We start from the raw sequence: 144,179 nt of genomic DNA, 5'->3' as shown, positions 1-144,179 counted from the left end.
AACACATCAAAACAAAACTTCTTATCCCCTGCAGGGGAAAGAAAAATCTGGTGAGTGCAAGCATTGTCAGAGCATGCAGACAAGGCACTAATTAAAGAAACCAGCTCCTGGATAAGAAGCTTTCCTACAGATATTTGACCCTCAGGGATTGAACACTTCAAAACAATTTTAAAAAGAACTTGTTTTTTCATAAACGGAACTTTTCCTATCCAACTATTACTGGTCACAGCACATCAGTCACTATATATGATGGATAATTTGCACAATTTTGTATAAATTTTTATGGTTTAACACTGGTCACTTGAGTGATGTTGCACCATGCACTTTTGTTGAATAATTGAAGCACCCTATGTTGCAATTGTACCTTTAATAGTAAGTACTTAGCACCAGTCGCAGATTTTATTTAATCATTTGGCGCACACAGGCTTAGAAGCAATACTTTAGGAATTATAGAGCTATTGTTTATTTTAAAGAAAAAGTCCTTTTGTCTCCATAAGGGCAGCGCCATACTACTCCTGTATCCTTTTTTATACTTTCCACTTAGGTGGTATTGTATCCATATCCACAACTATTTACCTAATTTATTACCTAATTTAAAGCGCACAATGCACCTTTGCTGAATAATTGGAGCACCATATGTTGCATTTTTCACTTTTAATAGAAAAAATCGTCACCAGTCACAGTTTTTATTCAACCTTTTGACACATACAGGTTTTAGAAGCAATTCTTTAGGAATAAGGTCACTAAGTAACACATTTACTACAAAGAAGAAAAATATCTTTTTGTCTCCATAAGGGCAGCGCCATACTACTCCTGCTTTTTTACCATTTTCTAATACTTTCCACTTAGGCGGTATTGTATGTGTAGAGGCAGCAGCCATATCCACAACTAAAATACCCAATTCATAGCGCGGATTTACCCCATACACCTACTCCTCACCACAGTCCACACACGTCTGACTTCTCCCATGACCCCCATCCCGGCGGTGCTCCCACTCTTGACTCCTCTCCAGACTCCCACGGAGAATGTGGACATGATACAGGAGATGGTCAGAGACTGCAGACATGATACAAGAGCTCAATGCAGCCTCACCAGTGCCCATCAAATGCAGCCTCATCAGTGCCAATCCATTACAGCCTCACTGTGCCCATCAATTGCAGCCTCACTGTGCCCACCAATTACAGCCTCACTGTGATAATCAAATACAGCCTCACTGTGCCTATCAATGCAGCCTCACTGTGCCAATCAAATACAGCCTCACTGTGCCCATCAATTGCAGCCTCACTGTGCCCATCAATTGCAGCCTCACTGTGCCCACCAATGCAGCCTCACTGTGATAATCAAATACAGCCTCACTGTGCCTATCAATGCAGCCTCACTGTGCCAATCAAATACAGCCTCACTGTGCCCATCAATTGCAGCCTCACTGTGCCCATCAATTGCAGCCTCACTGTGCCCACCAGTGCAGCCTCACTGTGCCCATCAATGCAGCCTCACTGTGCCCACCATTGCAGCCTCACTGTGCCCATAAATGCAGCCTTACTGTGCTCATCAATGCAGTGTTACTGTGCCCATGAATGCGGTCTCACTGTGCCATCAAATGTAGCCTCACTGGGCCTGTGAATGCAGCCTCACTGTGCCCATCAAAAGCCGCCTCACTGTGTTGAAGAATGCAGCATCACTGTGTCCAAGAATGCAGCATCACCGTGCCCATTATTGCAGCATCACTGTGACCATCATTGTGCCCACCAATGCAGCCTCACTGTGATAATCAAATACAGCCTCACTGTGCCTATCAATGCAGCCTCACTGTGCCAATCAAATACAGCTTCACTGTGACCATCATTGCACCCTTACTGTACCCACCATTGCAGCCTCACTGTGCCCATGAATGCAGCCTCACTGTGCCCACCATTGCAGCCTCACTGTGCCCATGAATGCAACATCACTGTGCCCATGAATGCAACATCACTGTGCCCATCATTGCAGTCTTGCTGTGCCAGTGAATGCAGCCTTACTGTGCCTGTGAATGCAGTCTAACTGTGCCCACCATTGCAGCCTCACTGTTCCCGTGAATGCAGCCTCATTGTGCCCACTATTGAAGCCTCACTGTGCCCATGAATGCAGCATCACTGTGCCCATCATTGCAGTCTTGCTGTGCCAGTGAATGCAGCCTTACTGTGCCTGTGAATGCAGTCTAACTGTGCCCACCATTGCAGCCTCACTGTTCCCGTGAATGCAGCCTCATTGTGCCCACTATTGCAGCCTCACTGTGCCCATGAATGCAGCATCACTGTGCCCATCATTGCAGCCTCACTGTGGCCATCAATGCAGCCTCACTGCCCATCAATGCAGCATCACTGTGCCCATCAAATGCAGCTTTACTGTGCCCGTGAATGCAGCCTCACTGTGCCCGTGAATGGAGCCTCACTGTGCCCATGAATGGAGCCTCACTGTGCCCGTGAATGCAGCCTCACTATGCCCATCAAATAGAGCCTCACTGTGTCCATGAATGCAGTCTCACTGTGCCCACCATTGCAGCCTCACTGTGCCCGTGAATGCAGCCTCACTGTACCCACCATTGCAGCTTCACTGTGTCCACCATTGCACCCTCACTGTGCCCACCATTACAGCCGCACTGTGCCCATGAATGCAGTCTCACTGTGGCAATTAATACAGACTCACCATTGCCTGGTAACACACACACACAGCGGGCATCTGCTCCTGAGTATCACAGAGCTGGCTGGGTCTGTGTTCAGCAGCCACGCTGTAACAAGGTCCCGCCCCCCTAGACCGGCTTGTGTGATAGGCAGAACACTGATTCAATCTACACGAGCTGGTCTAGGGAGGCGGGACCTTGTTACAGCGCGGTCGTCGAACACAGACCCAGCCAGCTCCATGATACACAGGAGGAGGAGAGCGGAGTGCTGCAGCCGCAACTCAAAGCGGGCCCAGGGCAGGCGGCCTACCAGGAAATTTCCCGGTATCCCGGTAGGCCAGTCTGGCCCTGCCAGTACCAGTGTCACTGTCAGGAATCAGCAGCCCAGCCTAAGGTGCAAAAAGACTTCATTTAATATTTGTACATCTCAGATGTTTGAATCCTATGGGTAATAGGTTTATGAAGGTTCTCATTTATCCAGGTCACGGTATAGCTCGTCATAGTCACATTCATTCATGTAATGGTGAGGACAATTCATAGCTTATCAAAGCCACTTCTTCACTGAAATGTGTAAAGGGGAGACAATGCAGGAGAAGAATTAGGAGATGGGGACAGAGCTTTCCACCCCATAACACCCTGAGCAAGGACCTCCAGGCATTATTTTAACCACTTCAGCTGCGGAAGGTTTACCCCCCTTCCTGTCCAGGCCATTTTTTGTGATACCGCACTGTTTTGCTTTAACTGACAATTGCACGGTCGTGCTGTACCCAAATAAAACTGATGTCCTTTTTTTCCCACAAATAGAGCTTTCTTTTAGTGGTGTTTGGTCACCTCTGCAGTTTTTTTTTTTGCACTATAATAAAAAAAAAAACGACAATTTTGAAAAAAAACTAAAATTATTACTAAAAATATTTTTAACTTTCTGCTATAAGACATTTCCAATTAAAAAAATGTAAAAAAAAATCAAATTTCTTCCTCAATTTAGGCCAATATGTATTCTGCTACATATTTTTGGTAAAAAAGATTGCAAAAATATTGATTGGTTTGTGCAAAAGTTATAGCGTCTACAAACTTTGGGATAGATGTATGGACCTTTGATTTTTTTTAATTGTTTTTACTAGTAATGGTGGCGACCAGCCATTTTTAGTGCGATTGCGACATTGCGGCAGACAAATCTGTAAACTAAGTAGAGCTGCACGATTCAAGACTAAAATGAGAATCAAAATTTTTTTTTTGCTTAACAAAAAGATCACGATTCTCTCATGAAAATATGTATAATGTTTGGGGGTTCTAAGTAATTTTCTAGCAAAAAATACTGATTTTAACTTTGTAAGAAACAAGTGTCAGAAAAAGGTTTAGTCTTTAAGGAGTTAAACTGACCTCATCTACACACAGAAGTTCATCCCTTTGATCTAACAACCAAAAGCTACAATGTTTATAGTTAATCTACTAGCCTGGACAATGTTGTGAAAAACTTGGCAGGCTGCCCGGGTTTTTTCTTTTGACAGCTGAGTGAGCAGAGAACTCTCTACACTTTTTACATGAAAATATCGTGAATTTCTCTATAGAGATCGTAAGGGGTGTTGAATCGAGATCACAATTTTTTAATGATTAATCCTGCAGCTCTAACACTAAGTGACACTTTTTGGGGACCAGTGACACTAATATAGTGATCAGTGCTAAATAAAAAAAATGCACTGTCACTGTATAAATGACACTGGCAGGGAGAGGGTTATTATCAAGGGTGATCAACGGGTTAAGTGTGCTCCTAGGGGGTGCTTTCTAACTGTGTGGGGGATGGACAGACTGGAGGAAGCAAGACATCTGTGTTCCTGATTAGCAGGAACACAAGATCTCTCTCTTCCTTTCTGACAGAACGATGGTCTGCCTTGTTTACAGCGCCGTTCTGCCTCTCCTACGAATGATCGCGGGTGGGCATTGCAGCCACCGGATCTGCTGATTGGCTCCTGCTGTGTCCAATCACAACAGGGATCATGTTGTCCCCCTGATGAAGTCACGTGAGTGTGACACTACGCCGTTGGGACAGACAGGCAAACCGGACGTGACATTCTTTGTGCACAAGCTCACCGCTTGTAGTTTACATGCTTTTAACTTGCTTTGGTCATGTGAGTACCACAGCTGGAAGCTGAATAAAGTACATTTTGTTTTTACGTTATCACACTATTTGGAACCCCCTTTCTCTTCACATATCTTTATGGGTGAACCCGGGAGGGGTACTCAAAACACACTAGATTTAAGAAGTACACCTTTATACCCTATCTCTGGGGGGATTTTCGATTAAACGCCACCTAGACGAAACCATTGGTATCTATCCATAAAGGCTTGTAACAAGATCGTCCAGGACATCTATTGTTTTCTACATGCAGTTTTCTTACAGCCATAAGGTAAGAGGCCACCTTGCACCTAGGTGTCACGGCACAAGAAAGAAAAGACACCCACCTTTATGTCACCTCGATATTTGTATTTTGCACAAGAGACCTTTCACCTTTATAAGATATCACTACTATTACTGAAGATTTTAACCACTTCGGCCCCGGAAGATTTGGCTGCTGAATGACCGGGCCATTTTTTGCGATGTGGCACTGCGTTGCATTAACTGACAATTGCGCGGTCATGCAACGCTGCACTCAAACAAAATTTACGTTCTTTTTTTCCCACAAATAGAGTTTTCTTTTGGTGGTATTTGATTGCCTCTGCGGGTTTTATTTTTTGCGCTATAAACAAAAAAAGCGACAATTTTGAAAAAAACTCAATATTTTGTACTTTTTGCTATATCCCCATTTTTTTTTTTTTAAAAGCTAATTATTTCTTAGTTTAGGCCAATATGTATTCTTCTACATATTTTTGGTAAAAAAAATTGCAATAAGTTTATATTGATTGGTTTGCGCAAAAGTTATAGCATCTACAAAATAGGGGATAGATTTATAGCATTTTTATTATTATTATTTTTTTTTACTAGTAATGGTGGCGATTTTTATCAGGACTGCGATATTATGGCAGACACATTGGACACTTTTGACACATTTTTTGGGACCATTGACATTTATACAGCAATCAGTGCTATAAAAATGCACTAATTACTGTAAAAATGTCACTGGAAGGGAAGGGGCAGTGGCAGAACTATAGGGGTCACTGCAGTCGCACTTGCGACTGGGCCTTGCCATTCTGCCGCTGTGGGGGGGCCCAAGACCCGGCATCTCTCCCTGCACCTCTGGCTTGCCATTTGGAATGCAGTGGGGGGAGGTGGGAGGCAGCGATCGGCAGCTCTCTTGTTCCTGTGGGCGGTGGGATCTCCCTGCAGCTTGTAGTTCTTCCCCAGTGTCAGTGTATACAGTGGAGAGAAGAGGGGAGGGGCCTCTGACCCAGGCAGGTATCAGTTTCACTTTCAGCGAGTCGGCTCTACTTGTACACTGCTGCTGATACCTGCCCGGGTCAGAGGCCCCTCCCCTCTCCACTGTATACACTCAGGAGAAGAACTACAAGCCTCATGGAGATTCCACTGCCTGTGGACACCATAGAGCTGCTGATCGCCGTCTCCCACCTCCACCAGCCAGGTACATGAGGAACCTCTTGAAGGAGGGGGGGTCAGCAGTCTGGGGACCCTGATGTAAGGGGGGGCTTTCTGGGGACATTAATGTAAGGAGGGGCTCTCTGGGGACCCTGATGTAAGGAGGGGCTCTCTGGGGACCCTGATGTAAGGAGGGGCTCTCTGGGGACCCTGATGTATGGGGGGGCTCTCTGGGGACCCTGATGTCTTGGGGGGGCTCTCTGGGGACCCTGATGTCTTGGGGGGGCTCTCTGGGTACCCTGATGTAAGGGGGATCCCTGGGGACCCTGATGTAAGGAGGGAGGCTCTCTAGGGACCCTAATGTAGGGGGGCTCTCTGGGGACCCTGATGTAAGGAGGGCTCCCTGGGGACCCTGATGTAAGGGGAGGCTCTCTGGGGATCCTGATGTAAGGGGGGCTCTCTGGGGACCCTGATGTAAGGAGGGGCTCTCTGGGGACCCTGATGTTAGGGGTACTCTCTGGGGACCCTGATGTAAGGAAAGGGGTCTCTGGGGACCCTGATGTAATGAAAGGGGTCTCTGGGGCAGTGGCATCTCCAGCTTTCATATTTAGGGGGGGCACATGGGGGGACAGGGACAAAAGTAGGGGGGCAACTATAAAATGCAAATATATATATCCTGGGGCCCTTTACTATGACCCCACAACGGGCCCTTTCACATGTTCGGCAGTACGCTCCCTTCTTACTGTATTGGAGTCCCCCAGGGAGGCAGAAAACAAGAGTTATATGTCACCAGCATACCAAGAAAATATAAGGGTCCAAAGCAGTGGGAGAACTATCAGGGTTGCAAAGGTTGTCTTGCCTCCGGGCCCTGGTGTTCTGCCACTGTGGGGTTCCCCAGCCTCCTCTTGCTGTCCTGCCCCTGCTATTGACAGCGCTGGTCTGCCATCTCTTGGAACTTACAGGCTGGTTCTCCTGTCCTAAGGATGGGACAAATCAGTCTGTTTTTTCAGTAACTGAGAGTCCTGGTGGAGTCCTTCCTGCAACTCGCTCTTCTCCCTGCCAATGAGGATGCAGGGGAAGGAGCAGATCGGGCGGCCGTGGTTGTGTGAGCGCTCGCATTATGCAGTGTCAGCGAGCAGAGGGAGGGGGGAGGAATCACCCGCAGGAGCTGACTGGGGACTCTCTCCCTCTTAGACATTGATTTTTTGTAAAAAAAATAAATAATTTTTTTTTAATTGGGGGGCACATGGTGGGGCACAGCATAATGTTGGGGGGGTCAGGGCCCCCTCTGCCCCCCCCTAGGGACGCCATTGCTCTGGGGACCCTGATGTAAGGAGGGGACTCTCTGGGGACCCTGATGTAGGGGGGCTCTCTGGGGACCCTGATGTAAGGGAGGCTCTCTGGGGACACTAATGTAGGGGGGCTCTCTGAGTACCCTGATGTAAGGGGGGATCCCTGGGGACCCTTATGTAAGGAGGGAGGCTCTCTGGGACCCTAATATAGGGGGAGGCTCTCTAAGGACCCTGATGTAAGGGGGGCTCTCTGGGGACCCTGATATAATGAGGGGGGCTCTGAGGACCCTAATATAAGTAGGGAGGCTCTCTTGGGACCCTGATGTAAGGGGAGGCTCTCTAGGGACCCTAATGTAGGGGGGGCTCTCTGGGGACCCTGATGTAAGGAGGGCTCCCTGGGGACCCTGATGTAAGGGGGGTTCTCTGGGGACCCTGATGTAAGGGGAGAAACTCTGGGGACCATAATATAGGGGGAGGCTCTCTAAGGACCCTGATGTAAGGGGAGGCTGTCTGGGGACCCTTATGTAAGGGGGGCTCTCTGGGGACCCTGATGTAAGGAGGGGCTCCCTGGGAACTCTGATGTAAGTGGGGCTCTCTGGGTACCCTGATGTAAGGGGGGATCCCTGGGGACCTGTATGTAAGGAGGGAGGCTCTCTGGGGACCCTAATATAGGGGGAGGCTCTCTAAGGACCCTGATGTAAGGGGGGGCTCTTTGGGGACCCTGATGTAGGTGGTGGATCCCTGGGGACACTGATGTAAGTGGGGGATCTGCATTCAGATATGTAACAATATATATATATATATATACATATACATACACATATATATTATATATATGTGTATGCCCGCCAAAGTGTATGACTTTCCTTACTTAGCTGCTATGGGCTCTAGCCTGAGATCTTTTGTAGACCTAGCAATGCCATTGGTGGGGGCCCTTCATGGTTTCTTGCACCGGGGCCCTGAAGATTCTAGTTATGCCCCTGGGAAGGGGTTAACACTAGGGGTGATGAGTTAAATGTGTTCCTTGCTACATGTTTCTAACTGTAGGGGGAGGTGACTGAAGAGAGGAAGTGACGGATCGTGGTCCTAACTAATATGAACTAATAGGGTGGCACAGTGGTGTAGTGGGTAGCACTCTTGCCTAGCAGTAAGAAGGGTCGCTGGTTCGAATCCCGACCACGACACTACCTGCCTGGAGTTTGCATGTTCTCCCTGTGTCTGCGTGGGTTTCCTCCGGGTACTCCGGTTTCCTCCCACACTCCAAAGACATGCTGGTAGGTTAATTGGATCCTGTCTAAATTGGCCCTAGTATGTATGAATGTGAGTTAGGGACCTTAGATTGTAAGCTCCTTGAGGGTAGGGACTGATGTGAATGTATAATATATATGTAAAGCGCTGCGTAAATTGACGGCGCTATATAAGTACCATAAATAAATAAATAAATAAAAATAGGAACACACGACCTGTCACTCCTCTTAGAACAGAACAAGGATTTGTGTGTTTACACACACTTCCCTGTTCTGCCTCTCGTGCTCATAATCACTCGTGGCCAGCGGTCATTGTGACCGTCAGCCATGAGCATCGGCATTCCCGCTGTGCAGTGTGCGCGTGCCTGCTATCCCGATCCCGCGAGCCGACGTATGGCTACAACGGTTCGCGGGATCGTGCCGACCTGACGCCGGCTGGTCGGCAAGCGGTTACGGTTTTTTAAATTTCACTTTTTTTTCACATTTTAATGTTTATGTATTTATTCTATTAGTAGCAGTGCAGCACCAGTCACTCTATATACAGGAATCACGTACAGGTACGTTATTTTGCGCTTAAAGGCTGCCCTGCCACAGTAAATGTACATGGGGTGGTCCTTAAATGGTTAATGAAAGCTGCAGATTTATAGAGACTGAAAATGACTTTTGACATTAACATGTTAAATCTTCTATGAGATTTTAGTGATTGGGATCACGTCTATTTTTAATATCAGGTTACGTCTGATTGCTTTCCTGTGTGTGAAGTCTAACACTGCATTGCTCAAGTTTCAGCTCTTACATTGATCCCGGCTTTGTCTGCTTTGTCACAGTGTGCAGGATTCCTGTCTCCCAACTTTGTTACTGGGTGCACTGTTTGACAGAAAGGCTTACGATCTAAATGAAATTCCGACCTTCTGCAACCCAAAACCCCTACAAAGGTGTCTGCGTATGTTTGGGATGACACCGGTCTGCTGCCAGCGTGGTCTTCGCCGTACCCGGGAATCCCTCACACTGTGAGATCAGAGACAAAGCAAACAAAGCCGGGATCAATACTGAGGATACAATGTAGGAGCTGAAACTAGAGCAATGCAGTGTTAGACTTCATAGAGAAAATCTGAGACACAAACCCACATTTTGTGGCACCACATCCAAAATTATGTAGTATAGGGAAAAAATGAATTTGGAAAGCTGGACTTTGATGGCTGCCACTGCAATCCCATTGAGGAAGAAAGTACTCGACAATGTATAAAAATTACAAAATTTATTGAAACAACATAGAACATTTAAATTCAAAATGTAATGTTTTTATGTTGTTTCAATACACTTTGCAATTTTTATACATTATCGAGTACTTTCTTCCCTATTGGGATTGCAGTGGCAGCCGTCAAAATCCAGCTTTCCAAATTTATTTTTCCCCAGTGTTAAGCCTCGTACACACGATCGGATTGTTGGCTTTACAGAGCGTCAGACTTTTGTCAAAAGGGTGTGTGCCAGGAACGTGTCTTGCATACTAACGACACACAATTGTTGGCCAACAAACACGAACGTATTGACGTACTACATGGAATCTCAGCTCTTGAGTGCCACCCTTTGGGCACCTTCTGCTAATGTCTTGTTTGGTGAGCATTGATTCCAAGCATGAGTGTTTGTACTTTGAACTTTTGTGTGACGGACTTGTGTATTGACGATATGAAAATCTAACAACAGACCGCTGCCTGCCAAAAATCTACTAGCCTGCAATCCAACATTTGTTGGCCAAAAGTTGGACAACAATTGTCTGATGGAGCATACTAATGGTTGGATTTTAGGCCAACAGTCTGTCATCATACAATCCCCTGCCAACAATCTGACCGTGTGTATGGGGCTTTAGACTTCACACACAGGAAAGCAATCAGACATAACCTGCTATTAAAATAGACGTGATCCCAATCACTAAAATCTCATAGAATCTTTAACATGTTAATGTCAAAAGTCATTTTCAGTCTTTGTAGATCTGCAGCTTTCAATAAAATAAAGCCTGGTGATCCTGCCATGGAGGTCCTTGCTCAGGGTGTTATGGGGTGGAGAGATCTGTCCCTGTCTCCTAATTCTTCTCCTGCATTGTCACACATTTTAACTTTTTGAGGTTCTCTTTTACATATGAGGCAGGATACTCACTTCAAACACCACATTATAAAAAAAATTCTGAGCATAGTTAGAGAGTCATCGATGGCTCCTCTTAAAAGACTATTGACAGTGAAGACCCCTCCGATTATAACGTCTCCATCCTGATAATACTCATAGTCTTCATATACGGCGGCTGCCTCTGTTATGTAGGTTAGTGCCGGTCTTGGGTTTTCAGTGTCAGCAGTACAAGGTGTCACATACAGAAGGAGCACACACAATTCTCCAATCTGTGTATGAGATGTCAGTATAAATCTACACAATACAACAGCAAGGAGATGAAGGGAGGTCACTATAACCCGGTATAACATTATCTGGGAATACACAAGGCTACAAATCATGTCTATGGAATAAAACTGCATTCTCTTATATAGAGTGCTGTGCAGCTGCAATATGGTTACATATAATAATTTTATTTTCTGTTAATATCAGACTTTATCTTTGAATAAGAGAAAGAGAAGAAAATAAATGACAAACATTTGTAGGTGAGTCTTTTTTTTAAATGTTATCAGCAGACATTAAAATTAGTTGTTCCTAAACCAGTGTTATCCAAACTCAATGGGAAACAAATGTTAATAAAAACAGTAAATTTTCAGCTAATGGGCAATGGATGGTCAAACAGTTGACATGGGGGGTATGGGCATTGCCCTGGGGGACATTCAAATGAATGGAACCCCTCCTCACTACTAGTGATGAAATAAAGGCACCCCACGTTCAGTTTGGGGAACGTTACAGAAGTTCAGGTGCCAGTTCTGAACACCTCCGAACTCAATTGAAAACAAATGTTAAAAACAGTAAATGTCCAATTTTTGGTTAATAGGCAATGGAAGGTCAAACAATTGGCATGGGGTGGTCTGGGCATTGCTCTGGGGGACTTTTGAATTAACGGAACCCCTCCTCACTACTAGTAATGAAATGAAGGTACCCCCCCATTCGGTTTGTGGAACGTTTCTTAAGTTCAGGTGCCGGTTCTGAACCCCTCCGAACTCAATGGGAAACAAATGTCAGAAAACAGTAATGGACAATTTTTGGTTAATAGGCATTGGATGATCAAACAAATGATATGGGGGGATATGTTTGTGTCAGGGGGGTGATGTTAGGGGGGGCATTACTGTGGCTGGGGGGCAGAGGAAACTGCTATGGGGGCCAGAAGAAACTGCTTTGGGGGTGGTGATGTAAAGGAGGAATAAAACACTGCAATAGGGGGGCAGAGTACACTACTGTATGTGGGGGGCAGAGTACATTACTGTATGTGAGGGAAGAAGTGAAAGAGGCAAAAGACACTACTTATGGAGGATAGAGAACACTACTATGGGGGGAGGGGGAGAAGACAGCTATAAGGGCCAAAGAATACTGCTTTGGGAGAGCACAGGACACAACTGTGGGGGAGGGAGCAGGGGACACTACTATGGGGGAGCATAGGACACTACACAGGAGTGGGGGGGAGATGTGAAGGAGCACACTGCTATGGGGCAGGGGAGAGGACACTACAGTGGGGGTGTGATGTGAACGGGCAGAGGACACTACACTTGAGTGAGGGGTGATGTGAAGAGGACAGAGGCCAATGGTATAGGAGGCAGAAGACACTACAGTGGAGGAGTAATGTGAACCAGGGCAGAGGACACTGCTATGGGGGGGTCAGGGGACTCTACTGAGGGGTGATGTGAACGGGGGGCAGAGGCCAATGCTATAGGGGGCAGAGGACACTATACTTGAGTGGGGGGTGATGTGAACAGGGCAGTGGCCAATGCTATGGGGGGTAGAGGGCACTGCAGTGGGGGAGTAATGTGAACCAGGGCAGAGGACACTACACTTGAGTGGGGGGTTGATGTGAAGAGGGCAGAGGCCAATGCTATGGGGGGCAGAGGACACTAAAGTGGGGGAGTGATGTGAACCAGGGCAGAGGACACTGCTATAGGGGAACAGAGGACACTACACTTGAGTGGGAGGTGATGTGAAGAGTGCAGAGGCCGATGCAATGGTGGGGGGGCAGAGGACACTACAGTGGGGGAGTGATGTGAACTGGGGCTGAGGACACTGCTATGGGAGGGGCAGAGGAAACTACTGTGGGGGGTGATGTGAATGGGGGAAGAGCACAATGCTATGGGCAGGCAGAAGACACTACAGTGGGGGAGTGATGTGAACCCGGGCAGAGGACACTACACTTGAGTGGGGGTGATGTAAAGGGGCAGAGGACACTAAAGTGGGGGAGTGATGTGAACCAGGGCAAAGGACACTGCTATAGGGGGGGCAGAGAACATTACACTTGAGTGGGTGGGGGATGTGAAGAGGGCATTGACCAATGCTATGGGGGACAGAAGACACTACAGTGGAGAAGTGATGTGAACCGGGGCTGAGGACACTGCTACGGAAGGGGCAGAGGACACTACACTTAGGTGGGGGGTGATGTAAAGGGGCAGAGGACACTAAAGTGGGGGAGTAATGTGAACCAGGGCAGAGGACATTGCTATAGGGGCAGAGGACACTACACTTGAGTGGTAGGTGATGTGAAGAGGGCAGAGACCAATGCAATGGGGGGGCAGAGGACACTACAGTGGGGGAGTGATGTGAACCGGGGCTGAGGACACTGCTACGGGAGGGGCAGAGGACACTTCTGTAGGGGGGGTGATCTGAAGGGAGGCAGAAGATACTACTGTGGGAGGTGATGGGAAGTGAAGGGGGCAGAGGATACTACTGGGGGGAGTAAGGTGAAGCAGGGCAGAGGACAGAGGACACTATTGTGACACACTATGTGTTCTTCATGCCGTCATTTATTGGGGGCTTTTCTTTTGGTGTCTTTAAAAAGGGCACCGCTCCCCCCTGGGGACCTTTGATTTCTTCCATGTTGTCCAGGTAGATCTCAACCTCTAAAAGGTTGCCTACCTGGACAACTCACAGCAACAATTAAAAAAAATTACCCTTTGAGTCTGGTGTGGATTTTAAGGAGGTCACCTCACAAAAAAATGCATAAAGTCTATGTGATGAGTGGGCGCCCCCCCACCTGAAATATACCAGGCCATATGCCCTAAACATGGGGGAAACCTCCTGACAAAGCACCTTGTTCCCACTAGGGATGAGCTTCAAGTTCGAGTCGAACTCATGTTCGACTCGAACATTGGCTGTTCGCAAATTCGCCGAACAGCGAACAATTTGGGGTGTTCGCGGCAAATTCGAATGCTGCGGAACACCCTTTAAAAGTCTATGGGAGAAATCAAAAGTGCTAATTTTAAAGGCTTATATGCAAGTTATTGTCATAAAAAGTGTTTGGGGACCTGGGTCCTGCCCCAGCGGACATGGATCAATGCAAAAAAAAGTTTTAAAAGCGGCCGTTTTTTCAGGAGCAGTGATTTTAATAATGCTTAAAGTCAAACAATAAAAGTGTAATATCCCTTTAAATTTCGTAGCTGGGGGGTGTCTATAGTATGCCTGTAAAGGGGCGCATGTTTCCCGTGTTTAGAACAGTCTGACAGCAAAATGACATTTCGAAGGAAAAAACCCATTTAAAACTACTTGCGGCTATTGCATTGCCGACAATACACATAGAAGTTCATTGATAAAAAGCGGCATGGGAATTCCCCACAGGGCAACCCCGAACCAAAATTAAAAAAAAAAATGACATGGGAGTCCCCCTAAATTCCATACAAGGCCCTTCAGGTCTGGTATGGATTTTAAGGGGAACCCCGCGCCAAAAAAAAAAAAAAAAACGGTCCCCCCAAAAATCCATACCAGACCCTTATCCGAGCACGCAACATGGCAGGTCGCAGGAAAAGAGGGGGGGGACGAGAGTGCGCCCCCCCTCCTGAACTGTACCAGGCCGCATGCCCTCAACATTGGGAGGTTGCTTTGGGGTAGCCCCCCAAAACACCTTGTCCCCATGTTGATGAGGACAAGGGCCTCATCCCCACAACCCTGGCCGGTGGTTGTGGGGGTCTGCGGGCGGGGGGCTTATCGGAATCTGGAAGCCCCCTTTAACAAGGGGACCCCCAGATCCCGGCCCCCCCCTGTGAAATGGTAAGGGGGTACTTACCATTTCACTAAAAAACTGTCAAAAATGTTAAAATGACAAGAGACAGTTTTTGACGATTCCTTTATTTAAATGCTTCTTCTTTCTTCTATCTTCCTTCATCTTCTGGTTCTTCTGGTTCTTCCTCCGGCGTTCTCGTCCAGCATCTCCTCCATGGCGTCTTCTATCTTCTTCTCCTCGGGCCGCTCCGCACCCATGGCATGGGGGGCACTCCCGCTCTTCTCTTCATCTTCTTCTTCTTCTCTTCTTCCTTCTTCTCTTCTTCATTTTCTTCTCCGGGCCGCTCCGCACCCATGCTGGCATGGAGGAAGGCTCCCACTGTGTGATGGCGTCTCCTCATCTGACGGTTGTTAAATAACGGGGGGTGGGGCCACCCGGTGACCCCGCCCCCCTCTGATGCACGGGACATGACGGGACTTCCCTGTGGCATTCCCCGTGACGTCACAGGGAAGTCCCATCAAGTCACCGTGCGTCAGAGGGGGGCGGGGTCACCGGGTGGCCCCACCCTCCATTATTTAAGAACCGTCAGACGAAGAGACGCCGTCACACAGCGGGAGCCTCCCTCCATGCCAGCATGGGTGCGGAGCGGCCCGGAGAAGAAAATGAAGAAGAGAAGAAGAGAAGAAGGAAGAAGAGAAGAAGATGAAGAGAAGAGCGGGAGCCTCCCCCCATGCCATGGGTGCGGAGCAGCCTGAGGAGAAGAATATAGAAGACACCGCGGAGGAGATGCTGGACGAGAACACCGGAGGAAGAACCAGAAGAGCCAGAAGAAGAAGATGAAGGAAGATATAAGAAAGAAGAAGCATTTAAATAAAGGAATTGTCAAAAACTGTCTCTTGTCATTTTTAACATTTTTGACAGTTTTTTAGTGAAATGGTAGAGGTAAGTACCCCCTTACCATTTCACACAGGGGGGGCCGGAATCTGGGGGTCCCCTTGTTAAAGGGAGCTTCCAGATTCCGATAAGCCCCCCACCTGCAGACCCCCACAACCACCGGCCAGGGTTGTGGGGATGAGGCCCTTGTCCTCATCAACATGGGGACAAGGTGTTTTGGGGGCTACCCCAAAGCACCCTCCCAATGTTGAGGGCATGTGGCCTGGTACGGTTCAGGAGGGGGGGTGCCGCACTCTCGTCCACCCCTCTTTTCCTGCGGCCTGCCAGGTTGCGTGCTCGGATAAGGGTCTGGTATGGAATTTAGGGGGAACCCCACGTCATTTTTTAAAAATTTTGGCCGGGGTTCCCCTTAATATCCATACCAGGCCTAAAGGGCCTGGTATGGAATTTAGGGGGACTCCCACGTCATTTTTTTTTTAAATTTTGGTTCAGGGTTCCCCTGTGGGGAATTCCCATGCCGTTTTTATCAATGAACTTCTATGTGTATTGTCGGCAATGCAATAGCCGCGAGTAGTTTTAAATGGGTTTTTTCCTTCGAAATGTCATTTTGCTATCAGACTGTTCTAAACACAGGAAACATGCGCCCTTTTACAGGCATACTATAGACACCCCCCAGGTACGAAATTTAAAGGGATATTACACTTTTATTGTTTGACTTTAAGCATTATTAAAATCACTGCTCCTGAAAAAACTGCCGTTTTTAAAACTTTTTTTTGCATTGATCCATGTCCCCTGGGGCAGGACCCAGGTCCCCAAACACTTTTTATGACAATAACTTGCATATAAGCCTTTAAAATTAGCACTTTTGATTATTCATGTTCGTGTCCCATAGACTTTAACGGTGTTCGCGTGTTCGAACGAACTTTTTTCCTGTTCGCATGTTCTGGTGCAAACCGAACAGATGGGTGTTCGGCTCATCCCTAGTCCCCACATTGATGAGTTGAAGCTGTCTCTTCTCCACAACACCGGCATACTGCAGAGTCGCTGATCGAATATAATCTTCTCAAAGTCTTACCATTCTCCAAAAAATACAGCCCTGAGGAAGAGGGAAGCAATTCCCCCAAAAAACACATTGACTTTACTTGTTTTCTTTTATCTTCAATAAACAACTATAAAACTCATCAAGTGAGACTTTTTTTTGGACATCGGGCACTCCTCTTCAATCACCCAAGTGTAAACCGTGCTAATGTAATTCCTCCATTGTCATTATGAGAAAGGTAGCAGCCCTAGACCCCACCTACAATTGGGATACAACCCATTGGAAGCAATTACTTCTCTACCCTTCACACAGTAACTTGCCGCAATTAGCCTTGAGCGGCACCAGTCCAGCACTGTCTTGCACTCAAACTTGATACTTAATATGACAGGGATACCTTGCCTTCTCCACAACCCTGGCACGATGGTTGTAAGGGTCTGAGGATCCTTTATTAGGTTCCCCACCAAAATCATGAAGCCTGGTAGAGCAGGAAAGGGGGAGTATGAGCGTATGCCTCTCCTTCCTGAACCATACCAGGCCACATACCCTCAGCATGACAGGGATACTCTGCCAGGGGGAAACCCTCCTAGCAAAGAACCTTGTCTCCATTTTGTTGAGTACACATTCCTCGTGGGGATATGCAGGATGTGACACTGATCAGAATTTGACACAGTTTTTGACAAGTCCTTAATTTAAAAAAAAAAAAATATATATATATATCTCATGACATATATCAATTGAAAATCACATTGCCCAGCGATGCAGATCCTCATTATAAAATTCACTGACTCATCTGATCCTATCACTCACTCATTGTGAATAAAAACTCCTGGGCTCTGCTACAGATTGTAAACCAAGGGGCGGGTTCCCCGAGGTGATGTCATTGACTAAATATGGGCATGACCCCACAGCTTTGTTTGCACGCGGCACACTCTGTGATCAGCTGAGTCCACGAGACTGGACAGATCATAGATCGGAGTAGGGGGCCAATCCTGACTCCTTACCACATGATCAGCTGTCGTAACTGGCTGTTAGCGTGAGGAGAAAAAAAAGCCAAAGAAAAAATTCCAATAATTTAATAGTTAGTTATTATTAGTTAGTTAGTTATTATTTAGAATTTTTGGATTTTCACATTTTTGTTCTTTCGAGTTTTCTGATTTTCATTCTTATTTGCGGATTTTAGAATTTTTGGATTTTCAAATTTAAAAAATTTCGAATTTCCGAATTTTCAGATTTTCTGATTTTCTAATTTTCTAATTTCCGAATTTTCAGATTTTGAAATTCAAATTTTCATCGAAGCTATGAATATATTTAAAATAACGAATTTCGATCATAACAAATGACTCGAAAAACAAAAAAGAAAAATGAATGAAATAAAAACAAACACATTTGTCGTCAATCAATCACGACGCCCACCGATCCCGAAAAAAAAAGCAAAAAAAACCCAGCTGTTGCCTCTTGGGAGGCCTCTGGCCGTCTTCCTCCTCTCCGCTTTGACAGTACTTATATAGGCAAAGGGCATGACCACCCAGCTACATCACTCGGTGGCACCCCCCATATGCCTTCATGAGGGGGCTGTGCCACCTGGTGACGTAACTGGGTGGCCCCGCTCCTTGCCTACATAAGAACTGGCAATGCGGGGAGACTGCTGGATTGCCTCCCTGGAGGCAAAAGCGCTTTTATTTTTTTCTATTTTTTGGGTCGGCGGGTGTCGTGACTGACAATGGTTGTACATCAAGGGACAGTATTTTTTTACTTTTCAATAAAGGACTTATTAAACCCCCCCATGTCGAGGGCATGTGGCCTGGTATGGTTCAGGAGGGTGGTCACTCACTCGTCAGAATGCGGCAATAAATTGCAGCGATGAGCAAGTTTAAATGACTTTTTGTTCCTTAACAAATGTCAGTATTGCTGCAGCAGGTTCTACACATTGTACAGATGTGCCACTTTAAAGGAACAATATTTAACCACTAAGCCACCGCCCACTGTCATATGACGGCGGGACGAGACTTCTGTTGTTCTGGGAGGACGTCATATGACGTCCTCGCCCTCCCGAGCCACTAGGGGGCGCGCGCACGCCGCCGGCGGTGCGCGCGCGTGCCCGCTGCGTCGCTCGGGACCCGGTGCGCATGCCCGGCGGCCGCGTTGTCCGCCGGGCACCCGCGATTGCCGGATAACAGAGCAGGAACGTGGATCTGTGCATGTAAACACAGATCCACGTCCTGTCAGAGAGGAGAGGAGACCGATGGCGTGTCCCTTGTACATAGGGACAGCGATCGGTCACCTCCCCCAGTCAGTCCCCTCCCCCCACAGTTAGAATCACCTCTTTAGGTCATACATTAACCCCTCGAGCGCCCCCTAGTGTTAACCCCTTCCCTGCCAGTCACATTTACACAGTAATCAATGCAATTTTATAGCATTGATCGCTGTATAAATGTGAGTGGTCCCAAAAATGTGTCAAAAGTGTCCGATGTGTCCGCCGCAATATCGCAGTCACAATAAAAATTGCAGATCGCCGCCATTACTAATAAAAAATAAATAAATAATAAAAATGCTATAAATCTATCCCCTATTTTGTAGACGCTATAACTTTTGCGCAAACCAATCAATATATACGCTTATCGCAATTTTTTTTTACCAAAAATATGTAGAAGAATACATATCGGCCTAAACTGAGGAAAAAATTTGTTAAAAAAAAAAAATTGGATATTTATTATAGCAAAAAGTAAAAAATATTGTGTTTTTTCAAAATTGTCCCTCTTCTTTTGTTTATAGCGCAATAAATAAAAACTGCAGAGGTGATCAAATACCACCAAAAGAAAGCTCTATTTGTGGGGAAAAAATAATAAAATGATAAAAATTTAATTAGGGTGCAGTGTAACATGACCGCGCAATTGTCATTCAAAGTGCGACAGCGCTGAAAACTGAAAAATGGCTTGGGCAGGAAGGGGGTGTAAGTGCCCTGTATTGAGGTGGTTAAAGGAGTTTTTCATTTTTATTGTTTTACTTTAACCGCTTGCCGACCACCGCTTGTACATATACATCGGCAGAATGGCACGGCTGCACAAATGGGCGTACCTGTACGTCCCTTTGAATTTGCCGCCGTGTGGTTGGGTGCACGCTGCTGGCACTCGACGTCCACAGGGATACCCGCGATCATCTCACGGAGCTGAAGAACAGGGAAATGCTGATGTAAACAAGCAGTAAACAAGCATTTCCCCGTTCTGCCTAGTGACACTGTCACTGATCACAGCTCCCTGTAATCAGGAGCGGTGATCAGTGATGTGTCACACACAGCCCCTCCCCCCAATGGTTAGAATCACTCCCTAGGACACACTTAACCTCTACACTGCCAGTGTCATTTACACAGAAATCAATGCATTTGTATAGCACTGATTGCTGTATAAATGACAATGGTCCCAAAAATGTGTAAAAAATGTTGACAGAATGGCACGAAGAGGACGAACGGAGAGATGCTAATGTAAACAAGCATCTCCCTGTTCTGCCTAGTGACAGTGTCACTGATCTCTGCTCCTTGTGATCGGGAGCAGAGATCAGTGATGTGTCACATGTAGCCATGCCCCCCACAGTTAGTAACACTCCCCAGGACATACTTAACCCCTCCCTAGGCCCCTAGTGGTTAACCCCTTCACTGCCAGTGTCATTTACACAGGAATCAGTGCATTTGAATAGCACTGATTGCTGTATAAATGACAATGGTCCCAAAAATGTGTCAAAAATGTCCGATGTGCCTGCCATAATGTTGCAGTCCCGATAAAAATCACAGATCCCTGCCATTACTTGTAAAAAAATAAATAAAAATGCCATAAAACTAGCCCCTATTTTGTAGATGCTATAACTTTTGCGCAAACCAATCAATAAACGCTTATTGCGATTTTTTTACCAAAAATATGTAGAAGAATTCGTATCGGCCTAAACTGAGGGAAAAAATGTTTTTTATATACTTTTTTGGGGATATTTATTATAACAAAAAGCAAAAAATATTGCTTTTTTTTCAAAATTGTCGCTCTTTGTTTGTTTATAGCGCAAAAAATAAAAACCTCAGAGGTGATAAAATACCACCAAAAGAAATCTTTATTTGTGGGGAAAAAAGGACGTCAGTTTTGTTTGAGAGCCACATAGCACCACCGCGCAATTGTCAGTTAAAGCGACGCAGTGCCAAATCGCAAAAAGTACTCTGGTCTTTGGCCAGCCAAATGGTCCGGGGCTTAAGTGGTTAAGCATCAAAAAATCACTGCACCTTTAAAAACGAAAGATTGTTTTAAAAAAATATATTTTGCATTGATACATGTCCCCCGGGGCAGTACCTGGGTCCCCATACACTTTATTATGCCAATAACTTGCCTATAAGCCTTTAAAATGAGGACTTTAGATTTTTCATATTCGTGTCCCATAGACTTTAATAGGGTTCGCATGTTCGCTAGAACTTTTGCCTGTTCTCAGTGTTCTGGTGCGAACCGAATCGGGAGGGAGTGTTCAGCCCATTCCTATTAGGCATGACCAAAAATTGTAATAATTAGCAGCTTCCTGATGACGCAAATTTGATTGCGAAACGCGTAGAGGCTGCTGGGAGATTACCGTACCCACGAGACCGGGAACGAACGGGGTTTGGAGAGGACGCGAACGCAAACAGGGGGGAACGTAAGCGGCAACGGAGACCATCTAGCACACACCAGACGAACCGGGCTGCAGTGCCCACCCGTCCTTAACTGCGGGAAAAGCTCGGTGCCGGCCTAATGGCACTTGGAAATGTGAGTGCAAAGTGTTTTTTATGTATGGAATAAAGGTTTTAAACGTTATTGCGCGATGATGGTTTTTTATCCGTTTGCATGAGGAACATTGAGGACCTGGTATAGATATTGGAGAAAGTTTCCTTTGAGTGGAGTGGTTATCCCTGTTAATGAACCAAAGGTGCAGTTTTAAAGATCAATCTGGTGAGTGGCAAATCTCACAGGTGGTGGTGAAGCACTAAGTCACTTTAATCTGATACCACACACAAGAGCACGCCGCCCACGGCAATTATAACGGATGATTTGCAACACATATGAAGAAGAGTCTATCATTATGTGACATATGTCACTGGACTTTTTATATGATTTAAAGTATTTGGATTAAGTTGTTGTTCACATGTGATGAATTATACAAACATATGGTTATTGTATAAATGAGATATAACCTGTTAGGTGGATGGTGAACCAAATTAGGCTATTAAGATAGCACATACACAGGTAATATAGAGAGCACAGATGGGAGCAGCGCATCCACTCACATAGCACTTTTAATAATTAACATGTCCCCTTTTTTATATATTTTTTCACAGGACCCTTATGGTCTTAAGAAATAATAATAATATCCCTCATATTAAATGGTTCCCCATCCCCAGTAAGTATCTCCACATGCAGTGTTTTCTATATATATTTTCTCCACATACTCCATTCCCCATTTTATTTGTGTAATTGTTTAATTGTCTTTATTTTACTGGTTCCAATCATGTTTTATTCATTTTATTATTAATTTTAACCTCTGTATATACTGTGATCCACGCCCATGACATTTTCCTACATACCATATGGCACTCGTATTTGTATCCTGCCTGCTCGCTTGCCAGCGGTGTGTCTAGTGCAGAGAAGGACGGCGGCTGCCCTCCCCCATTGGCCCACATGCCTGCCCAGCTCTATTTAGCCACATCAAAGATGTCCGATGGCACTGACTGATGAAGGAGCACACATGCTCTGAACGCATGCATAGACTCAGCCTCCCTCACACAGAGAATTCCTGCTGACGGCTTCCTCCTGCATCTCCTCCATCCAGCCTGGGACACCGGAAACCACCAGCGCCGCCAGGTACGATGACACCGCTCCCTCCAGCTGCCACCCCATATCTCTGCTATTACTTGGCTGACAGTAATGCCCTGTTAACACGACTGGACATTGATCGGACATTCCGACAACAAAATCCATGGATTTTTTCCGACGGTGTTGGCTCAAACTTGTCTTCCATACACACGGTCGCACAAAATTGTTGGAAAATCCAATTGGTCTGAACGCGGTGACGTAAAACATGTATGTCGGGACTGTAAATGGGGCAGTAGCCAATAACTTTAGTCTCTTAATTTATTCTGAGCATGTGTGGCACTTTGTGTGTCGGATTTGTGTACACATGATCGGAATTTAACCAATCGGATTTTGTTGTCGGAAAATTTTATAGCCTGCTCTCAGACTCTGTGTGCCAGAAATTCCAACAGAAAAAGTCTGATGGAGCCCACACACGATCGTAATTTCCGACAACACAATCCGATCGCACTTTTTCTGTCGGAAAATCCGACCATGTGTACAGGGCATTACAGTGTGCCTAGAATCACCATTGTCTAATAAGTGCATTACCTTTAAATAAACTTGTTTTTTTTATATTGCTACACTTGGAATGGTGCTGCTCCATTCTCCTTGTGTCTCAGTACCTACAGAGTTTCTTCTGCCCTTCAGTGGGCTGCCTTTCCATTGTGTGCACAAGTGTGTCAGTGGCTGGTGCTCCATCGGTAGGGATGCCTGCAGACGCACCAGACCCCCCTCGTCGCTCCTGCCCCCACCGCGCACCATACCCATACCCCCCCGGTCACCAGCCCATTCACCCTGTGCTGACAGGTGGAGGCTTCCCCCCTCAGTCTCCTCCATGTCCTGGCTCTGATGGTCTGGTGCGACTCCTCAGCCGTACATCTCCTCCCTCCTCCTCCCCTTCCTCCTCATAGGCCTTCTCCTTTTGGCTAATTGGGAAACGGGTCTCATGACCCACTTCCTGATTGGCCGGAAGGAGAATCAGTGTGATAATAGCGAATATTCATTCGCTATTGGCACACAACTGTGTGGGCTTGGAGTGCCCCAAGCCCACCCTTTTTTGAAGCCCATTAGAGCCTTTGGCTCTAATAACATGCTTCAAACCCCCCCTGGAATCCATGCGTCCGGCGCCCTGCATGAAGATAAGGAGGCCAGATGTATGTATGGGCCAATGCGCCCCCAGGACATATGGACTTTTAGAATATATGAACTTTCCCTCCTCCCCCCACCCTGTATCTGGATTGATCTGTCCGATTGTGGGTGTAGCAATGTGCTGACATCACCATCTCTCTTTTCATGTCCCAACGATCGGGTTTGTTTAGATGTGTGCTGACCGACACACTAATCCTAAGGCTTTTAGATGTCAGCTCATTGTGTATTGCGGTGAGTGAGATCCCTAATAAACCTAAAGGATAATTGAAACTATGTGGAGCCATTTTGGTTTCTTTTTCAGTGACAACCCTCTATCCATTTCCATTTGATACCATCCAGAGTGTGGAGTGATCCTAAAGTGTGGAGAAAGGCCCTGGCTGGGTTTAAGCCGCAGGCGTTCATTGACCCCTGTGACAAGGGGTCCACTAGAGCTGTTAAGCCTTTCCATAGTTGGTGGTGGATTCACTGGGCTATTTGGTGATGGACACGGATATGAAACTATTCACTTTGTCACGTTAATCTGGACTATTTTTCACATTTATCATTTGTTTGGTACACATATGGACTTTAATTTAATTTGATTTGTATAGCGCAATTTGTTACCTATTTCTATTGTGATATTCATGCCATACCCCCCCAATAGAGGTGTCCTCTCATCAGCCATAGCGCTCCAAATACCATTGTTTTTCGGATTGATCTATCTACTACTTCTTTACTCTTCTTTGTGTTTCTTGCTGTAAGGCTGGGTTCACACTGCCGCATGGAGCGACTCACAGCAGGGGTCCGATGCATCCCTGTTCACCGCTTCAGATCCGATCTTTGGCTGAATTTGGACCTGAAACGGACCAGAAAACACATGGGACTCCTGTGCAATTCACACCGGAGCTGCTCCCTAGAGATCTCATCACAATCTCTTGACATGTGAATTGGATGCAGGGAAGCCAGCAACCATTTCCCAATAGAGTGAACACAGCCTAAAAAGTTATTTGCATCTGTTGTCAAGCAAATGCTTCCTTGAATTTAAGTTGGGCTGACAAAGAATTTTGTAACATTTTGGAAAAAAGATAGAAACAAGCAGTCCAGCATTTGAGGTCAGGATGGTAAAAATCTCCACAGCCACCATATATTTCCTTTTGGTGCTCAGATAGGCCGGGATCATGGCAATCCAGACACTGCAGAACACCAGCATGCTGAAGGCAATATATTTGGCTTCATTAAAACTGTCCGGTAATGTCCTGGCTAGGGATGAGCCGAACACCCCCCTGTTCGGTTCGCACCAGAACATGCGAACAGGAAAAAAGTTTGTTCGAACATGCGAACACCGTTAAAGTCTATGGGACACGAACATGAATAATCAAAAGTGCTAATTTTCAAGGCTTATATGCAAGTTATTGTCATAAAAAGTGTTTGGGGACCTGGGTCCTGCCCCAGGGGACATGGATCAATGCAAAAAAAAGTTTTAAAAACGGACGTTTTTTCAGGAGCAGTGATTTTAATAATGCTTAAAGTCAAACAATAAAAGTGTAATATCCCTTTAAATTTCGTACCTAGGGGGTGTCTATAGTGTGCCTGTAAAGGGGCGCATGTTCCCCGTGTTTAGAACAGTCTGACAGCAAAATGACATTTTGAAGGAAAAAACTCATTTAAAACTACCCGCGGCTATTGCATTGCCGACAATACACATAGAAGTTCATTGATAAAAACGGCATGGGAATTCCCCAAAGGGGAACCCCGAACCAAAATTAAAAAAAAAAAATGACGTGGGGGTCCCCCTAAATTCCATACCAGGCCCTTCAGGTCTGGTATGGATATTAAGGGGAACCCCGGCCAAAATTTAAAAAAAAAAATGACGTGGGGTTCCCCCTAAATTCCATACCAGACCCTTCAGGTCTGGTATGGATTTTAAGGGGAACCCCGCGCCAAAAAAAAAAAAAAAAACGGCGTGGGGTCCCCCCAAAAATCCATACCAGACCCTTATCCGAGCACGCAACCTGGCAGGCCGCAGGAAAAGAGGGGGGGACGAGAGTGCGGCCCCCCCTCCCTCCTGAACCGTACCAGGCCACATGCCCTCAACATTGGGAGGGTGCTTTGGGGTAGCCCCCCAAAACACCTTGTCCCCATGTTGATGAGGACAAGGGCCTCATCCCCACAACCCTGGCCGGTGGTTGTGGGGGTCTGCGGGCGGGGGGCTTATCGGAATCTGGAAGCCCCCTTTAACAAGGTGACCCCCAGATCCCGGCTCCCCCCCTGTGTGAAATGGTAAGGGGGTACATAAGTACCCCTACCATTTCACGAAAAAAGTGTCAAAAATGTTAAAAATGACAAGAGACAGTTTTTGACAATTCCTTTATTTAAATGCTTCTTCTTTCTTCTATCTTCCTTCATCTTCTGGTTCTTCTGGCTCTTCTGGTTCTTCTGGTTCTTCCTCCGGCGTTCTCGTCCAGCATCTCCTCCGCGGCGTCTTCTGTCTTCTTCTCCTCGGGCCGCTCCGCACCCATGGCATGGGGGGGAGGCTCCCGCTCTTCTCTTCTTCTCTTCTTCTTTTCTTCTTTTCTTCTTTTCTTCTCTTCTTCTCTTCTTCTTCATTTTCTTCTCCGGGCCGCTCCGCAATCCATGCTGGCATGGAGGGAGGCTCCCGCTGTGTGACGGCGCTCCTCGTCTGACAGTTCTTAAATAACGGGGGGGGGCGGGGCCACCCGGTGACCCCGCCCCCCTCTGACGCACGGTGACTTGACGGGACTTCCCTGTGACGTCACGGGGAATGCCACAGGGAAGTCCCGTCAAGTCACCGTGCGTCAGAGGGGGGCGGGGTCACCGGGTGGCCCCGCCCCCCATTATTTAAGAACTGTCAGACGAGGAGCGCCGTCACACAGCGGGAGCCTCCCTCCATGCCAGCATGGATTGCGGAGTGGCCCGGAGAAGAAAATGAAGAAGAAGAGAAGAAGAGAAGAAAAGAAGAAAAGAAGAAAAGAAGAAGAGAAGAAGAGAAGAGCGGGAGCCTCCCCCCCATGCCATGGGTGCGGAGCGGCCCGAGGAGAAGAAGACAGAAGACACCGCGGAGGAGATGCTGGACGAGAACGCCGGAGGAAGAACCAGAAGAACCAGAAGAGCCAGAAGAACCAGAAGATGAAGGAAGATAGAAGAAAGAAGAAGCATTTAAATAAAGGAATTGTCAAAAACTGTCTCTTGTCATTTTTAACATTTTTGACACTTTTTTCGTGAAATGGTAGGGGTACTTATGTACCCCCTTACCATTTCACACAGGGGGGGGGCCGGGATCTGGGGGTCACCTTGTTAAAGGGGGCTTCCAGATTCCGATAAGCCCCCCGCCCGCAGACCCCCACAACCACCGGCCAGGGTTGTGGGGATGAGGCCCTTGTCCTCATCAACATGGGGACAAGGTGTTTTGGGGGGCTACCCCAAAGCACCCTCCCAATGTTGAGGGCATGTGGCCTGGTACGGTTCAGGAGGGAGGGGGGGCCGCACTCTTGTCCCCCCCTCTTTTCCTGCGGCCTGCCAGGTTGCGTGCTCGGATAAGGGTCTGGTATGGATTTTTGGGGGGACCCCACGCCGTTTTTTTTTTTTTTTTTGGCGCGGGGTTCCCCTTAAAATCCATACCAGACCTGAAGGGTCTGGTATGGAATTTAGGGGGAACCCCACGTCATTTTTTTTTTTAAATTTTGGCCGGGGTTCCCCTTAATATCCATACCAGACCTGAAGGGCCTGGTATGGAATTTAGGGGGACCCCCACGTCATTTTTTTTTTTTAATTTTGGTTCGGGGTTCCCCTTTGGGGAATTCCCATGCCATTTTTATCAATGAACTTCTATGTGTATTGTCGGCAATGCAATAGCCGCGGGTAGTTTTAAATGAGTTTTTTCCTTCAAAATGTCATTTTGCTGTCAGACTGTTCTAAACACAGGAAACATGCGCCCCTTTACAGGCACACTATAGACACCCCCCAGGTACGAAATTTAAAGGGATATTACACTTTTATTGATTGACTTTAAGTATTATTAAAATCACTGCTCCTGAAAAAACGGCCGTTTTTAAAACTTTTTTTTGCATTGATCCATGTCCCCTGGGGCAGGACCCGGGTCCCCAAACACTTTTTATGACAATAACTTGCATATTAGCCTTTAAAATTAGCACTTTTGATTTCTCCCATAGACTTTTAAAGGGTGTTCCAGCATTCGAATTTGCCGCGAACACCCCAAATTGTTCGCTGTTCGGTGAACTTGCGAACAGCCAATGTTCGAGTCGAACATGAGTTCGACTCGAACTCGAAGCTCATCCCTAGTCCTGGCTAAAAACGCTGTAATAAAACTGAAAGCAGCCAGGATCCCCATATAACCCAGGACAGAGTAGAACCCGATAACTGACCCTTCATTACACTGAATGATGATATTTGTTTCCCGGTTTTTAATGGTTCTACTGCTAACCCTGGGCCTTTCCAGGGAAGGCATCTTGTTTCACCCGCATGATTCTGCTGATGCATTGCATAGAATATGGGAATAATGTTTTGATGCAAATATTTTCTAAAATGTTTTCTCTAGAATTATTTTTCCTCCATGTTGCATATTTCCCAACTTTGTATGCAAATTCCTCAATACAAATACTGAACAAGAAAATCAGTGAAGATATCTGTTTTACAGCTTTTAACTGTGAACAAGTTTATTAACTTAAAAAGTTAAAACAAACACTACAAATGGTATGCATGCCTGTGGTACAACATTGCAAAAGGAAAATATTCTACTTGGCGCATCATTCATTGTGTTCAAGCCTTAAAGTCAACCTTCCATGAAAAAAAAGGTCAACTTTACTGACAGACCCAAAACACTTATTTGCTAGAAAAATGCAATTTGTTTTTGACAAGTGGTCAGTGGCAGCCCATCCATTAGGGGCACACGGGCGCCACCCCCCCTTTCCATGTGCCCCTAATCTACATGCAGGGTGCCGGACGCATGGATTACAATGAAGCACGTGATTAGAGCCAGAGCCTCTAAAAGGCTCCAACAAAAGGGTGGGCTTGCGGCGCAGAGCACTGAGCCTGAGCCCACCCAGTTGTGTGATGATAGCGAATCATCATTCACCATTGTCACACTGATCCTCCTCCCGGCCAATCAGGAAGCGGGCCCTGAGAGCTGTCCCTTGATTGGCTGAAAGGACAGGCGATCCTATTGGATGCCTAAGTGGAGGAGGGAGGAGATGTATGGCGGAAGACTCCATGATGCAGATGAGGAGGGGACGCAATAGAAGCCTCCACCTACCACCTGCTGCCCATCGCCCATAGGAGCGTGGCCCGCCCGCAACCTAGATGGGGTAAGTGTGGGGCTGGATGACTGCAAGACCCACACCAGGGAGTGCAGGAAATCCACCGACAGTGGGGGGTGGTTGTCTTCCCCCCCCAAAAAACAACAACTGCCAATGCAAGTGGTTTTAGCCAAAATGTGATTAGGGGGGTGGTAGACCATCGGTAAAGCAGACATTCGATTCTCCTGGAAGCCCCACATTAAGTTTAATATGTAGGTACAACTCTTAAATATCACTATAAGGCTGGGTTCACACTGCCGCATGGAGCGACTCACAGCAGGGGTTCGATGCATCCCTGTTCACCGCTTCAGATCCGATCTTTGGCTGAATTTGGACCTGAAACGGACCAGAAAACACATGGGACTCCTGTGCAATTCACACCGGAGCTGCTCCCTAGAGATCTCATCACAATCTCTTGACATGTGAATTGGATGCAGGGAAGCCAGCAACCATTTTGCAATAGTGTGAATCCAGCCTAAAAAGTTATTTGTATCTGTTGTCAAGCAAATGCTTCCTTGAATTTAAGTTGGGCTGACAAAGAATTTTGTAACATTTTGGAAAAAAGATACAAACTAGAAGTCCAGCATTTGAGGTCAGGATGGCAAAAATCTCCACAGCCACCATATATTTCCCTTTGGTGCTCAGATAGGCCGGGATCATGGCAATCCAGACACTGCAGAACACCAGCATGCTGAAGGTGATGTATTTGGCTTCATTAAAACTGTCCTTAATATCCATAACAGACCTGAAGGGCCTGGTAATGGACTAGGGGGGAACCCATGCCATTTTTTTCAATGAGTTTTATCTATATTGCCGAGACCCAACAATTCATTACAGCCGTGAGCATTTTTAAATGACTTGTTTTCCTTTAGAAATGTCATTTTGCTGCGGTACTGTTCTAAACACGGGAAAAATGTGAGACTTTACAGGCATACTATAGACACCCCCCAGGTATGATATTTAAAGTAATATTTCATTGTTATTGTTTCACTTTAAGCATTATTAAAATCACTGCTCCCAAAAAAACTACGTTTTTTTTAAATTTTTTTGTTTTGATACATATTCCCTGGGGCAGGACCCGGGTCCCCACTTTTTATGGCAATAACTTGCTTATAAGCCATTAAAATTAGCACTTTTTATTTTTCGTGTCCCATAGACTTTAACGGTGCTTCGTATGTGCGTCCGAATGTTTTGCCTGTTCGCAAGTTCTGGTGTGAACTGAACCGGGGGGCTCATCCTTACTCCTCATAGAACGTTAATGCCCCGTACACACGGTCGAATTTTCCGATGGAAAATGTCCGATCGGAGCGTGTTGTCGGAAATTCCGACCGTGTGTGGGCTCCATCATTTTTCATTGGATTTTCCGACACACAAAGTAGGAGAGCAGGAGATAAAATTTTCCGACAACAAAATCCGATCGCGTCAATTCCGACCGTGTGTGGCCTGTTCCGACGCACAAAGTGCCACGCATGCTCAGAAGAAATTCCAAGACGGAACAGCTTGTTCTGGTAAACTTAGCGTTCGCAATGGATACAGCACTTTCGTCACGCTGCAATGTTAAAAATGGTTTAATACAGCGCACTCTCTTCTTCTTTATAATGTGACAAGAATGAAGTAGTTTTGCTGCTCATATTCACACACACTTCTCACAAAGTTTTATTTTTGTTTTTTTATTGGGATTCCCTGAATATATTGTTATTAGTTGTCACATCTGACAGAATTTTTTTTTTTTTTAATTTTTTGGGGATTTTAAGCTTTTTTTTTTTTTAATGTTTGAATTTTTTCAAAGGCTGATCTTTGTTCAATGTTATTTTTATTTTTACTCCAGAATATTTTTTTGTGTGTTTTGTGTGTCAAGTTACCCCAACACCATTGATATCTTTTATTATTTAATCTCAAGGAGATTGTTTGTTGTTGGTGTCCCTTGTTCATTTCACATTGTATATTTGAAATGTACCTGAATCCTCACAAACTAACTGTCCTTTTTGAAGTAAAACACATAGGAGAGTATAATTCAAAAAAAAAATCCTTTATAAAGGGCTCAGAACCAAACAAAGAGGGAGGCAACACTGGATCAACAGGAGAAATTAGCGAAGCCTGGGACCCCCACGGCAGACATCAATTCTTGAACATCAAAATTGGTGGCCTGAGGAGTCCATATGTAAGGGAGGGCAGTCTGGTCCAGAATTCGCAGAGATCCAGATAGCAGCAGATGACATCTGTGTCCCCAGGCTGTGGTACCACAAGAGGCTGCATTTTTTGGCCGACCAGACTGGATCCAGGGTCCTCACTTTCTGGTCTTCCTTTCACGCTTCCTTCCGGGCTGTGGCTGTGCAGTTGGAGATGTGGCAGGAGGAGGAGTAGGACCTGGAGGAGGACTGGGAGGACCTGGAGGAGAGGGAGGATGAGGAGGAGGACCTGCAGGAGGAGGAGGAGGACCATCGCAAAGGTGTGTCTGAGCTGTCATTTGGCCCCTCATACCTTTGTTAAGAGCCTCCAATATGAGCGCCTCACACAAGACTTGTTGGCCCTCCTCCATCCTCTGCATTTTATATGCAATGATGGCAGCAATGTCCTCCTCCATGGTCTGTCGTGCTCCCAGGACCTCTGTAGCCCTCCAAAAGAGTCCTCCGGTAGCCTCCTCTAGGGCACTCCTCCTACTGCCACTTTCTCTTTTCAGGGGGGGTGGAGGGACCTGCAGATCAGGCAGCCGGCTCGGCCCGGCCACCTCCTGGCTGAGACTTTCCTGTGTATGAAAAAGGGACTTGGTTGTAATGTTTTGCTTCATCAATCACAATCCTAAATTAGTACTCCAAACTAACATCTAGTTAACATCATTGATTGGACAAGCAGAAATATTTAGAGGAATGCTATACCTGGCTCAATCTGGGCTCCTCCACATGTTGCCTGGAAGGCCCAGGTTGGGCGTCAGAAGCCTCAGCCGGGGGGGAAGGAAGCGTGGAAGGAAGACTGGAGAGGGATGGCCTGGGTTCAGTCTGGCCTGCCAGAAAATGCAGCCTGTCGTAGTACAACATCCTGGGGACATAGATGTCATCTGCTGCTCCGGATCTCTGTGAATCCAGGACTTTCTTGCGCTCCCTTAGATATGTGCTCCTCAGGCCACCAATTAAGATCTTCAAATAGGTGATGTCTGCCGTGGGGATCACCTGCTTCACAATTTCACACAATTGCACCAGTGCTGCCTTCCTCTTTGCTTGGTTCTTGTAATGGGGGTGTTTAATATCCCACACACAGGGCAGCTCCCTTAAGATATCTATGAATACTGACATGAAGTCATTGTCTTTCACTAAGATATCCATGTTCACTGCAAGACACAACACAAGACAAAGCCTAATGTCAGACAAAACTCTCCTAATCTTGTTACAATATAGGCTTCAATGTAGAAGCAGTATAGGCACAAGTTTGTCTCTTACCTTCGTTCTTATGATCGGCGCGTCCAATGCTCCATCCTCCGCTCACAGATCGTACGTAATACGCACGCGTGTTACGCTTTATACACACTGCGCATGCGTGTAACTCTGCCCACCCCTGATGTTTTTTCTAGTCTATTCCCCGCCCCTTTTCGTTCGGCGCAGTGGGGGAAGAGCACATGGTGGAGTCACAGCAGGTGCGTGCTAATTGCAGGAACGAGGAGGAGGAGGAGGAAAGCCCGGATCCGGACACGTCCCGATCCAGAAGGAGACGTTTTAAGGCCACAAATATGTCCTTTGGGGAGATGTTGGAGATGGTCGACATCATGAAGAAGTCCGACTATGACGGAAAGTATGGGCCTTACCCCAACCCCAATATCAGAAAGGCCAAGATCATGGCGAAAGTGATCAAAAGCCTGCAGAAGAATTTCGGGGTACGACGATCGAAAGATCAGCTCAGGAAGCGGTGGTCGGACCTGAAATTGAGAGAGCCAGAGCAGTACCGAAAGATCCGGAGAGTGCTGCAAAAAAGTAAGTAGTTGTGCTGTGTTCCTATTCTTTCTGTCTTTATTGCGTTCGTGCTGCTCCATATGCTTTTCTTAATTGTACAGTTTAAAAGGGCAACGTTAATGTTCATGGGCCCATTATTCGTTCGTATCAAACATTTTTCTTTCGGCCTCTAAAACACCATTGTTTAGGCCATATGCATTTTCCCACATTTTTTTTGGGCCTACTTGGATGCCAAATAGTTGTTTGTGTAGATGGGTTTGTTACTAGAATGAAATGCCAACTAGATTGTGTGTAAGGAGAGGACACTGAGCAGCTGTTTTCACATCTGGACACTGGAGCACTAGTGTGGGACACAAGAACACCATTTTTATTAGGGGGCCACACAGGTGCTCCAGTGTATACTATAGGGGGGTCTCCATCTGTGAAGCTTGTACTAAACAGGTAAAGTATTGCAGCTTGACAAAGGCCAATAAAAAAAATACATCTTGGAACTCGACTAAAATAGACAATTGTACCCCACTTCCAAGCAATGTTTCCTATTTCTAGTTCTGCCATCAAATATCTGTGTGCTAATTATACCATTTTTGTTTTAAATAGGGGAGAAAAGACTCAGGGGACACCCCTCATCCGAGGAGACCACAGACCCTCCACCTCTGGAAGAAGGGGAACTAACACAACCCAAGAAGAGCAGGAGGAAGAAGAAGATGTGGTGGAGATTGGCACCACAACAGGTGAGTGTCTGCGACCACAGGCTCAGGTAAAAGAGATGGATGCTGGCAGATTTTTGAGACCTGTTTTTGTTTTCTTTCTCTCTTTTTAGGTGATCGTGATGTGAGGGATCCAGAACGTTTCACATCAGAAAGTGCCCAGATCCTGATCGGGGAGATCATGGGGTGTAATGTCGAACTGCAAAACATACAGCAAAAAATCAATGATGTTATTAAAAAAATAATAACATCATTGATGTTTTGGGGCGAATTTAAAACCCCACAAAATCACTTTTTGGATTGTGGTCCAATCTTTTAAATATTTTTGCAATGTTTTGAAAAGCCAAATTTGGAGGATGCACACAGTGTGCCAACATGTGCTATCTGCCATCACGGGAGATCAATGGACGCGTTTTGGGGGTGCAACCCCTTCCTCAATTATAAAGTAGCGTTGAGGAAGGGCTTGCTCCCCCAAAACACGTCCCCTGATCCCCCCTGATGGCAGATAGCACATGTTGACATTCGTAAATTGGTGTGCATCTTCCAAATTTGGCTTTTCCAGGGGTGATTTCCCCCCATCTGAACGCTATATCAAACCCAGTTCCTAAATACTGATGTCTGATATAGCCTTCAGGTTTTACCTAATGTGAACTTTGTAAGTTCAAGTTTTTTGGCTTTCTTGTTGGTTTTACACAGGCCTGTTTTATCTGAAATGGACATTTCGATTTTTGATAATGCTACTGCAAAAACTGTTATACAACAAACATGTTGGTTTTTTTAAAACCCTTTGGTAAATGCACATGTGATTGTGCAGGTATAAAAAAGTTGCTTACTCAAGAATGTGTGGATTATTGTCTCAACACTACAATACAACACTTTTGGGGTGATGTAATTGCTGTTTTCAGCAAAAAATGGGTGTTATTTCCTAAGGGCAAATCCTCTTTGCACTACAAGTGCAGTTTCAGTGCAGTTGCAAGTGCACTTGTAGTGAAATGTGTTTTTGCATTTAGGAAATAACAGCCAACAGTGCTTTGTATAAGGTTACACAATTACGACATTTTCTGGACTCAACACATTTCTGTCAGGGTCAGCTAAAACAAACACAAGTAGTAAATGTCCACCAAGAATTTCTTTTTTTTTTTAATTATAAAAAGGCTTCACAGATTTTCTGGCATATTGATAGCCCCCCTACCCGCAAAGAACTCCAGGTAGCGTAACCGGACATCAAGGGCACTCAGGGAGGGCAAGCCAGGACGGCCACTTTCAAGCGCCGTCAGTGCGGTTTGATGTAGGATTCCGGCCTCAGGCCCAACTGAGCCAGCATAGTTGGCCGAATGTTTCCTTAAAAAGTTATGGAGAACACAGCACGCCAGTATAATATGGTTCAGTTTATACTCTGCCATATGGATGGGTGTCAGAAATAGTCAGAACCGGCTGGCCTGGATTCCAAATGTGTTCTCCACCACTCTTTGGGCTCTGGCCAGCCGGTAATTAAAAACCCTCTGTTCCGGGGTGAGGGTCCTCATTGGGAATGGCCGCATCAGGTGGTCCCCCAGCGCAAACGCTTCATCAGCAACGAACACAAATGGGAGTCCTTCAACATTGTCCTCTGGAGCTGGCAAGTCCAAGCTGCCATTCTGGAGACGCCTGTAAAACTCCGTCTGGGCGATGACTCCACCATCGGACATCCGGCCATTCTTCCCCACGTCCACATACAGGAAGTCGTAATTAGCCGACACCACCGCCAACATCACTATACTATTGAACCCCTTGTAATTATAATAGTACGACCCCGAGTTGGGTGGTGGGATGATGTGGACGTGTTTCCCATCAATTGCCCCTCCGCAGTTAGGAAAGTCCCACCGCTGGGCAAAGTGGGAGGCCACAGTCTGCCATTCCTGTGGCGTGGAAGGAAACTGTTGAGGAAAAAACAATAAACATTATTATTTTTTCACAGAAACATGGCAAGCAGATTAGGCACAAACATTATGTGGCAACCTCCAGATAGCATTTAGTAAGGGGAATTTAACAAGGCCAAAGTATAAGGTACAACTATCATATTCCCCCTCCCCTCCTCTCATGGGCCATTTCTAACATTATAGGGGGGGGGGAATCTTGGACAGGTAACCCTCTTTACTTCATTGAGAGCTGAATGCCTAAATAATGGGTATTACTTGGAACAGCCCCTCCTTAGTTACGCTATTGGCAGACCACTGGACAGGTAAGAAGTGTCATAATACAAAGATATAAATACACATTGTACACATTTGAGGACATTTGGACATTCTGCTATTACCTATCAAGATAATAGAATACAAAAACTTGAAACAGTACCACTGGAAAGTATACAGGCAGGCCCTTGCACTACATGCTTTGGGCAATTCATCCATAAATCTGACCTGTAAAGAAATGGGTATAGTGTGTATGGGTTTGGCACAGTCACCAGATAGATGATTGAGGATACATAGAGAATTGGGATCAGTTGACTTAGCAGTTGGGGGAGGGAGGGTTACTAAAAATTATTTGGGGACACCAACAAAAAAAAGCCTCTGGCACTCTGCCTGAATTTAAATAAAAAATAACATTTCAAAACATTTTAGGGGGTGTTTGGGGTAAAGCACTACTATAGAGCTGATAAAATACATTGTTAAGTGACTACATGAGGTTAATATAGGCCAGGAGACACCATGCTGGGGAGGTTAGTGAAGGGCAAATATGTATGAAGGACCTAAAAATAATAATTACATAAAAATCCAGCATGCATGAGAACAAAGGGGACATTCACAGCATATTACAATCATGGTAATTATTGAATGAGGAAAGAAATACAATATATTAGCAAACATTAAATACAATAAAATGTGATATAAAAGGATAAAAATCTTACCTTCATATACTCCTTCTGCAGGACCTGTATGATGGCAGAACAGGTCTCTGGGATGATGATACCCAGAGCCTGGGGGGAGATGCCTGTCAAGAACTTCAAGTCCTGCAGGCTTCTCCCTGTGGCCAAATACCGCAGGGTAGCGACCAACCTCTGCTCCGGAGTGATGGCTTGCCTCATGCAGGTATCCTGCCTGCTAATATAGGGGGTCAGCGAAGCCAACAAACGGTGAAACACGGTGTCCGTCATCCTGAGAGAGTTCCTGAAATCATCAGGATTATTCTCACGGATCTCACGGAGCAAAGGCATATGAGAGAACTGGTCACGCTGAAGCAACCAATTCTTGGTCCATGAACTCCTTCCCACCCTGTTCATGGACTGGACTTGTGTCAAGGTCAGGACCCCAACACCAAGCCCCCGCACAGCACGAACTCTACGAGGAGTACGCATACGAAACATGGCTAGAAAACGGTCGGCTGCTCAGAACGAAGTAACAGAACGCACTGAAGAACAGCAAGGCCTGTGAAGAGCGACCTGAAAAACAGTAATGAACGAACAAGAATACAATGACTAAGTCACACGGAACTTGCTTGCACGCACTGAAGAGCAGATACAAACCCACAAGCACAAACTGAACGGCAGAAAACGATCTGAAAGCCACGAGTCTGAAAAAGCGCGAATCGTCTCTCACCAAACTTTTACTAACACGAGATTAGCAAAAGGAGCCCAAAGGGTGCCGCGCTTGGTTCTGAACCGGCCTTTTCTAGTCTCGTCGTACGTGGTGTACGTGACCGCATGGTTGGCGATCGGAAATTCCGACAACTTTGTGCGACCGTGTGTAGACAAAAAAAGTTTGAGCCAACATCCGTCTGAAAAAATCCTAGGATTTTGTTGTCGGAATGTCCGAACAAAGTCCGACCGTGTGTACGCCCTATAATAGATTGGTTTGGCAAGAACGATTCTTCATGAATCCATGCTGATTACTGCTAATGATACCATTTTCTTTACTAAAATCTTATAATCTACATATATATGGTCCCTTATTATCCCCTCCAGGAGCTTGCATACTGTTGATGTTAGGCTAACTGGTCTGTATTTCCCAGGGATTTATTTTGGCCCTTTTTTAAATATTGGTGCTACATTGACTTTTCTCCAATCAGGTGGTACAATTCCCGTTAGTAGACTGTCAGTAAAAATTAGGAACAATGGTTTGGCAATTACTTGACCGAGTTTCCTAAGGACCCTCGGATGCAAGCCATCTGGTTCCGGTGACTTCTCTAATTCTGTCCTCTGTTAGCCATGAGGGTGCTTCCTGTGATGTGTCATGAGGATAAACACTGCAGTTTTGGTTACTGAAGCCCCCCGATTCCTTTGTGAAAACTGAGGAGAAGAACAAATTTAATGTAAAATATATTGGCGGCCCTGCACTTTTGGCAATGAATGGGATGGAAAATGAACTGTTGCCCCTACTGGTACAACCACCTAAATGGGATGTAAGTGTTAAATAAGAAAAAAGGTAGGTGTGGCGCTGTTCTAGGGTACAATAATGTTTGCCCCTGTGTGACATTTTGTGTATCCCTATATTATACGCCCATTAAAAATAATAAAAATCAGAGTTTAAAGTGTCAAATGCCTAGTGAAAATACTAGTGTGTGCAAGTGCTATTAATACACGTATGCAAGAGTAAATAAGTGTGTTGTAATAAAAAAAACCACTAACGTGACAGGTGCTCTTCAAAACCGTGCCTTAGTGATACTCATATATATCAAAACATTATTTTCATCAAAAAAAGCTAATACAATAGGAAGGATAATAACATAATAGATGGCACGTGTATTAATTTATCGATGGACTAACCAAAAATGGCCACGGCCACATGACTAATAATCAGGGATCACCACATGCTATTTAAACCGGATGGTGTAGCAAGATGATGCCTTGATGACGAAACGCATAGGGCGGAGCATCTAGCATCTTTGCATCATTTCTGGTTTCGGGCCATTGAGCGTGAATCGTCCCGGCTTCCTGTGTTTTTTAACATATGCATTTGAATCAATGTGAGTACATTTCCACATTTATGTAACAATAAATGTTATTTAAAACAGAATCACACTATGAAGATGTCTCTTTCCTATATGTGGGAGTTGCGGAGGGGGATCTAAAGAAGAAAGATACACCTAATACCACAAGCACAGAAAGATATAGCTGACACAGCAGATAAGGATCTGATGATTGCTGCACAGTGGCAGATACTGTAAAAGTGAAATACCCCTATATGGGGTGAGTAGTTCGGGTGAGTGCAATACCTATAGGGGATCTATAAGGAGCACAGAGCACAGATTTGAAGAGCACCTGTCACTTTTTTCATTTTTCATTCTTATATATTTTACTACTTTTTTTATTTTGAAATGAATTATGGACTATTTATGATCACAGCGTATATATATATATATATTTTTTGCATGAAAATAATGTTTTGGTATATATGAGACTCACTAAGGCACGGTTTTGAAGAGCACCTATCACTTTAGTTTTTTTTTTTACAACACACTCATTTACTCTTGCATACGTGCATTGATAGCACTTGCACACACTAGTATTTACATTAAGCATTTGACACTTTAAACTCAGATTTTTATTAGTTTTAGTGGGAGTATAATATAGGGATACACAGAGTGTCACACAGGGGACATGCAATTATTGTACACAGAGTGTCACACAGGGGCATGCAATTATTGTACCCTAGAACAGCGCCACATCTACCTTTTCTTATTTAACACTTGCACTTACATTCCACTTAGGTTGTAACTGTGTGACACTCTGTGTATCCCTATATTATATTCTCACTAAAAATAATAAAAATCAGAGTTTAAAGTGTCAATTGCTTAGTGTAAATACTAATGTGTGCAAGGTGCAAGTGCTATCAATTCATGTTAAAGAAAAATGTTCCTTAACAAAGGGTTTTTCTAGCAGGGGTTTCAACAACACTCAGAATGGGGAACAAAACAAAGCCTTCTGTCTATTAAGTTTTGGTTAGACCCTCTCTCTGTTTCAGCAAAGACACCAACTCTTTTACAAGAAATGTCCTAGTCAATACACAGACTTATACTCCTTATATGTCTGTACACAGTTTTCCTGCAAGTTGTCTTGTTTCTCAAATAGCTCGCACACAAAAGAACTTGAAGAATCTATCCCACTCAAAACTCCTCTGGTTCCAGAAACCAGAGGAGAACCTACTATCTTTTGAGAAAACCAAAAAGATTATTCTCTTCGTTAGAGGTATTGTCAGGGCCCAGGCCTGAACCTCTGACCTCTGCTTGATCTGCCAATGTCTATTCTTGCTGATCCACCTGAGATGCTGGACAGCTCCTTGTCTGATCTATTGGACAACCCTGCCTTGTGCCTTTTTTCAGCTCAACGCCAAACTCTTTGCTCCTCCCATGAACTTCATGATTTAAGCCATGTGACAGACCTAACCAAGAAAGGGGCTTTTGGAGAGGACTAGGGGCAAGCCTCTTACCCACTGACTATGGTCCCTGGCTTTTAAGGGAACACTACTCTTTTAGAGGTGTATGCCTGGGGACCCTTAAAGTGGTATTGTTTCTGATTCAATTCATGTCTCCCCAAAATACACAGACTCTGGAAATCTAGGCCCAGGATCCATGTTTTGGGCCTAGTTGCCCCATTACCAACACTGACTGCTTCACACTGTGAGGATCATAACAGATGTTAATATCATCAGGAAGCCACCTGTTGCTGGTGGTCTCCTGCTAGTCTGTTTATTGAGATGTTATGTGTTATTCTGCTAAGTATGTCTCGCCCATTGTTATTTGTGCTAATTAACTCATCTATTGTTTCTGTCTGTCTGCTAGCAAACTATTGTGGGATGTTACATGTTTATACTTATGAGTAGTGATGAGCTTTATATTAGAGTCAAACGTAAGTTCATTTCAAACATCAGGTGTTCGTGTGTTTGCTGAACACGTTAACAAACAGAATGCTCGGCGGGAAGTTCGCCCACCGCCGAGCGCCCCATAATGCACTGTAATCTCGCAGTGCATTGATTGCTGATGATTGACCAAAGCATGCACTTGACCTGTATGCTTTGGCCAATCACAGAACAATGTACTGTGAGAGCCAGGATTGGCCCAAAGCAGGGTGCCTTGGGCCAATCATGGCTCGGGAGCTAAATCCACGGCCCACACTATATAAGGCTGCTTACACGGAAACCTTGTGTGGCATGTTAGTGGAGATTAGGCAGGTAGTTAGTGGATAATGCGTTCACGCAGTTTAGAGTCAGTGTAGTGTAGTGTGAATAACATAGGTGTGTGCAGCCTATTGCATTAGGATGTGCACCCCAAAGCTCAAACACACATGTGTGCGTATATATACAGTATCTCACATAAGTGAGTACACCCCTCACATTTTTTTTTAAATATTTTCTTCTATCTTTTCATGTAACAACACTGAAGAAATGACACTTTGCTACAATGGGAAGTAGTGAGTGTACAGCTTGTATAACAGTGTAAATTTGCTGTCCCCTCAAAATGTCTAATTAATGTCTAAACCACTGGCAACAAAAATGAGTACACCCCTAAATGAAAATGTCCAAATTGGACCCAAAGCGTCAATATTTTGTGTGGCCACCATTATTTTCCAGCTGCCTTAACCCTCTTGGGCATGGAGTTCACCAGAGCTTCACAGGTTGCCACTGGAGTCCTCTTCCACTCCTCCATGATGGAGCTGGTGGATATTTCGAGACCTTGCGCTCCTCCACCTTCCGTTTGAGTATACCCCACAGTAGGGATGAGCCGAACACCCCCCTGTTCGGTTCACACCAGAACATACGAACAGGCAAAAAATTTGTTCAAACACGCAAACACCGTTAAAGTTTATGGGACACGAACATGAATAATCAAAAGTGCCAATTTTAAAGGCTTGATGATGGGAGGCTCCCGCTGTGTGACGCTTCTCCTCTTCTGACAGTTCTTAAATAATGGAGGGTGGGCCACCCGGTGACCATGCCCCCCTCTGACGCATGGTGACTTCCCTGTCTGCCCCCCTTTGACGTCACGGGGAATGCCACAGGGAAGTCCCGTCAAGTCCCTGTGTCACTGGGTGGCCCCGCCCTCCGTTATTTAAAAACCGTCAGAAGAGGAGAAGCATCACACAGCGGGAGCCTCCCACCATGCTGGATGCGGAGCGGCCCGAGAAGACAAAGGGAAGAAGACGCCGGCACTGCCAGACGAGAACACCGGAGGAAGAACCAGAAGAACCAGAAGAAGAAGAAGAAGATGGAGGAAGAAACCGAAGGAAGATAGAAGATAGAAGTAAGAAGATAGAAGATAGAAGAAAGAAGAAGCATTTAAATAAAGGAGTTGTCAAAAACTGTCTCTTGTCATTTTTAACATATTTGACACTTTTTTTGTGAAATGGTAGGGGTACAAGTACCCCCTTACCATTTCACACAGGGGGGGAGGGTCGGGATCTGGGGGTCCCCAGATTCCGATAAGCCCCCCACCCGCAGACCCCCACAACCACCTGGCAAGGGTTGTGGAAATGAGGCCCTTGTCCCCATCAACATGGGGACAAAGTGTTTTGGGGGCTTCCCTAAAGCACCCTCCCAATGTTGAGAGCATGTGGCCTGGTACGGTTCAGGAGGGACGCTCTCTCGTCCCCCCCTCTTTTCCTGCGGCCTGCCAGGTTGCATGCTCGGATAAGGGTCTGGTATGGATTTTTGGTGAGACCCCACGCCATTTTTTTTTTTAATTTTGGCGCGGGGTTCCCCTTAAAATCCATACCAGATCTGAAGGGTCTGGTATAGATTTTAAGGGGGACCCCATGCCATTTTTTACAAAAATTTGGCCGGGGTCCCATTAATATCCATACCAGACATAAAGGGCCTGGTATGGAATTTAGGGGGACACCCCACGTCATTTTTTTTTTAAATTTTGGTTCGGGGTTCCCCTGTGGGGAATTCCCATGCTGTTTTTATCAATGAACTTCTATGTGTATTGTCAGACCGGCAATGGATTAATAGCCGCGAGCAGTTTTAAATGACTTTTTTCCTTTGAAATGTCATTTTGCTGTCAGACTGTTCTAAACACGGGAAACATGCAGGTATGAAATTTGAAGGGATATTACACTTTTATTGTTTCACTTTAAGCATTATTAAAATCACTGCTCCCTAAAAAACGGACATTTTTAAAACTTTTTTTTGCATTGATCCATGTCCCCTGGGGCAGGACCCAGGTCCCCAAACACTGTTTATGACAATACCATGAATATAAGCCTTTAAAATTAGCACTTTTGATTTCTCCCATAGACTTTTAAAGGGTGTTCCGCAGCATTCGAATTTGCCGCAAACACCCCAAATTGTTCGCTGTTCGGCGAACTTGCGAACAGCCGATGTTCAAGTCGAACATGAGTTCGACTCAAACTCGAAGCTCATTAATACCCCACAGATACTCAATAGGGTTTAGGTCTGGAGACATGCTTGGCCAGTCCATGCCCTTTACCCTCAGCTTCTTTAGCAAGGCAGTGGTCATCTTGGAGGTGTGTTTGTGGTCGTTATCATGTTGGAATACTGCCCTGCGGCCCAGTCTCTGAAGGGAGGGGATCATGCTCTGGTTCAGTATGTCACAGTACATGTTGGTATTCATGGTTCCCTCAATGAACTGTAGCTTCCAAGTGCCGGCAGCACTCATGCAACCCCAGACCATGACACTCCCACCACCATGCTTGACTGTAGGCAAGACACACTTGTTTTTGTACTCCTCACCTGGTTGTCGCCACACACGCTTGACACCATTGAACCAAATAAGTTTATCTTGGTCTCATCAGACCACAGGTCATGGTTCCAGTTATCCATGTCCTTAGTCTACTTGTCTTCAGCAAATTGTTTGCAGTCTTTCTTGTGCATCACCTTTAGAAGAGGGTTCCTTCTTGGACGACAGCCATGCAGACCAATTTGATGCAGTGTGTGGTCTATTGTCTGAGCACTGACAGGCTTACCCTCCACCCCTTCAACCTCTGCAGCAATGCTGGCAGCACTCATATGTCTATTTCTCAAAGACAACCTCTGGAATGAAGCATGGCCAGAACACCAGCCGCTTGGGCACATGCTTTACAAGACACATGACGACCTGCCATGCAGTCCATTGGCAACAGCACCTGAAAGACCCACATCATAAAAAAATGCAGACTTCTCCTTGCTCCTCATCTGGGATCTCTACCTCTACTATACCTCAAGTCTTCTCAAAAACCTCCACTGAGAGGAATAATGGTATAGCAATGGGTGCCACAGGTGCTTGCACCCAAGCATCAATGACACTATCCCTCTAGTCTTCCTGCTGGAGCACATGCTTTGTGAAATCATGGACAGGGCACTTGAGGCAAAACAACAGGAGAAAGAGAAGGACTTCCTTTCCTCTCAAGGCCCCCTTTATGCAGATACCATTCCTGCGGGGCCACCAAACACACAGGAGGAAGAGGAGGACGTTTGTGTCAGCATGGATGTAGAGGATAACATACAGCAGTCTTTAAGGAATGGTTTTCAGTCCCCAGAAACCCCAGGAGTTGTACGTGGCAGAGAGGAGGTAGTTCCTGACAATGTCACTGGGCTTCCAGTTTCCGATAAGCCCCCCGCCCGCAGACCCCCACAACCACCGGGCAAGGGTTGTGGGTATGAGGCCCTTGTCCCCATCAACATGGGGACAAGGTGTTTTGGGGGGCTACCCCAAAGCACCCTCCCAATGTTGAGGGCATGTGGCCTGGTACGGTTCAGGAGGGGGGGCACTCTCTTGTCCCCCCTCTTTTCCCCTGGCCTGCCAGGTTGCGTGCTCGGATAAGGGTCTGGTATGGATTTTTAGGGGGACCCCACGCCATTTTTTAAAAGATTTTGGCCAGGGTTCCCCTTAATATCCATACCAGACCTGAAGGGCCTGGTATGGAATTTAGGGGGACCCCCCACGTCATTTTTTTTTTTTTAATTTTGGTTTTGGGTTCCCCTGTGGGGAATTCCCATGCCGTTTTTATCAATGAACTTTTATGTGTATTATCGGACCGGCAACTCATTAATAGCCGCAAGTAGTTTTAAATGACTTTTTTTCCTTTGAAATGTCATTTTGTCGTCAGACTGTTCTAAACACGGGAAACATGTGCCCCTTTACAGGCATACCATAAACACCCCCCAGGTACGAAATTTAAAGGGATATTACACTTTTATTGTTTCACTTTAAGCATTATTAAAATCACTGCTCCCGAAAAAAACAGCCGTTTTTAAAACTTTTTTTTGCATTGATTCATGTCCCCTGGGGCAAGACCCAGGTCCCCAAACACTTTTTATGACAATAACTTGCATAAAAGCCTTTAAAATTAGCACTTTTGATTATTCATGTTCGTGTCCCATAGACTTTAACGGTGTTCGCACAAATGTTTTGCCTGTTCGCAAGTTCTGGTGGGAACCGAACAGGGGGGTGTTCGGCTCATCCCTACTGCCTATGCTGCCTATCCTATTCCCAGCAAGAGTAACTGTGAGGGATTGCAGTTTTGTTTTTTGTTTTTTTTTACATTTGAAAATTTTTATTAGTTTTAAGCATATACAGGGATATAGATTCTTAGCAAAGAAGAGTACACCAACATTTTAAGTTACAAATTGGCATTATACAGTAAATGATTCCTATTACTTTTAAACCGTATGCTTCCTTATGAATATAGTATTATTTGTGATAGTAGAGGATTATTTGTGATATTCACTTATAGAATCACAAATCGTACTTTCTAAGCATAGGAATTATTGATTATTGTATGCGTGCAGTTACAATTAAAGGTTATTTCCTTAACTAGGTTGGGATTACAGTTTTAAGGCACCACCAACACCTAAGACCCAATCAAATTTTTTTGTCACATTTTTAACAGCAAGGCCCATTCCTGTGCCCAGCAAGAGTAACCGTGAGGGGTTACAGTGTTCAGGCACCACCAACACCCAAGCCCCAATTTTTCTGCACCTGTTCGATAGGTGCATGTAATTTCAAATTTATTTTCAAATTTTTAACAGCGGGGCCAGTTCCTGCGCCCAGCAAGAGTAACTGTGAGGGTTTACAGTTTTAAGGCACCACCAACACCCAAGGCCCAATTTTTCTGCACCTGTTTGACTGGTGCATGTAATTTAAAATGTTTTCTAGTCTTTAACAGAAGGCCCGTTCCTGTGCCCGGCAAGAGTAACTGTGAGGGGTTACAGTGTTCAGGCACCACTTGGGATGGGCGAACAGTTTTGGCCGAGCATAAGTTTGGCCTGAACATTGCCCATTCAGGTACTCACCTAAAACCCATACTTTCTGGGCACATACTTTCAGCGGGATGTTCGCCCACTGAGCACACAGTACTTGGGTACTCTGGTGGGCTGCAGGAAGTGGTTAAAATTCCCAGATTCAAAGGGTCCACCTACGACATTTTTTCCCCATTTTTTTAAAATTCACTATTTTTAAAAAAAAATTCAGCATTCAGTGGGTACCCACAGCTGAATTTAAAAAAAAGAATTGTAAAAAAATATATACATTTTTAAAAAATGGGGAAAAATTGGCGTGGGGGACCCCACTGCCGGATTACCTATCTGCAGCCCATCAGAGTACCCAAGTACCTGTCTCAAACCAATCAGAGTACCCGAGTACCTGTCTGCAGCCCATTAGAGTACCCGAGAACCTATCTGCAGCCCATCAGAGTACCCGAGTACCTATCTGCAGCCCATCAGAATATCCAAGTACCTATCTGTAGCCCATCAGAGTACCCGAGTAACTATCTGCAGCCCATGCCTCATATGTTGGGGTGTTGTCTTTCCAAAATGATGTCATTTTGTAGGTAATTCCACTGGCCTGGTGCTCCAGGACCTTCAAAAGTGTGATAGGTAGGAATTTAATTAGATGTGTAATTTATGGTCCTAGAAGGCCTGATGGTGTTCCCTGCATGTTGGGCCTCTCTATGTGGCCAGGCTGTGAAAAAGTCTCACACATGTGGTATCGTCATACTCAGGATGAGTAGCAGAATGTATTTTGGGGTGTAATTGGAAGTATGTATATGCTGTGTGTGAGAAATAACTTGTTTTTATGACAATTTTGTGTAAAAAAAATTATATATACTTCTTCATTTTCCAAAGAATTGTTGGAAGAAAACTACAAGTTCAAAAAACTCGCTATACCTCTTACTAAATACCTCGGATTGTCTACTCTCCAAAAAGGGGTAATTTGAGGGGTATTTGTACTGTCCTGACATTTCAGGGCCTCAAGAAATGACATTGGCCGTCAGTACATCAGGTGTGATCAATATTTTATGATTTGCACCATAGCTTGTAGACATGTGTAATTAGTTTAGCTCCGGATTCGTTTTTTGACTAAATTCAACAAAATTCCTTCATTTGGAAATATTCCAATTAACAAAAACCTGGTAAACAAATTTTTCCGAAATCCCCAAATCCGAAATAATAACTAACTAATAAAAACTATTAATAACAATTAAATTATAGGTATTGAAATTTCCTTTCAAATTTGGCTGGTAGTGAACGTAACAAATTAACCCGAAGTTACAAATTATCTGAAATAACGAATGCCACATATAAACGAATGGAAGGTAACAAAATAATAATTAATAATAATAAAACCTTATTATTATTATTATTTATTATTATTAGTTTGTTACTTTCCATTCTTTAGATACGGCATTCGTTTTTTCGGATGATTCGTAACTTTAAAAAAATTTGTATTTGTTACGTTCACTAACAGCCAAATTTGAAAGGAAATTCCAAAACCTATAATTAAAATAGTTAGTTATTATTAGATAATTAGTTAGTTATTATTTTGGATTTTCAGATTTTTGGATTTTCGTTCTTTTGAATGTTATGATTTTCATTCTTATTTGTGGATTTTAGAATTTTCGAATTTTTAAATTTTCGAATTTCCAAATTTTCAAATTGCGAAATTTGAACTTTTCCAAAGTTATGAATTTATTCGAAATATCGAATTTTGATCATAACGAATAACCCGAAAAACTAAAAATAAAAATGAATGAAAGAGAAACAAACATATTTTTCGACAGTGTGCATGTCTAATAGCTTGCAGACTGTATAACGTTCACACAGAATAAATGATATCCACTAATTTGGGTTATTTTTACCAAAGATATGTAGCAGTATACATTTTGGCCCAAATTTATGAACAAAAATTGCTAATTTGCAAAATTTTATAACAGAAATGAAAATAAAATGTTTTTTTTTTTTTTTTTTTGGGCCTCTTCCTGACAACCCTGGGGTCTGCAGGCGGGAGGCTTATCAGAATCTGGAAGCCCCTTTTAACAAGGGGGACCCCAGATGAATAGGTATCGGGTACCGTACCCCTTCCCATTCACCAAAAAAGTTTTAAAAAGTGAGAACCACAAGAAACAGTTCTTGGCAAGAACTGTTAAAAAAATAAAAAAGTAGTGTCCCTCAATGTAATCCATCGTCAATCACGACACCCACCGGACCAGAAAAATAGCATAAAAAAGCCAACCCGCTGTCGCCTCTTGGGAGGTCTCCGGCCGTCTGACTCCTCTCCGCTTTGCCAGTTCTTATATAGGCAAGGGGCTGGGCCACCCGGCTACATCACTCGGTGGCACCCCCATCTGCTTAATAAGGGGGCAGTGGCACCTTGTCTATATAAGTAATGGTAAAGCGCGCAGACTGCCGGAGGCCTCCCCAGAGGTGAAAGCATTTTTATTTTTTTCAATTTTTCGGGTCGGCGGGCATCGTGATTGACAATGGTTGTACATCGAGGGACACTATTTTTTTATTTTTCAATAAAGGAGTTGTTAAACCCCCCCATGTTGAGGGCATGTGGCCTGGTATGGTTTATGAGGGGGGGGCACTCGCTCGTCCCCCCTCTTTCCTGGCCTGCCAGGCTGCATTCTCGGATAAGGGTCTGGTATGGATTTTGGGGGGGCCCAAGCCATTTTTTAAAAAATGTTGGTGTTGGGGTTCCCCTAAAAATAAATACCAGACCGGAAAGGCCTGGTATGGGCTGGGGGTGACTCCACAACATTTTTTTTTTTCATTTTCTTTTAATCTGTATTGCCAGAATGCGGCAATACATTACAGCCGTGAGCAAGTTTAAATGACATTTTTTTCTTTACAAATGTCAGGATTCCTGCAGCAGGTTCTACACATTGTACAGATGTGCCAATGTAAAGGAACGATATTTAAAGGAATTTTTCATTTTATTGTTTCACTTTAAGCATCAATAAAATCACTGCTCCTTTAAAAACGAAAAATTGTTTTAAAAAAATATTTTTTGCATTGATACATGTCTCCTAGGGCATTACCCGGGTCCCCAAACACTTTATTATGCCAATAACTTGCCTATAAGCCTTTAAAATGAGGACTTTAGATTTTTCATGTTCGTGTCCCATAAACCTTAATAGGGTTTGCATGTTTGCTAGTGTTCTGGTGCAAACCAAACCGGGGGGGGTATTCGGCCCATCCCTATTAGGCATGGCCAATAATTGTAATAATTAACATCTCCCCCTTTTTTATATATTTTTTTTCCACAGGACCCTTATGGTCTTAAGAAATAATAATATTTCTCATATAGAATCGTTCCTCAGTAAGTATCTCCACATGCAGTATTTTCCATATATGTATTTTCCCCACACACCTTTATTTCAATTGTGTAATTGTTTAATTGTCTATATTTTACTAGTTCCAATCATATTTTATTATTTTTAATTTTAACCTCTGTATATACTGTGATCCACCCATTAATTTTTCCTATATACCATCTGACACTCGTATTTGTATCCTGCCCGCCCACTTGCCAGCGGTGTGTCTAGTGCAGAGAAGGGTGGCGGCTGCCCTCCCTCATTGGCCCGCCTGCCTACCCAGCTCTATTTAGCCACATCAAAGATGTCCAACAGCATTGCCCGATGAAGGAGCACGCATGCTGGCCTGGGACACCGGAAACCACCGGCGCCACCAGGTATGATGACACCGCGCTGACAGTTACAGTGTGCCCAGAATCACCATTGTCTAATAAGTGCATTACCTTTAAATAAACTTGTTTTTTAATATTGCTACACTCAGATTGGTAATGCTCCTTTCTCCTTGTATCTCAGTACCTACAGAGTTTCTTCTGCCCTTCAGCGGGCTGCCTTTCCAGTGTGTGCACAAGTGTGTCAGTGACTGGTGCTCCATCGGTAGGGATGCCGGCAGACCTAACGGACCCCCCGTTACTCCAGCCCCCACCGCACACCATACCCACACCCGCCCCGGTCGCCAGCCCATTCACCCTGTGCTGGCAGGTGGCGGCTTCCCCCCTTAGTCTCCTCCATGTCCCATCTCTGATGATCTGGTGCATCTCCTCAGCCGTATGTCTCCTCCCTCCTCCTCCTCCTCCCCTTACTCCTCATAGGGCAATAGGATGGCTTCTCCTTTCGGCCAATCGGGAAACGAGTCTCACGACCCACTTCCTGATTGGCCGGGAGGAGAATCAGTGTGACAATAGCGAATATTCATTCGCTATTGGCGCCCCGAGTCCACCCTTTTTTGAAGCCCATTGGAGCCTCTGGGGGGCCGGATGTATGTATTGGGGGCGGAGCCCATGTGCCCCCAGGACATATGGACTTTTAGAATATATGGACTTTCCCTCCTCCCCTCCTACCCTGTATCTGGATTGATCTGTCCAATTGTGGGCGAAGTGATGTGCTGACATCACCATCTCTCTTCTCATTTCCCAACGATCGGGTTTGTTTAGATGTGTGCTGACCAACACACTAAACTTAAGGCTTTTAGATGTCAGCTCATTGTGTATTGTTGTGAGTGAGATCCCTAATAAACCTAAAGGATAATTTACACTATGTGGAACCGTTTTGGTTTCTTTTTCGGTGGCAACCCTCTATACATTTCCATTTGATACCATCCAGAGTGTGGAGTGATCCTAAAGTGTGGAGAGAGGTCCTGGCTGGGTTTAGGCTGCAGGTGTTCACTGACCCCCTGTGACAAGGGGTCCACTGGAGCTGGTAAGCCTTTCCATAGTTGGTGGTGGATTCACTGGGCTATTTGGTGATGGAAACGGATATGGAACTATTCACTTTTGTCACGTTAATCTGGACTATTTTTAACATGTATCATTTGTTTGATACACATATGAACTTTAATTTAATTTGAATTGTATAGCGCATTTTTTTACCTATTTCTATTGTGATATACATGCCATATCCCCCAATAGAGGTGTCCTCTCATCAGCCATAGCGCTCCAACTACCATTGTTTTTTTGACTGAATCTATCTACTACTTCTTTACTCTTCTTTGTGTTTATTGCCTCCCTCCCATCTCCTGGTTTTTAATGCTTTTATGCTAACCCTGGGCCTTTCCAGGGAAGGCATCTTGTTTCACCCACATGATTCTGCTGATTTTAATAGTCAATGTACCGATATCTGTTATAAGCTGTAATTCTTGCCCACTGGTCCTCCCTGCATGGTGGCAAGAATTATTTTTCCTCCATGTTGCATATTTCCCAACTTTGTATGCAAATACTTCAATACAAATATTAAACAAGAAAATCATTGAAGATATCTGTTTTACATCTTTTAACTGTGAACAAGTTTATTAACTTAAAAAGTTAAAACAAACACTACAAATGGTATGCATGCCTGTGGTGCAACATTGCAAAAGGAAAATATTCTACTTGGAGCATCATTTATTGTGTTCAAGCCTTAAAATCAACCTTCCATAAAAAAAGGTCAACTTTACTGATAGACCCAAAAAACACTTATTTTCTAGAAAAATGCAACTTGTTTTTGACAAGTGGTCAGTGCCCCCCCATCCATGCGCCCGGCCCCTAATCTACATGAAGGGTGCCAGACACATGGATTACAATGGGGAGGGAGGGTTTTGAACCACGTGATTAGAGCCAGAACCTCTAATAGGCTCCAAAAAAAGGTAGGGCTTGGGGTGCAGAGCACTGAGCCCCGAGCCCACCCAGTTTTGTGATGATAGCAAATTAATATTCACTATTGTCACACTGATCCTCCTCCCAGCCAATCAGGAAGCGGGCCCTGAGAGACGTCACTTGAATGGCTGAAAGGACAGGTGACCCTTTTGGATGCCTAGGAGGAGGAAGGAGGAGACGCACAGCGGAAGCTGCCATGATGCAGAGGAGGAGCCCATAGGAGCGCAGCCTGCCAGCAACCTAGATGGGGTAAGTGTGGGGCTGGATGACCATAAGAGTCCCCCGGGGGAGCAGGTGATCCAACCGGCAGTGGGGGGTGGTTGTCTGCCCTCCCTCCAAAAAAAACCCAGCTGCCAATGCAAGTGGTTTTAGCCAAAATGTGATTGGGGTGGTGGACCATTGGTAAAGCAGACATTCCATTCTCCTGGAAGCCCCATATTAAGTTTAATATGAAGATGCAACTCTTTAATATCACTGTAAGGCTGAGTTCACACTGCCGCATGGAGCGGCTCACAGCAGGGGTCCAATGCGTCCCTGTTCACGGCTTTTTGGCTGAATTCGGACCTGAAATGGACCAGAAGACACATAGGACTCCTATGCAATTCACACTGGAGCAGCTCTCTTGACAAGTGAACTGGATGCAGGGAAGCCCGCAACCGATTTGTAATAGTGTGAACCCAGCCTAAAAATTTATTTGCATCTGTTGTCAAGCAAATGCTTCCTTGAATTTAAGTTGGGCTGACAAAGAATTTTGTAACATTTTGGAAAAAAGATACAAACTAGAAGTCCAGCATTTGAGGTCAGGATGGCAAAAATCTCCACAGCCACCATATATTTCCCTTTGGTGCTCAGATAGGCCGGGATCATGGCAATCCAGACACTGCAGAACACCAGCATGCTGAAGGTGATGTATTTGGCTTCATTAAAACTGTCCGGTAATGTCCTTGCTAAAAACGCTGTAATAAAACTGAAAGCAGCCAGGATCCCCATATAACCCAGGACAGAGTAGAACCCGATAACTGACCCTTCATTACACTGAACGATGATCTTTGTTTGATATGATCTTTTGTCCAACTCCTGGAACGGGGGAGAGACCGACAACCATGCAATGCAGATTAAAGCTTGCAATGATGAGCAGATGAAGACAACAGAATTGGGCAGCTTTTCTCCAACCCCTTTTTTCCACACGCTGCCCGGTTTGGTGGCTTTGAAAGCAAGCCAAACCATCACAGTCTTGCCCAACACAGAGGAGACCGCTATGGTAAAAAGAAATCCAAAAGATGTTTGGCGTAGCCAGCAGGTTGTATCCATGGGACGACCCAGGAACAAGAACACACAGAGGAAACCCAACATGATGGAGACCAGGAGGACAAAGCTGAGGCTCTTGTTATTGGCTCTGACAATGGGGGTATCTCCATATGAAATAAATACAGTCATTGTCAAAAAAGTTAAAATGCAAAGGAATAAAGAGATAACCATGAAAAATAAAGATAGATTATCAGTATAAGACAAAAACTCCATAAGCTTGGGATCACATTCAGTTTTGTTCTCATTTGGCCATTCGTGCTCCAGACACTTCATGCAGTTATCACTTCCTAAAAAAAAAAAATTGTTGAATTGTGTTTGAACTTAGTTTTTAATTTACACAGATTAAAAAGTATTTTAGACAAAAACTCCACAACGTTTTCATATGGAAAAAGCCAACGTAATATACATATTAACCATTTGACCTCTGGAAGATTTAACCCCCTTCATGACTAGGCCATTTTTTTGCAATACGGCACTGTTTTATTTTAACTGACAGTTGCGCAGTCATGCAACGCTTTGTCAAAATGAAATTTATGTTCTTTGTTTCCCACAAATAGAGCTTTCTTTTGGTGGTATTTGATCACCTCTGCATTTTTATTTTTTTTTTGCACTATAAACCAAAAATACTGTCAATTTTGAAAAAAAAGAAACAATATTTTTTTACTTTCTGCTTTAAAACATCCAATTAAAAAAAATGTAAAAATCAAATTTCTTCATTTAGGCCAATATGTATTCTGCTACATGTTTTTGGTAAAAAAAAATAAATAAAAAATTCCCAATAAGCGTATATTGATTGGTTTGCGCAAATGTTATAACATCTACACACTATGGGATATATTTCAGGAATTTTTATTCTTTTTTATACTAGTAATGATCAACTACTTATATCTGGACTGCGATATTGCGGTGGACAATCGGACACTCACTGATATTTTTGTCACTTTGCAGGAACCAGCAACACCAAAACAGTGATCAGTGCTAAAAATATGCACGGTCACTGTACTAATGACACTGGCTGGGAAGGGGTTAAATATCTAGGACAATCATGGGGCTAGCTGTGTACCTAGCCTCTGTTTTTGTGTACTGTACTGAATCTCATAAAAGTGAGTACATCTCTCACATTTTGAGAGGTGTACTCTCCTTAGTCTGCTTGTCTTCAGCAAACTGTTTGTTGGCTCTCTTGTGCAGCATCTTTAGAAGAGGCTTCCTTCTGGGACGACAGCCATGCAGACCAATTTGATGCAGTGTGCGGCATATGGTCTGACCACTGACAGGCTGACCCCCCACACCTTCAACCTCTGCAGCAATGCTGGCAGCACTCATACGTCTATTTCCCAAAGACAACCTCTGGATATGATGCTGAGCATGTGCACTCAACTTCTTTGGTGGACCATGGCAAGTCCTGTTCTGAGTGGAACCTGTCCTGTTAAACAACTGTATGGTCTTGGCCACCATGCTGAAGCTCAGTTTCAGGGTCTTTGCAATCTTCTTATAACCTAGGCCAACAAGTCTTTTTTTTCAGATCTACAGAGATTTCTTTGCCATGAGGTGCCATTTTGAACTTCCAGTGACCAGTATGAGAGAGTGAGAGCGATAACACCAAATTTAACACACCTGCTCCCCATTCACACCTGGGACCTTGTAACACTAATGAGTCACAGGACACTGGGGAGGGAAAATGGCTAATTGGGCCCAATTTGGACATTTTCACTTAGGGGTGTACTCACTTTTGTTGCCAGCAGTTTAGACTCTAATGGCTGTGTGTTGAGTTATTTTGAGGGGACAGCAAATTTACACTGTTATACAAGCTGTACACTCACTACTTTACATTGTAGCAAAGTGTCATTTCTTCAGTGTTGTCACATAAAAAGATAGAATAAAATATTTACAAAAATGTGAGGGGTGCTATGGGTTTCCTTGCATTGCTTTTACCACCAACAGAAGTCTTAGAAAATAGTAGTAAAATCCACCTGTTTCATTGGACATCTCTCCTTCTGAGCATGGGACACAACCATGACAGCATTCATGTACATCTGAGCTCGGCACTTCTCTGTTTCCTGGTAAACAGTCCTCAGAACACTGCGATCTCGGGATCTAGACAAAGAAAATTTTTTGTTACTTTCAACTTTCAGGAAATACTTTTAACCACTTAAGGACCAAGCCTATTTTTCACACTTGTTGTTGACAAGTTAAATTTTTTTTTTGTTAAAAAAATTACCTAGAACCCCCAAACATTATATATATATATATATATATATATATATATATATATATATATATATATATATATATATTATTTTTTTCAGACACCCTAAAGAATAAAATGGAGATCCTTGCAATACTTGTCACACCGTATTTGGGCAGTGGTCTTACAATCGCAATTGTTTTGTAAAAAATACACATTTTTTAATAAAAAAAAATAAGACAACAGTAAAGTTAGCCCAATTTTTTTCTATATTGTGAAAGATAATGTTACGCCGAGTAAATTGATACCCAACATGTCAAGCTTCAAAGTTTCGCCCAGAATGGCGACAAACTTTGGCACTTAAAAATCTCCATAGGCGACGTTTAAAAATTTCTACAGGTTACCAGTTTTGACTTACAGAGGAGGTCTAGGGCTAGAATTATTGCACTCGCTGTAACGATTGGGGTAATACTTCAGATGTGTGGTGTGACGAAACCCTGTCTTTAACAGGACTATGTCCGCCGTAAATGCTTCCTTTGTCCAAAACCAGCACTATCCAAGACCCTTTAGCCCACCCAGTCACTAGCCGTAACTCAGTGTAGGGTGAAAAACATCAGACTCTTTATTCAAACACATGTAACAACAGATATACAACTCAGGGACACTCCCCCCTCCCTTGGATTCAGGGTGGGATAAACTTTCCAATAACAATAGACACACAGGTCAGGTGTATTCAAACTTCTCATCAGTAAACAGTCTTAGGAGGGGCTGCTGGAGGAATTCCCCCCTCCACATAGACATACATCCCATAATATACTTTTCTCCCAAGGCAGACAGACACAACAGAGCCATGGGATACAACCACACCCAAAGTGACTCCCGTCACACGTGGTTTGAACACCGTTTACATATGTGAGCGTGACTTATGTATGCGTTTGCTTCTGCGTGTGAGCACGGAGAGACAGGGGCACTTTTTTCTAATTTATTTTCATTTTTATTTTTCCGTTTTTTATTTTTACTCTTTCCCTTTAAAAAAATTATTTTGGATCACTTTAATTCCTTTTACAAGGAATGTAAACATCCCTTGTAATATAACCTCAGATATTACACTTAAAAGCAATAAAAAAAAAAAGATTTTTTTTTTTCAATTAAAAAAAATTGTCCCTTTAAGGCCGTTGGGTGGAAGTGATTTTTCATGCCACTCCGGTCCTCCAAGGATATAGAGTCGAGTGGGGGCCATCATGCCCTCACTCGACTTCCTGTCCATCAGGTAAAAGGATTGGTATGTCTCCGCTTCTTCCAATGGCTCCGGAAAGCTGCGGGGATGCCTGGGATGCGGCGGGAGGGGGGCACCTTTCCCGCCGCCCATAAAAGTGATTTCCTGGTGAATCTGCCGCAGAGACCACTTTTATCTTAGAGCGGACCACCCACCGGGGTTATGGCAGCTATCTGCTGCTATAACAACGGTATAACAACGGTATTTAATGTCAAAGTAGCGATGTATAACGAAGGTTGATAGTCCGGAAATGGTTTATCCACTTGCCGACCGCCTGCCGTCGTTAAACGTCGGCTGATTGAAGAGGAATATCATTGTTATGGCAGCAGCTAGCTACCTCTTCTGAGGCGGGCGGTCGGCTTTCAGATAAAAGTGGTCTCTGCAGCGGATTTGCCACAAAATCACTTTTATCGGTGGCGGGAGAGACCCCCCTCCCATGCTCCGGTGCCCTCCGCCACTTACCAGTGCCATTGGTAGCGGCGGAGGCGATCGGATCCTTCTTGGTCTGTGGTATGGAGCTGACTGAGGAGAAGATGGCCCCCGCTCGGCTCCATACCATTGCAGGGCAGAAGCAACGTCAAAACATCACTTATACCCATAGCTCCTAAAGGAACTTTTTTTTTTTTCAAACAACATTTTTTTTATTGCATGTTAGTGTAAATATGAGATCTGAGGTCTTTTTGACCCCAGATCTCACATTTAGAGGTCCTGTTATGCTTTTTTTCTATTACAAAGGGATGTTTACATTTCTTGCAATAGGAATAAAAGTGACACATTTTTTTTTTAAAGTTTAAAAATAAAAAGTAAAATAAATAAGAATTTTTTTTTTTAACGCGCCCCATCCCGCAGAAGTCAACGCATACATGAGCAACGCCCACATATGAATACAGTGTTCAAACTACACATGTGAGGTATCACTGTGATCGTTAGAGCAAGAGCAATAATTCTCACCCTAGACCTCCTCTGTAACTCAAAACATGCAACCTGTAAAAATGTTTAAACACCGCCTATGGAGATTTTTAAGGGTAAAAGTTTGTCACCATTCCACGAGTGGGCACAATTTTGAAGCGTGACATGTTGGGTATCAATTTACTCGGCATAACATTATCTTTCGCAATATAAAAAAATTGGGCTATTTTATTTTTTATTTTTATATTTTAATTTAAAAAAGTGTATTTTTTCCAAAAAAAGTGCGCTTGAAAGACCGCTGCGCAAAAGTGGTGTGATAGAAAGTATTGCAACAACCGCCATTTTATTTTCTAGGGTGTTAGAAAAATATATATATAATGTTTGGGGGTTCTAAGTAATTTTCTAGCAAAAAAAAATTATTTTAACTTGTAAACACCAAATCTCAAAACGAGGCTCGGTCCTTAAGTGGTTAAATAACAATATAATCCCTTTTTCTTTAACAACTTTAGTACAAGCCTGTATATACCCCTTTATACCATGTCATCTTTTCAGGATAGCTTAACTAAAAATTAACATAGCCATGCCACACTGTGCCCAAATTAATTGTATATATATATATATATATATATATATATATATATATATATATATATATATATATATATATATATATATATTTTATGTAAATAATAAAAAAAAATTGATTTTAGATATTTAAGGCTGCATAGTAAAGGCCCAACTTCTGTTCAGCATAACTGTAAAAACACATTTCCACCCTGTTGAGTTACACTTTAATCTTTTTAATGTTAACGTCTGCAGCACATTGCTTCTTAATTTATGGGACTGCAAGCAGTAGACATGTGCACTGCTGAAAAATTACGGTAATTCATTCTGGTTTTTGTTTAATTTGTTTTTTTTTTGGGGGGGGGGGGGTTCCGTTTTTCGGGTCATTTGTTATGATCGAAATTCAAAAATTTGAAATTTGAAAATTTGAAAATTAATAACTAACCAATAACAACTGACTATTAAATTATAGGTATTGGAATTTCCTTTAAAATTTGGCTGTTAGGGAACGTAACGAATACAAATTTATCCAAAGTTACGAATTATCCGAAATAACAAATGCCGCATCTAAACAAATGGAACATAATTAATTAATAAAAAATAAATAATAATAATAAAAAAGTTTGTATTATTCTTATTTTATATTAATAATTTTTTGCGTTCCATTTGTTTAGATGCGGCATTCATTATTTCGGATAATTCGTAACTTCGGATAAATTTGTTACGTTCACTAACAGCCAAATTTTAAAGGAAATTGCAGTACCTATAATTTAATAGTTAGTAATAATAATTATTATTAGTTAGTTAGTTAGTTATTATTAGATTTTTGGGTTTTGGAATTTTTACATTTTCGTTTATTTTGGATTTTCATTCTTTTGAATTTTTGGAATGCCATGTGTGAGAAATAACTTGGTAACATGCCAATTTTGTGGAAAAATTTCTTCATTTTCCAAACAATTGTGGGAAAAAATTGCAACTTCAAAAAACTTGCCATGTCTCTTTCTAAATACTTTAGACTGCCTTCTTTCCAAACAGGGTCATTTGGGGGGTATTTGTACTGTCCTGACATTTTTGGGCCTCAAGAAATGAGATAGGCCAACAGTATATCAGGATTGATCAATTTTAAATGATACGTAGCCTAGTTTGTAGGCACTATAGCTTTAAACAAACCAATCATCATGCACTTATCAGGATTTTTTTTACCAAATACATGTAGCAGAATACATTCTGACCTAAATTTATGATGAAATGTGATTTTGTTGGATTTAAAAAAAAACAGAATGTAGAAAATATTGTTTTTTTGTTTTGTTTTGTTTTTTTGCTCTTTTTTCTCTTATATAAAAAAATGACTCCCCTGCTGAATCGCCGTAGCTGTGTGGTGGGCACTTTAAGGGGTATAGGGGGCGCGCCCGCCGTGGTAGTAAGGGGGCCGATGCGCGTGCCCAGAGGCCGCGATGTCCGCTGGGCAGACGCGATCGCCCCTGACAAAGCCAAAACGAGGATCTGTGTGTGTAAACACACAAATCCACATTCTGACAGGGGAGAGGAAACAGATTGTGTGTTCCTAGTATATAGGAACACCGATCAGTCTCCTCCCCAGGCAGTCCCATCCCCCCACAGTTAGAACACACAGAGGGGACACATTTAACCCCTTGATCGTCCCCTAGTGTTAACCTCTTCCCTGCCAGTGACATTTATACAGTAATTAGTGGCTATTTATAGCTCTGATCGCTGTATAAATGTCAGTGGTTCCAAAAAAGTGTCAAAAGTGTCCGATCTGTGTGCCGCAATGTCGCAGTCCCAATAAAAATTGCAGATCACCGCCATTATTAGTAAAAAAAAATGTATAAACATGCCATAAATCTATCCCCTATTTTGTAGACGCTATAACTTTTGCGTAAACCAATCAATATACGCTTATTGCGATTGTTTTTTTTTTACCAAAAATAATTAGAAGATTACATATCGGCCTAAACTGAGGAAAAAATGTGATTTTTTTTTTAAATTGGGGGATATTTATTATAGAAAAAAGTAAAAAATATTGATTTTTTTTCAAAATTGTTGCTCTTTTTTGTTTATAGCGCAAAAATTAAAAACCGCAGAGGTGATCAAATACCACTACAAGTAAGTTCTATTTGTGGGGAAAAAAGGACGTAAATTTTGTTTAGGTACAGTGTCGCATGACCGCGCAATTGTCAGTTAAAGCGACGCAGTATCATATCGCAAAAAATCGCCCCGTCAGGAAGGGGGTAAATCTTTCTGGGGCTGAAGAGATTAAAATGCATCTAGAAATTTTAATTGCACCTTCATAACACCCTGAAAATGAGCCTTTTGTTTCCTGTTTTTCTCTCTTCAGAACTGTATATCTGCAGTGTAATATCATCTAAGGTGCTGCTGCCTCTGACTGATGGTCTCACTAGATGATTTGGAGTGAGATTTGGTGATGTCACTACTGTGCTGATCACTGTTCTTCTTGCTGGAAAGAAAGCTGTACATGAGGGCCTGCAGTGCAGGGATCCCCCTGCTTCTTTTTTGTCTATTCTGTGGATCTTTGCTTCCTCCGCATCTACTACTTCTTTCTAAACATTTCCCAACATTCATCAAGTGGGTAACTCTGACATTATGAAGCAAAATGCTACTCCATTACCAAGATGGCCACCTTTACAGAGACCTGACAAAGCGGGATAAGCCAGTGATAGGGAAAGATCACAGGCCTCTTACATAATACAGGTCCTTGTTAACTATTCGCTGAATGGCTCATGCTGATATACATCGGCAAAGTGGCACAGGTGCGCAAAACAATGTACCCATATGTTGCTGCGTCATTCCCGATATGGGTTAATTTACACCTCTCACATTTTAAGAGGTGTAAATTTGCTGTCCCCTCAAAATAACCGTGGAACTACAATATTCCATCCTTAATTCTCATGTAGAAAAATAATTATCTGCATAGTCTTATCAGAAATGGGTTAAATATGTTCCTATGTATGTTTAACTGTAATATTCCACCCATAATCCCCACATAGAAAAATCATTTTATGCATATTCCTATCAGAAATGGGTTAAATATGTTCCTATGTATGTATAACTGTAATATTTCACACATAATCCCCATGTAGAAAATTATTATATGCATATTCTTATCAGAAATGGGTTAAATATGTTCCTATGTATATTTAACTCTAATATTCCACCCATAATCCCCATGTAAAAAAATAATTATCTGCATAGTCTTATCAGAAATGGGTTAAATATGTTCCTATGTATGTTTAACTGTAATATTCCACCCATAATCCCCATGTAGAAAAATAATTATCTGCATAGTCTTATCAGAAATGGGTTAAATATGTTCTTATGTATGTTTAACTGTAATATTACACCCATAATCCCCATGTAGAAAATCAATGATATGCTTATTCTTATCAGAAATAGATTAAATATATTCCTCCCATAATCCCCATGTAGAAAAATAATTATATGCATATTTTTATCAGAAATGGGTTAAATATGTTCCTATGTATGTTTAACGGTATTTTTCCACCCATAATCCCCATGTAGAAAAAAAGTTATATGCATTTTCTTATGAGAAATAGGTTCAATATGTTCCTATGTATATTTAACTGTAATATTCCACCCATAATCCCAATGTAGAAAAATAATTATATGCATATTCTTATCAGAAATAGGTTAAATATGTTCCTACGTATGTTTAAGTATGATATTCCACCCATATTCCCGATGTAGAAAAATAATGATATGCATATTATTACCGTATCAGAAATAGGTTAAATGTGTTCCTAGGTATGTTTAACTGTAATATTCCACCCATAATCCCCATGTAGAAAAATAATTATATGCATATTCTTATCAGAAATGAGTTAACCCCATCCCGACCAGCCGCCGGAGTTGTACTCCGGCATGTTGGCTCCCCTGGCCGAACCAACGTTACCTTATGTCGGTTCGACGCTTGACCATTAGGGGCGCGCACGTTCCACTGATGGCATGTGCGCTGCGGCCGCATCTCGTTGCTGGAGCTGATGTGAGTGTCCGACGAGCGCAATGACCGCTTGGCACCCGCTTGGCGATTGCTCCTGATAGAGCGACAACCGAGATCTGTGTGTGTAAACACACAGATCCTGTTTCTCTCAGGGGAGAGGAGACAGATCGTGTGTTCATACTAAGTATGAAACTGATCTCTCTCTCCTCCTAGGCAGTCCCATCACCCCACAGTTAGAACACACCTAGGGATCATAGTTAACCCCTTGATCGCCCCCTAGTGTTAACCCCTTCCCTGCGGGTGACATTTATACAGTAATCAGTGCATTGTTATAGCACTGATCGCTGTATAATTGTCACTGGTCTCAAAAATGTGTCAAAAGTGTCAGACCTTTCTGCCGCAATATCGCATTCCCAATAAAAATTGCTTATCACCGTCATCACCGTCATCACCGTAGTTTATAGCGCAAAAATAAAAACCGCAGAGGTTATATACCAAATACCACCAAAAGAAAGCTCTATTTGTGGGAAAAAATTTTGTTTCGGTACAGCGTCGCATGACCGAGCAATTGTCTGTTAACCTGTTGCCGCCCACCCACCGTCATATGATGGGAGCGGTGCGGCTCTTGTTCTGGGCTGATTGACACAGGGCATGCGCACAATCGCGGGCATGCAGACCTGCTCTGTCAGTGTCGCCGTGTCCCCGGGACACAGCCCGTCACCGACAGGGGTGAACAGCCATTGGGCATGGCTGTTCAACATGTGATCGGCCGTGATTACGTCACGGCCGATCACAAAGGGGTATTCCCCGCTTTAGACCGTGCATGCACGCGATCGGGAGCGTGTAGCGCAGTCACGTCGGTGGCGGCGTGTTCCCAGGAACACTGCTCGTCACCAACAAGGGTAAACAGCCAATGGATGGCGGCTGTTTACCACATGATCGGCTGTGATCCATTCACAGCCGATCACTAAATGTAAACATAGACCGGTTACTAGCTGTTACCGGCTCTTCTCTCCTCACACACCTTTTCCAGTGTGAGGAGAGAAGAACCAGGAGCTGTGAGTGACCGATCTATGTGTGTTTTGTAGTGTACTGCACCAACACCACAAAGAGAACCTGTCACATCGCCCCCCCATTACAGTTGTCACCCAACAGTCCCCACACAGTGCTTATAAAAGTGCACCTGTCACTCATCAGTGCCAACAAAGTGCACCAGTCACCTATCAGTGCCCACAAAGTGCACCTGTCACCCATCAGTGCCCACAAAGTGCACCTGTCACCCATCAGTGCCCACAAAGTGCATCTGTCACTGTCAGAGACTGCCGTCAGTGGTGCACCTGTCACCCTTCAGTGACCATCATCAGTGACCATCATCAGTGACCGCCATCAGTGACCGTCATCAGTGACCCATCCGTGACCCTCACCTGTCACCTATCAGTCCCATAAAGTGCACCAGTCACCATCAGAGACTGCCATCAGAGACTGTCAACCGTTACCTGTCACCTGTCACCCACCAGTGACCGTCACACGTCACCTGCTACCCACCAGTGACCGTCACACGTCACCTGTCACCCATCAGTGACCGTCACCTGTCACTGATCACCTATCGCCCATCAGTGATCGTCAGCTGTCATCCATCACCTGTCACCCATCAGTAACCGTAGTTTGTCACCTGTCACACAGCCCATCAGAAAAATTGTCCAAAAGATTCTATACAAGTGAGGAGGCATTCCAGATCCTCTCCATGACTGATTAGAGCAGCGGCGTGTTCTCATCAGATTCAAATGCCAACTCCGATTGTGAATCAAATTCAGCATTTGAACTGATCGATAGTAGTGGATCGGCAGACGAATCAGAGGAAGAATGGATCCCTCCTAAAAGAGCACGGTGCTCTGGAAATCAGGCAGCCACCAGCAATATACCCCAGGATCAAATTCCCAGGCCCAGTACCAGCGCTGCTACCAGCGATAGACCCCAAAACCAAAGGCCCAGTACCAGAGATGCTGCCAGCAAAAGGCCACAAGAAATGCCCAGTACCAGCACTTCTGCAGCATCACGCCCAAATGCCAGCACAGGAACTCCAACTACCAGCACTGGAGTGCCACGTCCCCCAAGAGCCAGGGCCGCTACATATCTCCCAGATTGTCTTGCCAATCCAACAGGGCTGCCTTTCGACTCAGGATCAGCAAGAATTCCACCTTTCACCGTACAGCCAGGTGTGCAGGCCAATACCCAAAATTTTTCTGAAATTGATTGTTTTAATTTATTTTTGCCCAACACTTTGCTGCAACTCATCGTGGACCAGACCAATTTATATGCCCAGCAGCATATTGCCAACAACCCCCAATCTTCATACGCCTGTCCATTCGAGTGGAAGGATTTGACGCTGGAGGAGTTCAAAATGTTTATGAGCCTCACCATAAACATGGGGCTTACAAAAAAATGAAGGACGTGCCTATTGGTCCACCCACCCCATTCACCACATGCCCATTTATTCTTCTGTAATGTCCAGGTCCCGATACAAGATGATAATGGGCTTTCTTCATTTCAGTGACAACACCCAGTGCCCTCCCCGCAATCATCCAAATTACGATAAATTATATAAAATTCGCCCACTCGTTAATTTCTTTTCCTAACGATTTGCAGAACTCTATGTCCCCGATAAGCATATATGTGTAGATGAGTCCCTGGTACCCCATCAGGCCGGCTAGGAATAAAATAATACATTCCTAGCAAAAGGGCCAAATACGGAGTGAAATTTTATAAGCTTTGCGAGAGAGTCATGGGATATCTGTATGCGTTCCGCATATACGAAGAAAGAGATTCCCAGCTCCAGCCCCCTGAGTGCCCGGCCTACATGGGCACAACTGGTAAAATTGTATGGGACCTGGCATACCCACTGCTGAAGAAAGGTTACCACATATACCTGGATAACTTCTACACAAGCCTGCCTCTTTTCAAACACCTATACCTCGCACAAACCCTGGCCTGTGGAACCTCCAGAAAGAATAGGAAAGGCTTCCCACAAGCCATAGTAAATAAGAAATTGCAAAGGGGAGAAAGAGCAACTTTGAGATGCAACAAAGTGCTGACCTTGAGGTGGAAGGATACCAGGAATGTGTACATGATGTCCACCATCCATGACGACGACACTACAGTTGAAGTTCAGAGAAGATGAGGTCCCATTGTAAAGACAAAATGTGTACAAGATTACAATCTGTACATGGGGGGGTGGATTTCAACGACCAAATGCTTCAGCCCTATTATCAATAAGTAGCTCCCGTTTCTGGTACAAGAAAGTAGCACTCTATTTAATTAATTTGGCCATTTATAATGCCTACATAATTTACACCAAATCCACCGAAAGCCCTGCCCACTTTCTAAAATTCATTGAAGAAGTTGTCACGTCCCTCATCTACCATCAAAGACCCCCCCAGAAAACCTTTGCTTTGATGCTGTTAGCCGACTTCATGAACGCCACTTCCCAGGCCACGTTCCACCATCTGAAGCAGGCCGAAGACGCCAAAAAAAGTTGAGTATGCAGCAGTAAAGGATTTCGAAGAGATACCAGCTACCATTGTCCCCAGTGTCCCCTTGAACCCAGCCTTTGCATTGGTGAATGCTTCAGACTATATCACACATCCCTAAAATATTAGCCCATATTCTTAACCATCTCCCCATTTTCATCATCTGTGCTTACCATTTCTCATGCTTCCTCAAATAACCATGCCACTGTCTTCTATGTGAACTGACCCTGGCCTGTTTTTTGACTATGCCTCTGCCAACCGTTTGGACTGCTTACATGTGAACTGACCCTGGCCTATTTTACCAACTACGCTTCTGCCTACCATTTGGACTGCTTGCACATTATCTGACCCTGGCCTGTTTTATGGACTATGCTTTTGCCACCTGCTTGGACTGATCTGTTGCCCTGCTACTGTAGGACACAGGGGTCTCACATGTGAAGGGCTCCAGAAATGTTTTTCCGGATGGAGAAAACAATTTTTTTTGTTGTCTTCTGGTTTCGTAATTTCCGGATTAAGGTCTGGAGTCCGGAGGCTTCATAGAGATTTAGGTGGGTCGAAGCATCTACCCCTGTGCACAGGTCTTACCTGATTGCGGCCCTCAGCCTGCTGCTGACTTACTGCCGCCATCCACCTGCCTGCAGCATAAACTGACCACACCTCTGCCTGCTACCTGGACTATGGAAATAATTAGCTGTAGCAAGAGGCAGTATGTTTATGAGGGGCTGGAGAGCTGTACAATAATGAGTGCAGGGAGGTAACGGTGTACCAGGACCAATATTATGGCTGTGCTGGCTGTCTGTGCCTGGACAATTTCTATGGACAAATGCTTTGGCTGTGCTGACGATATCCTTGTGCTGACTATAGACAATATTCCTGCCTGCTGCCTGGATAATTACTATTGTTGCTAAGCACATCCCTGCCTGCTGCCTTCTGCCTGCACCAATTCTCTCCTCTGGAGACACTACTAAAACCACAGGTAATACTTTTTTTATACCCTTTCCTCAATAGAATTTATTTTGGAGTGTAATTTTTGGTATGTAAATGCTATGTGTTAGAAATATAAGGGCCTTCAAAAATAATAGGTTGTCAGGAAATTAGATGTGTAATTTATGCTTGTAGAATGCCTGAAGGTGCTACTTCAATGGTGGGCCTCTGTATGTGGGCAGGCTGTGTAAAAGTCTGACACATGTGGTATCGCCATACTCAGGAGGAGTAGCAGAATGTATTTTGGGGTGTCATTTTTGCTATGTACATGCTATGTGTTGAAAATATCTTAAAAATGGACAACTTTGTGGAAAAAAATGCGTTTTCATTTTTTTCCCACATTTTCAAAAAACTTCTGGAAAAAAATGAACAGTTCAAAAGACTCATTATGCCTCATAGATTATACATTGGGGTGTCTGCTTTCCAAAATGGGGTCATTTTGTGGGCGTTTCCATTGTCCTATGGGGCTCCAGGGCCTTCAAAACTGTAATAGGTGGTTGAGAAATGAGATGTGTAATTTATGCTTGTAGAACACCTGAAGGTGCTCCTTCCCTGGCGGGCCTCTGTATGTGGCCAGGCTGTGTAAAAGTCTAACACATGTGGTATCGTCATACTCAGGAGGAGTAGCAGAATGTATTTTGGGGTGTCATTTTTGCTATGTACATGCTATGTGTTGAAAATATCTTAAAAATGGACAACTTTGTGGGGAAAAAAATGCGTTTTCATTTTTTTTACACATTTTCCAAAAACTTCTGGAAAAAAATGAACAGTTCAAAAGACTCATTATGCCTCATAGATTATACATTGGGGTGTCTGCTTTCCAAAATGGGGTCATTTTGGGGGCGTTTCCATTGTCCCGGGGGTTCCAGGGCCTTCAAAACTGTAATAGGTGGTTGAGAAATGAGATGTGTAATTTATGCTTGTAGAACACCTGAAGGTGCTCCTTCCCTGGTGGGCCTCTGTATGTGGCCAGGCTGTGTAAAAGTCTAACACATGTGGTATCTCCATACTAAGGAGGAGTAGCAGAATGTATTTTGGGGTGTCATTTTTGCTATGTACATGCTATGTGTTGGAAATATCTTAAAAATGGACAACTTTGTGGGAAAAAAATGCGTTTTCATTTTTTTTACACATTTTCCAAAAACTTCTGGAAAAAAATGAACATTTCAAAAGACTCATTATGCCTCATAGATTATACATTGAGGTGTCTGATTTCCAAAATGGGGTCATTTTGTGGGTGCTTCCATTGTCCTGGGGCTCCAGGGCCTTCAAAACTGTAATAGGTGGTTGAGAAATGAGATGTGCAATTTATGCTTCTAGAACGCCTGAAGGTGCTACTTCCATTGAAGGCCTCTGTATGTGGCCAGGCTGTGTAAAAGTCTCACACATGTGGTATCGCCATACTCAGGAGGAGTAGCAGAATGTATTTTGGGGTGTCATTTTTGCTATGTATATGCTATGTGTTGGCAATATCTTAAAAATGGACAACTTTGTGGAAAAAAAATGCGTTTTCATTTTTTTTCCCACATTTTCCTAAAGCTTCTGGAAAAAAATGAACAGTTCAAAAGACTCATTATGCCTCATAGATTATAAGTTGGGGTGCCTGCTTTCCAAAATGGGGTCATTTTGTGGGTATTTGTACTTTCCTGGCTTGTACATGAGATAGGTCTTCAGTACATCAGGTGTGATCAGGTGTGATCAATTTTCAATGATTTGCACCCTAGCTTATAGACTCTATAACTTTCACAAAAACCAAATAATATACACTAATTAGGGTTATTTTTACCAAAGATATGTAGTCATATAAATTTTGGCCAAAATTTATGAAGAAATGTTACTAATTTGCAAAATTTTATGACAGAAACAAAGAAAAAGGCATTTTTCCACCAAAATTTCAGTCTTTTTTTATTTATAGCACAAAAAATAAAAAAACCCACTAGTGATTAAATACCACCAAAAGAAAGCTCTATTTGTGTGAAAAAAAGGACGCAAATTTCATTTGGGTACAGTGTTGCATGACTGAGTACCGTAATTGTCATTCAAAGTGTGAGAGCGCTGAAAGCTGAAAATTGGTCTGGGCAGGAGGGGGTGAAAGTGCCCTGTGGGCAAGTGGTTAAAGCGGCGCAGTGCTGTATTGCTAAAAATGGCCTGGTCATTGAGCAGCCAAATCTTCTGGGGCTGGAGTGGTTAAATATGTTCCTAGGAATGTTTAACTGTAATATTCCACCCATAATCCGCATGTAGAAAAATAATTATATGCATATTCTTATCAGAAATAGCTTTAATATGTTCATTGTTAGGTGTTAACATGATATTCCACCCATAATCCCCCCAAAAAATAATAATTCTACCCATATTTCCATCAAAAACAGGTCAAATTTAATTTTCCATTAGTTCTGTATAATTTATTATGAACCTGTTGTACAGCTGTGTATATATCAGCAAGTGAACAGTTAAACATTAGCAACTGCTTCTTGCAACATTGTATCAAGCACTGCAGAAAAGAATACCATAACTTGAGAAACAACAGAGTTATTACCATATATATATATGTGTGTGTATAAATTACACTGACATCTAGTGAGAGTTCTGAGTATTGCAGCCAATAATCCAATCACCCCATCATCCCAATAGGCAGTTTAGTATATCCCAAAATATTGCTTTTTTTTTTCAAAATTGTCGCTCTTTGTTTTTTGATAGCGCAAAAAAGAAACGCAGAGGTGATCAAATACCACCAAAAGAAAGCTCTATTTGTGGGGAAAAAAGGACATCAATTTTGTTTGGGTACAATGTCGCACAACCGCGCAATTGTCAGTTAAAACGACGCAGTGCCGTATCGCAAAAAAGGGCTTGGTCAGGAAGGGGGTAAATGCTTCCAAACTGCTTCCAGTGAAGTGGTTAATCTTACCTCTTTTTGGTGATTCTTCCATTTTATTAAACTTGCATTGATAAAAATGCTCTGTCCTCTGGAAATAGATTGCTCAAATAATCCAACATCGTTAGTGAGAATAGTTTTGTTGACTAATAAATGGTTTTGGATTACATATTGTGTAACAAATTCTCCGTCTTCATTAAAGTATTGATGTGAAGTGTCTTCGGAAAAGTAGTATGAAGCTTGTATATATCGGTGCAACTTCTGCAGGAGAACAAAATTTGATTGAAACTATAATGCAGTTTAATGGACACTTGTTGAGCCATGGACCTCGTGTTTTCTGGAGGGCTGGACTTCTTCCATGAGGTCACTATCTATGCTGTTAATACCTCAAGTGCCACCTTACAGTATGTACGAAGGTTGCCAAGCTACTCTAAAATCCACCCAACCTAACATTCCAATTTTTTGTGAACAGCAATAGTTTTGGTAGAGTTTCTCATGATATTCTTCCACTGGACAATATATACTTATTCCCCACTTAAAGCACAGCTCCAGTCATTTTTTTTTTAAAGCACCCCCATGATAGTTGCAGCTTATGCCATTCAAATTGGCATAAGCTGCATATGCAATTGTTTGTGTTCCTTGTAAATGCAATATGACTCGCTGTCTCCTCTCAATTCTGTAGGCATTCATCATCAGTGTGTGCATCTGAAGCCCGGTTGGACTTTATCCAAGGATACAGTGCAGCTGACTACCCAGCATTCACCTCCTAATTATGCGCCTGCACAGTGTGAAGAAAGTGAGGCACACTCGGCAAGGTGCGGAAGATCCCAGTTGATCGATAGCTACTGGGATATGTGTGTCATCAATCCCAAATGGGTGGGAGGATATGACGTACCTCACTGTGGCAAGGTAATACAGAAGTGCAGCGCTTCAGGGTGTCTAAGGTATGTAAACATTAGAAAAAAATATTCCCAAACATTGATGGCATAGCGGAAAGCAGTGCCTGGGGTCAATAGGGTTCAATATTGAGTTGGTCCACCCCTTGCAGCTATAACAGCTTCAACACTTCTGGGAAGTCTGTCCACAAGGTTTAGGAGTGTGTCTATGGGAATGTTTGACCATTCTTCCAGAAGCGCATTTATGAGGTCAGGTACTGATCTGGCTCGCAGTCTCAGCTCAAATTCATCCCAAATGTATGCTATCGGGTTAAGGTCAGGTCTCTGTGCAGGCCAGTCAAGTTCCTCCACCCCAAACTTGCTCATCCATGTCTTTATGGACCTTACTTTGTGCACTGGTGCGAAGTCATGTTGAAATAGGAAGGGGCCGTCCCCAAACTGTTCCCACAAAGTTGGGAACATGAAATTGTCCAAAATGTCTTGGTATGCTGACGCCTTAAGAGTTCACTTCACTGGAACTAAGGGGCCAAGACCGACACCTGGAAAACAACCCCACACCATAATCCCCCCTCCACCAAATGATTTGGACCAGTGCACAAAGTAAGGTCCATAAAGACATGTAGGAGCGAGTTTGGGGTTGAGGAACTTGACTGGCCTGCACAGAGTCCTCACCTCAACCTGATAGAACACCTTTGGGATCAATTAGACTAGAGACTATGATCCAGGCCTTCTCGTCCAACATCAGTGCCTGACCTCACAAATGCACTTCTGGAAGAATGGTCAAACATTACCATAGACACACCACTCCTAAACCTTGTGGACAGCCTTCTCAGAAGAGTTGAAGCTGTTATAGCTGCAAAGGGTGGGCCAACTCAATATTGAACCCTATGGACCAAGACTGGGATACCATTAAAGTTCATGTGCCTCTAAAGGCATGCGTCCCAATACTTTTGGCGATATACAGTGCCTTGCAAAAGTATTCACCCCCTTGGCATTTTTCGTGTTTTTTTGCCTCACAACCTGGAATTAACATGGATTGTTTGAGAATTTGCATCATTTAATTTACAGAACATGCCCACAACTTTGAAGATTTTTTTTTTATTATTGTGAAGCAAACAACAAATAGGACAAAATAACAGAAAAAGTCAATGTCCATAACTATTCACCCCCCCCAAAGTCAATATTTTGTAGAGCCACCTTTTGCGGCTATCACTGCTCCAAGTCGCTTTGGATAAGTCTCTATGAGTCTTGCCACATCTTACCATTGGGATTTTTGCCCCATTCCTCCTTGCAAAATTGCTCCAGCTCCTTCAAGTTGGATGGTTTGCGCTCGTGAACAGCAATCTTTAAGTCTGACTACAGATTTTCTATTGGATTGAGGTCTGGGCTTTGACTAGGCCATTCCAACACATTTACATGTTTCCCCTTAAACCACTGAAGTGTTGCTTTAGCAGTGTGTTTGGGGTCATTGTCCTGCTGCAAGGTGGACCTCCGTCCTAGCCTCAAATCACACACAGAGTGGTACAGGTTTTGCTCAAGAATATCCCTATATTTAGCACATCTATCTTTCCCTCAACTCTGACCAGTTTCCCAGTCCTGACTGCTGAAAAACATCCCCACAGCATGACGTTGCCACCACTATGTTTCACTGTGGGGATGGTGTTCTTTGGGTGATGTGATGTGTTGGTTTTGTGCCAGACATAGCCTTTTCTTTGATGGCCAAAAAGTTCAATTTTAGTTGAACTCATCAGGCCAGAGCACCTTCCTCCATACATTTTGGGAGTCTTCCACATGCCTTTTCACAAACTCAAAACATGCCATTTTTTTTTTTGCTGAAAGTAATGACTTTCTTCTGGCCACTCTGCCATAAAGCCCAACTCTATGGAGCGTACGGCTTATTGTCGTCCTATGTCCAGATACTCCAGATACTTAACTTAGGTCTTTGTGCTGCCTCTCTGATTAATGCCCTCCTTGCCCATTCTGTGAGTTTTGGTGTGCGGCCGTCTCTTGGCAGGTTTACTGTTGTGCCATGTTCTTTCCATTTGGTTATGATAGATTTGATGGTGCTCCTAGGGATCATCAAAGATTTTGATGTTTTTTTATAACCTAACCCTGATTTGTACTTCTCAACAACATTGTCCCTTACTTGTTTGGAGAGTTCCTTGGTCTTCATGGCAGTGTTTGGTTAGTGGTGCCTCTTGCTTAGGTGTTGCAGCCTCTGGGGCCTTTCAAAAAGGTGTGTGTATGTAATGACAGATCATGTGACACTTAGATTGCACACAGGCGGAGATCATTTCACTAATTATGTGACTTCTGAAGGTAATTGGTTGCACCAGAGCTTTTTATGGGCTTCATAACAAAGGGGGTGAATAGATACACACGTGCCAATCATCAGTTTTTTATTTCTGAAAAATAGTTTTATGTATATATTTTTTTAATTTTACTTCACCAACTTAGACTATTGTGTTCTGATCCATCACATATAATTCAGATTAAAAAACATTGAACTAAAGGCTGTAATGTAACAAAATAGGTAAAAAGCCAATACTTTTGCATGGCACTGTAGTGTATATATACAGCCTGTCAAAAAATCAGCAGTACAGTACCTTCAATCATACAGCCAGGTACTGTGCTGTAGGGGAAGGCAGAGAACACAGCACACTTCATTTGCTTTCACTTTGCAGTGTCTTCACTGTCTGACGGAGCTCCCAATGCCGATACACAATGGGGAGTTTTGTTTTACCGCCTCTCTCTACCAGTTGCACGGGCCCCCCAGAGCAGAGCCATTGCGACCCCTGCAACCCCTGTTGCTACACCACTGTGTGGCTGTGATTAGGAATACTGACTGGTGACAGTTGTTAAATGTAAATCATTTTTTTATTCAATTATTTTAAAGCCTTTTATTCAACATTTTTTTCTTGTTTTTTTCTTTTTTTACATACTCTCATCAGAGTAGTTCAGTGTCACCATAGTAACACTGTACTACTCTGGGGAGGTGATCAAGCATTTTTTTTTCTTTTTTACACTTTGATTACTGTTACAATGGTGATCACAGTAAGAGTAATATTTTCAACTGTCATGAATGGGTTACATGCATGACAGCTGTGAATACTAGGGATCTGTGATTGGCTACAGCTAATCACATGTTACAGGGTGCTGTGATTGGCCCAGGTACCATATGATAGCTGTGTGCCAATCACTCATCACTCTGCAGGAAACACAGCTGTTAAGAATGAAATTCATGCACAATAGCTTTGTTGGCATTGTGATCAGGTAATCGCATAGTGATTCCGGGACTGGGATCCACAATCTTCTGTGTCCAGGGAAGTAGTATGCAGCATGCCCCTAACCCAGAAAAGGGCTGGTTGATGTACATGTACGTGATCCAGGCTGTCCATGTCGGCCGCCCACCGTAAATGTATAGTGGGCGGCTGGCAGGTGGTTAATTAATAAATAAATCACAAAAAAATACAATTGCCCCTGATGTAAATCCAACATTAAACGCATTGCCCAACAATGTAGATACATCATCCCTGATGACCTGCCAGACAATATGTCCCGTGCAAAAATGATCCTCTCCTGTTGATATTCCAATCACAAATGACAGCTCCCTGGCCAGCTGCTGAATGTCAACCAACTGGTCAAGTGTCCAAGCATGATCGTGACCATATTTGGTCAATGACATCACTCAGGATACCCTTCCAATTGGTTGACATTCAGCGGCTGGCCTAGGAGCTGTCATATGCAACAAGAGAAGCAGAAGGATTATTGGTGGGTCATCAGGGCATCATTTATTGTGATGAATGTTGGGTCTACATAGCTGGATGGTATAAATGGCATTGAATTTACATTGAGGGATGATGCTTTTTATTTTTGTACTTTTTTAATTCAGGATTTTTCACATTTTCTCTGTGTTTATTTACCATTTTACTTTTTACCGTGAAGGATAAACAAGGGGTACTATGCACTCCTCACTCACATAGGGGGTCCCAAAATGTTAAATTCCCCCCATCTTAAAGGGACATCCAGATTTTGATAATCTCCTCTGCAGACCCTCACATCTACCCTGCCTTTTCTCCCAATAACATGGGGGCTGGGTGCACTTCCAGGGGAGCTTAGCAAGGTACCCATGCAATGTTGATAGCATGCAAATCGGTATGGCTCAAGAGGGAGTGGAGGCTGCAAGCTCACTGCCCCTCCCTTCCCTGGACACCCAGGCAGCGTGCTAAAGTTGGTCTGGTATGACATTGTCAGGGGGGATATTGTGATCAATACCTGGAAGTGTTATATCTAGGCATGCGCAATTCATTTAGTTCCGAATCGAAATTATGAAGATGTTTTCGTTATGTGGAAATTCAGATGTATCTGAATTTCCGAATTACAATAGGAACAAATTTAAATTAATCCAAAATAATTAAACGAAATTCAGCCGAAATTCTAATTCAAATTGAATTGAATCTAAAAATGAATTTAAAATTGAATTTGAAAACAAGAATAGAATAAAATAGAATAGAAAATAGAGGAATAACATAGAAAAGAATAGAATACAGTAAAAAAGAACATATAGAGAAGAAAATATAAGAATATAATAAAATATAATAGAAAACAAAAGGAAAAGAATGTAAAAAGAATAGGATAGAAAAACAACAGAATAGAATAGAATAGAATAGAAAGAATATAACGGACTTCCGAAACTTGAATTTTGAATTAAATAAATTTGAATAGAAAAGAGTAGATGTTCTGCCCACATCTAGTTACACTTGCATATTACTTAACCAGTTGCCGACCAGCCGCCGTCGTTATACGGCAACAGGTGGGCTCTCCTGCGTGAATCGCCGTAGCTGTACGGCGGCTCGTGCAGGCGCAGTTGCGCGGGGCATGCGCACATGCACACTGCGCACGTTTGCCTGCTGGTTGGGCGGACTCGATGTCCACTGGCGGCCCGCAATCTCCTAGTATAGAGGCAGAATGGGGATCTGCTTTTGTGAATAAGGTGGATCCCTATTCTGACAGGGAACATGTCAGAGATCTACTGTTTCCAGTCATCGGGAACAGTGGTCTCTATCATGTCCCTGCCAGCCGATCCCCCCTACAGTTAGAACACACCCAGGGAACACATTTAACCCCTTGATTGCCCACTAGTGTTAACTCCTTCCCTGCCAGTTGATCAGTGCATTTTTATTGCACTGATCAATGTAATAATGTCACTGTTCCCCAAAAAGTGTCATTTGGGGTCAGATTTGTCCGCCACAATGTCACAGTCCCACTAAAAATCTCAGATCGCCGCCATTACCAGTAAAAACAATAAAAGAAATAAAAGTCCCTAAATCTATCCCATAGTTTGTAGACGCTATAACTTTTGTGAAAACCAATCAATATACGTCTATTGCGATTTTTTTAACGAAAAATATGTAGAAGAGTATTTATTGGCGTATAACACGCACCTTAACTTTAAGAGGGAAGTTTCTGCGAAAAACCTTAAATCTTAAAATAAGGGTCAGTGCTCTGCAGCCTCACCAGTGCCCATCAATGCAGACTGATCTATGCCCATCTGCAGCCTCTAATGTGCCCATCATTGCAGCCTGTTTAGTACACATCTGTAGACTCGCCTTTGCCAAGGCGATTGCAGCCGCGCCAGTGCTGGATGACACAGATCCGCCTATCTCCTGTGTATCCGGCGCTCAGTCACTCACAGTCCTGCCCGGCTCATATGATGGACAGAACAGTGGTCCAATGCCGGGCCAGGGGGGCGGGACTGTATGTGACTGAGCGCCGGATACACAGGAGATTGCGGCTGTGTGTAATCCAGTGGCGCTCGTCCCCTACTTCCACTCCAAGGCAGCAGGGATTGGCATATAACACGCACACACGATTTCCCCCTGATTTTAAGGGGGAAAAAGTGCATGTTATATGCCGATAAATACTGTATAGTGGCCTAAACTGATGAATACATTTGTTTTTTTATAGCAAAAAGTAAAAAAATATTTTTTTTTTCAAAATTGTCGGTCTTTGTTTATAGGGCAAAAAATAAAAACCGCAGAGGTGATCAATTATCCCCAAAAGAAAGCTCTATTTGAAGGAAAAAAGGACATAAATTGTGTTTGGGTAGAGCGTCGCACGCCCGCACAATTGTCAGTTAAAGCGGCGCAGTACCATATCGCGAAAAAATGGCCTGGTCATTATGGGGGCAAATTCTTCCGGGCCTAGTTAACATGCATGGTTAAGGACATTAAAATAATAAATGAAATGTATTGCAGTTTACCAGTCCTTGGATGTGGTGGCTGCATTAGTTTTCATTTTCAGCAAGAACAAAAAAAAAGCCTGCTGATCTTGCCAGAAATGTGATGTCGTTGTCATTTCTCAGGAACAGAGCTTGAAGCAAAACAATGTTATCTTTCTTTGTAAACAGCACTGACTTCCAAAATTTAAGTTTTGAATTGAATAGATTTGAATAAAATAGATTAGAATAGAATGGAAAAGAATTGACTAGAACGGAATAGAAAATAATAGATTAAAAAATAGAATAGCTTATAATAGAATAGTTTAGAATAGAAAAGAATAAAATAAAAAAATAAAAGAATAGAAAAATAGAATATAAAAAAACATTAAACTAGAATAGAGTTGAATAAAAATAGAAAGAATATAACCACCTTCCAAAATTCTAATTTTAAATAGAATAAATTTGAATTCAAATAGAATAGATTAGAATAGATAAGAATAGAATATTAAAGAAAAAAATAGAATAAAATAGAAAAAAAAAGAGAATAGAATAGAATAAAATAGAAAGAATATAATCGTCTTCCAAAATATAAATTTTGAATAGAATAAATTTGAATGCCAATTCAAATTTTTCAAATTCGGACAAATTGAATTCAATTATTTAAATAATAAATCAAAAAGAAACAAATTGTTTTCACTCTTGCACACTTGCACATTACGTAACATGCATTGTTAAGGACATTAAAATATATCAATAGATTAAATGTATTGCAGTTTAACAGTCCTTGGATGTGGTGGCTGCATTAGTTTTGATTTTCAGCAAGAAAAAAAAAACCTTTTGATCTTGCCAGAAATGTGATGTTGTTGTAATTTCTCATGAACTGAGCTGGAAGTGAAACAATGTTATCTTTCCCATTACTCCCAAAAAATAGACAGACGTGTTTCAAGTCCAGCCTGGCTGGCAAGCATGAATTCCTCCATAGATACAGTGGAGAACTTAGTGAAGCCACCCAGGGACAAGTAGTGTGAGTTATTTGCTGGGTTACAAAGATAAAAGGGAAAAAGTGATTCAGATATGCTTTACTCTAATGCCCCGTACACACGGTCGGACATTGATCGGACATTTTGACAACAAAATCCATGGATTTTTTCCGACGAATGTTGGCTCGAACTTGTCTTGCATACACACGGTCACACAAAGTTGTCGGAAAATCTGATCGTTCTGAACGTGGTGACGTAAAACGCGTACATCGGGACTATAAACGGGGCAGTAGCCAATAGCTTTAATTTCTTAATTTATTCTGAGCATGCGTGGCACTTTGTGTGTCGGATTTGTGTACACACAATCGGAATTTCCGACAACGGATTTTGTTGTTCGAAAATTTTATAGCAAGCTCTCAAACTTTGTATGTCGGAAATTCCTATGGAAAATGTGTGATGGAGCCTACACACGGTTGGAATTTCTGACAACGAGGTCCTATCACACATTTTCCATCGGAAAATCCTATTGTGTGTACAGGGCATGCGTAGGCTGCACTCACCTGGTGATTAAAGTCAGATAAATGGCTTCCAGATGTCTTCATGAATCCAAGCATATCATGTAAGGCGGTTGCCATAGAGTAAACCGCGAGATACACTTGGTGGGCATTACCGCCATGGAAGAAGTGTTGGATATCAGTAATATGTTCTGTGCCATTGCACTCATGAAGTGACCTTTTATAAATCTTTTCAAAGAGAAGATTTTTGTCTTTATCTACAGAAGAACAACCAAATTCAATCATCGACAGATCTTCAAGTAATTTGTCGGCTGGCTTTTTTTGAGGTTGGAATTCATTAACAAAATTCTGAAATTCTGCAATACTTGTGGACTTGGCCCCAAAGGACAAACTACAATTAAATATTTCTGGGTGTTTACCAATGAGGACAACGTTTGCTGCCCAGACAGGACTAAGGATGATTGTTCCGTCTTCTACATAACCTCTTATAAAATGTAGAAAGTCAGTGTCAAAATCAAACAACGCCCCACAGATTACAATGACATTGACAGATCCTTTTTTATAGGAATGTGCTTGTTCATCTAACTTTCTAAACATGGATTCCCGCACAGCAACTTCTATTTTAAAGGAAATGCAAATTTTATAGAGATTCATGACTTCCCTCAAAACCATATACTCTTCTCTCCCGCTGTCATCATCAGATCTAATAATTCCTATCCAGGTCCACCCAAAATACTTCAGCATTTGAGCCAAGTTAGAATAAATTACAAAATCATTTCGAAGCATCCGGAACAAGGTTGGGAAAACCCTCTTGTCTTTCAGTGATGGACTGGTTGCACCATAACTGATCTATAAAACATGAATTGACAATGCTACAAAGCTGCATGATCTATAAAAACATGGTGGACCTGGCTGGCCAAAGATTACATTCTGGATTTCAGCAGAAGCGTTTTTGTAATCAGTGATGAGTTCTAATTAGGGATGAGCTTAGTGTTTGGTCTGAACGCTAATTCAGACGTTCATGCAAAAGTCAAACATTTAGGGTGTTCAGAGTGGATGGGCGTTCAGTGGTTGCTAAGGAACCAGAAGCTGCTTTCACCCGCTGTTTCCATACCAACCACTGTCATAACCCATTAATTTACAGTCCACGGCCATGTAAGCAAATGGGCGGGTAATGGAGCGGGTGATATCATTACCTTTATATGGCCACATGGTTAAATTTGGGAAATTACATTAATCTGGACAGGGAATGTGGGAATGGGGCCCTTGTCCTTACCAATAGAAAGACAAAGTGCTTTGCAGAGAGGGACCTCCCTGGCAAAGCTCAATCCACATGTTGAGGGCATGTGACTCTTGTCCCCACCTTTCTTGGCCAGTCAGGCTGAATGCTCAGGTTTAGGGTCCGAAGTGAATTTTTAGAGGGACCTCACACATTTTTTTTTTGCATGGACTTCACTTCAAGACCAAGGAATTCCTGAGAGACCTCACACCATTTTTAAAATTGTATTTTTCATTTTTACCCCCTTCCTGCCCATTACAATTTTCAGATTTCAGCGCTGTCACACTTTGAATGGCCATTGCGCGGTCATGGAACACTGTATCCAAACTAAATTTTTATCATTTTGTTCACATAACTCAAGCTTTCTTTTGGTGATATTTAATCACCACTGCCTTTTTTTGCTAAATAAATGAAAAAAAGGCTGGAAAGTTTGAAAAAAATGTTTAATTTCTATTACAATTTTTTTGCAAATAACAAATTGTTCTACGTTTCTTTGGTGAAAATAACCCAAATCAGTGTATATTATTTAGTCTGTAGGAAGGTTATAGAATCCACAAACTATGGGATATATATCTGAAAATCGATCAATCCTCTCATTTCTTGAGGTCCAAAAAATACCAGTACAGTACAAATACCCCCAAATGATCCCTTTTTAAGTAGATAGTCCAAGTTATTTAGTAACTTGGACTATCCGACTTGTTAAAGGGACGAAAGCCTTTGGGCTCACCATCTGTGACCTATCCCATATCACTACTAAAAAGTGCATTTAAAAGCTACTATTCATGAATGAGGCCCTTCATTTGGCTGTTTAGTGCCTCTCTATACCCCCCTTGGAGCCGGTCAAGCAAGATTTTCTCTCTCCCTTCCCCTCTTCTCCTTCACAGTGGCTTGGATGCCTCGCGCTTCCCATATTTTGGTCATGTCCCAATTAGATCTCCTGAGGACGCTTTGGGTGAAACGCGTAGTGATCTATTGGTGCTGGTATTGTGATCCCGTTGGTTGGCCTTCAGATAGAAGACTATTGTAAAGGAATACACTCAATATTTTTGAGGCCACCTGTACAGGTCTCCTTGTTTAGCCATAGCTGTAATAGATGGGAGAATGTATATGTACAGTGACATATCTATGCACTTGTCTTTGTGACATGTTTTTAAGATGATATTAAATAAATGTTAATATTTTATTTATACTTTTGAGTACCCCCTTTTTTCCCCATTGGGATTATAGTGGCAGCCCTTAAAGTCTGTTTTCCAATTTCACTTTTTCTACTGATCATGATTACAGATGATGTGATAAAACCATAAAAAATAAATAACCCAAAAAGTAAGCTAATTTATATATTTTGTATTTTTTTTTTGTTTAACAATAAATAAAAAAGGCAAAAATAAAATTCCAATAGTTTCCATTCATTATTTTTTGTAGGTAGTACACAGTTACACAGTTACACAGTTACACAGTTGATCTGGTTGAAAAAAGACACAAGTCCAGGTTAATCAGCCAAAAAAAAAGACACACACACAATAGAAAACCTCCATATATACTATTCTGTACCCACAGTAGAGGAAGGTGAAAAAACTCAATAAAGCATGATACAATTTGCTCCAGCGGGGTAAAAAATCCTTCTTGATCCCCCAAGAGGTAATCGGATACTCCCTGGATCAACTTTACCTATAAATATTAGTATTCAGTTAAATTATGTACATTTAGGAAATAATCAAGGCTTTTTTTTTTTTTAAAGCAATCTACTGAGTTGGCCAGAACCGGCTCTTGAGGGAGTCTATTTCACATTTTCACAGCTCTTACTGTGAAGAAGCCTTTCTGTATTTGGAGATTTAATCTCTTTTCCTCAAGACGTAAAGAATGCCCCCTTGTTCTCTGTTATGACCCTGAAATTGAATAACTCATCTGCAAGTTCACTATATGGACCACTTATGTAGCACCCTGGTGTTTAGGCAGGGTTGCTCTTAAATTTACCTGCCAGGTATAGCTGGCTTGGCTAATTGTTAAGGATCAATTGATTTCACGTTAAGTCTGTAATTGCTGCACTTCACTCTTTTGCTGCTAGGTGGCTGGGTACTTGGTGGTAATAGATATGGGAAGGGCAATGCAAGGTCAGATTATAGGTGTATGGGGTATCCCAGCCAATGGGCAGGGGTTTTCTTGAATCCCTTGGCCTGCGCGGAGAACCTATATATTTGGGTGGAGTCAGGTGATCAATGTTCTGTGCCACCTGGACGGCAGTCTGAGTGGATGTGTGTTGTATTGCCTGGGCTGCTAGGCCAGAGTTTGGGCCTATCCCGGGCACATATGGCTGCTAGGCTGTCTGAGGGCCTATCCAGAAGCAAGAGAATAGGGCAGGATTGGGATTGCGGCTTGCAGTCCAACCAGAAGTGACGGCCGGAGAACCTGTCATGGTCGGGACCAAGGGATCATCCACCTTATTATCAGGGACCACAGTGAGTAGCTGAAGCAAGTACCAGAGCAGTATTCTCACCAAGAATCAGGAAACTTCAGTGGGTATCATGCCAGGGACCCAGCCAGCGGAGGTGACGCTTGCAGAGCAGCCTTGTGTGTCAATCTAGGGACCAGGCAGGCCAGTGGAGTGAAGCTTGAGAAGTATCTCGAGTGCCAAGCTAGGGACCCAGCAGCGAGGTGGGGGTGACGCTTGAGGAAGATACCACCATGAAGATTGGAGGAGCTCAAGGGATTCAGTGACAGTAAATCATCTAGTCTAGTGAGAGACTGGGAGCTCAGTGGGCTGAAGTACTACAAGAAGTGATTGTAGTGGAAGCGAAGAAACTGTTACATTTTTTGTTAGGAACTGATAAAGATGGTTGCCATGGGAGACAGCATTCCTATACATGCAGATGTGGTGTCTTGCTGGATGCCTTTCCCTGAATGGCTGTTCTCCTGTTGAAGTCTCGGAGTCTGCCAATTATTCTTGCAAGGGTGTCCTGGCCCTAACCCTCTCTCCCAAAGTTCTGTTAAGAGAAATAAAATCTCTTTTGCATTCAAGAAGTATCTGGTGCCCAATCAATCTACCTTGCATTACACTCACTATGCCATGCAACCCACCATATTCAGAAGGATGTCAGCTATCTCTGGCCCTGGAGGTTCTCTTTAGACCATAGGAGGCCTGGTACCTTGCTACACTTACATAGTATTAATTGACCACATTGAGCTGGACCTGTTCTATAACACTAAAGAGCTTTTGACACTTATCCAAGTAGCTTCCTCTGTTCTAATGAGTGACAGAATAAAGCCCCATCATTTATTTCCACATGGGACGTAACTTAATCACTTAATCACTTAACTTAATCACTTAATCACCCAGAATCAAACACCATGGAGGGTGTCAATACAGATGCTGATTGTCCCAGAATATGTTGGGACGTGTTTGTGTTCTAATTACATAATCCAAACCCCATGGTGCCATGGCATCTGGAACAGGTAATAGTTACTCAATGATTAACAAGTGTTAATCATTATCAAATTGCCGGTGTAGAATTGTTAAAATGATATTATATGTAGGTGACAGATGGTATTGAAGACCATTAACAATGGTCCTGGCTGGTAAGGCCATTGCTGTATGATCAGATCTGAACATTTGAAAATGAAATTTAGACCGTCTCACAATAAACTGTTTTAATGAAGTCAACTTAAATTCTAAAAGAAAAAAGGCCTTACTGACCTGCGCATAATGATATAAAGCCAATATCTGTGCTATAGATGTGGTGGTTGAAGAGCTCTGGTCTCCAATGAAGCCCAGTATTTTTTTACGTTCTCTGCAAGAGTAATTTGGAACCATCTTTCCTGGTCCAGATAAAATCTGCAATGTGTTTTTTATCGCCTTTCTGCTCTCCTGACAGGAGTCATATACGTGATATCCAAGAGTAATATTTGGTAACATTGTAGGGTTATTGTTAATTTCATCAATGGCATAAAAAAAAGTCAACAGATCCTTATAAAAGTGTGGCTGAGGACTGCAAAACAAAAAACAAAAACGTATGATTTGGACTTTTCAGTTATTTGGGGGGTATATTGGTTTTTATTTGTGAGAAAGGACCTTTATTTTAGAGTACACTTTTTTAAAATTTTATGTTGATAGGGCCTTTATTTAAGTTTGGGTGGTCAAAGCAAAGCATTCACATGTTACTTACCATCTTTTCTTGAGATGATGTCATCTCTCTGCTCGCCTGCTTCACCCCCAACAGTGTCTTTTGTTCGCCGCACACCGCTACATTATTTGAAAGAAAATGTAAAAGTAGTGTACACTTTTACCATCTCACACTTTATCACTCACATTCATTGCACCCTCTGTCCCAATAGAGAAAATAAAAGTTAGGCATATAGCAGTTAGGCCTACTATCCCTAACTCAAACTGTTCTACTGCCCAATTTTACTCTGCGGTATCCTCTACAGCAGAGGTCTCAAACCCCTGGGCCGCATCCCACTACCAGGCCGCAGCTTGTTTGCAGCTGGGCTGCGAAGTCTGAACTATCTGAGGTGTGGTGGCGGGTGAGCAGAGAGATCACCGCCATCACTGCACTTCCGCCCACACAGCCCTGCAGCTACACTGTTGGGGGTGAAGCAGGCGAGCAGAGAGATGACATCATCTCCCATCACCCACACACATCACCGCTGTTCCGCCCACACAGCCCAGCCAGTATACTGTTGGAGGTGAAGCCGGTGAGCAGAGAGATGACATCATCTCTCACCGCCCGCCCCACATCACCGCTGTTCTCCCTCACACGGAACCCACCACTCCAGTGCACTGCCTCTGTGGCAGGAGACAGCGGCATGTGCAATCTGCATCTGGTGGCATGTGACTGTGGCAATCTGCATCTGGTGGCATGTGGCAATCTGCATCTGGTGGCATGTGACTGTGGCAAGTGACTGTGGCCATCTGCACCTGGTGGCATGTGACTGTGGCATGTGGCAATATGCATCTGGTGGCATGTGGCAAGTGACTGTGGCAATCTGCATCTGGTGGCATGTGACTATCTGCATCTGGTGGCATGTGGCAATCTGCATCTGGTGGCATGTGGCAATCTGCACCTGGTGGCATATGATTGTGGCATGTGGCAATCTGCATCTGGTGGCATCTGACTGTGGCATGTGGAAATCTGCATCTGGTGGCATGTGACTGTGGCATGTGACAATCTGCATCTCGTGGCATGTGGCAATCTGCATCTGGTGGCAAGTGACTGTGGCATGTGGCAATATGCATCTGGTGGAAATCTGCATCTGGTGGCATGTGACTGTGGCATGTGGAAATCTGCATCTGGTGGCATGTGACTGTGCCATGTGGCAATCTGCATCTGGTGGCATGTGACTGTGGCAATCTGAATCTGGTGGCATGTGGCAATCTGCATCTGGTGGCAAGCTGCATCTGGTGGCAGATTCTGCATTATGGTGAGTTGAACTATTTAATCTTATATTACAATATAATAATAAAAATATTGCGCTTCAATCATCCTGACACCATATTAACCATGGTGTTGTGAAGATTAAAGTGCTAACACCAGCCATTTCCTGACAAATTGGCTGTGAAAAAACGCATTATCACCCAGACAAGCCCCCCACCCCCCCCACCTTGGGCCTTGGCACAATTTTCATCCACAATGCCGGTCCCTGGTGCCAAAAAGGTTGGGGACCACTGCTCTACAGTATCTTAATCCTTGTAGTAAAACCCCAAGCTGTGCTCCTTGACTTTAGTACATTTCATCCTTGCTTTGCACATTAAAAGTGATAGTAGGCCGAGGAAGAGGTTAGCATGCCTCAAAACGCATTTCTACTGCGCATGCCCAGAATGTGATGTCAGATGAGGGAGTTCCTTGTGTCCATGGTGGCTCTTTCAGTTCCCGTGCGTTACCCAGGGGATTCCACAATGGGATCGGTGCCCACCTTCCAGGCTTTCCCATGCCTGTGGCCGAAGCTGGAGAGACTTTCCTTGTGAGACTTTTATGTTCCACCGTAGCTCACAATACCCACCTGTACTTTGTCATCTTTGTAAGTGCAGTTTTATTGTTTAATAAATGTATATGCTTTTATTACTGTGATTTTCTCTCCTTGTTTGCATGCACCAGCTCCTGTATACCCAGTATCATCACTTACATAGGTAGAGTAGTTGGCTGCCATTTAGTTTTGAGCTGCCCACCTTTATCTTTGTGTCATTTGTTATTGTGGTTAAAGTGGTTGTAAACCTTGTTACACCACTTGTACCTACAGGTAAGCCTATAATAAGGCTTGCCTGTAGGTACTGTAAATATATTTACCATATACACTTGCACCAACGTCATCAGCGCATGTGCACTGAAGAAATGGCTCGCTCGTGCCATTTCTTCAGCAGCCGTGCCATGACCAGCGGCTCCCTCGAGCATTGCGCAGGAGTGACGGCATTGCGGCTCCAGCCAATCACAGCATCGGAGCCCTCAAACCCGGAAATAACTCCGGGAGACATGTCGCCGGTCACAGCGGTGTACAGTGGACTGCTGCCACAGCATTGATCTAAGGTAAGTATTTGATATTGAGCCTTGGTCTTACAGGGTTTTTTTTTTCTGAGATTACAACCTCTTTAATTCTGTGTGTTCACATTGTCACAGTTCACAGTTTATTCTTACACCATTTTATTTTTATCTTTATTTTGGTTTTTGGCCTTCTTTCCTTGCCACCTGCATTGGGGGCAACTTAGATTGCACGCTGTGGTCCCTGGGGGTACCCCATGGGTTCTTCTTTCCTTGATCCTTTTGCACACCAGCAGGGCCACCATCAGGGGGTTCAGCCGTTACAACTGTAAGGGGCCTGCCCATGCCAGAAGAAGGCAGGATGTGTGAAGGGGATCCGTGGTGTGCAGTATAGAAACAATCTCACAGTTTCTGCAGTTCTCATTGATTTTAGACATCAAGCTCTTTACAGCCACCTCTGGCTACTATGTGCATGTGCACTCCTCGTGTAACAGTGATCTGCCTGTACTGTGCTTCTCACCAACATGTCAGCTTTGTAAAAACGAGCTGGGACCAGGTAGGAAGTAGGGGCTGTGAAGGAAAGGGAGGGGGCTGTTTGTGTACAGGGAGGGGCCAGAGGCTTGTGTGTGTACAGATTTGTGTATGTGGGACTTCCATATATACAGGTGTGTGGGGGGGTGGCTGACATATATGCAGGTGTGTGGGGGGGCGCTGACATATATGCAGGTGTGTGGGAGGGCGCTGACATATCTACAGGTGTTTGTAGAGGGGTGGCTGACATATATACAAGTGTGTGGGGGGCTGACATATATACAGGTGTGTGGAGGGGTGGCTGACACATATACAGGTGTGTGTGGGGGTGCTGATATATATACAGGTGTGTGTGGGTGGGGGGGCTGAAATATATACAGTTGTGTGAGGGGGCTGACATATATACAGGTGTGTGTGAGGGGGGCTGCCATATATACAGGTGTGTGTGTATGGGGGGCTGAAATATATATAGGTGTGTGGAGGGGTGGCTGAAATATATACAGTTGTGTGAGGGGGGCTGACATATATACAGGTGCGTGGGGGAGCTGACATATATACAGGTGTGTGTGAGAAGGGATGCCATATATACAGGTGTGTGTTTATGGGGAGCTGACATATATACAGGTGTGTGTGGGGGGCTGCCATATATACAAGTGTGTGTGTGGGGCTGCCATATATACAGGTGTGTGTGTATGGGGGGCTGAAATATATATAGGTGTGTGGAGGGGTGGCTGAAATATATACAGTTGTGTGAGGGGGGCTGACATATATACAGGTGCGTGGGGGAGCTGACATATATACAGGTGTGTGTGAGAAGGGATGCCATATATACAGGTGTGTGTTTATGGGGAGCTGACATATATACAGGTGTGTGTGGGGGGCTGCCATATATACAAGTGTGTGTGTGGGGCTGCCATATATACAGGTGTGTGTGTATGGGGGGCTGAAATATATATAGGTGTGTGGAGGGGTGGCTGAAATATATACAGTTGTGTGAGGGGGGCTGACATATATACAGGTGCGTGGGGGAGCTGACATATATACAGGTGTGTGTAAGAAGGGATGCCATATATACAGGTGTGTGTGTTTATGGGGAGCTGACATATATACAGGTGTGTGTGGGGGGCTGCCATATATACAAGTGTGTGTGTGGGGCTGCCATATATATACAGGTGTGTGTGGGGGGGCTGACATATAAACAGGTGTGAGGGTGGCTGACATATATACAGGTTTGGGGAGGACAAAAATACAGGTGTGTGGGGGGGCGACATATATACAGGTGTGTGGGGGGGCGACATATATACAGATGTGTGTGGGAGGGGTGACAAATATACAGGTTTGGGGGGCTGACAAATATACAGGTGTGAGGGGGCTGACATATATACAGGATTGAGGGGGGGCGTACAGGGGAGTTGGCCGGTGTGCGGATTCGGTAGGATGACACATAGGCAAGCCCTGGGGAATGTTGGAGGTCAGGCTCGGGGGGGCGGGGGACCCAGGTCTAAAGCTGTGTGAGGGGTCCAAAAATTTCTGATGGCTGCCCTACACACCAGTAGCCAGGTCTGGAATGGGAATAAAAAACAGCCCTGGAAAAAAAATTATACCAGCCCCATAGCATAATTATACCAGCCCAACAGCATAACATCATTATTTTCTTGTTCATGAAAGGGAAAACACATAAAGCACATTTGAAGAGTGTATTATATATAGATAATACAGATATGAAATCACATAGGGCTTTTTATATATATATATAAGCAAATTCCAGTTAAAAGTGGTCAATCATCAAGGGGGACCCCAGGAACTCAGAACGTGGGGGGGGGGGACCTTCCGCAGAAAGAATGCACTAAGGTAAGGGGGGTGGGTTACTGATATAAGGGGGAAACCTATCAGTGCCCCCTTACATTATCGTATTCATCCCCCTTACATCAGTGACCCCCTCAGACTCGCCTAGCGGTGCTGTCACTGACCTCCTCTCAGGTGCACCGTGCAGGGCTCAATCGGCTCCAGCTCGGTGGCTCTGGTTTTATCCTATAGTCTCCTCACCACAGTCCTTATGGAGACAAAAAGATATTTATCTTCTTTGTAGTAAATGTGTTACCTAGTGACCTTATTCCTAAAGAATTGCTTCTAAAACCTGTATGTGTCAAAAGGTTGAATAAAAACTGTGACTGGTGACGGATTTTTTCTATTAAAAGTGAAAAATGCAACATATGGTGCTCCAATTATTCAGCAAAGGTGCATTGTGTGCTTTAAATTAGGTAATAAATTAGGTAAATAGTTGTGGATATGGATACAATACCACCTAAGTGGAAAGTATAAAAAAGGAAAACAGGAGTAGTGTGGTGCTGCCCTTATGGAGACAAAAGGACTTTTTCTTTAAAATAAACAATAGCTCTATAATTCCTAAAGTATTGCTTCTAAGCCTGTGTGCGCCAAATGATTAAATAAAATCTGTGACTGGTGCTAAGTACTTACTATTAAAGGTACAATTGCAACATAGGGTGCTTCAATTATTCAACAAAAGTGCATGGTGCAACATCACTCAAGTGACCAGTGTTAAACCATAAAAATGTATACAAAATTGTGCAAATTATCCATCATATATAGTGACTGATGTGCTGTGACCAGTAATAGTTGGATAGGAAAAGTTCCGTTTATGAAAAAACAAGTTCTTTTTAAAATTGTTTTGATGTGTTCAATCCCTGAGGGTCAAATATCTGTAGGAAAACTTCTTATCCAGGTGCTGGTTTCTTTAATTAGTGCCTTGTCTGCATGCTCTGACAATGCTTGCACTCACCAGATTTTTCTTTCCCCTGCAGGGGATAAGAAGTTTTCCTACAGATATTTGACCCTCAGGGATTGAACACATCAAAACAAAACTTCTTATCCCCTGCAGGGGAAAGAAAAATCTGGTGAGTGCAAGCATTGTCAGAGCATGCAGACAAGGCACTAATTAAAGAAACCAGCTCCTGGATAAGAAGCTTTCCTACAGATATTTGACCCTCAGGGATTGAACACTTCAAAACAATTTTAAAAAGAACTTGTTTTTTCATAAACGGAACTTTTCCTATCCAACTATTACTGGTCACAGCACATCAGTCACTATATATGATGGATAATTTGCACAATTTTGTATAAATTTTTATGGTTTAACACTGGTCACTTGAGTGATGTTGCACCATGCACTTTTGTTGAATAATTGAAGCACCCTATGTTGCAATTGTACCTTTAATAGTAAGTACTTAGCACCAGTCGCAGATTTTATTTAATCATTTGGCGCACACAGGCTTAGAAGCAATACTTTAGGAATTATAGAGCTATTGTTTATTTTAAAGAAAAAGTCCTTTTGTCTCCATAAGGGCAGCGCCATACTACTCCTGTATCCTTTTTTATACTTTCCACTTAGGTGGTATTGTATCCATATCCACAACTATTTACCTAATTTATTACCTAATTTAAAGCGCACAATGCACCTTTGCTGAATAATTGGAGCACCATATGTTGCATTTTTCACTTTTAATAGAAAAAATCGTCACCAGTCACAGTTTTTATTCAACCTTTTGACACATACAGGTTTTAGAAGCAATTCTTTAGGAATAAGGTCACTAAGTAACACATTTACTACAAAGAAGAAAAATATCTTTTTGTCTCCATAAGGGCAGCGCCATACTACTCCTGCTTTTTTACCATTTTCTAATACTTTCCACTTAGGCGGTATTGTATGTGTAGAGGCAGCAGCCATATCCACAACTAAAATACCCAATTCATAGCGCGGATTTACCCCATACACCTACTCCTCACCACAGTCCACACACGTCTGACTTCTCCCATGACCCCCATCCCGGCGGTGCTCCCACTCTTGACTCCTCTCCAGACTCCCACGGAGAATGTGGACATGATACAGGAGATGGTCAGAGACTGCAGACATGATACAAGAGCTCAATGCAGCCTCACCAGTGCCCATCAAATGCAGCCTCATCAGTGCCAATCCATTACAGCCTCACTGTGCCCATCAATTGCAGCCTCACTGTGCCCACCAATTACAGCCTCACTGTGATAATCAAATACAGCCTCACTGTGCCTATCAATGCAGCCTCACTGTGCCAATCAAATACAGCCTCACTGTGCCCATCAATTGCAGCCTCACTGTGCCCATCAATTGCAGCCTCACTGTGCCCACCAATGCAGCCTCACTGTGATAATCAAATACAGCCTCACTGTGCCTATCAATGCAGCCTCACTGTGCCAATCAAATACAGCCTCACTGTGCCCATCAATTGCAGCCTCACTGTGCCCATCAATTGCAGCCTCACTGTGCCCACCAGTGCAGCCTCACTGTGCCCATCAATGCAGCCTCACTGTGCCCACCATTGCAGCCTCACTGTGCCCATAAATGCAGCCTTACTGTGCTCATCAATGCAGTGTTACTGTGCCCATGAATGCGGTCTCACTGTGCCATCAAATGTAGCCTCACTGGGCCTGTGAATGCAGCCTCACTGTGCCCATCAAAAGCCGCCTCACTGTGTTGAAGAATGCAGCATCACTGTGTCCAAGAATGCAGCATCACCGTGCCCATTATTGCAGCATCACTGTGACCATCATTGTGCCCACCAATGCAGCCTCACTGTGATAATCAAATACAGCCTCACTGTGCCTATCAATGCAGCCTCACTGTGCCAATCAAATACAGCTTCACTGTGACCATCATTGCACCCTTACTGTACCCACCATTGCAGCCTCACTGTGCCCATGAATGCAGCCTCACTGTGCCCACCATTGCAGCCTCACTGTGCCCATGAATGCAACATCACTGTGCCCATGAATGCAACATCACTGTGCCCATCATTGCAGTCTTGCTGTGCCAGTGAATGCAGCCTTACTGTGCCTGTGAATGCAGTCTAACTGTGCCCACCATTGCAGCCTCACTGTTCCCGTGAATGCAGCCTCATTGTGCCCACTATTGAAGCCTCACTGTGCCCATGAATGCAGCATCACTGTGCCCATCATTGCAGTCTTGCTGTGCCAGTGAATGCAGCCTTACTGTGCCTGTGAATGCAGTCTAACTGTGCCCACCATTGCAGCCTCACTGTTCCCGTGAATGCAGCCTCATTGTGCCCACTATTGCAGCCTCACTGTGCCCATGAATGCAGCATCACTGTGCCCATCATTGCAGCCTCACTGTGGCCATCAATGCAGCCTCACTGCCCATCAATGCAGCATCACTGTGCCCATCAAATGCAGCTTTACTGTGCCCGTGAATGCAGCCTCACTGTGCCCGTGAATGGAGCCTCACTGTGCCCATGAATGGAGCCTCACTGTGCCCGTGAATGCAGCCTCACTATGCCCATCAAATAGAGCCTCACTGTGTCCATGAATGCAGTCTCACTGTGCCCACCATTGCAGCCTCACTGTGCCCGTGAATGCAGCCTCACTGTACCCACCATTGCAGCTTCACTGTGTCCACCATTGCACCCTCACTGTGCCCACCATTACAGCCGCACTGTGCCCATGAATGCAGTCTCACTGTGGCAATTAATACAGACTCACCATTGCCTGGTAACACACACACACAGCGGGCATCTGCTCCTGAGTATCACAGAGCTGGCTGGGTCTGTGTTCAGCAGCCACGCTGTAACAAGGTCCCGCCCCCCTAGACCGGCTTGTGTGATAGGCAGAACACTGATTCAATCTACACGAGCTGGTCTAGGGAGGCGGGACCTTGTTACAGCGCGGTCGTCGAACACAGACCCAGCCAGCTCCATGATACACAGGAGGAGGAGAGCGGAGTGCTGCAGCCGCAACTCAAAGCGGGCCCAGGGCAGGCGGCCTACCAGGAAATTTCCCGGTATCCCGGTAGGCCAGTCTGGCCCTGCCAGTACCAGTGTCACTGTCAGGAATCAGCAGCCCAGCCTAAGGTGCAAAAAGACTTCATTTAATATTTGTACATCTCAGATGTTTGAATCCTATGGGTAATAGGTTTATGAAGGTTCTCATTTATCCAGGTCACGGTATAGCTCGTCATAGTCACATTCATTCATGTAATGGTGAGGACAATTCATAGCTTATCAAAGCCACTTCTTCACTGAAATGTGTAAAGGGGAGACAATGCAGGAGAAGAATTAGGAGATGGGGACAGAGCTTTCCACCCCATAACACCCTGAGCAAGGACCTCCAGGCATTATTTTAACCACTTCAGCTGCGGAAGGTTTACCCCCCTTCCTGTCCAGGCCATTTTTTGTGATACCGCACTGTTTTGCTTTAACTGACAATTGCACGGTCGTGCTGTACCCAAATAAAACTGATGTCCTTTTTTTCCCACAAATAGAGCTTTCTTTTAGTGGTGTTTGGTCACCTCTGCAGTTTTTTTTTTTGCACTATAATAAAAAAAAAAACGACAATTTTGAAAAAAAACAATATTTTTAACTTTCTGCTATAAGACATTTCCAATTAAAAAAATGTAAAAAAAAATCAAATTTCTTCCTCAATTTAGGCCAATATGTATTCTGCTACATATTTTTGGTAAAAAAGATTGCAAAAATATTGATTGGTTTGTGCAAAAGTTATAGCGTCTACAAACTTTGGGATAGATGTATGGACCTTTGATTTTTTTTAATTGTTTTTACTAGTAATGGTGGCGACCAGCCATTTTTAGTGCGATTGCGACATTGCGGCAGACAAATCTGTAAACTAAGTAGAGCTGCACGATTCAAGACTAAAATGAGAATCAAAATTTTTTTTTTGCTTAACAAAAAGATCACGATTCTCTCATGAAAATATGTATAATGTTTGGGGGTTCTAAGTAATTTTCTAGCAAAAAATACTGATTTTAACTTTGTAAGAAACAAGTGTCAGAAAAAGGTTTAGTCTTTAAGGAGTTAAACTGACCTCATCTACACACAGAAGTTCATCCCTTTGATCTAACAACCAAAAGCTACAATGTTTATAGTTAATCTACTAGCCTGGACAATGTTGTGAAAAACTTGGCAGGCTGCCCGGGTTTTTTCTTTTGACAGCTGAGTGAGCAGAGAACTCTCTACACTTTTTACATGAAAATATCGTGAATTTCTCTATAGAGATCGTAAGGGGTGTTGAATCGAGATCACAATTTTTTAATGATTAATCCTGCAGCTCTAACACTAAGTGACACTTTTTGGGGACCAGTGACACTAATATAGTGATCAGTGCTAAATAAAAAAAATGCACTGTCACTGTATAAATGACACTGGCAGGGAGAGGGTTATTATCAAGGGTGATCAACGGGTTAAGTGTGCTCCTAGGGGGTGCTTTCTAACTGTGTGGGGGATGGACAGACTGGAGGAAGCAAGACATCTGTGTTCCTGATTAGCAGGAACACAAGATCTCTCTCTTCCTTTCTGACAGAACGATGGTCTGCCTTGTTTACAGCGCCGTTCTGCCTCTCCTACGAATGATCGCGGGTGGGCATTGCAGCCACCGGATCTGCTGATTGGCTCCTGCTGTGTCCAATCACAACAGGGATCACGTTGTCCCCCTGATGAAGTCACGTGAGTGTGACACTACGCCGTTGGGACAGACAGGCAAACCGGACGTGACATTCTTTGTGCACAAGCTCACCGCTTGTAGTTTACATGCTTTTAACTTGCTTTGGTCATGTGAGTACCACAGCTGGAAGCTGAATAAAGTACATTTTGTTTTTACGTTATCACACTATTTGGAACCCCCTTTCTCTTCACATATCTTTATGGGTGAACCCGGGAGGGGTACTCAAAACACACTAGATTTAAGAAGTACACCTTTATACCCTATCTCTGGGGGGATTTTCGATTAAACGCCACCTAGACGAAACCATTGGTATCTATCCATAAAGGCTTGTAACAAGATCGTCCAGGACATCTATTGTTTTCTACATGCAGTTTTCTTACAGCCATAAGGTAAGAGGCCACCTTGCACCTAGGTGTCACGGCACAAGAAAGAAAAGACACCCACCTTTATGTCACCTCGATATTTGTATTTTGCACAAGAGACCTTTCACCTTTATAAGATATCACTACTATTACTGAAGATTTTAACCACTTCGGCCCCGGAAGATTTGGCTGCTGAATGACCGGGCCATTTTTTGCGATGCGGCACTGCGTTGCATTAACTGACAATTGCGCGGTCATGCAACGCTGCACTCAAACAAAATTTACGTTCTTTTTTTCCCACAAATAGAGTTTTCTTTTGGTGGTATTTGATTGCCTCTGCGGGTTTTATTTTTTGCGCTATAAACAAAAAAAAGCGACAATTTTGAAAAAAACTCAATATTTTGTACTTTTTGCTATATCCCCATTTTTTTTTTTAAAAAAGCTAATTATTTCTTAGTTTAGGCCAATATGTATTCTTCTACATATTTTTGGTAAAAAAAATTGCAATAAGTTTATATTGATTGGTTATAGCATCTACAAAATAGGGGATAGATTTATAGCATTTTTATTATTATTATTTTTTTTTACTAGTAATGGTGGCGATTTTTATCAGGACTGCGATATTATGGCAGACACATTGGACACTTTTGACACATTTTTTGGGACCATTGACATTTATACAGCAATCAGTGCTATAAAAATGCACTAATTACTGTAAAAATGTCACTGGAAGGGAAGGGGCAGTGGCGGAACTATAGGGGTCACTGCAGTCGCACTTGCGACTGGGCCTTGCCATTCTGCCGCTGTGGGGGGGCCCAAGACCCGGCATCTCTCCCTGCATCTCTGGCTTGCCATTTGGAATGCAGTGGGGGGAGGTGGGAGGCAGCGATCGGCAGCTCTCTTGTTCCTGTGGGCGGTGGGATCTCCCTGCAGCTTGTAGTTCTTCCCCAGTGTCAGTGTATACAGTGGAGAGAAGAGGGGAGGGGCCTCTGACCCAGGCAGGTATCAGTTTCACTTTCAGCGAGTCGGCTCTACTTGTACACTGCTGCTGATACCTGCCTGGGTCAGAGGCCCCTCCCCTCTCCACTGTATACACTCAGGAGAAGAACTACAAGCCTCATGGAGATTCCCCTGCCTGTGGACACCATAGAGCTGCTGATCGCCGCCTCCCACCTCCACCAGCCAGGTACATGGGGAACCTCTTGAAGGAGGGGGGGTCAGCAGTCTGGGGACCCTGATGTAAGGGGGGGGCTTTCTGGGGACATTAATGTAAGGAGGGGCTCTCTGGGGACCCTGATGTAATGAGGGCCTCTCTGGGGACCCTGATGTAAGGAGGGGCTCTCTGGGGACCCTGATGTATGGGGGGGCCCTCTGGGGACCCTGATGTCTTGGGGGGGCTCTCTGGGGACCCTGATGTCTTGGGGGGGCTCTCTGGGTACCCTGATGTAAGGGGGATCCCTGGGGACCCTGATGTAAGGAGGGAGGCTCTCTAGGGACCCTAATGTAGGGGGGCTTTCTGGGGACCCTGATATAAGGAGGGCTCCCTGGGGACCCTGATGTAAGGGGAGGCTCTCTGGGGACCCTGATGTAAGGGGGGCTCTCTGGGGACCCTGATGTAAGGAGGGGCTCTCTGGGGACCCTGATGTTAGGGGTACTCTCTGGGGACCCTGATGTAAGGAAAGGGGTCTCTGGGGACCCTGATGTAATGAAAGGGGTCTCTGGGGCAGTGGCGTCTCCAGCTTTCATATTTAGGGGGGGCACATGGGGGGACAGGGACAAAAGTAGGGGGGCAACTATAAAATGCAAATATATATATATATATATATATATATATATATATATATATATATATATATATATATATATATATATATGTATATATATCCTGGGGCCCTTTACTATGACCCCACAATGGGCCCTTTCACATGTTCTGCAGTACGCTCCCTTCTTACTGTATTGGGGTCCCCCAGGGTGGCAGAAAACAAGAGATATATGTCACCAGCATACCAAGAAAATATAAGGGTCCAAAGCAGTGGGAGAACTATCAGGGTTGCAAAGGTTGTCTTGCCTCCGGGCCCTGGTGTTCTGCCACTGTGGGGTTCCCCAGCCTCCTCTTGCTGTCCTGCCCCTGCTATTGACAGCGCTGGTCTGGCATCTCTTGGAAATTACAGGCTGGTTCTCCTGTCCTAAGGATGGGACAAATCAGTCTGTTTTTTCAGTAACTGAGAGTCCCGGTGGAGTCCTTCCTGCAACTCGCTCTTCTCCCTGCCAATGAGGATGCAGGGGAAGAAGCAGATCGGGCGGCCGTGGTTGTGTGAGCGCTCGCATTATGCAGTGTCAGCGAGCAGAGGGAGGGGGGAGGAATCACCCGCAGGAGCTGACTGGGTACTCTCTCCCTCTTAGACATTGATTTTTTGTAAAAAAAAAAAAAAAAAAATTTTTTTTAATTGGGGGGCACATGGTGGGGCACAGCATAAGGTTGGGGGGGTCAGGGCCCCCTCTGCCCCCCCTAGGGACGCCATTGCTCTGGGGACACTGACGTAAGGAGGGGACTCTCTGGGGACCCTGATGTAGGGGGGCTCTCTGGGGACCCTGATGTAAGGGAGGCTCTCTGGGGACACTAATGTAGGGGGGCTCTCTGGGAACCCTATTGTAAGTGGGGCTCTCTGGGTACCCTGATGTAAGGGGGGATCCCTGGGGACCCTTATGTAAGGAGGGAGGCTCTCTGGGACCCTAATATAGGGGGAGGCTCTCTAAGGACCCTGATGTAAGGGGGGGCTCTTTGGGGACCCTGATATAATGAGGGGGGCTCTGAGGACCCTAATATAAGTAGGGAGGCTCTCTTGGGACCCTGATGTAAGGGGAGGCTCTCTAGGGACCCTAATGTAGGGGGGGCTCTCTGGGGACCCTGATGTAAGGAGGGCTCCCTGGGGACCCTGATGTAAGGGGGGTTCTCTGGGGACCCTGATGTAAGGGGAGAAACTCTGGGGACCATAATATAGGGGGAGGCTCTCTAAGGACCCTGATGTAAGGGGAGGCTGTCTGGGGACCCTTATGTAAGGGGGGCTCTCTGGGGACCCTGATGTAAGGAGGGGCTCCCTGGGAACTCTGATGTAAGTGGGGCTCTCTGGGTACCCTGATGTAAGGGGGGATCCCTGGGGACCTGTATGTAAGGAGGGAGGCTCTCTGGGGACCCTAATATAGGGGGAGGCTCTCTAAGGACCCTGATGTAAGGGGGGGCTCTTTGGGGACCCTGATGTAGGTGGTGGATCCCTGGGGACACTGATGTAAGTGGGGGATCTGCATTCAGATATGTAACAATATATATATATATATATACATATACATACACATATATATTATATATATGTGTATGCCCGCCAAAGTGTATGACTTTCCTTACTTAGCTGCTATGGGCTCTAGCCTGAGATCTTTTGTAGACCTAGCAATGCCATTGGTGGGGGCCCTTCATGGTTTCTTGCACCGGGGCCCTGAAGATTCTAGTTATGCCCCTGGGAAGGGGTTAACACTAGGGGTGATGAGTTAAATGTGTTCCTTGCTACATGTTTCTAACTGTAGGGGGAGGTGACTGAAGAGAGGAAGTGACGGATCGTGGTCCTAACTAATATGAACTAATAGGGTGGCACAGTGGTGTAGTGGGTAGCACTCTTGCCTAGCAGTAAGAAGGGTCGCTGGTTCGAATCCCGACCACGACACTACCTGCCTGGAGTTTGCATGTTCTCCCTGTGTCTGCGTGGGTTTCCTCCGGGTACTCCGGTTTCCTCCCACACTCCAAAGACATGCTGGTAGGTTAATTGGATCCTGTCTAAATTGGCCCTAGTATGTATGAATGTGAGTTAGGGACCTTAGATTGTAAGCTCCTTGAGGGTAGGGACTGATGTGAATGTATAATATATATGTAAAGCGCTGCGTAAATTGACGGCGCTATATAAGTACCATAAATAAATAAATAAATAAAAATAGGAACACACGACCTGTCACTCCTCTTAGAACAGAACAAGGATTTGTGTGTTTACACACACTTCCCTGTTCTGCCTCTCGTGCTCGTAATCACTCGTGGCTGGCGGTCATTGTGACCGTCGGCCATGAGCATCGGCATTCCCGCTGTGCAGTGTGCGCGTGCCTGCTATCCCGATCCCGCGAGCCGACGTATGGCTACAACGGTTCGTGGGATCGTGCCGACCTGACGCCGGCTGGTCGGCAAGCGGTTACGGTTTTTTAAATTTCACTTTTTTTTCACATTTTAATGTTTATGTATTTATTCTATTAGTAGCAGTGCAGCACCAGTCACTCTATATACAGGAATCACGTACAGGTACGTTATTTTGCGCTTAAAGGCTGCCCTGCCACAGTAAATGTACATGGGGTGGTCCTTAAATGGTTAATGAAAGCTGCAGATTTATAGAGACTGAAAATGACTTTTGACATTAACATGTTAAATCTTCTATGAGATTTTAGTGATTGGGATCACGTCTATTTTTAATATCAGGTTACGTCTGATTGCTTTCCTGTGTGTGAAGTCTAACACTGCATTGCTCAAGTTTCAGCTCTTACATTGATCCCGGCTTTGTCTGCTTTGTCACAGTGTGCAGGATTCCTGTCTCCCAACTTTGTTACTGGGTGCACTGTTTGACAGAAAGGCTTACGATCTAAATGAAATTCCGACCTTCTGCAACCCAAAACCCCTACAAAGGTGTCTGCGTATGTTTGGGATGACACCGGTCTGCTGCCAGCGTGGTCTTCGCCGTACCCGGGAATCCCTCACACTGTGAGATCAGAGACAAAGCAGACAAAGCCGGGATCAATACTGAGGATACAATGTAGGAGCTGAAACTAGAGCAATGCAGTGTTAGACTTCATAGAGAAAATCTGAGACACAAACCCACATTTTGTGGCACCACATCCAAAATTATGTAGTATAGGGAAAAAATGAATTTGGAAAGCTGGACTTTGACGGCTGCCACTGCAATCCCATTGAGGAAGAAAGTACTCGACAATGTATAAAAATTACAAAATTTATTGAAACAACATAGAACATTTAAATTCAAAATGTAATGTTTTTATGTTGTTTGAATACACTTTGCAATTTTTATACATTATCGAGTACTTTCTTCCCTATTGGGATTGCAGTGGCAGCCGTCAAAATCCAGCTTTCCAAATTTATTTTTCCCCAGTGTTAAGCCTCGTACACACGATCGGATTGTTGGCTTTACAGAGCGTCAGACTTTTGTCAAAAGGGTGTGTGCCAGGAACGTGTCTTGCATACTAACGACACACAATTGTTGGCCAACAAACACGAACGTATTGACGTACTACATGGAATCTCAGCTCTTGAGCGCCACCCTTTGGGCACCTTCTGCTAATGTCTTGTTTGGTGAGCATTGATTCCGAGCATGAGTGTTTGTACTTTGAACTTTTGTGTGACGGACTTGTGTATTGACGATATGAAAATCTAACAACAGACCGCTGCCTGCCAAAAATCTACTAGCCTGCAATCCAACATTTGTTGGCCAAAAGTTGGACAACAATTGTCTGATGGAGCATACTAATGGTTGGATTTTAGGCCAACAGTCTGTCATCATACAATCCCCTGCCAACAATCTGACCGTGTGTATGGGGTTTTAGACTTCACACACAGGAAAGCAATCAGACGTAACCTGCTATTAAAATAGACGTGATCCCAATCACTAAAATCTCATAGAAGCTTTAACATGTTAATGTCAAAAGTCATTTTCAGTCTTTGTAGATCTGCAGCTTTCAATAAAATAAAGCCTGGTGATCCTGCCATGGAGGTCCTTGCTCAGGGTGTTATGGGGTGGAGAGATCTGTTCCTGTCTCCTAATTCTTCTCCTGCATTGTCACACATTTTAACTTTTTTTGAGATAGGTTCTCTTTTACATATGAGGCAGGATACTCACTTCAAACACCACATTATAAAAAAAATTCTGAGCATAGTTAGAGAGTCATCGATGGCTCCTCTTAAAAGACTATTGACAGTGAAGACCCCTCCGATTATAACGTCTCCATCCTGATAATACTCATAGTCTTCATATACGGCGGCTTCCTCTGTTATGTAGGATAGTGCCGGTCTTGGGTTTTCAGTGTCAGCAGTACAAGGTGTCACATACAGAAGGAGCACACACAATTCTCCAATCTGTGTATGAGATGTCAGTATAATTCTACACAATACAACAGCAAGGAGATGAAGGGAGGTCTCTATAACCCGGTATAACATTATCTGGGAATACACAAGGCTACAAATCATGTCTATGGAATAAAACTGCATTCTCTTATATAGAGTGCTGTGCAGCTGCAATATGGTTACATATAATAATTTTATTTTCTGTTAATATCAGACTTTATCTTTGAATAAGAGAAAGAGAAGAAAATAAATGACAAACATTTGTAGGTGAGTCTTTTTTTTAAATGTTATCAGCAGACATTAAAATTAGTTGTTCCTAAACCAGTGTTATCCAAACTCAATGGGAAACAAATGTTAATAAAAACAGTAAATTTTCAGCTAATGGGCAATGGATGGTCAAACAGTTGACATGGGGGGTATGGGCATTGCCCTGGGGGACATTCAAATGAATGGAACCCCTCCTCACTACTAGTGATGAAATAAAGGCACCCCACGTTCAGTTTGGGGAATGTTACAGAAGTTCAGGTGCCAGTTCTGAACACCTCCGAACTCAATTGAAAACAAATGTTAAAAACAGTAAATGTCCAATTTTTGGTTAATAGGCAATGGAAGGTCAAACAATTGGCATGGGGTGGTCTGGGCATTGCTCTGGGGGACTTTTGAATTAACAGAACCCCTCCTCACTACTAGTAATGAAATGAAGGTACCCCCCCATTCGGTTTGTGGAACGTTTCTTAAGTTCAGGTGCCGGTTCTGAACCCCCCCGAACTCAATGGGAAACAAATGTCAGAAAACAGTAATGGACAATTTTTGGTTAATAGGCAATGGATGATCAAACAAATGATATGGGGGGATATGTTTGTGTCAGGGGGGTGATGTTAGGGGGGGCATTACTGTGGCTGGGGGGCAGAGGAAACTGCTATGGGGGCCAGAAGAAACTGCTTTGGGGGTGGTGATGTAAAGGAGGAATAAAACACTGCAATAGCGGGGCAGAGTACACTACTGTATGTGGGGGGCAGAGTACATTACTGTATGTGAGGGAAGAAGTGAAAGAGGCAAAAGACACTACTTATGGAGGATAGAGAACACTACTATGGGGGGAGGGGGAGAAGACAGCTATAAGGGCCAAAGAATACTGCTTTGGGAGAGCACAGGACACAACTGTGGGGGAGGGAGCAGGGGACACTACTATGGGGGAGCATAGGACACTACACAGGAGTGGGGGGGAGATGTGAAGGAGCACACTGCTATGGGGCAGGGGAGAGGACACTACAGTGGGGGTGTGATGTGAACGGGCAGAGGACACTACACTTGAGTGAGGGGTGATGTGAAGAGGACAGAGGCCAATGGTATAGGAGGCAGAAGACACTACAGTGGAGGAGTAATGTGAACCAGGGCAGAGGACACTGCTATGGGGGGGTCAGGGGACTCTACTGAGGGGTGATGTGAACGGGGGGCAGAGGCCAATGCTATAGGGGGCAGAGGACACTATACTTGAGTGGGGGGTGATGTGAACAGGGCAGTGGCCAATGCTATGGGGGGTAGAGGGCACTGCAGTGGGGGAGTAATGTGAACCAGGGCAGAGGACACTACACTTGAGTGGGGGGTTGATGTGAAGAGGGCAGAGGCCAATGCTATGGGGGGCAGAGGACACTAAAGTGGGGGAGTGATGTGAACCAGGGCAGAGGACACTGCTATAGGGGAACAGAGGACACTACACTTGAGTGGGAGGTGATGTGAAGAGTGCAGAGGCCGATGCAATGGTGGGGGGGCAGAGGACACTACAGTGGGGGAGTGATGTGAACTGGGGCTGAGGACACTGCTATGGGAGGGGCAGAGGAAACTACTGTGGGGGGTGATGTGAATGGGGGAAGAGCACAATGCTATGGGCAGGCAGAAGACACTACAGTGGGGGAGTGATGTGAACCCGGGCAGAGGACACTACACTTGAGTGGGGGTGATGTAAAGGGGCAGAGGACACTAAAGTGGGGGAGTGATGTGAACCAGGGCAAAGGACACTGCTATAGGGGGGGCAGAGAACATTACACTTGAGTGGGTGGGGGATGTGAAGAGGGCATTGACCAATGCTATGGGGGACAGAAGACACTACAGTGGAGAAGTGATGTGAACCGGGGCTGAGGACACTGCTACGGAAGGGGCAGAGGACACTACACTTAGGTGGGGGGTGATGTAAAGGGGCAGAGGACACTAAAGTGGGGGAGTAATGTGAACCAGGGCAGAGGACATTGCTATAGGGGCAGAGGACACTACACTTGAGTGGTAGGTGATGTGAAGAGGGCAGAGACCAATGCAATGGGGGGGCAGAGGACACTACAGTGGGGGAGTGATGTGAACCGGGGCTGAGGACACTGCTACGGGAGGGGCAGAGGACACTTCTGTAGGGGGGGTGATCTGAAGGGAGGCAGAAGATACTACTGTGGGAGGTGATGGGAAGTGAAGGGGGCAGAGGATACTACTGGGGGGAGTAAGGTGAAGCAGGGCAGAGGACAGAGGACACTATTGTGACACACTATGTGTTCTTCATGCCGTCATTTATTGGGGGCTTTTCTTTTGGTGTCTTTAAAAAGGGCACCGCTCCCCCCTGGGGACCTTTGATTTCTTCCATGTTGTCCAGGTAGATCTCAACCTCTAAAAGGTTGCCTACCTGGACAACTCACAGCAACAATTTAAAAAAATTACCCTTTGAGTCTGGTGTGGATTTTAAGGAGGTCACCTCACAAAAAAATGCATAAAGTCTATGTGATGAGTGGGCGCCCCCCCACCTGAAATATACCAGGCCATATGCCCTAAACATGGGGGAAACCTCCTGACAAAGCACCTTGTTCCCACTAGGGATGAGCTTCAAGTTCGAGTCGAACTCATGTTCGACTCGAACATTGGCTGTTCGCAAATTCGCCGAACAGCGAACAATTTGGGGTGTTCGCGGCAAATTCGAATGCTGCGGAACACCCTTTAAAAGTCTATGGGAGAAATCAAAAGTGCTAATTTTAAAGGCTTATATGCAAGTTATTGTCATAAAAAGTGTTTGGGGACCTGGGTCCTGCCCCAGCGGACATGGATCAATGCAAAAAAAAGTTTTAAAAGCGGCCGTTTTTTCAGGAGCAGTGATTTTAATAATGCTTAAAGTCAAACAATAATAGTGTAATATCCCTTTAAATTTCGTAGCTGGGGGGTGTCTATATTATGCCTGTAAAGGGGCGCATGTTTCCCGTGTTTAGAACAGTCTGACAGCAAAATGACATTTCGAAGGAAAAAACCCATTTAAAACTACTTGCGGCTATTGCATTGCCGACAATACACATAGAAGTTCATTGATAAAAAGCGGCATGGGAATTCCCCACAGGGCAACCCCGAACCAAAATTAAAAAAAAAAATGACATGGGAGTCCCCCTAAATTCCATACAAGGCCCTTCAGGTCTGGTATGGATTTTAAGGGGAACCCCGCGCCAAAAAAAAAAAAAAAAACGGTCCCCCCAAAAATCCATACCAGACCCTTATCCGAGCACGCAACATGGCAGGTCGCAGGAAAAGAGGGGGGGGACGAGAGTGCGCCCCCCCTCCTGAACTGTACCAGGCCGCATGCCCTCAACATTGGGAGGTTGCTTTGGGGTAGCCCCCCAAAACACCTTGTCCCCATGTTGATGAGGACAAGGGCCTCATCCCCACAACCCTGGCCGGTGGTTGTGGGGGTCTGCGGGCGGGGGGCTTATCGGAATCTGGAAGCCCCCTTTAACAAGGGGACCCCCAGATCCCGGCCCCCCCCTGTGAAATGGTAAGGGGGTACTTACCATTTCACTAAAAAACTGTCAAAAATGTTAAAATGACAAGAGACAGTTTTTGACGATTCCTTTATTTAAATGCTTCTTCTTTCTTCTATCTTCCTTCATCTTCTGGTTCTTCTGGTTCTTCCTCCGGCGTTCTCGTCCAGCATCTCCTCCATGGCGTCTTCTATCTTCTTCTCCTCGGGCCGCTCCGCACCCATGGCATGGGGGGCACTCCCGCTCTTCTCTTCATCTTCTTCTTCTTCTCTTCTTCCTTCTTCTCTTCTTCATTTTCTTCTCCGGGCCGCTCCGCACCCATGCTGGCATGGAGGGAGGCTCCCACTGTGTGATGGCGTCTCCTCATCTGACGGTTGTTAAATAACGGGGGGTGGGGCCACCCGGTGACCCCGCCCCCCTCTGATGCACGGGACATGACGGGACTTCCCTGTGGCATTCCCCGTGACGTCACAGGGAAGTCCCATCAAGTCACCGTGCGTCAGAGGGGGGCGGGGTCACCGGGTGGCCCCACCCTCCATTATTTAAGAACCGTCAGACGAAGAGACGCCGTCACACAGCGGGAGCCTCCCTCCATGCCAGCATGGGTGCGGAGCGGCCCGGAGAAGAAAATGAAGAAGAGAAGAAGAGAAGAAGGAAGAAGAGAAGAAGATGAAGAGAAGAGCGGGAGCCTCCCCCCATGCCATGGGTGCGGAGCAGCCTGAGGAGAAGAATATAGAAGACACCGCGGAGGAGATGCTGGACGAGAACACCGGAGGAAGAACCAGAAGAGCCAGAAGAAGAAGATGAAGGAAGATATAAGAAAGAAGAAGCATTTAAATAAAGGAATTGTCAAAAACTGTCTCTTGTCATTTTTAACATTTTTGACAGTTTTTTAGTGAAATGGTAGAGGTAAGTACCCCCTTACCATTTCACACAGGGGGGGCCGGAATCTGGGGGTCCCCTTGTTAAAGGGAGCTTCCAGATTCCGATAAGCCCCCCACCTGCAGACCCCCACAACCACCGGCCAGGGTTGTGGGGATGAGGCCCTTGTCCTCATCAACATGGGGACAAGGTGTTTTGGGGGCTACCCCAAAGCACCCTCCCAATGTTGAGGGCATGTGGCCTGGTACGGTTCAGGAGGGGGGGTGCCGCACTCTCGTCCACCCCTCTTTTCCTGCGGCCTGCCAGGTTGCGTGCTCGGATAAGGGTCTGGTATGGATCTTTGGGGGGACCCCACGCTGTTTTTTTTTTTTTTTTGGCGCGGGGTTCCCCTTAAAATCCATACCAGACCTGAAGGGTCTGGTATGGAATTTAGGGGGAACCCCACGTCATTTTTTTAAAATTTTGGCCGGGGTTCCCCTTAATATCCATACCAGGCCTAAAGGGCCTGGTATGGAATTTAGGGGGACTCCCACGTCATTTTTTTTTTAAATTTTGGTTCAGGGTTCCCCTGTGGGGAATTCCCATGCCGTTTTTATCAATGAACTTCTATGTGTATTGTCGGCAATGCAATAGCCGCGAGTAGTTTTAAATGGGTTTTTTCCTTCGAAATGTCATTTTGCTATCAGACTGTTCTAAACACAGGAAACATGCGCCCTTTTACAGGCATACTATAGACACCCCCCAGGTACGAAATTTAAAGGGATATTACACTTTTATTGTTTGACTTTAAGCATTATTAAAATCACTGCTCCTGAAAAAACTGCCGTTTTTAAAACTTTTTTTTGCATTGATCCATGTCCCCTGGGGCAGGACCCAGGTCCCCAAACACTTTTTATGACAATAACTTGCATATAAGCCTTTAAAATTAGCACTTTTGATTATTCATGTTCGTGTCCCATAGACTTTAACGGTGTTCGCGTGTTCGAACGAACTTTTTTCCTGTTCGCATGTTCTGGTGCAAACCGAACAGATGGGTGTTCGGCTCATTCCTAGTCCCCACATTGATGAGTTGAAGCTGTCTCTTCTCCACAACACCGGCATACTGCAGAGTCGCTGATCGAATATAATCTTCTCAAAGTCTTACCATTCTCCAAAAAATACAGCCCTGAGGAAGAGGGAAGCAATTCCCCCAAAAAACACATTGACTTTACTTGTTTTCTTTTATCTTCAATAAACAACTATAAAACTCATCAAGTGAGACTTTTTTTTGGACATCGGGCACTCCTCTTCAATCACCCAAGTGTAAACCGTGCTAATGTAATTCCTCCATTGTCATTATGAGAAAGGTAGCAGCCCTAGACCCCACCTACAATTGGGATACAACCCATTGGAAGCAATTACTTCTCTACCCTTCACACAGTAACTTGCCGCAATTAGCCTTGAGCGGCACCAGTCCAGCACTGTCTTGCACTCAAACTTGATACTTAATATGACAGGGATACCTTGCCTTCTCCACAACCCTGGCACGATGGTTGTAAGGGTCTGAGGATCCTTTATTAGGTTCCCCACCAAAATCATGAAGCCTGGTAGAGCAGGAAAGGGGGAGTATGAGCGTATGCCTCTCCTTCCTGAACCATACCAGGCCACATACCCTCAGCATGACAGGGATACTCTGCCAGGGGGAAACCCTCCTAGCAAAGAACCTTGTCTCCATTTTGTTGAGTACACATTCCTCGTGGGGATATGCAGGATGTGACACTGATCAGAATTTGACACAGTTTTTGACAAGTCCTTAATTTAAAAAAAAAAAAAAAATATATATATCTCATGACATATATCAATTGAAAATCACATTGCCCAGCGATGCAGATCCTCATTATAAAATTCACTGACTCATCTGATCCTATCACTCACTCATTGTGAATAAAAACTCCTGGGCTCTGCTACAGATTGTAAACCAAGGGGCGGGTTCCCCGAGGTGATGTCATTGACTAAATATGGGCATGACCCCACAGCTTTGTTTGCACGCGGCACGCTCTGTGATCAGCTGAGTCCACGAGACTGGACAGATCATAGATCGGAGTAGGGGGCCAATCCTGACTCCTTACCACATGATCAGCTGTCGTAACTGGCTGTTAGCGTGAGGAGAAAAAAAAGCCAAAGAAAAAATTCCAATAATTTAATAGTTAGTTATTATTAGTTAGTTAGTTATTATTTAGAATTTTTGGATTTTCACATTTTCATTCTTTCGAATTTTCTGATTTTCATTCTTATTTGCGGATTTTAGAATTTTTGGATTTTCAAATTTAAAAAATTTCGAATTTCCGAATTTTCAGATTTTCTGATTTTCTAATTTTCTAATTTCCGAATTTTCAGATTTTGAAATTCAAATTTTCATCGAAGCTATGAATATATTTAAAATAACGAATTTCGATCATAACAAATGACTCGAAAAACGAAAAAGAAAAATGAATGAAATAAAAACGAACACATTTGTCGTCAATCAATCACGAAGCCCACCGATCCCGAAAAAAAAAGCAAAAAAAACCCCGCTGTTGCCTCTTGGGAGGCCTCTGGCCGTCTTCCTCCTCTCCGCTTTGACAGTACTTATATAGGCAAAGGGCATGACCACCCAGCTACATCACTCGGTGGCACCCCCCATATGCCTTCATGAGGGGGCTGTGCCACCTGGTGACATAACTGGGTGGCCCCGCTCCTTGCCTACATAAGAACTGGCAATGCGGGGAGACTGCCGGATTGCCTCCCTGGAGGCAAAAGCGCTTTTATTTTTTTCTATTTTTTGGGTCGGCGGGTGTCGTGACTGACAATGGTTGTACATCAAGGGACAGTATTTTTTTACTTTTCAATAAAGGACTTATTAAACCCCCCCATGTCGAGGGCATGTGGCCTGGTATGGTTCAGGAGGGTGGTCACTCACTCGTCAGAATGCGGCAATAAATTGCAGCGATGAGCAAGTTTAAATGACTTTTTGTTCCTTAACAAATGTCAGTATTGCTGCAGCAGGTTCTACACATTGTACAGATGTGCCACTTTAAAGGAACAATATTTAACCACTAAGCCACCGCCCACTGTCATATGACGGCGGGACGATGCTTCTGTTGTTCTGGGAGGACGTCATATGACGTCCTCGCCCTCCCGAGCCGGGTCGCTCGGGACCCGGTGCGCGTGCCCGGCGGCCGCGATGTCCGCCGGGCACCCGCGATTGCCGGATAACAGAGCAGGAGCGTGGATCTGTGCATGTAAACACAGATCCACGTCCTGTCAGAGAGGAGAGGAGACCGATGGCGTGTCCCTTGTACATAGGGACAGCGATCGGTCACCTCCCCCAGTCAGTCCCCTCCCCCCACAGTTAGAATCACCTCCTTAGGTCATACATTAACCCCTCGAGTGCCCCCTAGTGTTAACCCCTTCCCTGCCAGTCACATTTACACAGTAATCAATGCAATTTTATAGCATTGATCGCTGTATAAATGTGAGTGGTCCCAAAAATGTGTCAAAAGTGTCCGATGTGTCCGCCGCAATATCGCAGTCACATTAAAAATTGCAGATCGCCGCCATTACTAGTAAAAAATAAATAAATAATAAAAATGCTATAAATCTATCCCCTATTTTGTAGACGCTATACCTTTTGCGCAAACCAATCAATATATACGCTTATCACAATTTTTTTTACCAAAAATATGTAGAAGAATACATATCGGCCTAAACTGAGGAAAAAATTTGTTAAAAAAAAAAAAAAAAATTGGATATTTATTATAGCAAAAAGTAAAAAATATTGTGTTTTTTCAAAATTGTCCCTCTTCTTTTGTTTATAGCGCAATAAATAAAAACTGGAGAGGTGATCAAATACCACCAAAAGAAAGCTCTATTTGTGGGGAAAAAATGATAAAAATTTAATTAGGGTGCAGTGTAACATGACCGCGCAATTGTCATTCAAAGTGCGACAGCGCTGAAAACTGAAAAATGGCTTGGGCAGGAAGGGGGTGTAAGTGCCCTGTATTGAGGTGGTTAAAGGAGTTTTTCATTTTTATTGTTTTACTTTAACCGCTTGCCGACCACCGCTTGTACATATACATCGGCAGAATGGCACGGCTGCACAAATGGGCGTACCTGTACGTCCCTTTGAATTTGCCGCCGTGTGGTTGGGTGCACGCTGCTGGCACTCGACGTCCACAGGGATACCCACGATCATCTCACGGAGCTGAAGAACAGGGAAATGCTGATGTAAACAAGCATTTCCCCATTCTGCCTAGTGACACTGTCACTGATCACAGCTCCCTGTAATCAGGAGCGGTGATCAGTGATGTGTCACACACAGCCCCTCCCCCCAATGGTTAGAATCACTCCCTAGGACACACTTAACCTCTACACTGCCAGTGTCATTTACACAGAAATCAATGCATTTGTATAGCACTGATTGCTGTATAAATGACAATGGTCCCAAAAATGTGTCAAAAATGTTGACAGAATGGCACGGAGAGGACGAACGGGGAGATGCTAATGTAAACAAGCATCTCCCTGTTCTGCCTGGTGACAGTGTCACTGATCTCTGCTCCCTGTGATCGGGAGCAGAGATCAGTGATGTGTCACACGTAGCCATGCCCCCCCACAGTTAGTAACACTCCCCAGGACATACTTAACCCCTCCCTAGGCCCCTAGTGGTTAACCCCTTCACTGCCAGTGTCATTTACACAGGAATCAGTGCATTTGTATAGCACTGATTGCTGTATAAATGACAATGGTCCCAAAAATGTGTCAAAAATGTCCGATGTGCCTGCCATAATGTTGCAGTCCCGATAAAAATCACAGATCCCTGCCATTACTAGTAAAAAAATAAATAAAAATGTCATAAAAATAGCCCCTATTTTGTAGATGCTATAACTTTTGCGCAAACCAATCAATAAACGCTTATTGCGATTTTTTTACCAAAAATATGTAGAAGAATTCGTATCGGCCTAAACTGAGGGAAAAAATGTTTTTTATATACTTTTTTGGGGATATTTATTATAACAAAAAGCAAAAAATATTGCTTTTTTTTCAAAATTGTCGCTCTTTGTTTGTTTATAGCGCAAAAAATAAAAACCGCAGAGGTGATAAAATACCACCAAAAGAAAGCTCTATTTGTGGGGAAAAAAGGACGTCAGTTTTGTTTGAGAGCCACATAGCACCACCGCGCAATTGTCAGTTAAAGCGACGCAGTGCCAAATCGCAAAAAGTACTCTGGTCTTTGGCCAGCCAAATGGTCCGGGGCTTAAGTGGTTAAGCATCAAAAAATCACTGCACCTTTAAAAACGAAAGATTGTTTTAAAAAAATATATTTTGCATTGATACATGTCCCCCGGGGCAGTACCTGGGTCCCCATACACTTTATTATGCCAATAACTTGCCTATAAGCCTTTAAAATGAGGACTTTAGATTTTTCATACTCGTGTCCCATAGACTTTAATAGGGTTCGCATGTTCGCTAGAACTTTTGCCTGTTCTCAGTGTTCTGGTGCGAACCGAATCGGGAGGGAGTGTTCAGCCCATTCCTATTAGGCATGACCAAAAATTGTAATAATTAACATGTCCCCTTTTTTATATATTTTTTCACAGGACCCTTATGGTCTTAAGAAATAATAATAATATCCCTCATATTAAATGGTTCCCCATCCCCAGTAAGTATCTCCACATGCAGTGTTTTCTATATATATTTTCTCCACATACTCCATTCCCCATTTTATTTGTGTAATTGTTTAATTGTCTTTATTTTACTGGTTCCAATCATGTTTTATTCATTTTATTATTAATTTTAACCTCTGTATATACTGTGATCCACCCATGATATTTTCCTACATACCATATGGCACTCATATTTGTATCCTGCCTGCTCGCTTGCCAGCGGTGTGTCTAGTGCAGAGAAGGACGGCGGCTGCCCTCCCCCATTGGCCCACATGCCTGCCCAGCTCTATTTAGCCACATCAAAGATGTCCGATGGCACTGACTGATGAAGGAGCACACATGCTCTGAACGCATGCATGGACTCAGCCTCCCTCACACAGAGAATTCCTGCTGACGGCTTCCTCCTGCATCTCCTCCATCCAGCCTGGGACACCGGAAACCACCAGCGCCGCCGGGTACGATGACACCGCGCCCTCCAGCTGCCACCCCATATCTCTGCTATTACTTGGCTGACAGTAATGCCCTGTTAACACGACTGGACATTGATCGGACATTCCGACAACAAAATCCATGGATTTTTTCCGACGGGTGTTGGCTCAAACTTGTCTTCCATACACACGGTCGCACAAAATTGTTGGAAAATCCAATTGGTCTGAACGCGGTGACGTAAAACATGTATGTCGGGACTGTAAATGGGGCAGTAGCCAATAACTTTAGTCTCTTAATTTATTCTGAGCATGCGTGGCACTTTGTGTGTCGGATTTGTGTACACATGATCGGAATTTAACCAATCGGATTTTGTTGTCGGAAAATTTTATAGCCTGCTCTCAGACTTTGTGTGCCAGAAATTCCAACAGAAAAAGTCTGATGGAGCCCACACACGATCGTAATTTCCGACAACACAATCCGATCGCACTTTTTCTGTCGGAAAATCCGACCATGTGTACAGGGCATTACAGTGTGCCTAGAATCACCATTGTCTAATAAGTGCATTACCTTTAAATAAACTTGTTTTTTTTATATTGCTACACTTGGAATGGTGCTGCTCCATTCTCCTTGTGTCTCAGTACCTACAGAGTTTCTTCTGCCCTTCAGTGGGCTGCCTTTCCATTGTGTGCACAAGTGTGTCAGTGGCTGGTGCTCCATCGGTAGGGATGCCTGCAGACGCACCAGACCCCCCTCGTCGCTCCTGCCCCCACCGCGCACCATACCCATACCCCCCCGGTCACCAGCCCATTCACCCTGTGCTGACAGGTGGAGGCTTCCCCCCTCAGTCTCCTCCATGTCCTGGCTCTGATGGTCTGGTGCGACTCCTCAGCCGTACATCTCCTCCCTCCTCCTCCCCTTCCTCCTCATAGGCCTTCTCCTTTTGGCTAATTGGGAAACGGGTCTCATGACCCACTTCCTGATTGGCCGGAAGGAGAATCAGTGTGATAATAGCGAATATTCATTCGCTATTGGCACACAACTGTGTGGGCTTGGAGTGCCCCAAGCCCACCCTTTTTTGAAGCCCATTAGAGCCTTTGGCTCTAATAACATGCTTCAAACCCCCCCTGGAATCCATGCGTCCGGCGCCCTGCATGAAGATAAGGAGGCCAGATGTATGTATGGGCCAATGCGCCCCCAGGACATATGGACTTTTAGAATATATGAACTTTCCCTCCTCCCCCCACCCTGTATCTGGATTGATCTGTCCGATTGTGGGCGTAGCAATGTGCTGACATCACCATCTCTCTTTTCATGTCCCAACGATCGGGTTTGTTTAGATGTGTGCTGACCGACACACTAATCCTAAGGCTTTTAGATGTCAGCTCATTGTGTATTGCGGTGAGTGAGATCCCTAATAAACCTAAAGGATAATTGAAACTATGTGGAGCCATTTTGGTTTCTTTTTCAGTGACAACCCTCTATCCATTTCCATTTGATACCATCCAGAGTGTGGAGTGATCCTAAAGTGTGGAGAAAGGCCCTGGCTGGGTTTAAGCCGCAGGCGTTCATTGACCCCTGTGACAAGGGGTCCACTAGAGCTGTTAAGCCTTTCCATAGTTGGTGGTGGATTCACTGGGCTATTTGGTGATGGACACGGATATGAAACTATTCACTTTGTCACGTTAATCTGGACTATTTTTCACATTTATCATTTGTTTGGTACACATATGGACTTTAATTTAATTTGATTTGTATAGCGCAATTTGTTACCTATTTCTATTGTGATATTCATGCCATACCCCCCCAATAGAGGTGTCCTCTCATCAACCATAGCGCTCCAAATACCATTGTTTTTCGGATTGATCTATCTACTACTTCTTTACTCTTCTTTGTGTTTCTTGCTGTAAGGCTGGGTTCACACTGCCGCATGGAGCGACTCACAGCAGGGGTCCGATGCATCCCTGTTCACCGCTTCAGATCCGATCTTTGGCTGAATTTGGACCTGAAACGGACCAGAAAACACATGGGACTCCTGTGCAATTCACACCGGAGCTGCTCCCTAGAGATCTCATCACAATCTCTTGACATGTGAATTGGATGCAGGGAAGCCAGCAACCATTTCCCAATAGAGTGAACACAGCCTAAAAAGTTATTTGCATCTGTTGTCAAGCAAATGCTTCCTTGAATTTAAGTTGGGCTGACAAAGAATTTTGTAACATTTTGGAAAAAAGATAGAAACAAGCAGTCCAGCATTTGAGGTCAGGATGGCAAAAATCTCCACAGCCACCATATATTTCCTTTTGGTGCTCAGATAGGCCGGGATCATGGCAATCCAGACACTGCAGAACACCAGCATGCTGAAGGCAATATATTTGGCTTCATTAAAACTGTCCGGTAATGTCCTGGCTAAAAACGCTGTAATAAAACTGAAAGCAGCCAGGATCCCCATATAACCCAGGACAGAGTAGAACCCGATAACTGACCCTTCATTACACTGAATGATGATATTTGTTTCCCGGTTTTTAATGGTTCTACTGCTAACCCTGGGCCTTTCCAGGGAAGGCATCTTGTTTCACCCGCATGATTCTGCTGATGCATTGCATAGAATATGGGAATAATGTTTTGATGCAAATATTTTCTAAAATGTTTTCTCTAGAATTATTTTTCCTCCATGTTGCATATTTCCCAACTTTGTATGCAAATTCCTCAATACAAATACTGAACAAGAAAATCAGTGAAGATATCTGTTTTACAGCTTTTAACTGTGAACAAGTTTATTAACTTAAAAAGTTAAAACAAACACTACAAATGGTATGCATGCCTGTGGTACAACATTGCAAAAGGAAAATATTCTACTTGGCGCATCATTCATTGTGTTCAAGCCTTAAAGTCAACCTTCCATGAAAAAAAAGGTCAACTTTACTGACAGACCCAAAACACTTATTTGCTAGAAAAATGCAATTTGTTTTTGACAAGTGGTCAGTGGCAGCCCATCCATTAGGGGCACACGGGCGCCACCCCCCCTTTCCATGTGCCCCTAATCTACATGCAGGGTGCCGGACGCATGGATTACAATGAAGCACGTGATTAGAGCCAGAGCCTCTAAAAGGCTCCAACAAAAGGGTGGGCTTGCGGCGCAGAGCACTGAGCCTGAGCCCACCCAGTTGTGTGATGATAGCGAATCATCATTCGCCATTGTCACACTGATCCTCCTCCTGGCCAATCAGGAAGCGGGCCCTGAGAGCTGTCCCTTGATTGGCTGAAAGGACAGGCGATCCTATTGGATGCCTAAGTGGAGGAGGGAGGAGATGTATGGCGGAAGACTCCATGATGCAGATGAGGAGGGGACGCAATAGAAGCCTCCACCTACCACCCGCTGCCCATCGCCCATAGGAGCGTGGCCCGCCCGCAACCTAGATGGGGTAAGTGTGGGGCTGGATGACTGCAAGACCCACACCAGGGAGTGCAGAAAATCCACCGACAGTGGGGGGTGGTTGTCTTCCCCCCCCAAAAAACAACAACTGCCAATGCAAGTGGTTTTAGCCAAAATGTGATTAGGGGGGTGGTAGACCATCGGTAAAGCAGACATTCGATTCTCCTGGAAGCCCCACATTAAGTTTAATATGTAGGTACAACTCTTAAATATCACTATAAGGCTGGGTTCACACTGCCGCATGGAGCGGCTCACAGCAGGGGTTCGATGCATCCCTGTTCACCGCTTCAGATCCGATCTTTGGCTGAATTTGGACCTGAAACGGACCAGAAAACACATGGGACTCCTAAATTATGCAGGTTTTGGTTCCGAAATGGGGAACACCCTCAGAGTAGGCACCACATCCCAAGCAGAGTTTAAATAGGTAAGAAAGAGGGACGGGATTTTTACGGTGCAGATTACTCAAATAAAGAAAAGAAAGCTATATATTTGATCTCTTTTTCTTAAAAAGAACAATTTTATTGTTTTACATTAAAAACAGACACATATGCCAGTTAATTATACCAATACAATTAAAACAACGTGGTCAAAAAATGGGGAATAACATGTAGGATATACACTGCAAATTCATAGATGGTAGTTATTGCATACTAGCCCGACATGTTTCGCATTAGTCGCTTTATCAAGGGGTATGCAATTAAGTAGCAAGTCATCCAATACTTTTAATGATTCTACAAAGAGAAAAGGGATGGGGAGAAAAAGGCTATTACATATAAGAAAACATTTTGCAATAATGATATACCGTAAAAAAAAAAAAAAAAAAAAAAAAAAAAAAAAAAAAAAGAAAAAACATAATAAAATATGTGCTGTCACTCCGAAGCATCCATAAAGGCTTACCCCCAAAAAAAAGATTGACCCTAGATGAACTCGTCAAAACCAGCGTGTACAGACGCAGCCAAGCGAGACAGCAAGAGGGCTTGAATTGCAACCACAGGGAGCAGTAAGGAGAAGCTGTTATACAGATAGAAAGTATTCAATATTGAAGAGAGAATATCATTGTGCAAAGGGTTAATTGAAATTGTAGGAGGCATAAAATTTAAATGAATATCACTTACGCCAAAAAATACTTGCAGCTGCAACCAGAGAAGTGCAGTTGAACAGCAGAAATGGTAATTGCCAAAATAGATGGGTAAAATGTACGTTAGAACTAGAAAATAAAAAATAAAAAAATAAATAATAAAATTAAAGTGAAAATGGGAGGTATTGCCAATTTGCACAAAAGATGGAGGTAGATAGTCAAGGTTAAGGACATACTCCATAGAAAGGTGTTAAAGATGATGTTTTCAATCAACATCGTAATATGAATATGCTCAGAGTATAAGAGTTTATACGGGGGATATGTAGGTAAAATTAAGACTCAACCAGAGTTCAACAAATATACATAAAACGAAAACATAAGAGCATAACTATGGAGTATGGAGCAAGGTATGGTGAACACCACCAGTCACATTACCTGGCTTAGATCTTAGCTTGCATCCTCCGGCGCTGGCAGACATGGCTGTCAGATCAGCCGGTTTAAATACTGCTCCCCATCGGGACGGCGTGTGACGTCGCCGGCTCGATGCGGACGTGATGGCGCCACTGCGCATGCCCTAAGGACCGAACCTAGCCAGACTTCAATCCCCACAAATCACCGCGCCGGTAGAAGCAGCCGACATGCGCACTGCTGCGCAAGGGAGCTCCTCCCGCACAGCGATCGCGTAGGAGCGAGGGAGGCGGGTAGGGGTAGCGATGGTAACCAGCAAGGAAGCTGGTTTGGAGGGGATGCACGGCGCGGAATGGGCACATCAAAAAGATGTGCCCCGGGCGTCCGTGTGGATGCGGCAAGCCCCCCTACAGCTGTCATAGCGAGACTGGACTGGAACGGCCTAACTGGGAGGGGTCAAAGGAGTAACCGGTCGGGTCGGAAGGACCACACAACAACCGATCCCGATCGGTGCTACTGAGGGACAACACATAGTATATCAATCAAGTCATAAATACAATAAAAGACATAATTAGATGGGACATCATTAGACAACAGTTACAGATTTCACAAAGTTATACAGAATAGAATGTGAAAATTAACTAACATAAATATATGCAAACAGCAAGTCATTTAATGAAAAAGACATGAAGGGAGGGAGGGTGAAGGTAAGGGAAGGGGAATGGGGAAAGTGGGTGAAAAAGTGGACGAGGATGGTGTGAGATGTGGGTTGACATCAGGGAACATTGCATGAGCAGCTAAATCAGAGGAAGGGTCTGTAGCTAAGGCATTCATTAAAGCCTGGGAAGTGAGTGGCTTGGAGACTGTAAATCCAGCGGGCTTCAAGCTGGAGAAGTGTCCGATCAACACTTCCCCCTCTTTCGTCTAGTGGTATATGCTCCAGAACATAGAACTTTATAGTTCTGGGATTGAAATTATGATACAATCCTACATGCCTGGCAATGGCTGTGTCCATCTGTTTTTTCAAAATTGGCTTTATGTGGTCTCTAATTCGTTTGTAAAATGGTCGTTTTGTTTTGCCCACATAAAATCCACCACAGATGCACTGAGCTAGATAGATTATGCCTGGAGTCTGACATGTAGCCCTAAATTTTATTGAATACCACTGACCATTGGGAAGTAAAAATTGTGATGTACTTTCCACATAGGGACAAATATCACATCTACCACAAGGGGAGATACCTGTGTAGGAGGAGTTGTTGTTATTTAGGGTATCTTGAAAATGGCTGTGAACCAGACGGTCCTTCAATGACGGGGCACGTCTGTAGGTTATTTCAGGGAAGGAGTTGATATGTTTGCTGACTGCTGGGTCGGCAGACAAAAGAGGCCAAAATCTTGCTATAATATTTTTGATTTCTCTATGTTGGCTAGAGTATCGGGTGATCAATCTAACCGTGTCGGATTTTTTTGGGGGCTTCTTTGAAAATAATAAGGGGTCTCTATTCTGTATTTTTGCCTTGTTATATGCCCTTTTGAGACACGCATGGCTGTATCCTCGGGACAATAGCCTTTTGTATAGGTCTTTTGCTGCTAAGTGAAAATCAGTGTCCCTACTACAGTTGCGTCTTAAGCGCAAATACTGACTGTAGGGAATGCTCCTCAACAACGGGCCAGGGTGTGCACTGGCTGCGTGAAGGATGGTGTTCCCTGCCGAGGGTTTTCTGAAAAGTGATGAGTTTAGTTTACCATTGGTATCAATTGAAATGGTGAGATCGAGGAAGTTAATTGCAGTTGTACTATGTTCCATAGTAAAACGTAAATTAAAATTGTTAACAGAGATCAATTCAAAGAATTCAAATAATTCTCTTTCTGACCCCGACCAAAATAACAGAACGTCGTCTATGTATCGATACCAGGAGACGACCTTTTCCAATAAGTGGGTCAGGTCGTCCCTGGAAAACAAATCTTTTTCCCACCCCCCCAGGTACAGGTTGGCATACGATGGGGCACATTTAGTCCCCATCGCAACCCCCTGCACCTGGAGGTAGTGGGAAGAATTGAACATGAAGACATTGTGTCTTAGTATGTAGTTGAGAAGTTCTAGGACAAAGTCATTATATTTTTCAAACGAGGGACCTCTCTCTTGTAGATGGTTACTTACGATTTCGATACCCTTGCTATGGGGGATCGTATTGTAAAGACTTTCGATATCCAGTGCAACTAGATAGGTGCCTGGTGGGAGAGACATATCTTCGATAGTTTTTAATAGGTCTATAGTGTCTTTAATATATGAGAAGAGGGAGGTAACGTGAGGATGTAGATAGTTGTCAACTAGACAGCTAGCATTTTCCGTAAGACACAGGCAGCCCGATATTATGGGGCGTCCTGGAGGGTCAACGATGGATTTATGTACCTTTGGTAGGGCGTAAAACGTGGGGATTCGTGGGTCCCTCACATTGAGGTAATCCCACGTATTCTTATCAATGATGCCTTTATGGTATGCCCTAAAAATGATATTGTAGTATTCAGTGTTGAAATTTTGTATTAAAGTTTTGGAAATGGGACGGTACCAATCCTGATTGGATAAAATTTTTTTGCACATATTGATGTATTGAGGTATTTCCATAATAACCAAATTCCCGCCTTTGTCGGCAGGCTTAATTATTATTTTTTGATTGGATTCAAGAGATCTAATAGCAGCTTTTTGGTTTGCGTTTAAATTAGATGATACAAAGGGGCGAAGGTTGGACTCTTCGATTGCTCTTGAGGTCTGTGTAACAAAGGCCCAGATGTTGGGGTTCGTATTTAAGAGGGGAAAATTTTTTGACTTTGGTTTATAGGACTGTGGGGGGGGAAAGACACACCGGCGACCGACAGCTCCGGCAAATGCAAACACCCGGAGGCGTCGTCGTCCGTGTGTCCCTCCTCCCAAAGTGCCATCAAGTCCTCGTAGGCTCTCTGTTCTTCTATATTAATCCGGAGATTAGGTGTTTTATCATTGGGACATATATCTGATTGAGGTTTGTCAAAAATGACTTTGTATAAGAGTCTGCGAGCAAACAGATGAAGGTCCTTGATGAGATGGAACTTATCAAGCTGGGAGTCAGGGCAGAAGGTGAGACCCAGCTTGAGGACTTGTTCTTCATACTCATTTAGGGCATACGAGGAAAGATTAATGATAGATAGTTCAGATGGGTTAGATGTGAGATCGGAATTACAGGAAATTAAGTTAGATTCTGGGTTTGTGCTATTTCTTGGTCTTTCCCTAAAAAAATGGGAGCTAGCTTCATGTCCGCTGTTACAGGTGTGCCTAAAGGAGAAATCACAGTGTTAGTGTTGCTTACCTTAGTAACCGTATTAAGGTTAAGAGGAGGGGCAGTGACCGCCGTGGAGGGTGCTGTGGATACAATAGTGTGGGTGGCCGACAACTGTGGACCACGTGACGTTTGTGACGAAGAATGGGGTATACTCGAAATGCGAGGTGGTGCCACTTTGGGGTGATTGGACTGTGACCGATAAGGTGCAGGAGTGCCGGTTCGGTTTTTAAGGGACTCCAAGGAGGCCGTATCAGAGTTACTTTTACGTCGCTTTGGCAGTCTGTCTCCGGACAGATCTCGATAGACCGTTGACTGGCTAGATGATAGGGAAGAAGAAGGTGAAAGGTTAGTCATATCATTGCCATTTCTAGTGTTACGTTGGCTAGTGGATCTGTAGGATCTGGTATTGATATTTTGTGCCCATTTATAGGCTGACCCATTTGAATGGGCACTGGTATCACGTGCAAACTTGTTTTCCTTTGTTCGGATGATATCCAAGGTGTATCTTTCTAGATGAACCTTTAATTCATTTTCTTTTTTCTTAAATTTTGCATTGTTTGATATAAGTTTGTAGTCATTGTACCATTGTAAAATGGATACATCTAAAGTGATAAGTTCTTGTTCATATTGTTTACACAATAGATTCATCATCCCAAAGGAACAAGTTTGCAGGTTCTCTTCCCACTGGACCTTTAAAGGGTCGTCAATCTTGCGTACATTGGGGAAGATTTGGATTCTCAATCCCCAAGGCACAATTTTGTGATCGATATATTTAATAAAATATTTCTTATGCCAGTGTATTCTTGCTTTGCGTTCCAAAAGACGTTGAAGTCTTAGGAAGATATATTCTAGATCCTTGTCACTCATCTCTCCCGAACTATGGGTTTGTTGGATCTTGTCCATGAGGCCTAACCAGGCCTCGCCACTGAAAGCTGCCATGAGGGAGTGTTGGGGGGGAAAAAGGAAAGAGGCAATGGAGGGGAAGGGGAAGGACAAAACCCGTCCCTCTAACAAAAACAAGATTGGTGAAGATAATAATTAATGAACAAAAAAGGGGAAAAAGATTGTAGATCTGATACTAGGTATCTCACATATTAATCGTTGTTGTGTTACCCATATCGGAAACCTTAGATAAGTGTGTATTAAAACACTGAATCTAAATTATGCAGGTTTTGGTTCCGAAATGGGGAACACCCTCAGAGTAGGCACCACATCCCAAGCAGAGTTTAAATAGGTAAGAAAGAGGGACGGGATTTTTACGGTGCAGATTACTCAAATAAAGAAAAGAAAGCTATATATTTTATCTCTTTTTCTTAAAAAGAACAATTTTATTGTTTTACATTAAAAACAGACACATATGCCAGTTAATTATACCAATACAATTAAAACAACGTGGTCAAAAAATGGGGAATAACATGTAGGATATACACTGCAAATTCATAGATGGTAGTTATTGCATACTAGCCCGACATGTTTCGCATTAGTCGCTTTATCAAGGGGTATGCAATTAAGTAGCAAGTCATCCAATACTTTTAATGATTCTACAAAGAGAAAAGGGATGGGGAGAAAAAGGCTATTACATATAAGAAAACATTTTGCAATAATGATATACCGTAAAAAAAAAAAAAAAAAAAAAAAAAAAAGAAAAAACATAATAAAATATGTGCTGTCACTCCGAAGCATCCATAAAGGCTTACCCCCAAAAAAAAGATTGACCCTAGATGAACTCGTCAAAACCAGCGTGTACAGACGCAGCCAAGCGAGACAGCAAGAGGGCTTGAATTGCAACCACAGGGAGCAGTAAGGAGAAGCTGTTATACAGATAGAAAGTATTCAATATTGAAGAGAGAATATCATTGTGCAAAGGGTTAATTGAAATTGTAGGAGGCATAAAATTTAAATGAATATCACTTACGCCAAAAAATACTTGCAGCTGCAACCAGAGAAGTGCAGTTGAACAGCAGAAATGGTAATTGCCAAAATAGATGGGTAAAATGTACGTTAGAACTAGAAAATAAAAAATAAAAAAATAAATAATAAAATTAAAGTGAAAATGGGAGGTATTGCCAATTTGCACAAAAGATGGAGGTAGATAGTCAAGGTTAAGGACATACTCCATAGAAAGGTGTTAAAGATGATGTTTTCAATCAACATCGTAATATGAATATGCTCAGAGTATAAGAGTTTATACGGGGGATATGTAGGTAAAATTAAGACTCAACCAGAGTTCAACAAATATACATAAAACGAAAACATAAGAGCATAACTATGGAGTATGGAGCAAGGTATGGTGAACACCACCAGTCACATTACCTGGCTTAGATCTTAGCTTGCATCTTCCGGCGCTGGCAGACATGGCTGTCAGATCAGCCGGTTTAAAAACTGCTCCCCATCGGGACGGCGTGTGACGTCGCCGGCTCGATGCGGACGTGATGGCGCCACTGCGCATGCCCGAAGGACCGAACCTAGCCAGACTTCAATCCCCACAAATCACCGCGCCGGTAGAAGCAGCCGACATGCGCTTCTACCGGCGCGGTGATTTGTGGGGATTGAAGTCTGGCTAGGTTCGGTCCTTCGGGCATGCGCAGTGGCGCCATCACGTCCGCATCGAGCCGGCGACGTCACACGCCGTCCCGATGGGGAGCAGTTTTTAAACCGGCTGATCTGACAGCCATGTCTGCCAGCGCCGGAAGATGCAAGCTAAGATCTAAGCCAGGTAATGTGACTGGTGGTGTTCACCATACCTTGCTCCATACTCCATAGTTATGCTCTTATGTTTTCGTTTTATGTATATTTGTTGAACTCTGGTTGAGTCTTAATTTTACCTACATATCCCCCGTATAAACTCTTATACTCTGAGCATATTCATATTACGATGTTGATTGAAAACATCATCTTTAACACCTTTCTATGGAGTATGTCCTTAACCTTGACTATCTACCTCCATCTTTTGTGCAAATTGGCAATACCTCCCATTTTCACTTTAATTTTATTATTTATTTTTTTATTTTTTATTTTCTAGTTCTAACGTACATTTTACCCATCTATTTTGGCAATTACCATTTCTGCTGTTCAACTGCACTTCTCTGGTTGCAGCTGCAAGTATTTTTTGGCGTAAGTGATATTCATTTAAATTTTATGCCTCCTACAATTTCAATTAACCCTTTGCACAATGATATTCTCTCTTCAATATTGAATACTTTCTATCTGTATAACAGCTTCTCCTTACTGCTCCCTGTGGTTGCAATTCAAGCCCTCTTGCTGTCTCGCTTGGCTGCGTCTGTACACGCTGGTTTTGACGAGTTCATCTAGGGTCAATCTTTTTTTTGGGGGTAAGCCTTTATGGATGCTTCGGAGTGACAGCACATATTTTATTATGTTTTTTCTTTTTTTTTTTTTTTTACGGTATATCATTATTGCAAAATGTTTTCTTATATGTAATAGCCTTTTTCTCCCCATCCCTTTTCTCTTTGTAGAATCATTAAAAGTATTGGATGACTTGCTACTTAATTGCATACCCCTTGATAAAGCGACTAATGCGAAACATGTCGGGCTAGTATGCAATAACTACCATCTATGAATTTGCAGTGTATATCCTACATGTTATTCCCCATTTTTTGACCACGTTGTTTTAATTGTATTGGTATAATTAACTGGCATATGTGTCTGTTTTTAATGTAAAACAATAAAATTGTTCTTTTTAAGAAAAAGAGATAAAATATATAGCTTTCTTTTCTTTATTTGAGTAATCTGCACCGTAAAAATCCCGTCCCTCTTTCTTACCTATTTAAACATGGGACTCCTGTGCAATTCACACCGGAGCTGCTCCCTAGAGATCTCATCACAATCTCTTGACATGTGAATTGGATGCAGGGAAACCAGCAACCATTTTGCAATAGTGTGAATCCAGCCTAAAAAGTTATTTGTATCTGTTGTCAAGCAAATGCTTCCTTGAATTTAAGTTGGGCTGACAAAGAATTTTGTAACATTTTGGAAAAAAGATACAAACTAGAAGTCCAGCATTTGAGGTCAGGATGGCAAAAATCTCCACAGCCACCATATATTTCCCTTTGGTGCTCAGATAGGCTGGGATCATGGCAATCCAGACACTGCAGAACACCAGCATGCTGAAGGTGATGTATTTGGCTTCATTAAAACTGTCCTTAATATCCATAACAGACCTGAAGGGCCTGGTAATGGACTAGGGGGGAACCCATGCCATTTTTTTCAATGAGTTTTATCTATATTGCCAAGACCCAACAATTCATTACAGCCGTGAGCATTTTTAAATGACTTTTTTTCCTTTAGAAATGTCATTTTGCTGCGGTACTGTTCTAAACACGGGAAAAATGTGAGACTTTACAGGCATACTATAGACACCCCCCAGGTATGATATTTAAAGTAATATTTCATTGTTATTGTTTCACTTTAAGCATTATTAAAATCACTGCTCCCACTACGGTTTTTTTAAATTTTTTTGTTTTGATACATATTCCCTGGGGCAGGACCCGGGTCCCCACTTTTTATGGCAATAACTTGCTTATAAGCCATTAAAATTAGCACTTTTTATTTTTCGTGTCCCATAGACTTTAACGGTGCTTCGTATGTTCGTCCGAATGTTTTGCCTGTTCGCAAGTTCTGGTGTGAACTGAACCGGGGGGCTCATCCTTACTCCTCATAGAACGTTAATGCCCCGTACACACGGTCGGATTTTCCGATGGAAAATGTCCAATCGGAGCGTGTTGTCGGAAATTCCGACCGTGTGTGGGCTCCATCATTTTTCATTGGATTTTCCGACACACAAAGTAGGAGAGCAGGAGATAAAATTTTCCGACAACAAAATCCGATCGCGTCAATTCCGACCGTGTGTGGCCTGTTCCGACGCACAAAGTGCCACGCATGCTCAGAAGAAATTCCAAGACGGAACAGCTTGTTCTGGTAAACTTAGCGTTCGCAATGGATACAGCACTTTCGTCACGCTGCAATGTTAAAAATGGTTTAATACAGCGCACTCTCTTCTTCTTTATAATGTGACAAGAATGAAGTAGTTTTGCTGCTCATATTCACACACACTTCTCACAAAGTTTTATTTTTGTTTTTTTATTGGGATTCCCTGAATATATTGTTATTAGTTGTCACATCTGACAGAATTTTTTTTTTTATTTAATTTTTTGGGGATTTTAAGCTTTTTTTTTTTAATGTTTGAATTTTTTCAAAGGCTGATCTTTGTTCAATGTTATTTTTATTTTTACTCCAGAATATTTTTTTGTGTGTTTTGTGTGTCAAGTTACCCCAACACCATTGATATCTTTTATTATTTAATCTCAAGGAGATTGTTTGTTGTTGGTGTCCCTTGTTCATTTCACATTGTATATTTGAAATGTACCTGAATCCTCACAAACTAACTGTCCTTTTTGAAGTAAAACACATAGGAGAGTATAATTGAAAAAAAAAATCCTTTATAAAGGGCTCAGAACCAAACAAAGAGGGAGGCAACACTGGATCAACAGGAGAAATTAGCGAAGCCTGGGACCCCCACGGCAGACATCAATTCTTGAACATCAAAATTGGTGGCCTGAGGAGTCCATATGTAAGGGAGGGCAGTCTGGTCCAGAATTCGCAGAGATCCAGATAGCAGCAGATGACATCTGTGTCCCCAGGCTGTGGTACCACAAGAGGCTGCATTTTTTGGCCGACCAGACTGGATCCAGGGTCCTCACTTTCTGGTCTTCCTTTCACGCTTCCTTCCGGGCTGTGGCTGTGCAGTTGGAGATGTGGCAGGAGGAGGAGTAGGACCTGGAGGAGGACTGGGAGGACCTGGAGGAGAGGGAGGATGAGGAGGAGGACCTGCAGGAGGAGGAGGAGGACCATCGCAAAGGTGTGTCTGAGCTGTCATTTGGCCCCTCATACCTTTGTTAAGAGCCTCCAATATGAGCGCCTCACACAAGACTTGTTGGCCCTCCTCCATCCTCTGCATTTTATATGCAATGATGGCAGCAATGTCCTCCTCCATGGTCTGTCGTGCTCCCAGGACCTCTGTAGCCCTCCAAAAGAGTCCTCCGGTAGCCTCCTCTAGGGCACTCCTCCTACTGCCACTTTCTCTTTTCAGGGGGGGTGGAGGGACCTGCAGATCAGGCAGCCGGCTCGGCCCGGCCACCTCCTGGCTGAGACTTTCCTGTGTATGAAAAAGGGACTTGGTTGTAATGTTTTGCTTCATCAATCACAATCCTAAATTAGTACTCCAAACTAACATCTAGTTAACATCATTGATTGGACAAGCAGAAATATTTAGAGGAATGCTATACCTGGCTCAATCTGGGCTCCTCCACATGTTGCCTGGAAGGCCCAGGTTGGGCGTCAGAAGCCTCAGCCGGGGGGGAAGGAAGCGTGGAAGGAAGACTGGAGAGGGATGGCCTGGGTTCAGTCTGGCCTGCCAGAAAATGCAGCCTGTCGTAGTACAACATCCTGGGGACATAGATGTCATCTGCTGCTCCGGATCTCTGTGAATCCAGGACTTTCTTGCGCTCCCTTAGATATGTGCTCCTCAGGCCACCAATTAAGATCTTCAAATAGGTGATGTCTGCCGTGGGGATCACCTGCTTCACAATTTCACACAATTGCACCAGTGCTGCCTTCCTCTTTGCTTGGTTCTTGTAATGGGGGTGTTTAATATCCCACACACAGGGCAGCTCCCTTAAGATATCTATGAATACTGACATGAAGTCATTGTCTTTCACTAAGATATCCATGTTCACTGCAAGACACAACACAAGACAAAGCCTAATGTCAGACAAAACTCTCCTAATCTTGTTACAATATAGGCTTCAATGTAGAAGCAGTATAGGCACAAGTTTGTCTCTTACCTTCGTTCTTATGATCGGCGCGTCCAATGCTCCATCCTCCGCTCACAGATCGTACGTAATACGCACGCGTGTTACGCTTTATACACACTGCGCATGCGTGTAACTCTGCCCACCCCTGACGTTTTTTCTAGTCTATTCCCCGCCCCTTTTCGTTCGGCGCAGTGGGGGAAGAGCACATGGTGGAGTCACAGCAGGTGCGTGCTAATTGCAGGAACGAGGAGGAGGAGGAGGAAAGCCCGGATCCGGACACGTCCCGATCCAGAAGGAGACGTTTTAAGGCCACAAATATGTCCTTTGGGGAGATGTTGGAGATGGTCGACATCATGAAGAAGTCCGACTATGACGGAAAGTATGGGCCTTACCCCAACCCCAATATCAGAAAGGCCAAGATCATGGCGAAAGTGATCAAAAGCCTGCAGAAGAATTTCGGGGTACGACGATCGAAAGATCAGCTCAGGAAGCGGTGGTCGGACCTGAAATTGAGAGAGCCAGAGCAGTACCGAAAGATCCGGAGAGTGCTGCAAAAAAGTAAGTAGTTGTGCTGTGTTCCTATTCTTTCTGTCTTTATTGCGTTCGTGCTGCTCCATATGCTTTTCTTAATTGTACAGTTTAAAAGGGCAACGTTAATGTTCATGGGCCCATTATTCGTTCGTATCAAACATTTTTCTTTCGGCCTCTAAAACACCATTGTTTAGGCCATATGCATTTTCCCACATTTTTTTTGGGCCTACTTGGATGCCAAATAGTTGTTTGTGTAGATGGGTTTGTTACTAGAATGAAATGCCAACTAGATTGTGTGTAAGGAGAGGACACTGAGCAGCTGTTTTCACATCAGGACACTGGAGCACTAGTGTGGGACACAAGAACACCATTTTTATTAGGGGGCCACACAGGTGCTCCAGTGTATACTATAGGGGGGTCTCCATCTGTGAAGCTTGTACTAAACAGGTAAAGTATTGCAGCTTGACAAAGGCCAATAAAAAAAATACATCTTGGAACTCGACTAAAATAGACAATTGTACCCCACTTCCAAGCAATGTTTCCTATTTCTAGTTCTGCCATCAAATATCTGTGTGCTAATTATACCATTTTTGTTTTAAATAGGGGAGAAAAGACTCGGGGGACACCCCTCATCCGAGGAGACCACAGACCCTCCACCTCTGGAAGAAGGGGAACTAACACAACCCAAGAAGAGCAGGAGGAAGAAGAAGATGTGGTGGAGATTGGCACCACAACAGGTGAGTGTCTGCGACCACAGGCTCAGGTAAAAGAGATGGATGCTGGCAGATTTTTGAGACCTGTTTTTGTTTTCTTTCTCTCTTTTTAGGTGATCGTGATGTGAGGGATCCAGAACGTTTCACATCAGAAAGTGCCCAGATCCTGATCGGGGAGATCATGGGGTGTAATGTCGAACTGCAAAACATACAGCAAAAAATCAATGATGTTATTAAAAAAATAATAACATCATTGATGTTTTGGGGCGAATTTAAAACCCCACAAAATCACTTTTTGGATTGTGGTCCAATCTTTTAAATATTTTTGCAATGTTTTGAAAAGCCAAATTTGGAGGATGCACACAGTGTGCCAACATGTGCTATCTGCCATCACGGGAGATCAATGGACGCGTTTTGGGGGTGCAACCCCTTCCTCAATTATAAAGTAGCGTTGAGGAAGGGCTTGCTCCCCCAAAACACGTCCCCTGATCCCCCCTGATGGCAGATAGCACATGTTGACATTCGTAAATTGGTGTGCATCTTCCAAATTTGGCTTTTCCAGGGGTGATTTCCCCCCATCTGAACGCTATATCAAACCCAGTTCCTAAATACTGATGTCTGATATAGCCTTCAGGTTTTACCTAATGTGAACTTTGTAAGTTCAAGTTTTTTGGCTTTCTTGTTGGTTTTACACAGGCCTGTTTTATCTGAAATGGACATTTCGATTTTTGATAATGCTACTGCAAAAACTGTTATACAACAAACATGTTGGTTTTTTTAAAACCCTTTGGTAAATGCACATGTGATTGTGCAGGTATAAAAAAGTTGCTTACTCAAGAATGTGTGGATTATTGTCTCAACACTACAATACAACACTTTTGGGGTGATGTAATTGCTGTTTTCAGCAAAAAATGGGTGTTATTTCCTAAGGGCAAATCCTCTTTGCACTACAAGTGCAGTTTCAGTGCAGTTGCAAGTGCACTTGTAGTGAAATGTGTTTTTGCATTTAGGAAATAACAGCCAACAGTGCTTTGTATAAGGTTACACAATTACGACATTTTCTGGACTCAACACATTTCTGTCAGGGTCAGCTAAAACAAACACAAGTAGTAAATGTCCACCAAGAATTTCTTTTTTTTTTTAATTATAAAAAGGCTTCACAGATTTTCTGGCATATTGATAGCCCCCCTACCCGCAAAGAACTCCAAGTAGCGTAACCGGACATCAAGGGCACTCAGGGAGGGCAAGCCAGGACGGCCACTTTCAAGCGCCGTCAGTGCGGTTTGATGTAGGATTCCGGCCTCAGGCCCAACTGAGCCAGCATAGTTGGCCGAATGTTTCCTTAAAAAGTTATGGAGAACACAGCACGCCAGTATAATATGGTTCAGTTTATACTCTGCCATATGGATGGGTGTCAGAAATAGTCAGAACCGGCTGGCCTGGATTCCAAATGTGTTCTCCACCACTCTTCGGGCTTTGGCCAGCCGGTAATTAAAAACCCTCTGTTCCGGGGTGAGGGTCCTCATTGGGAATGGCCGCATCAGGTGGTCCCCCAGCGCAAATGCTTCATCAGCAACGAACACAAATGGGAGTCCTTCAACATTGTCCTCTGGAGCTGGCAAGTCCAAGCTGCCATTCTGGAGACGCCTGTAAAACTCCATCTGGGCGATGACTCCACCATCGGACATCCGGCCATTCTTCCCCACGTCCACATACAGGAAGTCGTAATTAGCCGACACCACCGCCAACATCACTATACTATTGAACCCCTTGTAATTATAATAGTACGACCCCGAGTTGGGTGGTGGGATGATGTGGACGTGTTTCCCATCAATTGCCCCTCCGCAGTTAGGAAAGTCCCACCGCTGGGCAAAGTGGGAGGCCACAGTCTGCCATTCCTGTGGCGTGGAAGGAAACTGTTGAGGAAAAAACAATAAACATTATTATTTTTTCACAGAAACATGGCAAGCAGATTAGGCACAAACATTATGTGGCAACCTCCAGATAGCATTTAGTAAGGGGAATTTAACAAGGCCAAAGTATAAGGTACAACTATCATATTCCCCCTCCCCTCCTCTCATGGGCCATTTCTAACATTATGGGGGGGGGGAATCTTGGACAGGTAACCCTCTTTACTTCATTGAGAGCTGAATGCCTAAATAATGGGTATTACTTGGAACAGCCCCTCCTTAGTTACGCTATTGGCAGACCACTGGACAGGTAAGAAGTGTCATAATACAAAGATATAAATACACATTGTACACATTTGAGGACATTTGGACATTCTGCTATTACCTATCAAGATAATAATAGAATACAAAAACTTGAAACAGTACCACTGGAAAGTATACAGGCAGGCCCTTGCACTACATGCTTTGGGCAATTCATCCATAAATCTGACCTGTAAAGAGGTGGGTATAGTGTGTATGGGTTTGGCACAGTCACCAGATAGATGATTGAGGATACATAGAGAATTGGGATCAGTTGACTTAGCAGTTGGGGGAGGGAGGGTTACTAAAAATTATTTGGGGACACCAACAAAAAAAAGCCTCTGGCACTCTGCCTGAATTTAAATCAAAAATAACATTTCAAAACATTTTAGGGGGTGTTTGGGGTAAAGCACTACTATAGAGCTGATAAAATACATTGTTAAGTGACTACATGAGGTTAATATAGGCCAGGAGACACCATGCTGGGGAGGTTAGTGAAGGGCAAATATGTATGAAGGACCTAAAAATAATAATTACATAAAAATCCAGCATGCATGAGAACAAAGGGGACATTCACAGCATATTACAATCATGGTAATTATTGAATGAGGAAAGAAATACAATATATTAGCAAACATTAAATACAATAAAATGTGATATAAAAGGATAAAAATCTTACCTTCATATACTCCTTCTGCAGGACCTGTATGATGGCAGAACAGGTCTCTGGGATGATGATACCCAGAGCCTGGGGGGAGATGCCTGTCAAGAACTTCAAGTCCTGCAGGCTTCTCCCTGTGGCCAAATACCGCAGGGTAGCGACCAACCTCTGCTCCGGAGTGATGGCTTGCCTCATGCAGGTATCCTGCCTGCTAATATAGGGGGTCAGCGAAGCCAACAAACGGTGAAACACGGGGTCCGTCATCCTGAGAGAGTTCCTGAAATCATCAGGATTATTCTCACGGATCTCACGGAGCAAAGGCATATGAGAGAACTGGTCACGCTGAAGCAACCAATTCTTGGTCCATGAACTCCTTCCCACCCTGTTCATGGACTGGACTTGTGTCAAGGTCAGGACCCCAACACCAAGCCCCCTCACAGCACGAACTCTACGAGGAGTACGCATACGAAACATGGCTAGAAAACGGTCGGCTGCTCAGAACGAAGTAACAGAACGCACTGAAGAACAGCAAGGCCTGTGAAGAGCGACCTGAAAAACAGTAATGAACGAACAAGAATACAATGACTAAGTCACGCGGAACTTGCTTGCACGCACTGAAGAGCAGATACAAACCCACAAGCACAAACTGAACGGCAGAAAACGATCTGAAAGCCACGAGTCTGAAAAAGCGCGAATCGTCTCTCACCAAACTTTTACTAACACGAGATTAGCAAAAGGAGCCCAAAGGGTGCCGCGCTTGGTTCTGAACCGGCCTTTTCTAGTCTCGTCGTACGTGGTGTACGTGACCGCATGGTTGGCGATTGGAAATTCCGACAACTTTGTGCGACCGTGTGTAGACAAAAAAAGTTTGAGCCAACATCCGTCTGAAAAAATCCTAGGATTTTGTTGTCGGAATGTCCGAACAAAGTCCGACCGTGTGTACGCCCTATAATAGATTGGTTTGGCAAGAACGATTCTTCATGAATCCATGCTGATTACTGCTAATGATACCATTTTCTTTACTAAAATCTTATAATCTACATATATATGGTCCCTTATTATCCCCTCCAGGAGCTTGCATACTGTTGATGTTAGGCTAACTGGTCTGTATTTCCCAGGGATTTATTTTGGCCCTTTTTTAAATATTGGTGCTACATTGACTTTTCTCCAATCAGGTGGTACAATTCCCGTTAGTAGACTGTCAGTAAAAATTAGGAACAATGGTTTGGCAATTACTTGACCGAGTTTCCTAAGGACCCTCGGATGCAAGCCATCTGGTTCCGGTGACTTCTCTAATTCTGTCCTCTGTTAGCCATGAGGGTGCTTCCTGTGATGTGTCATGAGGATAAACACTGCAGTTTTGGTTACTGAAGCCCCCCGATTCCTTTGTGAAAACTGAGGAGAAGAACAAATTTAATGTAAAATATATTGGCGGCCCTGCACTTTTGGCAATGAATGGGATGGAAAATGAACTGTTGCCCCTACTGGTACAACCACCTAAATGGGATGTAAGTGTTAAATAAGAAAAAAGGTAGGTGTGGCGCTGTTCTAGGGTACAATAATGTTTGCCCCTGTGTGACATTTTGTGTATCTCTATATTATACGCCCATTAAAAATAATAAAAATCAGAGTTTAAAGTGTCAAATGCCTAGTGAAAATACTAGTGTGTGCAAGTGCTATCAATACACGTATGCAAGAGTAAATAAGTGTGTTGTAATAAAAAAAACCACTAACGTGACAGGTGCTCTTCAAAACCGTGCCTTAGTGATACTCATATATATCAAAACATTATTTTCATCAAAAAAAGCTAATACAATAGGAAGGATAATAACATAATAGATGGCACGTGTATTCATTTATCGATGGACTAACCAAAAATGGCCACGGCCACATGACTAATAATCAGGGATCACCACATGCTATTTAAACCGGATGGTGTAGCAAGATGATGCCTTGATGACGAAACGCATAGGGCGGAGCATCTAGCATCTTTGCATCATTTCTGGTTTCGGGCCATTGAGCGTGAATCGTCCCGGCTTCCTGTGTTTTTTAACATATGCATTTGAATCAATGTGAGTACATTTCCACATTTATGTAACAATAAATGTTATTTAAAACAGAATCACACTATGAAGATGTCTCTTTCCTATATGTGGGAGTTGCGGAGGGGGATCTAAAGAAGAAAGATACACCTAATACCACAAGCACAGAAAGATATAGCTGACACAGCAGATAAGGATCTGATGATTGCTGCACAGTGGCAGATACTGTAAAAGTGAAATACCCCTATATGGGGTGAGTAGTTCGGGTGAGTGCAATACCTATAGGGGATCTATAAGGAGCACAGAGCACAGATTTGAAGAGCACCTGTCACTTTTTTCATTTTTCATTCTTATATATTTTACTACTTTTTTTATTTTGAAATGAATTATGGACTATTTATGATCACAGCGTATATATATATATATTTTTTTTTGCATGAAAATAATGTTTTGGTATATATGAGACTCACTAAGGCACGGTTTTGAAGAGCACCTATCACTTTAGTTTTTTTTTTTACAACACACTCATTTACTCTTGCATACGTGCATTGATAGCACTTGCACACACTAGTATTTACATTAAGCATTTGACACTTTAAACTCAGATTTTTATTAGTTTTAGTGGGAGTATAATATAGGGATACACAGAGTGTCACACAGGGGACATGCAATTATTGTACACAGAGTGTCACACAGGGGCATGCAATTATTGTACCCTAGAACAGCGCCACATCTACCTTTTCTTATTTAACACTTGCACTTACATTCCACTTAGGTTGTAACTGTGTGACACTCTGTGTATCCCTATATTATATTCTCACTAAAAATAATAAAAATCAGAGTTTAAAGTGTCAATTGCTTAGTGTAAATACTAATGTGTGCAAGGTGCAAGTGCTATCAATTCATGTTAAAGAAAAATGTTCCTTAACAAAGGGTTTTTCTAGCAGGGGTTTCAACAACACTCAGAATGGGGAACAAAACAAAGCCTTCTGTCTATTAAGTTTTGGTTAGACCCTCTCTCTGTTTCAGCAAAGACACCAACTCTTTTACAAGAAATGTCCTAGTCAATACACAGACTTATACTCCTTATATGTCTGTACACAGTTTTCCTGCAAGTTGTCTTGTTTCTCAAATAGCTCGCACACAAAAGAACTTGAAGAATCTATCCCACTCAAAACTCCTCTGGTTCCAGAAACCAGAGGAGAACCTACTATCTTTTGAGAAAACCAAAAAGATTATTCTCTTCGTTAGAGGTATTGTCAGGGCCCAGGCCTGAACCTCTGACCTCTGCTTGATCTGCCAATGTCTATTCTTGCTGATCCACCTGAGATGCTGGACAGCTCCTTGTCTGATCTATTGGACAACCCTGCCTTGTGCCTTTTTTCAGCTCAACGCCAAACTCTTTGCTCCTCCCATGAACTTCATGATTTAAGCCATGTGACAGACCTAACCAAGAAAGGGGCTTTTGGAGAGGACTAGGGGCAAGCCTCTTACCCACTGACTATGGTCCCTGGCTTTTAAGGGAACACTACTCTTTTAGAGGTGTATGCCTGGGGACCCTTAAAGTGGTATTGTTTCTGATTCAATTCATGTCTCCCCAAAATACACAGACTCTGGAAATCTAGGCCCAGGATCCATGTTTTGGGCCTAGTTGCCCCATTACCAACACTGACTGCTTCACACTGTGAGGATCATAACAGATGTTAATATCATCAGGAAGCCACCTGTTGCTGGTGGTCTCCTGCTAGTCTGTTTATTGAGATGTTATGTGTTATTCTGCTAAGTATGTCTCGCCCATTGTTATTTGTGCTAATTAACTCATCTATTGTTTCTGTCTGTCTGCTAGCAAACTATTGTGGGATGTTACATGTTTATACTTATGAGTAGTGATGAGCTTTATATTAGAGTCAAACGTAAGTTCATTTCAAACATCAGGTGTTCGTGTGTTTGCTGAACACGTTAACAAACAGAATGCTCGGCGGGAAGTTCGCCCACCGCCGAGCGCCCCATAATGCACTGTAATCTCGCAGTGCATTGATTGCTGATGATTGACCAAAGCATGCACTTGACCTGTATGCTTTGGCCAATCACAGAACAATGTACTGTGAGAGCCAGGATTGGCCCAAAGCAGGGTGCCTTGGGCCAATCATGGCTCGGGAGCTAAATCCACGGCCCACACTATATAAGGCTGCTTACACGGAAACCTTGTGTGGCATGTTAGTGGAGATTAGGCAGGTAGTTAGTGGATAATGCGTTCACGCAGTTTAGAGTCAGTGTAGTGTAGTGTGAATAACATAGGTGTGTGCAGCCTATTGCATTAGGATGTGCACCCCAAAGCTCAAACACACATGTGTGCGTATATATACAGTATCTCACATAAGTGAGTACACCCCTCACATTTTTTTTTAAATATTTTCTTCTATCTTTTCATGTAACAACACTGAAGAAATGACACTTTGCTACAATGGGAAGTAGTGAGTGTACAGCTTGTATAACAGTGTAAATTTGCTGTCCCCTCAAAATGTCTAATTAATGTCTAAACCACTGGCAACAAAAATGAGTACACCCCTAAATGAAAATGTCCAAATTGGACCCAAAGCGTCAATATTTTGTGTGGCCACCATTATTTTCCAGCTGCCTTAACCCTCTTGGGCATGGAGTTCACCAGAGCTTCACAGGTTGCCACTGGAGTCCTCTTCCACTCCTCCATGATGGAGCTGGTGGATATTTCGAGACCTTGCGCTCCTCCACCTTCCGTTTGAGTATACCCCACAGTAGGGATGAGCCGAACACCCCCCTGTTCGGTTCACACCAGAACATACGAACAGGCAAAAAATTTGTTCAAACACGCAAACACCGTTAAAGTTTATGGGACACGAACATGAATAATCAAAAGTGCCAATTTTAAAGGCTTGATGATGGGAGGCTCCCGCTGTGTGACGCTTCTCCTCTTCTGACAGTTCTTAAATAATGGAGGGTGGGCCACCCGGTGACCATGCCCCCCTCTGACGCATGGTGACTTCCCTGTCTGCCCCCCTTTGACGTCACGGGGAATGCAACAGGGAAGTCCCGTCAAGTCCCTGTGTCACTGGGTGGCCCCGCCCTCCGTTATTTAAAAACCGTCAGAAGAGGAGAAGCATCACACAGCGGGAGCCTCCCACCATGCTGGATGCGGAGCGGCCCGAGAAGACAAAGGGAAGAAGACGCCGGCACTGCCAGACGAGAACACCGGAGGAAGAACCAGAAGAACCAGAAGAAGAAGAAGAAGATGGAGGAAGAAACCGAAGGAAGATAGAAGATAGAAGAAAGAAGATAGAAGATAGAAGAAAGAAGAAGCATTTAAATAAAGGAGTTGTCAAAAACTGTCTCTTGTCATTTTTAACATATTTGACACTTTTTTTGTGAAATGGTAGGGGTACAAGTACCCCCTTACCATTTCACACAGGGGGGGAGGGTCGGGATCTGGGGGTCCCCAGATTCCGATAAGCCCCCCACCCGCAGACCCCCACAACCACCTGGCAAGGGTTGTGGAAATGAGGCCCTTGTCCCCATCAACATGGGGACAAAGTGTTTTGGGGGCTTCCCTAAAGCACCCTCCCAATGTTGAGAGCATGTGGCCTGGTACGGTTCAGGAGGGACGCTCTCTCGTCCCCCCCTCTTTTCCTGCGGCCTGCCAGGTTGCATGCTCGGATAAGGGTCTGGTATGGATTTTTGGTGAGACCCCACGCCATTTTTTTTTTTAATTTTGGCGCGGGGTTCCCCTTAAAATCCATACCAGATCTGAAGGGTCTGGTATAGATTTTAAGGGGGACCCCATGCCATTTTTTTACAAAAATTTGGCCGGGGTCCCATTAATATCCATACCAGACATAAAGGGCCTGGTATGGAATTTAGGGGGACACCCCACGTCATTTTTTTTTTAAATTTTGGTTCGGGGTTCCCCTGTGGGGAATTCCCATGCTGTTTTTATCAATGAACTTCTATGTGTATTGTCAGACCGGCAATGGATTAATAGCCGCGAGCAGTTTTAAATGACTTTTTTCCTTTGAAATGTCATTTTGCTGTCAGACTGTTCTAAACACGGGAAACATGCAGGTATGAAATTTGAAGGGATATTACACTTTTATTGTTTCACTTTAAGCATTATTAAAATCACTGCTCCCTAAAAAACGGACATTTTTAAAACTTTTTTTTGCATTGATCCATGTCCCCTGGGGCAGGACCCAGGTCCCCAAACACTGTTTATGACAATACCATGAATATAAGCCTTTAAAATTAGCACTTTTGATTTCTCCCATAGACTTTTAAAGGGTGTTCCGCAGCATTCGAATTTGCCGCAAACACCCCAAATTGTTCGCTGTTCGGCGAACTTGCGAACAGCCGATGTTCAAGTCGAACATGAGTTCGACTCAAACTCGAAGCTCATTAATACCCCACAGATACTCAATAGGGTTTAGGTCTGGAGACATGCTTGGCCAGTCCATGCCCTTTACCCTCAGCTTCTTTAGCAAGGCAGTGGTCATCTTGGAGGTGTGTTTGTGGTCGTTATCATGTTGGAATACTGCCCTGCGGCCCAGTCTCTGAAGGGAGGGGATCATGCTCTGGTTCAGTATGTCACAGTACATGTTGGTATTCATGGTTCCCTCAATGAACTGTAGCTCCCAAGTGCCGGCAGCACTCATGCAACCCCAGACCATGACACTCCCACCACCATGCTTGACTGTAGGCAAGACACACTTGTTTTTGTACTCCTCACCTGGTTGTCGCCACACACGCTTGACACCATTGAACCAAATAAGTTTATCTTGGTCTCATCAGACCACAGGTCATGGTTCCAGTTATCCATGTCCTTAGTCTACTTGTCTTCAGCAAATTGTTTGCAGTCTTTCTTGTGCATCACCTTTAGAAGAGGGTTCCTTCTTGGACGACAGCCATGCAGACCAATTTGATGCAGTGTGTGGTCTATTGTCTGAGCACTGACAGGCTTACCCTCCACCCCTTCAACCTCTGCAGCAATGCTGGCAGCACTCATATGTCTATTTCTCAAAGACAACCTCTGGAATGAAGCATGGCCAGAACACCAGCCGCTTGGGCACATGCTTTACAAGACACATGACGACCTGCCATGCAGTCCATTGGCAACAGCACCTGAAAGACCCACATCATAAAAAAATGCAGACTTCTCCTTGCTCCTCATCTGGGATCTCTACCTCTACTATACCTCAAGTCTTCTCAAAAACCTCCACTGAGAGGAATAATGGTATAGCAATGGGTGCCACAGGTGCTTGCACCCAAGCATCAATGACACTATCCCTCTAGTCTTCCTGCTGGAGCACATGCTTTGTGAAATCATGGACAGGGCACTTGAGGCAAAACAACAGGAGAAAGAGAAGGACTTCCTTTCCTCTCAAGGCCCCCTTTATGCAGATACCATTCCTGCGGGGCCACCAAACACACAGGAGGAAGAGGAGGACGTTTGTGTCAGCATGGATGTAGAGGATAACATACAGCAGTCTTTAAGGAATGGTTTTCAGTCCCCAGAAACCCCAGGAGTTGTACGTGGCAGAGAGGAGGTAGTTCCTGACAATGTCACTGGGCTTCCAGTTTCCGATAAGCCCCCCGCCCGCAGACCCCCACAACCACCGGGCAAGGGTTGTGGGTATGAGGCCCTTGTCCCCATCAACATGGGGACAAGGTGTTTTGGGGGGCTACCCCAAAGCACCCTCCCAATGTTGAGGGCATGTGGCCTGGTACGGTTCAGGAGGGGGGGCACTCTCTTGTCCCCCCTCTTTTCCCCTGGCCTGCCAGGTTGCGTGCTCGGATAAGGGTCTGGTATGGATTTTTAGGGGGACCCCACGCCATTTTTTAAAAGATTTTGGCCAGGGTTCCCCTTAATATCCATACCAGACCTGAAGGGCCTGGTATGGAATTTAGGGGGACCCCCCACGTCATTTTTTTTTTTTTAATTTTGGTTTTGGGTTCCCCTGTGGGGAATTCCCATGCCGTTTTTATCAATGAACTTTTATGTGTATTATCGGACCGGCAACTCATTAATAGCCGCAAGTAGTTTTAAATGACTTTTTTTCCTTTGAAATGTCATTTTGTCGTCAGACTGTTCTAAACACGGGAAACATGTGCCCCTTTACAGGCATACCATAAACACCCCCCAGGTACGAAATTTAAAGGGATATTACACTTTTATTGTTTCACTTTAAGCATTATTAAAATCACTGCTCCCGAAAAAAACAGCCGTTTTTAAAACTTTTTTTTGCATTGATTCATGTCCCCTGGGGCAAGACCCAGGTCCCCAAACACTTTTTATGACAATAACTTGCATAAAAGCCTTTAAAATTAGCACTTTTGATTATTCATGTTCGTGTCCCATAGACTTTAACGGTGTTCGCACAAATGTTTTGCCTGTTCGCAAGTTCTGGTGGGAACCGAACAGGGGGGTGTTCGGCTCATCCCTACTGCCTATGCTGCCTATCCTATTCCCAGCAAGAGTAACTGTGAGGGATTGCAGTTTTGTTTTTTGTTTTTTTTTACATTTGAAAATTTTTATTAGTTTTAAGCATATACAGGGATATAGATTCTTAGCAAAGAAGAGTACACCAACATTTTAAGTTACAAATTGGCATTATACAGTAAATGATTCCTATTACTTTTAAACCGTATGCTTCCTTATGAATATAGTATTATTTGTGATAGTAGAGGATTATTTGTGATATTCACTTATAGAATCACAAATCGTACTTTCTAAGCATAGGAATTATTGATTATTGTATGCGTGCAGTTACAATTAAAGGTTATTTCCTTAACTAGGTTGGGATTACAGTTTTAAGGCACCACCAACACCTAAGACCCAATCAAATTTTTTTGTCACATTTTTAACAGCAAGGCCCATTCCTGTGCCCAGCAAGAGTAACCGTGAGGGGTTACAGTGTTCAGGCACCACCAACACCCAAGCCCCAATTTTTCTGCACCTGTTCGATAGGTGCATGTAATTTCAAATTTATTTTCAAATTTTTAACAGCGGGGCCAGTTCCTGCGCCCAGCAAGAGTAACTGTGAGGGTTTACAGTTTTAAGGCACCACCAACACCCAAGGCCCAATTTTTCTGCACCTGTTTGACTGGTGCATGTAATTTAAAATGTTTTCTAGTCTTTAACAGAAGGCCCGTTCCTGTGCCCGGCAAGAGTAACTGTGAGGGGTTACAGTGTTCAGGCACCACTTGGGATGGGCGAACAGTTTTGGCCGAGCATAAGTTTGGCCTGAACATTGCCCATTCAGGTACTCACCTAAAACCCATACTTTCTGGGCACATACTTTCAGCGGGATGTTCGCCCACTGAGCACACAGTACTTGGGTACTCTGGTGGGCTGCAGGAAGTGGTTAAAATTCCCAGATTCAAAGGGTCCACCTACGACATTTTTTCCCCATTTTTTTAAAATTTACTATTTTTAAAAAAAAATTCAGCATTCAGTGGGTACCCACAGCTGAATTTAAAAAAAAGAATTGTAAAAAAATATATACATTTTTAAAAAATGGGGAAAAATTGGCGTGGGGGACCCCACTGCCGGATTACCTATCTGCAGCCCATCAGAGTACCCAAGTACCTGTCTCAAACCAATCAGAGTACCCGAGTACCTGTCTGCAGCCCATTAGAGTACCCGAGAACCTATCTGCAGCCCATCAGAGTACCCGAGTACCTATCTGCAGCCCATCAGAATATCCAAGTACCTATCTGTAGCCCATCAGAGTACCCGAGTAACTATCTGCAGCCCATGCCTCATATGTTGGGGTGTTGTCTTTCCAAAATGATGTCATTTTGTAGGTAATTCCACTGGCCTGGTGCTCCAGGACCTTCAAAAGTGTGATAGGTAGGAATTTAATTAGATGTGTAATTTATGGTCCTAGAAGGCCTGATGGTGTTCCCTGCATGTTGGGCCTCTCTATGTGGCCAGGCTGTGAAAAAGTCTCACACATGTGGTATCGTCATACTCAGGATGAGTAGCAGAATGTATTTTGGGGTGTAATTGGAAGTATGTATATGCTGTGTGTGAGAAATAACTTGTTTTTATGACAATTTTGTGTAAAAAAAATTATATATACTTCTTCATTTTCCAAAGAATTGTTGGAAGAAAACTACAAGTTCAAAAAACTCGCTATACCTCTTACTAAATACCTCGGATTGTCTACTCTCCAAAAAGGGGTAATTTGAGGGGTATTTGTACTGTCCTGACATTTCAGGGCCTCAAGAAATGACATTGGCCGTCAGTACATCAGGTGTGATCAATATTTTATGATTTGCACCATAGCTTGTAGACATGTGTAATTAGTTTAGCTCCGGATTCGTTTTTTGACTAAATTCAACAAAATTCCTTCATTTGGAAATATTCCAATTAACAAAAACCTGGTAAACAAATTTTTCCGAAATCCCCAAATCCGAAATAATAACTAACTAATAATAACTATTAATAACAATTAAATTATAGGTATTGAAATTTCCTTTCAAATTTGGCTGGTAGTGAACGTAACAAATTAACCCGAAGTTACAAATTATCTGAAATAACGAATGCCACATATAAACGAATGGAAGGTAACAAAATAATAATTAATAATAATAAAACCTTATTATTATTATTATTTATTATTATTAGTTTGTTACTTTCCATTCTTTAGATACGGCATTCGTTTTTTCGGATGATTCGTAACTTTAAAAAAATTTGTATTTGTTACGTTCACTAACAGCCAAATTTGAAAGGAAATTCCAAAACCTATAATTAAAATAGTTAGTTATTATTAGATAATTAGTTAGTTATTATTTTGGATTTTCAGATTTTTGGATTTTCGTTCTTTTGAATGTTATGATTTTCATTCTTATTTGTGGATTTTAGAATTTTCGAATTTTTAAATTTTCGAATTTCCAAATTTTCAAATTGCGAAATTTGAACTTTTCCAAAGTTATGAATTTATTCGAAATATCGAATTTTGATCATAACGAATAACCCGAAAAACTAAAAATAAAAATGAATGAAAGAGAAACAAACATATTTTTCGACAGTGTGCATGTCTAATAGCTTGCAGACTGTATAACGTTCACACAGAATAAATGATATCCACTAATTTGGGTTATTTTTACCAAAGATATGTAGCAGTATAAATTTTGGCCCAAATTTATGAACAAAAATTGCTAATTTGCAAAATTTTATAACAGAAATGAAAATAAAATGTTTTTTTTTTTTTTTTTTTTGGGCCTCTTCCTGACAACCCTGGGGTCTGCAGGCGGGAGGCTTATCAGAATCTGGAAGCCCCTTTTAACAAGGGGGACCCCAGATGAATAGGTATCGGGTACCGTACCCCTTCCCATTCACCAAAAAAGTTTTAAAAAGTGAGAACCACAAGAAACAGTTCTTGGCAAGAACTGTTAAAAAAATAAAAAAGTAGTGTCCCTCAATGTAATCCATCGTCAATCACGACACCCACCGGACCAGAAAAATAGCATAAAAAAGCCAACCCGCTGTCGCCTCTTGGGAGGTCTCCGGCCGTCTGACTCCTCTCCGCTTTGCCAGTTCTTATATAGGCAAGGGGCTGGGCCACCCGGCTACATCACTCGGTGGCACCCCCATCTGCTTAATAAGGGGGCAGTGGCACCTTGTCTATATAAGTAATGGTAAAGCGCGCAGACTGCCGGAGGCCTCCCCAGAGGTGAAAGCATTTTTATTTTTTTCAATTTTTCGGGTCGGCGGGCATCGTGATTGACAATGGTTGTACATCGAGGGACACTATTTTTTTATTTTTCAATAAAGGAGTTGTTAAACCCCCCCATGTTGAGGGCATGTGGCCTGGTATGGTTTATGAGGGGGGGGCACTCGCTCGTCCCCCCTCTTTCCTGGCCTGCCAGGCTGCATTCTCGGATAAGGGTCTGGTATGGATTTTGGGGGGGCCCAAGCCATTTTTTAAAAAATGTTGGTGTTGGGGTTCCCCTAAAAATAAATACCAGACCGGAAAGGCCTGGTATGGGCTGGGGGTGACTCCACAACATTTTTTTTTTTCATTTTCTTTTAATCTGTATTGCCAGAATGCGGCAATACATTACAGCCGTGAGCAAGTTTAAATGACATTTTTTTCTTTACAAATGTCAGGATTCCTGCAGCAGGTTCTACACATTGTACAGATGTGCCAATGTAAAGGAACGATATTTAAAGGAATTTTTCATTTTATTGTTTCACTTTAAGCATCAATAAAATCACTGCTCCTTTAAAAACGAAAAATTGTTTTAAAAAAATATTTTTTGCATTGATACATGTCTCCTAGGGCATTACCCGGGTCCCCAAACACTTTATTATGCCAATAACTTGCCTATAAGCCTTTAAAATGAGGACTTTAGATTTTTCATGTTCGTGTCCCATAAACCTTAATAGGGTTTGCATGTTTGCTAGTGTTCTGGTGCAAACCAAACCGGGGGGGGTATTCGGCCCATCCCTATTAGGCATGGCCAATAATTGTAATAATTAATATCTCCCCCTTTTTTATATATTTTTTTTCCACAGGACCCTTATGGTCTTAAGAAATAATAATATTTCTCATATAGAATCGTTCCTCAGTAAGTATCTCCACATGCAGTATTTTCCATATATGTATTTTCCCCACACACCTTTATTTCAATTGTGTAATTGTTTAATTGTCTATATTTTACTAGTTCCAATCATATTTTATTATTTTTAATTTTAACCTCTGTATATACTGTGATCCACCCATTAATTTTTCCTATATACCATCTGACACTCGTATTTGTATCCTGCCCGCCCACTTGCCAGCGGTGTGTCTAGTGCAGAGAAGGGTGGCGGCTGCCCTCCCTCATTGGCCCGCCTGCCTACCCAGCTCTATTTAGCCACATCAAAGATGTCCAACAGCATTGCCCGATGAAGGAGCACGCATGCTGGCCTGGGACACCGGAAACCACCGGCGCCACCAGGTATGATGACACCGCGCTGACAGTTACAGTGTGCCCAGAATCACCATTGTCTAATAAGTGCATTACCTTTAAATAAACTTGTTTTTTAATATTGCTACACTCAGATTGGTAATGCTCCTTTCTCCTTGTATCTCAGTACCTACAGAGTTTCTTCTGCCCTTCAGCGGGCTGCCTTTCCAGTGTGTGCACAAGTGTGTCAGTGACTGGTGCTCCATCGGTAGGGATGCCGGCAGACCTAACGGACCCCCCGTTACTCCAGCCCCCACCGCACACCATACCCACACCCGCCCCGGTCGCCAGCCCATTCACCCTGTGCTGGCAGGTGGCGGCTTCCCCCCTTAGTCTCCTCCATGTCCCATCTCTGATGATCTGGTGCATCTCCTCAGCCGTATGTCTCCTCCCTCCTCCTCCTCCTCCCCTTACTCCTCATAGGGCAATAGGATGGCTTCTCCTTTCGGCCAATCGGGAAACGAGTCTCACGACCCACTTCCTGATTGGCCGGGAGGAGAATCAGTGTGACAATAGCGAATATTCATTCGCTATTGGCGCCCCGAGTCCACCCTTTTTTGAAGCCCATTGGAGCCTCTGGGGGGCCGGATGTATGTATTGGGGGCGGAGCCCATGTGCCCCCAGGACATATGGACTTTTAGAATATATGGACTTTCCCTCCTCCCCTCCTACCCTGTATCTGGATTGATCTGTCCAATTGTGGGCGAAGTGATGTGCTGACATCACCATCTCTCTTCTCATTTCCCAACGATCGGGTTTGTTTAGATGTGTGCTGACCAACACACTAAACTTAAGGCTTTTAGATGTCAGCTCATTGTGTATTGTTGTGAGTGAGATCCCTAATAAACCTAAAGGATAATTTACACTATGTGGAACCGTTTTGGTTTCTTTTTCGGTGGCAACCCTCTATACATTTCCATTTGATACCATCCAGAGTGTGGAGTGATCCTAAAGTGTGGAGAGAGGTCCTGGCTGGGTTTAGGCTGCAGGTGTTCACTGACCCCCTGTGACAAGGGGTCCACTGGAGCTGGTA

At 43.8% G+C, this 144,179-nt stretch overlaps 1 protein-coding gene across 1 annotated transcript; it reads right to left on the bottom strand.

Annotated features, from left to right (window-relative positions):
* Positions 1 to 52,291: 52,291 nt before the first annotated feature.
* Positions 52,292 to 120,109, bottom strand: LOC141112906 (vomeronasal type-2 receptor 26-like). Its single transcript, XM_073606010.1, has 7 exons — positions 119,198 to 120,109; positions 118,750 to 119,000; positions 82,808 to 83,099; positions 77,883 to 78,686; positions 69,260 to 69,487; positions 54,880 to 55,003; positions 52,292 to 53,196 (listed from the first exon to the last, which is right to left on the bottom strand). The coding sequence occupies exons 1-7, from the start codon at positions 120,107 to 120,109 to the stop codon at positions 52,292 to 52,294; spliced, it is 3,516 nt and encodes a 1,171-aa protein (XP_073462111.1).
* Between the last annotated feature and the right edge of the window lie 24,070 nt (positions 120,110 to 144,179).

This window comes from Aquarana catesbeiana, linkage group LG11 (genome assembly GCF_042186555.1).
Source record: "Aquarana catesbeiana isolate 2022-GZ linkage group LG11, ASM4218655v1, whole genome shotgun sequence".
NCBI lineage: Eukaryota > Metazoa > Chordata > Amphibia > Anura > Ranidae > Aquarana > Aquarana catesbeiana.
This window is presented reverse-complemented; position numbering and strand designations above follow the sequence as displayed.

What these genes read in the sequence shown, in the direction of transcription:
- LOC141112906 (XM_073606010.1), bottom strand. Translation starts at nt 120,109, where the DNA reads ATGGCAGCTTTCAGTGGCGAGGCCTGGTTAGGCCTCATGGACAAGATC. An exon ending in ACGGACGACGACGCCTCCGG is followed by an intron (nt 83,100 to 118,749) that starts GTGTTTGCATTT and finishes TTTGTTTTGCAG; the next exon opens with TCCTCAGCCACACTTTTATA. An exon ending in TATCTGACTTTAATCACCAG is followed by an intron (nt 69,488 to 77,882) that starts GTGAGTGCAGCC and finishes GTTCTCCTGCAG; the next exon opens with AAGTTGCACCGATATATACA.